Below are 136,829 nucleotides of genomic sequence, written 5' to 3'. Positions count from 1 at the left end.
GAATTTAGGAGCCTCTTGTAATAAGATTATTTTACAAGCTCACACTGGAAGCATAGCTTCCACTCCCTGGGACTTCTGAAGAAACAAGCCCCCATTCTGACCCAGACATTTCCAGCTCTTCATAGTATAAAAAACCGGTTTTAATTTCTGGCCAAGGGAGGAGGAGGGCGTTTGCCCCAATCAAAGGCCTGATGGGGCCTGCTACTAGTGAAATTTAGGTTCCCACCTTAGAGTGTGGCTGCTCTGTATTTTCTGTTACGGACAGTGTTTGGAGGCTGAGATTAGTATTCAGTGTTGAGCTCTCACACAGCCATTATCAAGAGGGACAATTCTGGAAGCTGCCTCTTCCAGGTGAGCAGTTAGAACACTGATCTGTGGGGGTCACCTGAGCCTGTTCAGAGAAACTTCCAGTGACATCTGTGAATGGCATAAACCATGTAACAAGGAAGAGTATGCACTGTCTGGGGTCCAGTTCCAGCTTGACACTTCTTGCTGGTGACCCTGAGCACAGTAACCTCTCCGTGCCTCAGTCCCCCCATCTTTAAAATGAGGATAATCATTGTGCCAATGGCATAGGATATTATGAAGAACAGAGGAGGTAATATATGTAAATGCTCAGAAAAGCACCTGGTACGTGGAGCATGCTCTGTTACCATTGGCTCTCAAATCAGACACGGAATGGCAGGACAGTTTCCCAACCAGCCTGTGTCCGTTTGCGTTGGGGCCCAACAAGTGGCATGCTCAGGTTTGACCCCTTTTCCCCTTGGAAAGACAGAGAGGAAGATGTATTTCAATTCCTGGGCTCCTCTGCTGATCTGTGCCCATGTAGTACAGAAACGAGCCCATTTTGAATGTTTGAATATTTGGACGACTGCTTTAACCAGGCCTTGTAAAAAATTGTCAGGATGTACTTAAATGTCCTTATTCACAAAAGAAGCCCTCTGCTCAAGGTTTCCTCTCTTCAGCTATATCCTCTCAATTTGCAACTCAGGTGCAGGCGGCTTCCAGCAATATATCCTACCTTCTAAAGGGGCACCTGCTCTCCTGGCCCAAGTTCAACCCTTATTTATCACACTCACGGGAGGCAAAGGCAGGCTGGAGGGTGGGGGTTCCTCTCTGCCTCCCAATCTCAGGGCCCTTCACCTGCTGGCCCCTTCACTTGGGGCTCTCAGCAAGTGAGAGCACACAGTGGGAGGGGAAAATCTTAATTCATTCGAAAGAAAACTTCCCTCTCTTAAAGGAAAATAGTCATGATTCCTCACTGGTTTTTCACCTTTTTCAGAGAGTTGGAGCTGAGCATCCTAGAACTTATCAAATCAGGGTCTCAAACCCAAATTCCTTGTTTTAGGAACGAGATACCAGTGTCAGACTAGATTTCATCAGATTTAGGATTATTTTGAGCAAGACCCAAGACCAAGATGGTAGCTTTGGGGTTTTTAGGGCAGTTTGTAACAGATGAACTTGCCTCAGGCCCTGTGGTACAGCTGTCCCCAGGCTCTGCCTTTAGGCAGAAAGACAATCATGTACAAAGCTCTGAAGTGTTCCTTCTTTGAAAAGAGTTTCAGGGGCGTTCTGAGGTCAGTAAAGATTCAGCATCTCTATGGTTCTTTTTTAGATAATAACTTTATTGGGATATAATCCACACACCATAAAATTCACCCTTTTAAAATGTATAATTCAGTGGATTTTAGTATATTCAGAGCTGTGCAACCACCTAAAATCTAATTCCAGAAGAGTTTCATCGCCCCAAAAAGAAACCCAGGACCTCTGGTAACCACTAATCTATTCTCTGTCTCTATGGATTTGCCTGTTCTGGAATATATATATATATAAAAAGATATATAAATATATATATTTCCTTTTATAAGTACATCCCAGATAAAGAGACCTGATGTTCAAAAAATAATCCCCGCCCACCTTCCCACTATACCCATTCTCCCCCCACACCTAAAGGACATCCTGTAAGATTAATCGCTAAATACAGACTCAATCATTTTGGCCTGCAGGGCCAAAAAGGGGTGGGGGAGTTAACCAGAACACTCAGAACACTTAAATAATTTGAAGAGCCTCCTCCGCAAATGTGTATAAGTGATAAAGGTCTATGTATCTAGACCACAGGCTAAGTTAAATTGTGGTCTGAATCCAGGCAGCTGATTCAGCTAACATCCCGCTGACTGCACTGTGCACTTCGCCATGAAGCACCGTTCACGTTGCATCCTGTGCAAGTGATGCTCCTGGAGTTGTGTAGTACACACCTTCACTGCTGCACATGGCAGCCTCAAACTCTGGAGGTTAGATTACAATTAAAAGACTTGACTCACACTCAAATATGTGTGCCCTGTAAATCTTTTTTCTTTCTCATAGGTGGAAGCTAATGAGTCTCAGAGATGACAGGGTTGATTTGAGCTCGGGAGGGACCTCCTTAATCAACTTCACTGCTCAGGACGGTTTTCCTGAGTGTGCCTGTCATAAGGCATCTGGGTTTGTTGTTAGGCACCTTGTAGCATCAATGTACCTTTTATTATCTCTCTCGTCCACAGAGCAGCATGGGCTGGGTAGTGGGATGGCACACAGGCCCCCTCCTCACCTCCAGCGCAGACACTCTAAGGGAACCGATCTCATGACAAAAGGGCAGTCCCAGGATATTGTGAGTGGTGGTTCACTACATTCAGTACTTTCAGAAACACAAAAGAGCAATGGCCATGACTGGAAGAAGCCAGACACCAAAGATTACAATGTTATATGGGCTATTATTTCATTTATACCAACAAACTGGACTATAGGGCTCAAAGTCAATTTAGTAACCTTCAGGTAGTGAAAAGGGACCGTGGTTGGGAGGGGGACAAGAGAAACCTCTAGAAATGCGGGCAAGTTCTATTTCTTGATCTGGATGAGAGTGTGCTTTGTGATCATTCATTAAGTTGTATACATATGTTTCATGTACTTTTCCATACATGAGTGATACTTCTTTAGGAAAATAAATGGGAGCTGAGAGGCAGAACCTGGCAGAAGATCTAACTCTCGGTAGCAGTTGCGAGTGGCTTTGGGTGACCACGTCTTTTCTTAGGTGTCCTATGGCCCATCGGAAATTCTCTGAGCTAATTTTATCTTGACCATCTAAACTTTAGAGTCTAAAGCAGAGGTCAGCCAACCACGGACCACAGGTCAAGTCCAGGCCAGTGCTTGTTTTTGTATGGCCCTTGGGCACTGCTCCAGAAGAATAGCATGGTGAGCCACAGAGACCAAGCTAAGATGGCCTCCTCCACTGATTTCAGGGTTGACTTACCCATGAGGCACAGTACAAACGAAGTCTGGCTTCTTCCTTTAACTACTATCTACAGGCCAGGGCAAACTTCTAATTACTAAACGTCTGTTCTTATCATCTACAATGACCCTTTGAAACCCCCAAGGTACATTGCCTCACTCCTAGCACGGAATGTCTTATATACCTCAATCCCCTTTTCTATCTCTGAACCTCTCTTGCATCTGGGGTTTCTGACTCTCTCATGTATGTGGGGTTCCCATACACATGTAAGTATTAAATTTGGTTGTTTTCTCTTGCTAATCTGTTTCATGATTATTTGATTATCAGACCAGCCATAAGAACCTTGAGGACAGAGGCAAGTGTGTTTCTCCCCTATTTGTTCATACCCTTGTCCAGCTCCCACCCACAGCGAGCGGGCCTGACCTGTGTAAGACAGCCTTTGAACAGGAAACTGGCCTCCAGCTTCAAATGCTACTTATTAGAAAAACCCATGTTGTTACTTCATCTTAAATCCTCAGATGCTCACAGAGAAAGGAGAAAAAGCCACACAGACAAAAATAAATAGGGCAAAGTAGAAAGCCCCGCCTAGTGGTTCTCAATCTAGAGGACTCAGGAGAATCACCTGAGTTTAAATGAAATGCCTGAGCCCTACCCACAGAGATTCTCATTTGATCAGCCTAGTTTGTGGCCTGTTTATTACATTTTTTAAAAAAGTCCCAGGTGACCCTAATCAAGTCAAACCTGTGAACCACTGAGCTAGTATAATATTGTGATTTATAAGAAATATATATTTGGTCATTCAGGTGACCAAAATATATTTCTCATATATATTTGGTCTTTGTACACAGTTCCTAGCTCACAGCTCCTGAAATCCTTGGAATTTCCTGAGCAACAAGGGCAATGGAGGCATCTTTTGTTACAATATTTGGCCTCTTGTGCTCAGTTCCTAAAATTGCTTCAGAGCCATAAAGGTAAAATGGTGTGTTGTTTTTATAACCAACCCCTTTCAACCACAATTGAGTGTATGTTAATGAGGTGCCTTGTAGAAAGTACCTAAGGAGGGGGCTTGTTGTCAGGGAAACCAGCAATGTGATTGGAAGGTTGGAACTTTCAGTCCCACCCCTAACCTCCTGGGAGAGGGGCTGGAGGTTGAATTAATCGCCATAATTCAATCAATCATACCTATGTAATGAAGCTTCCACAAAAACCCAAAAGGATGAGGCTCAGAGAGTTACCAGGCTGGTGAGCATGTGGAGGTGGGGGGAGAGTGACACTTTCGGAGAGAGCACAAAGGCCTCCTCACCCTGCCCTATGTATCCCTTCCAACTGGCTGTCCCTAAGTTATACCCTTTTGGAATAAACCAGTAATCGAGTGAGTAAACAGGTTTTCTGAGTTCTGTGAGCCACTCTACCAAATTCATCAAACCCAAATAGAGAGTTGTGAGAACCCCTGACATAAAGCCAGTTAGCCAGAAGCACAGGTGACAACCTACCTGAGCTTGCAATTGGCATCTTAAGTGGGGGCAACATTGTAGGACTGAGCCCTTAACCTGTGGACTCGGATGTTACCTCCAGGTAGTGTCAGAGTTGAGTTGAATCACAGGACACCTAGCTAGTGTTGAAGAATTTTGTGGCTGTTTAGGAGGCTTCCCCCGCACACCGGAATTTGTATTAGAGTCGCAGTTAGCCACTTTTTGTCCTTTCTGAGCACAGGTGCCTCCTCTCACTGCCTAATGGGTGCATCTGTAGGTGGCTTTCATCTTACAGTGCCTATATTCATCTTTCCTGCCATCTGCCTTTCTGTACAATAAAAATATACTACCCTAGTATTGTTATATTTAAAGCTGGTAGTGCCCTTCATATGATTACATTATTGAAGAATAGAGTTAACATAGATTTTTCCCCCCTATAATATGCATTAGCCAGTAGATGGAGTATTATTCTATGCCCTTGGCCGATGAGAGCTCTCGTGGCATGCCATGCTGTGAGCTCTGGATGAGTGAGCACTTGTGCATTGTTTTACCATTTTGAGTTATGCAAGTCAATGTGTTTACTTCCCCATGGTGTTTGTGTTCTCATAGTGATAGCTGTCTTCAAGTGACCGTGCCATGAGGTAATCTTTTGTGAACAGGAAACCACTGGTCCTACAAAAATGCCAAGGAAGAGTATGAGACGGGATGTCAAAATAAACACCTTCAAGGAACCGGATGAGGAATCGGGGCAAAAACCAGCCATCAGGTAAAGAGTGCTGAAACCCTTCTGACTGATATACACCAGAGTTCATGGGAAGGAGAGTCAAACCTGTGAACAGTTACTAGAAGAGAGTATAATGGAAGACAGGTTACATCTTCAGTGGATTTGAAGGGAATAATGGCACAGCAGATCTCTTTAACCCCAAGCTGAAGAGCTTTGATTTGGAGAGAGTAATCTATTGGTAAGAATTCCAAGTTATTAAAAGCAAAAATGTTGATTACAGTGTATTAGTAAGGAGCATACAGAATTTCTGAGGAAAAGGGAACAGGTAGGCTTCTAGTAGCCATGAACAATGCAGCTAAGAGTTCTGAGTTCTAGAGGAACTGTATTAACAGAAGTCCCATTGTTGCTACTGCCCACACCTCCCCACCCCGCCCCCACACACCTGGGATGCCAGGAACCAGGTAGTGGGAATCCCTGCCAACCCTCTGCAACCTGACCTTGCAACGTAGCTCTACCCTATAGTCCTCACTTCCACCTCCCAGCCTCACCTTCTGAGTTTCACACAGGTGCCTCTGTTTGGCAGAGCTTCAAGGAAGTCCCAGAAAGTGGGTTCAAGTTCTCCAGACTTTGAATAGCTCAGGAAGGTAGAGCAGTTAGAATGGGGCTTGAGGGGCCCACGGGCAGGGTCTCTCACAGCTCCCATGTACAGGACGCCCCCCCTATTCCAGACAAGGGCTGGATTTTCCTAAATGCTCTCTGTGTGACAAATGGAAACTTTCATGAGTGAATGAATACCTCAAACCCTCTCATAATGCTATGCATCAGCCAACGGATCTGTTTCTGTCGTGTCAGCATTTTAGTTCGGCGATATTTGTTTTATAGCTATTTGAGTATTTTATTGCACTTCCCCTTGTTCCTTTTTTCCCCTCTCAAATGAGAAGAAAATGAGGAAGTGAGAGTAATGATATTTGTGATAAGAAGTACAGGTCTCATAAGTTTAATAAAACTGAAACAAAGATTAGATTACCAATAGTACCTAAAGCAGTCAACGTATTGTCTCAGAGACCCTTATTGGAAAGAACAACTGCCTGTTCACATGTACGGAACACATTTAAACTGCTAAAACTCTATTATTGAAAAATGTATCTAACAGACAAAGTGTCGTTAGGAATTTCATAGCCTTGTTTGCCTAATATTGAACTTATGCACATTCTCACTTGGATGTGTTTTCCAGACTCCACTAATGTATAAAATCAGATTTCACTTGACAAAGAAAGAGAAGCAAAAGAACAGGTGTGCAGGGGAGAAGAGGGAACAGCCATGCATGGAGTCCACACGTGTTGCCTCCCGTCCGCCCAATTCCTCGGTGCTCACGCTTTTGGCCCCTCAGCTGTCAGCCCAGCTCCCCCTCAGGTACCAACGCCATGCCCAGGAAGGCAGCACGCCCAAGCCCACAATCCTTGTTCTTTGCTCCCACTCTTTCTGGGCCCGGGGCCCTTTGTCTGCCTGGGCCTGAGATGCAGACGGTGAAGGGCAGCTGGCACCTGAATAGAAGGCCCCCTTCTCCTCACACAGTAACGAGGTAATGAGAGGTTTGGAGGGGTGAGAGGTTTGGAAGGGTTTGAGTGGTGTCGATTGTGTGCAGGATGACATGATGGACACAGAGGTGGACTTTCTTTTTTAAGATTTTATTTATTTTTAGAGAGGGGAAGGGAGGGAGAGGGAGAGAAACATCGCCTCTTGCACGCCCTCTCCTGGGGAACCTGGCCCACAACCCACCCAAGACTGGGAATCAAACTGGGGAGCCTTTGGTTCGCAGGCACTCAATCCACTGAGCCACACCAGCCAGGGCACCACAGAGGTGGACTTTTATCCGGAGTTCACTTCCTTCCTTCTTGGCCACAACAAAATCTCCTTTCCTTTCAACTTTCGGACCTCCTTTCCCCGTGTCATTTCCAGCTGAGTGGCTGTAGTGACTTCTAATAGAGCGTAGAATCTTACATTGCTGAGAAAGCCACTATATGTCCCATGACAGCCTTTTGTGAACAGCAAACAACTGATCCTGCAGTTAAAATTTCTGAGAGAAAGAGGGGTGGGGGACGGAGAGAGACTGTTTGGAACTTCCTGAAATAACAAACGTTGTTGTAATTAGGGGCCAATGGAGTCATTACTGGAGCTAGGGGGCCACCCTGTGGCTAAGTGTCCAAAAAAGAGGTCTAGGGGCGTTTTCCCCATACTTTTCTGCATTTAATCTTCTTCATCCAAAGGATAGGAACAACAGGACAAATTTGCCAAATATCTGCTCAGAATGGTCAATTGGCCTTCTAGGTTGGAATATTTAGACCAAAGTATGTGACTGGACCAGAATCATTGGCATCCTTAGGAACTTAACTAGAAATGCAAATTTTTAGGCCCATTCCAGACGCACTGAATCAGAAACTGTAGGGAACAGATCAGTCATCTGAGTCTGACAAGCCCTCCAGGTGGCTCTGATTCCAGGTAAAGGCTGAGAACCACCAGTTTAGACCATCTCAGTAAAATATCTCCTTGAGCTGGGCTAGGATAACAGTCTATGCTCATTACTGTAGGACTCATTCGTTCATTTGGAAGCTATTGTATTTCCTTTTTTCAACAAATATTTATTGTGTGTTTAAAAAGCATCAAGAAAACCTCTATGACTTGAGCAAAGTAGCTGAGGAAGAGAGTGGAGGAAATGAGTTCCAAGAGGCCCGCGAGGCCAGGCTGTGGAGACAAGTAGAACAGGATGAGGCCTGGGGCGTGGGAGCCACCGGAGGGTGCCCAGCAGGGAAGAAGCTTGGTAAGGCTGTCGTCTTACAAACCACCCCCCTAATAGATAGAGAACAGACGGTGGTGGAAGTAGGAGACCAGATAAGAAGCTAAAACAAAGCTCAGGAGAGGGAGCATGGTGACTTGCATTGGGTGTAGCAGTGGACATATTGAGATGGCTGGATTCTGGATGGATTTTGAAGGTAATCCAAAGATAATTGGTAGGATTTATGAATGGATTGAATGCCATGAGATGAGGTAGATGAGATTGGATGCCAAGAGGAAACTAGGATGACTCTGGTTTTTACACCTGAGCAAAACTGTATTTAGTGAGAAATAATTGTCTACCAAAGGTTCACTTAAGATATATCTCATAGGTAAAGAGTGAATGTTTTAGTGGGAAAGATCAATTAAGTGAAGATTATGGGATTTTTTTTTTCCTTCCATATAATTTAACTAATTCTTTGTTTTAGTCAAAATATTTCTTCTGCTTTTATAAAAATGTGTTTTAATTTCAACAGATACCTTGGAATTTCACAGATAATACTTTCATACACTGGTATCTGCAATGAAGGGAAGAGCTGTACTTAAGGTAATCAAAGGCTATATTTCGTATTAGAAGTAGAAATAGAACTACTTTATCAATTTGCTACTTTCATTCTTCCTGTGGTACAAATGAGCAGCAATTATGTGCACCTGCAAACATACCTTTTAATATATTATAGAGCCATACCCCCCATTTAATTCAGCAGCCAGACTCCTGGCAACCTCAACCATTTGGAACTCAGGTATGAATTCCCAAACTACATTCAGCAGCTTAAGTGATGTGTCTAAAATTAAAGTTAATGATTTAATAAGCTTAATTATTTGATTTCGTCTGGCTCCGCTCCATACTTCCTGGTTTAATCCAATTCACTAAATGGCGTTTATTGAGTGCTGTGTCCCGGACACCCTGTTAGACTGCGATGAGGATCGTGAAATAAATAACGGTGAGCAGATTACAATTCCGGATATTTGGCGGGGGTGGGGCGGGGGGCAATATGTTGCTGGCAACAAGAAGGAGGAAACAGGAAGATCACCACATAGAATAAAAGTCTCAGAGCTCGAATTACACTAATAACACCAGATAATTAAATTGCCTCCCCAGCTGGATTACAAGCACAATGCAAAAAAAATGTTAAGTTGTAACTCAATTTCCTATGACAGGGAATGATATAAGACATTTAGAGAAAACTTAATCAAAATAATTAGCATTTAACTTATTAGAGTCATGTTTGGTTGTCTGAATGATGACTCTAGACTATCTAATTTCCATAAGAATTAATAGGATATTATTGTGAATGTGCCTGGAAAGCTCTATTAAGGACGAATTTGAAAACTGAGCCTTGACTGCTCAGGTAGACTGTTACTTGGGGTCTTTTTCTACTAAAGAACTAGGTTGGAGATGTGGGACTGGGCATAGAGGAAATAATTGCTAACATTTTATTGTTATTACTTCACATTCTCTTTTTTAACCTTTTTGTCATGGAAAAAACTTAAATATACACTAAAAAAAACAGAATAGCATAAAGAACCTTTATGTATTCATCACACACTGACCAATCCCATTTAATCCATACCCACCCACATCCCACTCCTGCATTATTTTGAAGCATATCCCAGACAGCATAGAATTTTATCCATAAATATTTTAGTATACACTCTAACAGAAAAGGACTCTAAAAAATCAAAAAATCACCCAAATTCCATGATTGCACCTAAAATATTAGCAATTATTCTTTAGTATAATCAAACATCTACTCGGAGTTCAAATTTCCAACTGTTTCTTAAAATTATGACTTTTAAAAGGTTTATTTGAGTAAGGATCTATATCGAGTTGGCATGGCAAATGACTGAATGTCTCTTAATTCCTGTGTCCCTTACTCCCACAACCCTGCCCCATTAAAAAATTTTTTCATTGGAATTAACTTGAATACAGCAGAATATTTGACCTGGAGAGTTTCCCACACTCTGGATTTTGCTGATTACAATTCTATGGTGGCATTGTTTAATGTGTTTCTCTCTCTTTTCCTTTGAGTTTATTATAATTTGGCTGTTGGAACTAGAGGCTCATTCAGATTTGGGTTCAATGTCTTTGCAAGAGTATTCCCTGGGGAGTGGTGTGTTCTTCCAGCAGGAGCCTCTTCATGTCTGGCTGTTTCTTTTTCTTATGACAACAGGTGTTGATATTCCACACCTAGATCCTTTAGTACCTTAATGCTCATCAGATAGTGATAGTCTAAGTCCGTCATTCCTTATACAGCATCTAAACAAAGAAGATACCCTTCATTTACTGTTTGGTTATTCAGTGGTACAGTTTCTACAGAAAAGCAGTATGAATATGCTTGATTCTTTTTCTTTGTTCACCAGTTTTTGAAATACTGAGTTGACTTTAAATACATTTGATGTGTTTTAGTCCACTGCAGTTTTTATTCTTATTGATGCTAAGGTGATCCCATTTTTGGCCAGTGCGAGGCTCCTCGAGTTGGCTCCTGGGCCCTCTCAGTATGACCCAAGTCATCTCTGAAAGCTTCCTTACTCTCTGACATGACAAGATCTCTAGAGTCATCTCATAGGTTTCTCGGAGCCAACAGTTTCCCTAAGGACTACTGGCTCCTTTTAGTGGGAAATGGTATTTTGAGAGGTATTAATCATGTTGTAATATTATGATGTTTTGACATCTCAGGGAGCCTTGCTTACTGGGATGAGACTGCACCTCCTAGAGCTAGCTAATTCCTAAAATAATAAACAACTCACCTACAAACACACCTTTCATATGCAAACCAACCAATCCTGAGTTCATACTCCCAACCACCTCCTTCACATCACTCCCACATGCCAAGCCAATGTCCCCCCTGCCCTAAATTAACCCAGGGCCAGATGGCAGACAACTAGCACCCACCCCTATAAGCCTAGAGCCCACAGACATTATTCCGACTATCCAGTCCTAAACTGTCCACCCTGTCCAGCCTTGTCCTTCACACAGAAAACACAATAAAGTCTCTGCTGCAGGCTTTTCTGCCTCCTGCCAAAACCTGGTGCTTCCTCGCATGGCCCTGCATGGCGAGGCAACCTCCTTCTCTAGGGAATGTAGGTAATAGGTCTTCTTTCTATGGTATGACCTCTCCCTGTCATCATTCAGTCACCTCCATAAGTTAATATCCCACAGGTACGTTTTAACACGTGAGACCACAATCTGGAAGCTAGGAGTGCTCATTGCTACAGGGTTGGTCATTATTTCTAGGTCTTTTCCATGGAGAGAGCCAAGAAATACATTCTGAATTCATACTGAGAACTTTCATTCAAAATCAGTTCTAGGAAGATTTACTTTACTATTTCCATATCTCCTTTCTCCCACACTGAGATTCTGGTTCTCATTTACTCTGGGAATGACAGAATTACAATGTCACATACCATAACACACACACAACAATCTCAGAGTATCAATTTTGCTAGCAAAACTGTGGTTATTTTATGTGGTGTAATACTTTTATTTTGGCAGTTCCTTTTGTCCTCAGGGTGTATCCGCCAGGGAGGTATACTTAGATGACTGTGTTTTACAGTCACTTATAAGAGTTCCTTCTCCGAGTAGTTATCCCCAAAACTGGTTAGTTTTATTTTCTATTTTTAGGAATGGCTTTAAAACTTTTGAATGTTATTTTATGATTATGTAAAGTATTTCCATGGTGAAATCTACAAATGAATGTATGTTCAGAGAAGTACGGCTTCTATCCCTATCCTCATTAAATATAAATATTTATACTTATATTTTATATTTATATTTTGTTTATAGATATTTATTTATATTTAATGTGGTTGCATACTCTAGACACCTTTCCCTACCTTGCTTTTCTCAATTCACAGTACACACTGGAGATCGTTCCACGGCAGCATTTAGAGGTACTCTTCGTGCCTTTTACCTGGACAGCTGCCAGCTGTGAGTGAGTGCTTCGTTTACTGAGGTGTCAGGCACTGTGTTAAGTGGTTTACACAGATACTCCCGTTTCGTCCTCAGAACAACCCAGTGAAGTTGGCAGTGTTGTAACTGCCATTTTACAAACGGGAAACGAAGGTTAGCGATTTCTCCAAAGTGACCCAGCTAAAAAGCAGTGAATAATCTTTTGAGACAGAAAGAGGAAATGGATACATTTTATATCTGCATTACCCATCTATTTCTTTACGTCTAGTCAGACATGGAGATAGAGAAACCGTTTACACCAGTGTATTAGCAGACACCAGTGTCCCAGAACACTCAGAAGCCCTGTCCAGTTTGTAAACAAGGATTCATGCAGAAGTCTCAGTGATGCGGAGCAAGCAGAAAATTAAAATAGACACATAAAGTAACTTGAAACTCATTTTTAAAAGCTATTCTAGCATGTGAAAAAAATATCCAGTGTAGACTAACTATATAAATGATATAAGTGGGTACTTGGAATCAGTGAGAAATCAAAGTAGGTGTAACATCCCAAAAGTCATTTGGGGATTATAAATTCTTTGTACACAAAAGCAGGGACATACCCACTGATATGCTCCATCTCTTTCTCCATTTTGCTGTGTTGTTCTTGTTTGTTTGTTTGTTTCTCTCATAGCAGAGTCTCCTTCTGCCAGCAGCTGCTGCTTGCCCCTAACCCAGAGCAGGTGAGACGGGTACTAGAGAAAGGAGGATGGAGGCTTGGTGGGCTGGGAGGACACCTCAAATGGTATCTCTCCCAGGCCATACAATGTTTTGCCCGCTAGTCACTTGTATGCTTATTGTCATCTTTTTTTTTTTAATAGACAGTGACCTCATTTAACCTTTACTACTTTCTTACTCCAAACATAGTGACACTGGGAGTTACGGTCTCAACATGTGGATGTGGGGAGGGGGACACATACATTCAATTTATAACAGTGTGACTCCTGTTAATAAGACATTTTGTTTTCTCTAGATAATTGTGCGCCAACAATCTCTGCAGCAAAGATCAGTGCCTTCAGTCAGATTTTCCCTTTTCAACTGTTTCAATGTCCTTATTTCTTAAAAGTAGGGGTCGGGGCAGAGGTTTTATAATAAATCCCCAAGAAATCTCTTGAATTCTGTTAAATGTTCCCTTTTTTAAAAACAAGATTTTTATTTATTTACTTTTAGAGAGAGAGGCAGGGAGGGAGAAAGAAAGGAAGATAAACATCAGTATGTGAAAGATACATCGATCAGTTGCCTCTTGCACACCCCCAACTGGGAGCCTGGCCCACAACCCACGCATGTGTCCTGACTGGGAATCGAACTGGCAACCTTTTGGTTCACAGGCTAGTGCTCATCCCACTGAGCACATGAGCCAGGGCTAAACATTCCCTTTTTTAAGTCCACTTTCAAAAATAGAAAAATACTTCTAGCTCCTAGGAAACCCAGTGTGCAGCTGACTCTGCACTTGGTCAGATACATCAGTGACTATCCTGGGCGGAAAGCTTCCCTGACCAGGTCAAAGCCTAAAACCCTGTGGTGGAAAAGAGAAGCTGATGCCCTCCCACAAGCTGCAGCCCTGGCCATACAAGTCAGAGAGCGCCTGGAAGGCAGAGTCCAGCACAGAAGAGATGCTCCCTGAATGTTCTTCAGATAAATACTGCACCCCCCACCCCAAGTCAGTCGAGTCTAAGTCTACATCTTATTCCATCAATAGGGTTGGTTTTCTTTAATTTCTTCAAAGTCACGATAGGCCAGGTGCTTTTAAAAAATCCTCACCGTAACCTAGAAGACTGACAGATTACTATGGCCATTGCACAAATGAGGAAATCTAAGCAAGTGAGCTCAGAGAGTTTCAGTGACTTGCCCAAGGCCATAGAGCTAATTATTGGACAAGCTGGGGTTTAAAGTAGGTCAACTAGGTCCACAACACAGACTCACGCTGTTGCTGGTGGAAGTGGGGCTCTTCCATGGTGCCGCAAGGAAAGTGTTCTGCAAACCATACGGGAGGTGTGGTCTTGCAGTAAGGTTAACTGGAGTTGAAGTGAACACAGGGCTGCCCTGAGTTCAGCTCCATTCCACTGTGAAAAGAGGCCAGTCTCGTCTTCTGCAAGGCCCAAACAAAGGCCAGTGTTCAGAGCTTCTGTTTCATATTAAAGTTTAGCCCAGCCCAGCCCAGCCCTTCTCCCCATTCAGCGAGCTTAGCTCGTGTTCCTGGCTGGCTGCTGTGCTGCAGTATCCAGGCTCCCGCCTGCAGCCTGCATCTGGAGTCCTGGTGGCCATGGGCTGCGCAGCTGCTAGGGTCACTTGTACTAAGACAAAAGCCACTTTCTCAGACTCTCTTTCCCAGAGCTGACTGGACCCCATAAAGCATGACTGACCCTAATTATTTTATGAACCTTTATCCTCAGACCTAGAAAATTACTCGAAGTGCCCTGAAGGCACAGAGGCTCCAGGACTTAATGAAACAGGACATACCGGACCACAACTACCAGATCAGACCCTGCACCCAAAGATAACATCGAAACAAGTTGCAGCCTAACTGAAACACCCTGCTCTAAAACCACCCCATTACGATAAAAACCCACAGCCCTGACCCCTCAGGCTGGCACTGGTGCATTTCTCCATACCTAGCCCTTTCCTTCCCTCAGGAAAGTAAAAATAAAAACTTTTACTCACTGCACTTTCTTCTCTTTGGGAATTCTTTCACAGCCCACATCACCAACCACTCTAAGAACATGGTTATAGAGAGAGACTGCATGAGCACACAGGACAAGTGCAGATCACCACGAGAGCTCTTCTTTGTTCCCTTGGATTGTATTATTTGGGGCCTAGGAAAAATCAGATTTTTCAAAATAGCCAATCATCTTCCCAAGCTTTCATGGGCTTCTGATGGGTCCACCCCCTAGCCAATTGACCCCTTTCCCAGGGTAGACCGATAGGCCTCTATGGTCAAGAACCTCCTCTGGCACCATTTTGACTTCTGTTGAACAAGTGTTTACTTCCCCGTGTTCCCCCGCAACAATCAGGTACCAGAGGGCTGGCAGTGCTCCTGGGGAGAGTTCCTGTCCGCTCCCTGGATTGCCTTCTCTGCCGCAATCCCCTGGAATGTGTGAATGAGTCTGTAAATGTGATAGCTTCCTGGTGAAGCAAGCAGGCTCATGTTCCCTGGTTGATTATGCTTATTAATGTCTGATTCCTTCCTTTTTCAATAACTAGCTAACTACTTGTGGTAACAGTGCCACCAAACCACACTGTCTCTTGGTTGATAGAATTCTCATCTACTCAGGTTTTGAAGCTGGAAATCAGTAAGCTCTTCTTGATTGATTGCTCTCTCTTCTTTACCCACATGGGGAAATGGTGTATTGCTATCACCCCCTAAATGACAGTGGACTTTTCACCTTTCTCTCTGCCATAATCTTTCTGGCCTTTCCTAGTATCTTATATGAACCTCTGCAATAACCTCCTAACAGGTTTCTAATCTGCCCCCCAACCTACCCCACTGAAGAGCAGTCTTAGTTTCAAAATCCAAATCTGAAAAGGTACAACCCATTCAGAGGAAGAGATTTAGGCCATATGTATCAAGAGTCTTAATAATGTCTATATCCTTTCAATCAGTAATTTTACTTCAATGGCTCTACCGTCAAAAAAGAATTCTGTATATAGTAGGGAAGAGACTCAATGCACAAAGATGGTTAGGGCAGTATTACTGATGTAGCATTTTCATACCCTACAACTTTTTTTAAAAAACTCTACTATGGAATAAATTATTTAAATCTAGTTAATTTTGCCCCAGCTGGTGTGGTTCGACGGATGGAGTGCCAGCCTAAGAACCAAAAGGTCACCAGTTTGATTCCCTGTCAAGGCACATGCCTGGGTTGCAGGCCAGGTCCCTTGTTGGGGGTGTGTGAGACGCAGCTGATCGATTGATGTTTCTCTTTGCACATCAGTGTTTCGCTCCCTCCCTTCCCCTCTCTCTAAAAATAAATTTTTAAAAAATCTTTGAAATCAAGTTAATTTCAACTCCAAACCAACAGGAAATTTTGCTTCAGGCTGTCCATGGGAGGTCCTTGGTGACCCTGCAGTTTTGGGTCATCCCTGGTCACTGCCAAGGCCTCCTGTTTCTCAGTTTATCTGATTCCCTCAGTTCCAATAAGCACACTAGCTTACATGCCACCCTTGGGACATATGGCTATTTGGTGAGGCTGGGAACCCCTCACCGTTCCTTTCTGAGGTCTGGCCACTTCCTGGGGCGGGGGGTGGGGAGCAGTTGTCAGGTAGCAGGGCACAGGTCCCAGGTCCCAGGGGTTGAAGGAGCCTAGACCCCTCCCCCAGCCCGAGGACATCTTTCAGCCTGGGGAAAATCGGCCAATGCCCACTCAGGTTTCCCTCAGAACCACTTCCTTTCTCCTGTACACTAAATCACCTCAGGGAGGTAGGCTTTTGAAAACAAAGCTGAGAAGGAAAAGTGTTTGACAGGCAACTTCCCTTCTTAGCTTGACACACACCTCCCCTGACAAGAGTAAACAGGTAAATGAAGAGCCTGCTACCTGCTTGAGGAGGAGGAGGAACTATGGGGGTAAATCCCACATTAGCATAACAAAAAAAACAGACTATTTTGAGAAGCTCGAGGATCAAAGTGTCATAAAAACTAAATGTTAGACATCAAATCTGTGGGTGGCACCTAAAGGGGAACAGAGTCTGGGCATCACACAGTTTGCAAAATCTATACACTCCACCTGTTTATGCTTGATGCAAATTTCTCAAGTTCTGGTAAAAATGGCTGAAAAAATGAATATTATTACAGCAACTGCCCTTGGTTTTTCCAGCCTTACAATCCCTTCCATGCCTATGGAAATCTTCATTTCTGTAGTGAAACTGAGGGTTCTTATGACTTTAAATTTAGTTTCAAATCCTAGTTCTACAACTTGTACCTCTCTGTATACAGAGTGGGCAAAAGTAGGTTTAGAGTTGTTCGTGTGGAAAAATGTAATAATACAATAATTAATAATACAGGAGTAAACTCTGTTTCACGTGCTCATGGCACTTAGCCTATTGTGGCCCACCCCCGTACACATACCCCTTAGAACCCTCACCCCCAGATAATCACCAACCCCCAAGGCAGCAGGAGACATCCGCCCGGACATTTAAAGTATATCAATGAGGGGTAACTTTAAAATCTACTCCACACTTTACAACACTGAGATAGAATGATGAGGAAACTTAGAGGAAGAATGCATCACCACGTAGATTTAGACTTGGGGCCGGATACAGTACCATGAAACTTTGAGCTGTCCTCTTTTGGGGAGTGGATGGGAGCATTTTTATTTAAAATTGAGAACATGACCCTTTCCCCACCTCTGCCAGGTGGTTGTTTTTCTGTGCCCCAAGATTCCGTTGAGCAGAAAAAGCTAGAGTTGTGCCATTAGGCTCCTAGGCACTGCTGGAGGAAGTGGAGAGGAAGAGGAGGTGGCAGAAGAGGATGTGCATCATGGCCTCCCACAGGCTGATTCCCACTTCCTTTCGGGCTCCATCGCCTCCATCGCCAATTTTCCATCAGTCCAGGCAGCTCAGAAAGTCACAAAGTGGCTCCCCGCTCATTTACCCACACCCCTCCCACCCTTTCCGAGCTTGCCTAAGTCCCACCTTTTCCCTGAAGTTGTTCCCAACCACTCAGCCTGGAGACCTCGCCCTCCTCCGCACCACAGGCCTCATGGCACCTGTTCGGTCCTCCGTCACACTCTCGGTTGTTTTAGATGAGAATGTAAACAGACGCACGAAGGCTGTGGGTCTGCCTCCCTGGGAGTTCCGAAAAACGAATGAATGAAGGCGCGACCCAGGGCGGAGCCTACACTCCAGAAAAGAGGGTCGGAAGTACCCAGCCCTCCGCGTAGAGCCAGACGACACGCCCTCACACGACCTCACGGCACAGAAAAAGCGAACGTGAGTCGTGAGCACAGAAGGCAAGGGAGGGAGGGAGGACGAGCTCCCGAAAAAGATCCGTCCTCCCATTCGCCGAGATGGCATCAGGGGTGGGCCTTTCTTGCAGGAGCGGGTTTCGCATTGGTCAGTCTTCTGGACGGAGGGCTGGGATTAGCCGCGCATCTCAAAAGACGCCCTCCGCGCGGAGGCAGGACAGACGGGTACGAAGGGCGTGGTCGGCGCTTGGTTCCGCCCCAAGCGTTTGGGCTCTGTCTAGGGGACCGTGGTTTGTACCTGGAATCACTGCTTCGGAGCCGCCGTTTGCGGCTGTTGGGCCTGCGGTCGCTGCCGCTGGCCCAGTTTGGGCGTCCGAAGCGTTCGAGGCGCGGTAGGTAGTGGACGGCGCGTGGGGATCGGGCAGGGGTGGTTCGCGGCTCTGGAGGCGGTGGCCCAGTCTTTCCCCGCCCGCACAGCCCGGCCCCCTGTGTCCTGCAGTCTCTCTGGGTCTGTGGAGCTAGGCAGGGCGGGCGGGCCTCCGAGCCTTGCATACCCCACCTGGAAGGGCACAAGGGCCTTCTGGGGGTGGGGGCGCCTCTTGCCTTCGCCTCCATTTTGCAGATGAATCGGCGGGTGAGGATCGCGGGTGAGGATCGCGGCCAGGCAGCAGGGCGCGGAGGCCAGAGGCCGGGATTGCGGCGAGGTGGGGCGGAGAGGGCGCGCGTGGCCGCGCATCCTTGCTGCAGCTCCTCTGGTGGTCTTCTGTTTTGGGAGACCTCACTTAACTCTTAGGGCTTCGCCTGTTTACCCTGTTCCCGCGCCAGGGCCCAAATGCCCCTGGAGTAAGGAACTTCGACCCAAGCTAACGCAAAGAGATCCTCTCTCACCACCTCGGGGGCATTCCCACTGGAAAGATGGAGCCGAATGATGCTTTCTTTTCGCCTTGCATGCAGCTGTTCACGGCTGCCAAGGGGAAAACGGAAGATATCCCAGTTTTATGCCTAGAAGGGTCACCCTTTCCAATTGTCATCGCTAGAACAGCTCTAAGCAGCCCAAGGGGTACATACCAAAACCTGTTTCAGGCCTTTTATAATTACTAGGTTGAGTTCTGTGTATTGTTTGTAATAAAAATGAACGGAATCCTTCCAAGGCACTTTGGATCTCACTGGGAATTCATTGGAGAGTGGGGGGAGGCAGCCTAAAGATAGCTAGCATTCATAAATACCCTAACAGTTCCAACATCTAGGATATGAAGAATGTCGTTAAAATGCATGACAGAGTGTCCAGTCAAGAAATCAAGGGTCTAGGGCTTGGTTGAAAGAAGTACAGGCCACCACTTATTGCTCTTTCTTACACCAGCTGGATCAGTCAGTTCTGGGTCACTCAGCACAGAAAAGAGCATAGAACTCAGTTTCACCTTTTTGGAAAAGCTTTCCAAAGCTCTTCCCCCTCCCCACAAATAATACTCATGTCTTTCTTTAGGCTACCTTCTATTGCTGTATTGTGGTTTCCCCAGCCCCTAGCACAATGCTGGGAACAGTGAAGGCACTCAGAGATTGGAGGAAGCCTAAAGGAAAAACAGCAGTATCCAAAAAGTTTGCAAAACAAAAACTTTAATTCTTTTAACTTGTTGGATCAATTATTCTTACAGGGTCAGGAGTCATTTGAGTTGTGGTTTCAAGTCAAATCAGACTTTGGTTCTAGTATGTTACTAACTCTAGACAAGTAATTAAACTTCCTATGCCTCAGTTTTTTGATCTGTAAAACAGGAGTTATAATAGTACCTACTACTCCATGGGTTTTGAGGATTAAATAAAATATTGACATAAAGTACTTAGCGTAGCAGTTGTTAGGATAAAAATAAACAGATACTTGAACAGATTCACTAATACTAAATATCTGTAGAGTAGTACATGGCCCTTCAGGATTTGGCTGCATTTGGTCCTCCGTGTTTCTTGATTTTTTTAAAACCATGGGTGTCCAGCCCACAGGCCCAGGTGGCTATGAATGCAGCCCAACACAAAATAGTACATTTACTTAAACCCCCCACTCTTTTTTGGGGGGCTCATCAGCTTTCGTTAGTGTTTGTGTATTTAGTGTGTGGCCCAAGACAATTCTTCCATTGTGGCCCAGAGATACCAAAAGCTTAGATACCCTGGCTTAAACTTTTTCAGAGCCCACCCCATCCTCCCTTAGTAAAAGTACATACAGGCATACCTCGTTTTATTGTGCTTTACAGATGTTGTGTTTTATACAAATTGAAGGCAGGACCCTTCAAGCAAAAAGATTACAACTCGCTTTATTGCCATCCTCATTGTATTGCCGTCGCCTGGAACTAAACCTGCAGTACTTCCAAGGTATGCCTCTGGTCCATAGAAAATAAACTCTTTATGGTTTTAGTCTCACTACCCATTAGAGATTGATGAAGTGCCAAATAACATTTTGGCAAAATTACAATAATATTGGATATACTAAAAATGTGGTCTTTTTAAAATGAGCAGAGGAGTAAATCAAATCGGGTCTGGTGTGGCTGACAAAAAAATCTTTAGGATGGTCAGTTCAGCCAGAAAGAGGCTGAGCTTGTGGAGGTGGACTTGGAGTGGCTTCTGTCCTTATAACAAATCTGGTCTCATGAAGAAACCAGTTCCTGTCTTTTAAAGTTGTTCATAAACATTGTGAATAGTGGAAGAAGTCTTCCTGTTGGTTTTAGACCTATTTGCCAGACATAGAGGTGGCCGCTCTAACCCCTAGGTCCAGGGGGATATTGACTCACTTCCAGGTGTTCCTGTACCAGTTTCTGGTTGCAGGAAACAGGCTAAGTTTTACATTTCCTTCCAGCTGTACGTCCCCTTTGCACACCAGTTTCTCTTAAATAATATGGAGTTTCCAAAACAAAACTCCTCCTCAGTTGTAACTATCACAGGTGAATTCTGATCTCTGATTCTGCTTTTACTATAGCCGCAAAGAATCTTGAATTCTTCTGAGGGAATGTTCTTTCTGGGGACTCCCATACAGCCATGACATTCTGTAATTAGCCATTAAAAACCTGACACAAGATGGGAGCTTTTTCTAGTGTCCTGTTGGAAGGATGTTAGGGACAGGATAAATTTCCTTCTGTGTGCAGGGTATAAGATAGGGACTTAATGAACGCATGTAAAGTCATAGCTTTGCTTCACAGTGCAAAAACGGGCTTACGAATCTGGTGGTTCTGAAACATTGTGTGTACAGGGCACCTAGAGATCTTGCTAAAGTGCAGACACTGATTCCAAGGCTATGGGTAGGGCCAGAGAATCTGTATTTCCATCAAGCTCTACAGTAATGTAGGTACTGCTGGTCTGCGGACCACACTTCGAATAGAAAGGGACTAACATAAGTATCTGTATTTGCTTTTCTTTAATCTTTTTTTTTTTTCCATTTTATTGACAAGAGAGAGAGACAGAGACAGACATCGACTTGTCTCACCCATTAGTGCACTCATTGGTTGATTCTTGTTTGTGCCCTGACCAGGGATTGAAACCTAACCTCAGCCTATAGCGACCAACGCTCTATCCAGCTGAGCTGTGCAGTCAGCTTTTTAGACGTACTGATAAATACAAGTTTTGTGTTTTGTGTGTGTGTGTGTTTTTTGTTGTTGTTGTTGTTTTTGTTTTTTTGTGGTATTGGGATGAAGTCTTGGATTTAGGAGCTTCCCCCTGCCATTATTCTCTTTTTAACATTTCTTCTGCTTTGTTACAAAAAAATGATTTGAGGATTCCAAGATCCTTTCCGTGTAACAAGATTTTTAATAAAAGCAATTGAGGCAGATAGGGTGAATGAAAAGAGGAAGTCCAGGGTAAGATCGGTACAAAAAATGAGTGCCTCTTGGCCCTGTATATTTTGCTTGGGTGGTACTGCAGATCTGGCCCTAGCAACCAAAGCAAAAAAGACTTTTTTTTTTTATGAGTTTTACCAATAATTATAAAGTAAAAACCAACTGGCTACTCAGTGAAATGGCTGTTCCTCTTTCTGAGGCTAGAGGGTTCTTGTCCCATGAGTTCTCTTAAGAGGTTTTGGTACTTGAGTGACATTCTTCATGGCATTTCTTGATAGAAGCAGAAAGATTATTATCAGTCTTCATATGTGGAACCTGAAGGGCCCACAGCAAGCTGTCAGCACAGTGAAGCAGTGGCCTGTAGAACTGTGTCCAGGGCCAGCCTCCCGGGACAGTAGAAGCGGTTTTTGTTCCAGGGAAGCTACTTTTCTGCCGCACTCTTTCCTGGGAACAGAGGGTCCCGTTGACTGACGTGTTCATTCCTCATCATCCTTGTTCTTTGAACTTTGTTGGATGGGAACACTCTCCTGACTGATGAGGAGGCCTTGAGAGCTTAGGGTTGAGGGGAGGGGTGGCTAGGAGCTCAGTCCTAAATTCCTTGTAGATGTGGCCATTGCATTTCTTTGAAGGCCCAAAGACCTCTCAGGACAAGTTAGAAGATTGGCCCTGCGCTGAGGTTGCCTGGTGGTCCCAGTCAGCCAGCCACCTGGTGAGAGAATGAGGGAAGGGAAAAAGTGGGAAAGAACAGCCTGGCAGCAGCCTTCGCACCGCACTGATATGGAGGGACCCAGTGGCTCCTCCTAGGGCCCTGGGGGACCCTTTCTTTGACTCAAGGGAAAAGGTAGGGAAGCAGTCCCAGGGGAAACAAAAAAGGGACAGTGGCGCTCGAGGACCCTGAGGATGGCATCGGCCCACGGCAGACACCGCTACCCCTCTGCAGGCTGGAGCCTGTTCCTTTTCGCTTTGCTTTGCTTTCACCTGCAAAGGAGAGGCACACAGCACTCATGGTGACCTGCCTTACAGAGAAAGATGGGACCAGTGTGGAGGACTGAAGGGGCTCAGGGCTTCTGCAGCCAGGGAAGGAGCAGCTGGAGTGGCGGTCGCTCCTGGCGTTGGCCTCCCGTTCTCAAACCTCCAGCTGTAGCATGGCCAGCACCCACCTGCCTCTGAGGCAGGCCTGGGCCTCTGGTGGCTGCCCCTTTTGTTGGCTTCCCCATGTATATCTTAACCCCCTTTCATGCTGCCTCCCACACAAAGATGGGCTTCTAAGTTCCAGCTCCCTTTTCCTGTCAGTCTAGTTCCCTCAAGAAGCTTCCCAGCAACTACAGTGCTGGGTTCTATCCCAACCCTTCTTTCCCCCTTTTGTTGTGGGCAGTTTCATGTTCTTAGAGAAAGAGCAGCACTGTGCGCCTCTTTGTCTGGTCTTTGGTCAGATTCTGCTGCTGTATGTGTGTGGCATTTGACACTTAAACCTTTGGCCTCCTGCAAAAACGAGTGTGGGGGCTTTGGGCCCTGAACGGGCAGGGCTTGCTGCGTCAAGCACACCTGGCTGTGGCTGGTACCGGTGGCGGTTTGTGCGTTCGGGTACAGACACGGGTCCTTCCCAGACAAAGTTGGTATAAATCAGATTGCTTCCAAGAGCGCTCATGATTTAAAGACTCCAGGGAAAGCCCTTTTTTGATATGGGGATTTCTCCCTGGCTGATAATTTGCATATTTGAATGGTTTGGCAAAGAGGGGAACATCACCCTTCCCCCCTCAATTCCCAGTCCCCCTTTCTCCACCTTAGACAGGAGCGAGTGGGAGGGAGCCCCGGCAGCTGTGACAGGACACGAGGGTGGTGCGGCCGCTGCAGGAAGGGCCAGGTGTCCAGGCTTACGGAGTTAGCGTTACCCCAGACGTGATGCGTGTGCATATTTTTACTGTAGGGCAGGAGTCAGCCAAGCCTGTCTGCATCGCTCCTAATTATATCTGGTAGGTCATTCAGCCTCTGCAAGTCCTGGAAACTAGTGGGGAGTTTTAACAGCAAAATGCAGTGACCCCAGAATATCCTGAAGCTTATGTGGGTTGTGTCTTTGTTTTGCCAAGGACAGGGCAGATCGGTGTGTACAGACCTTTCTCAGATGGGAGGGTTGAATTCATTGTTCATTGTCTGCTCTGAGGCCTCCAGTCACTCAGACTTACTGGTGTTTCCCTGTCAGGAGGCCAGCGGAAGCCCTCCCTCCCCTACCACAGAGCTGCTGGCACCAGGAACACTGTAAAATGTGTCGTCTGAGAGCAGGGAAGCCTCACGTAGCGTAGTAGGCTGTTTAAAGCTGCTAACCTGGGACATTGTGGGTCCAGCCCAGCAGGTCATTTTCATCAGTCTGAGCAGACCTTTCAATGATTTTAAAAGGAGTAAACTGTCTTTCATTGGAAGGGTGCAAGCAGAATCCCACACCTCTACCTCATTCCCAGGGGGTCAGAAAGATCGATATGTAGAATCTAGAATCTGGAAGCGGGAGCCGGGCCTTTATGTTGTTTGTAGATGTCTATCCGGGAAGTGCAGACATGGTTCGGCCCTAGGAATCCAAAACCTGCACATTTTCTAGGGTACTGTTTTCTTCAACATGATTGATGGTTTAAAAAAAAAATGTTTTTAATATGTTTATTGATTTTGGAGAGAGAGAAAGGGAGAGAGACAGGGAGAGAAACATTGATATGAGAGAGAAACAAACATCTATTGGTTGCCTCTCATACATGCCCCTGCCAGGGGTTAAACCCACAACCTAGGTATGTGCCCTGGAGGGGAATTGAACCCCTAAATTTTTGGTGTATGGGACAACACTCCAGCCAACTGAGCCACACTGGCCAGGGTCAACGTGATTAATGTTTTAAAAATGGTCTATCTACAGCAATCATTACTTTAAGGAGTCTTGCCTGATTGTCTCTACCCCAGTTGACTTCTCCCTTTTCTTCACATTTTGTAGCATCTTATGCATAATTTAAAATGAACTCTCGTGGACGACTTCTTTTTCTTTTCTTTCACACGTATCTGTCTTAGTTCTCATAATAAACTTGTATAGCGCAGCCCTGACTGGTGTGGCTCAGTGGATTGGGCATCAGAGGTCCCCGGTTAGATTTCCGGTCAAGGCACATGCCTAGGCTATGGCCAGGTTCCTGGCTGGGAACTTGTGAGAGGCGACTGATTGTTTCTCTCGCACATCAACGTTTCTCTCCCTCTTTCTCCCTTGCTTCCCCTCTCTCTAAAAATAAATAAATGAAAGCTTTTAAACAAAAAACAAAAAAACTTGTAAAAGATAGGCTGAAAAGTAGGATTTGTCAGGCAGATAAGTGAGATTATGAAGGGACTGCTTATCCAGACTGAGAAAATGCCTATAACCTGTCTTTTCAGAAGTACCATTTCCATGAAAGTCATTGCATTTCACACCTTCTTATCTAGATGCTAAAGGGCCTCTGTGAAACTGTTAACATAGTTCAGGTTTGTATGTATACTTGAAAGTAACCTAGAGGTGTCTCCTGAATAGCATATAATTCTAGCTCCCCACCCCTCAGGGATAAATGAGTATCTTCTATTTTGAATAATGAAATCTAAACCAGACATTTAAAAAATACCTTATCAAAACAGAGAGAGAGAATTTGTTTGCACCCCTCTTGCACCAGCGTTGTCTTGTCACCAAAAGACAGAGACCATTTGTTTGCATCCATCTCTTGCCCCAACATCATCTTAGACCTGCCCCATCTCAGGACCACAACCTTTAGTGCAAGGGAGCGTTGGGGGGTGAACAGGGGATTAGTGGCCACCATCAGGGCCCAACACCAGCCAGTGAGAGAGTTTAGGGATGGAGTAAGAAGTAGAACCTAGGGGCTACGGACTAAGTTCAGCTGTCACCCGGATTTTTTTAGCTCATGGGCTCAGCTCATCCCCATAGTAGTGAAAACACAATTTGCCTGTTACAAGTTTTCATGTGCAGTTTCTTAAATAGCCACAAGGTGAGGATGTGGCTCCATGAAAATCTTTGCAGGACTTTGTCACTCATCTCCGTCCCTCTCTACTAGTCTCTTCCCTCTTCTGCTTTGTGTGCCTCTGTTTTGTAACTTGTTCCCTAATTGGTTCATAAAGAGCCTAGATTTTGGAGCCACACAGTTCTAGATTGGAATCTCTCTGGGCCTTGGTTCCCCCTCTATGAAACGAGGATAAGGCCTGCTTCCCATGGGAAACTGGCATCCTCCCATGATGCTGGTGGGAGTGTAAATTGATGCCGCCCCATAGCGGGCCACTTGGCAGCCTACGCAGGAGTACGCATGCCGGTACCCTTTCTGGCTGTTTATGCTGTGGGTGTGCCAGGATGCATGCAAATGGTGTGTGCTTGTGGTGATTCATCACAGCATTGCATGTAATAGCAAAAGATTGGAAATAGCCCAATATCTGCTGGTAAGGGATTCTTAAAGTAAACAAGAGATCAGTCTTACAATGGAATACGGTATGGGGCCGTAATACAAAGAAAGAGGAAGCCCTCTGTGTATTGCTAAGGAACAATCTCCAAGATATTTTGTTTAAAAAGAAAAAGAAGCAAGGTTCCGAACAGCGAGTCCTATAGAGTTTGCTAAAAAAAAAAAAAAAAATCCTCACCTGACTACACGCTTACTGATCTTAGAGGGAGGGGAAGGGAGGGAAAGGGAGACATCGATCATTTGCCTCTTGTACGTGCCCAAACCAGGGACCAAACCTGCAACCTAGGCACATGTCCTGACCCAGAATCAAACCCACAACCTTCCAGTTTATGGGACAATGCTCCAACCAACCAAGCCAGACTGGCCAGGGCTAGTTTGCTATTTTCATGTAAAAAGGGAGGAAGATGAAATCGATTTTTGTGTTTGCCTGCATATGTATCAGGAGATGAGAGGCACAAAATTAACGAGACTGTTTACCTGTTTTCCTGGGAGTACCTAGTAGTAAGTATTTTGCTTAATTTATGTAAAAAAAAAAGAGCTACTTTTCTTCCCTCTGTTGGACTTTGTTCCTTGTAACCTGTTACACTGATTCGGACACACACACAACCCCCACGATAGCGGTGGCATTAGCTGACCCTGTGCCAGGCGTTGTTGAGATGCCTTGCGTGCACTAGTTCATTTTAGGGAGGAACAGGGACCAGGGCAGAGGTATACCTGATCTGCAGTGCATTTTATATTTGAGCCCTGAATTGAACTTCTTAAAAGAAGTGTGTTTTCCTGATTAGTTTCTGCCACATATGGTAGTCGTGGGAAGTAAACAAGAGTACATGTGAAGTGTGTGCTCTTCTCCAGGGGTGGCCTCTGAATTGGTCCGGAGCCTCGGGTGCCCCGGCAGGCAGGGCAGGACCCTCCTGCACAGGCGGCCTTGGGATAGCCGTCCTCACCCAGCTGCGTTCCCCTGGTGGGCAGGGTGGGCCCACATCCACAGCCTCCTCCACTTTCTCAGATTTCCCTGCTGCTTCCTGCTTGCCATCGCTCCACCTCCTGGTCTCTGAGGAAACAAAGCTGTTTGTGTCCAGGGCTTTGCCTTAAAGTTGACTGGGTGCACTTCAGGCAGCCGCTGAAATCCTGGGTGCCCGAGGGGCCCTTACCTCCCCTTCCAGATCCTCCCAGACCTGCGCTCCCAGTAGCAGCACTTGCCTGCACACTTAGGCTTAGGGGGTCTCCCTCTGTTCCTGAAGCCCTTAATGCAATGGTCCTATTTTCAGATCTACCTCCTACATTCTTCCCTCTCCCTTCTCTGCCCGCGGTTGCCTGGTATCTGTCTCTCCACAGCCTGCTCCTCAACCTGGAGCGTGGTTTCTGTGCTTTGAGAGGGTCCTGCCTTCCCTGCAGAGCAGATGGGCACCGTGGGGAGCACCCTGAGTTCAGCCGAGGCCTGGGCGTGCCCTGACTTGCTCTCCGGAGCAGAGTGGTCAGAGCCAGGCCAGAGCCGCCTGCTGACGGGGGCATTTTGACAACAGATCCGCAGCTGGGCTGGCCCAGGCCAGGCCTCTTACCCAGCGGGGCTGGGCTAAAGGGACAGGGACGAAAAGGTGACTTTAGTGAGGACCAGGCCTTGAAGATTTGGACCTGCACTGACCGTCCTGGGTACCTGCTGCTGGGGCTGGTACGAGCCACATAAGAGCAGAGGACACGCTGTTGTGCTCCTGCCTTCCCTTCAGAAAGGCTTGGTGCCAAGGAAAAGCTGGAACTGGACCTCTGCTCTTCTCTGAGGAGATAGCCATTATTTGTTTGTTTTTCTTTGCCTCCCCCCACCCCACCCTGCCCAAAAAAATAATAAAATGTTTTTCTTAATCATTAAAGAGCAAGGTTGTCTGGACACAGAGGTGGAAAATTGATCTTTGTCTCCCTTTCCCACTTTGTAGGCAGCTGAAGGCTTCAGGGAGCCCTGACCTAGGGACGTGTCAATGGCCCTGGGAGAAGACAAGGCAGAGCTGGAGGCCTCCATGGACACAAAGGCCCCAGCCTGTGGGAGGTGGCGCTGCGGGGAGCCGGAGGTGGACGTCCCTGGGCCTGTGAGTGGGGAGCAGCCACCACGTCTGGAAGCGGAGGGAGAGCCCGCCTCCCCTGTGTGGAGGGCAGAGGGCCTATCTGCCCCCACCTGTTGCCCCTCCGGAGTCTGCCAGCCACAGGCCAGCAACGCCAGCAGGGAGCCGGTCGCGGGTGCATCTGAGCGTGCGCTCGGTTGCCTGCTTCCTCCTGCCCGTGTGGACGCTGGAGATCTGCATTCTGTGGGAAGTCAGGTAGCTACCAAGGTAAATGGGACTGCAGGTTTACCTAATGCTGTCCTTTGGGAGTGCGTTCCAGCATTTTGTCGCCATTTTAGGTGCTTTCCCAGTCCCCGTACGAGGTGAGGCGTTGGGGGAACCTGGGTATGGTGATTTCTGTTTAACTGGAGAATTGGGCCTTGGTGTCAGCAGGGGGCTCTGTCCACAGCATCTCCTGTTCCCTAAGAGATTGGTGACCTTCTGAGAACCAGGGATGCTGTGGCCCAGACCTGCCACCCAGAGGGCTAGGCCAGGAGAGCTGAGAAAGGGGAGCCTTTTCTATTTCTGACGCGGTGTTCCGAAGGCCTCGGGGGATCCCGAGAGGAGACCTGGAGGAGGAGGGCCCAGGGCTGTGGTCTCCTGAGGGCCTTGACACTGGACCTCTTTGAAACCCGGGAAACCTGGCAAAACCTGGAGCCCCTGTGGTGGGCAGCACTGTTGCTGGGCAGGGAGAACTTCTTGGGCCTCCCTGACGCAGGGCAGCCTTGCCTAGTGGGAGTCACGTGTGGCAGGCAGTCCTGCCTGGCTCTGTGACCTCAGGCAAATCGCTGACTCTGTCAGGCCCTCAGTGTAACTGGGAAGGTGACCTGCATGACCTGCCCCTCCCAGCTCTTATATCTTGTCAGGCTTTGCTTGCCCAGACCTTTCGTGGCAATGGCTTTGATCTCCTCAGTGTCACTGTGGCCTTGGCTGCTGCACGCTGCCCCCGTGGGTCCCCCTCCTTCCAGGAGCCTCTGAGCATGACTGGGAGAAAGCAGCCGCCGGCCCCACCTGCCTGGGAGCCAGGGCGGTGGGAGGCTCAGGGGACCTGTGAGTCAGAGCTTCAGTGAGGCAGAAAGCGACTAAGCCTACTGGCTGTTTTCATGATGGGAGTCTGGTGCTTATCGTAACTCCTGTTGTGTGTTGAGTTCTCACCGTGTGCTCTTCACACACGAGCTCATTTAATCCTTGTGTCCTGAGGAAGTGGTGCCGTTACTGCCCCCATTTTACAGGCGCAGGAAGTAAAGTAGGGATAATAATGGAACCATTTTTACTGGAAGGCAGCAGTTAGGGGTTGGCACCAGGTCTCTCTGGTTCCAAAGCCCATGGCCTTAACCACTGTGCTGTCAGCCTCCCTGAAGCAGATTAAAAGTTCAAAGTGAAGAGGCTGAGGCAAATGACTCATTTTGCCAGCATTTAGTCACTGCTGGCAGGTGAGCTGAGCCGAGTGGGGTTGGGTGTGTCTTCCGTCAGTGACAAGACAGTTAAGGTTTTGTCTGCACAGAACATGCCTCTGAAAGGGTAGGCAGTGTGTTCCAGTCTCAGCACGACAGCTCCGAGCTCTGCACACAGGCAGGGTACCTGTGGAGGAAGTCCTTCTGAAAGGACGGAGGGCGGGGTCCGTGTGGGGAAGAGCCTGCTTCCCAGAGCAGGCTGCGTCTCCGGGCCTCCACTGGCTGCTCTCCGATTCTTGCGTCAGGACCAGACGCCATGTCAAGACCTCTCCCGAATATCACCTGAGCTCCCCAAAGAAAACTAGATTGTCATCTGAGGAAGAGATTCAGTTTACTTATTTTTACTTGAGTGCTTTTTCTTCCCTCTTAACCATTGCAGATGGAGGACACCAATCTTTCTGCCTCAGAGGAGCTACCTCAGACTGTGGCCGTTCCCAGAGCCACAGCTCTTTGCTCAGGACATGATGCAGATACTGAAGACGATCCATCCCCAGTGGAGTCACCTCCAGTGCTGGACCTCAGCCAACAGCCTCACATCTCAGGTTTCCCTTTCTCGTCAAAGTGGAGGTCCACAGTGAGCCCAGGGTCCGCTGCTCCTCAGTTTGCCAGCTGCAGTGCCCCTGCCTCATCCCCTGGCAGCAGTTTCCAGGGTCGCCAAGAGAAGGCAGAGCCTCAGAGTTGCTCCCTCGCCAAGGTCTCCTCCTCCCTGGAGCTGGTCGGCCCAGAGTCGGCCCCCTCTGTGGTAGGGCCAGGGCCTCAGCTCCAGTGGCCCCCACAGCCTGTGTCCTCTGGGGCCGATGCTCCTGGGCTGAGCAGGGGACGCCTATCCTTCCAAGCCGAGTACTGGGCCTGCGTGCTGCCAGATTCCCTGCCCCCTTCCCCTGACCGCCGCTCCCCACTGTGGAACCCAAATAAAGAGTACGAAGACCTGCTGGACTACACTTACCCACTTAGGCCCAGGCCTCGGCTCCCAAAGCACATTGACAGCCACGTGCTGGCTGACCCTGTCCTGCAGGACTCAGGTATAGACCTGGATAGCTTTTCTGCCTCCCCAGCAAGCACTCTCAAGTCACCCACTAATGTTTCTCACAGTTGCCCACCAGCGGAGGCCACTGCCCTGCCATTCTCTGGGCCCCAAGAGCCAAGCCTTCAGCGGTGGCACTCTGGAATACTCCAGGAGCAGGGTGGCGTGGGGTTGGCATCTTGTAGCCAGCTCGCATCTACACCCAGGGCCGCAGGCAGTAGGGACAGTCCTTGGAAGAGTAGAGAGCCAGCCCCGAGGGGCGTGAAGAGCTGGCGGCCCATGGGCAAGCCCCTCGAGGTGAGGCCTCCCCAGCTGAGGACATGGGACAGAGGGCAGCCCTCATCCAGGCCAGAAAGAGAGAAGGGAGCTAGCTGGGGTATCCAGCGCCCTGCCTGCGTGGAGTCGGGATGGAAACCAGGAGAGGAGTTGGAAAGTGACGACGAGTATCTTGCCCTGCCCACGCGGCTGACACAGGTTTCTAGCTTGGTTTCCTATCTAGGTTCCATTCCCACTTTGGTGACCCTGCCAGCTGGGGCTGCCGAAGGTCAGAGCTCCCTGGATGTGTCGGACAGTGATGGGCCCACTTCCTTCCCATCGGACTCCAGCCAAAGCCAGCTTCCCTCCGGGGCTACTGTCAGAGGGCCTGGGGGGCAGAACCACTGTTTGCTGCGCTCCTTCATCCACGCGAGGGACTCGGCAGGGGACGGCAGTCTTGTGAGCAGCCAGGCGCTGGAGGTCTCTGGACTGCTGAGGACACGCCCTTCCTTGCCAATTCTTTTGGACCCAGATTCTAAAGGGCAGTCTCCCAGGAGAGGAAGAGAGGAGGGAAAAGATTCACTCATGCAGTGTGTGAAGGTAAACTCGACATTTAAGAGGCTTTGCGTAGAGGTGTCTCGTTTCTTCCCCCAGTCCACTAATATAAAACTTAGTAACATTAAGCACATTTTATGTGCCAGGCATTGCACTGTACCCTATCCTATTTAAACTTCACAGCTCTCTACTCGGTAAGGACTATTCTTATTTCACAGAGAAAATGGCAGCGAGAGGTTAGGCAACCTGCCCACTTAAAATTAGCAAGGGCTGGAGCCTGAGCTCTTAACCACTACCCCAGGCAGCTTCCCAAGGCTCTTGACCTTGAAGAGGTATGCTGCACAAGAGTTTGTGTTCAGATGCCTTTAGGAAACTGAGTGAAACAAAAGTAAGTGCTCTCTTGACTGCGAGACTTCTCAGAGCTTCAATTTAATAAAGTGGTGTAACGGTAGAGGATTATGGACCACCCAAGAATACCTGGAGATAGAATAATAATGCTACAGGGAACAGGATTGTCAGCATCAGGGAGATGTGAATTTGAATCACAGCACTTTTTGGCATTTAGCTCAGTCTCTTTAAGTTTGCTGCTTTTCTAAAATATGGACATGTGCCACTTTGGGGTGCTCTGTGGGTTAAATGAAATAATCCAGGTTGAGGGCTTCGCGCAGTCCCTGACACAGGTATGTTCAGAAATGGGGCTCGCTCTGCACGCACACGGGGGAGTCCCCCCCCCCCAGGTGAGCACGTGGATCCTGCATCTGCGGCCAGCCAGGTGGCCATGTGTGTACCCGTGGCTGATGCCACAGGTGGTTCCTGACACTCAAGGAGGGCTTTAACCTGCTCGTGATGCCCCGGGGGTGATTTGATCTGTGCTCTGAAGCCGGTAGGATAGATGGTAGCATGTACCCTCCTTTGTGATAGAAGATTGAGAGGGCGAGGTGAAGGGCTTGGCTCACAGCTCCCCCAGGGAGCTGAGGGGCCCTGCTCCCCAAGCAGGGCAGAAGCACAAGAGGGACATGCAGCTTTAAGGCAGTTGTCAGCCTTACATTCACGTTAGTCTCGGTCATTTATTTTATGTCCACACTTTTCCCAGAAACAATCTGATAGCCGTGGTGCTGACCCAAACCCCGGATTCTGTGGCTGGCCTGTTTGCCGTCCCCGCCCTCACCTTTTCTGCTCTGTACCCCGGGCAGGGCTGGCCTTTCTCAGCCTGTCATTTTTGGAGTCACAGCGGGCTGAGGGGAGACAGAACCAAGGTGGGGCTGTTGCTGTTGCCCTGGTGGAGGTCTGGAATCATGGGGTGGGAACAGGCAGGGGAGGAGAGAGGAGACTAGAGCCTCAAGTGAAGGAATGCTCTGGAAAGGTGCACAGCCCATCTCGGAATCCCCTGGATATTTTTAGCCTTTTGAAAATGTAAACACCATGTGTCTTTTATTTGTCTGCACAGACGTTTTGCTGTCAGCTAGAAGAGCTGATCCACTGGCTGTATAACGTAGCAGATGTTACCGACCACTGGACTCCACCCAGGTCCAGTCTCGCAGGTCTCAAGTCTTCCCTGCAGCTTTACCGGGTAATGCATGGTCCTGGCTTTTGGCTGTTGACTCATGAGAGGGGTGGCTACGTTACGTGATTACAAAGTAATGTAGCTCAAATAACTGATGCTCAGCATGTTGTGGCTCAGTTGACTGTTACCTAAAACCTAAGCATAGGTCCTTTTCAGATTCTTAACGCTGAAAAACTAAGATGTAGCAGTTATTTCCTAGGCCAAACAGAGTTTGGAGAAAATATATTTATCAGTCAAAAGTACTGGTGGGTGATTTCCAAGGTAATTTTCCAAATGTCTCAGGGATTGGTTAAATGTAGATCTGCACTAATAGGTAGTCAGCACATGTGGCTATTTAAGTAAAACTGAAGATTCCGCTTTCTCGGCTGCACTAGCCACATTCCAAGTGTTCAGTCATCACATTCGTCAGATGGCTACCACACTGAACAGTGCAGAGAGAACATTTCCATCATCACAGAGTCGTATTGGGCAGCACTGACTGGTATTTAAGTATCTGAGTTGAAATTGTACTGATTCCAGAGTATACACAGGGCATTTTGATGGTATTTAAACAAAGTACGACTCAGTTTGCTTCTCGTGTGTTTAGTTGGGAGGGGGAGTGCCTCTTTTTAAAAGAAAATGAGGATTTCCTTTAAAATGTCTTTAATTGTGGTGCTGATTACGACGTTAGATCAAGTATATTTACGGTGACAGTTTGTGCCTGCTGTTATGGCATAATTATCAATACGTCCCCCTTCATTCCCAGAAGTGTTGTGAATTGGATGATAAATTACACAGTTATCCTAAACATAACATTCACCTTGACTGAACTACCCATGGCTTCTAGCATGTCTGGTTGGCCGCATCTTTATAATCTCTAGTGAAGAGCAGGAGTATTTGTGGTGTGAGCCTGATGCTAGTGTAGAAAGGGTTTTCTGGGACAGTTCTTTGAATTGCTCCCATGTTAGAACCTAACCGTGTGCCTTTAACAGAAGAGGGTGTGATTTACAAGTGACTGAGCCAGGGGCCACACTAGGTTAAGCTGAGCCTAGAGTTCCCACCACACCCAGGCAGAATGGAGGACCTTTGTTTTCCAACTTGGAGCCAAGTAAAATTTCAGGGAGGGGCCTCGCCTGGGTGGGCCAGCTGCCCTACACTAGTGGGATTGCTATTTCCTGCTGTGTGGAGAGCTCCTTGCCCAGAGTGCCCTGAGAAAGGCCGACTGTGAGGGTCTTCCCGTGTACAGGGTCCACCCCAGGAGGCCCAGGGGCAGCACCATTATTGGGAGAGGAAACTGGCCTTGTGAGGCTGACCTGGGTGGCCCTTTCGGAGTGCCTCAGCCCTGCCCCCGTCGGAGCAGGTGCCAAGTAAAACTCCATTCCCTCCATTGTGTCCCTCATTCCCTCCTGTGCCTCAGCTTCCAGACTAACCAGAAACAACTAGCTTGCTCTGTGGGTAGAGCTGAGATCTGAGCTGTGGGTTACCTACCCCTGCAGGTCAGTGAAGCCTAGCCCTCTTGTGTCACCCATACAACTGTGGGACCACACTGTCAACCCTTCCCCACAGAATGATGCATGGCTCTTGCATATGTATGAGCTACCTTGACCCATGCTTAGATGCTTAATATAAGCCTGAAGGTGACTGTGACTCTCATATATTTTATCTTAACACAGCGCATTTGCGGCAGCACATAAACATAGGTATTAGGGCTGAAGACAGGAATATGTAAATCCAAGAGTAAAATTGTAACTTCGGAATGTGAACTTAAGTTTTGCACGCTGTACTAAAAGTGGTCCTCAATTTGACTTATACTTCTTAGCCAAAGGGACATCAAAAATAGTCAACTACAAGGCTTGATACCTGTGAGGGAAAAACAGATGAGCTGCTTAGGAACCTCCCAGCTTCCCTGATGCCTTCCCAAGGCCTAACATCCACATAGAATAGGACACTGACAGAGGGCAGGGATAGAAACAGCAGTCCCTGTGGTCAAGATAGCAGCATCTCTTGTGGCTGTTGCTTTCTAGTTCCACTAGAACAGAAAACTGTTTCAAGAATCCCATTGCCCTGTGACTTTAAAGAGAACCTACCCTGTGAAGCGTGAGACAAGAAGGAAGCCCTGACTCCAGCTGTCGCTAAGGCAGCCTCCGCCAAGGAAAAGGAAACTTCTGTCAAACTGTAAACGGGAAAAAAAGGACTGGCTATTTATCTTGGGCTCAAAAGAGGTGAAGTTGAACTAGTACACTGTTTACTTGGAGAATCCAGAGAACCAGCGGGTTTACCTTCCAGGTCAGAGGAGAATCAAGCTACCCTACGAGGGATCATTTTGAATAACTTATAAAGCAATAATAATTTTTTCTTTCTTTTTCTGATGTGCTTTAAGCAATTTAAGAAAGATATAGATGAACACCAGTCCCTGACGGAGAACGTCTTACAGAAAGGGGAGATTCTTCTTCAGTGCCTGTTGGATAACACCCCAGGTGAGAGGCTAGAGGCTTTGAACACAGCCATCCTGTCAGCAGCAGGTCCAGGGACCCCACTCACTGGTAAGGAGCCCATAGTGCCAGGCCCCTCACACAGGCACCCATTGTTAGCAGCCCCTCACGTCATCACCGCCCCAGGCCACACCGTGAAGCAGTTGCAGTCACAAAGCATAAGCCCCGTAGACATTAGGTGTCCAAGCGTGTGAGACACTCTTGTGTCTGCTTTTATCTTTTCCTGGCGGTGTGCTGGGTGGGAATGCGGCTTCCAGCTGTCCTTTGGTTTCGGCTAGGGGGTTCCGGCACAGGCGGAACCGCTGTGGTGGTCTGCTTTGGGGAAGAAGTTGTGTCAGGATTTAAGACACAATCTATTGTGAGGGCATTGACTGAAGGAAGCAAGTGAACTGATGAGGGGACAGGCTGGACCGTGGCACACAAACTAAGCTCAAGCCAGTTTTGTAGGGTAGGTTTCCAATGTAGGAAAATGTGAAAACCACAACCCTCTAAGGATACATTAAAGCGTGCATGGTGCAAGGATTTACGGTCATGCTGCCCTTGCTGGGGGCAGAAATGATATGGAAGATAAGCTAGGAGAATGCTAGGTTAAAGCAGTGAAGTGTTGGATCCCTAAAAGCAGCACCCTGATTTCCTGTAAGATGGAACATCCAAGTGCTGAAAAGGCCCATCTATATCGTGCCTCAAATGGGGAGTGAAATGGGGTTTATGCTAGAAGCAAATAGCATAAGTAAAGCTGGGCAGGACCTGCAGGCTTGAAGGGCAGTGGGGTTGCACTTTCCTGACCACAAGTCGTTAAGCAGATGCGCATTAGGGAGGTGGTAAGGGACAGTCTCAGCCTCAGCACAATGACATCTTGGAGCACCTAATTCTTTGCTGCGATGGCAGCTGTCTTGTGCAGGGTAGGATGTTTAATAGCATCCCTGGCCCCTCCCCGGTGATGACAACCTAAAATGTCTGCAGACATCACCACATGTCCCCTGGGAAGAAAAATCACCAGGGCTGGGACCTGAATGAGCCTTGCAGGGACTTCCAAGGCGTAGTGCTTACCAAGGCGTAGTGCTTATCCAGTGAATATGAGAGACTTTTGCAACCCCCTGCCCTTAGGAGGCTCTTGTTTTGGCTCTTCTGGTTTTCTCTTACACTAGTGTTTTTGGTTTATGCCAAGCTCCTTCGCTCTCTGTAATTACACCAGCATTTTACTGAACACTGTGTGCCAGGCACTGCTAAAGGAGTTGACATCAGACTTTTTTCATTTGCTCAGAGCCCTGTGAGATGGATACTGTTACGGGGCTCTCCTCAGTGGAGTGGTGAATTTGCCTTGGGTCACACAAGGAGTGGCAGCCTGGCTCCAGCCCCTACATGCTGGCTCCCCTGCTGTGGTCAGTGTTTGGAGGTGCAGGGGCCTGAGCAGGAAGGAAAGGAGCTCAATACCAGGAAACTCTTCCCAGAGACCACATGTAACAATGGGCCTCTTAAAAGTTATGGGTTCTTTGATATTCATTTAAAAATCAATTAAGTAAAACTTCTCAGCGCTTAATTTGTATGTATGTATTTATGAATGAGGGGGAGAGAAACATCAACGCACAAGGGAATATATTGATCATTGGCCTCTTGTACACACTCCAGCAGAAGACCAAACCTACAACCCAGGCATGTGCCCTGACCAGGAGTTGAACCGGCAGCCTCTTGCTTTGCCCAGTGGCATCTAACCGAGCCACACGGGCCAGGGCAGTGCTCAATTTGTAATAAACACACCCCACTTCGCCTTTCTCTCAAAGGAGTCTAGAGGTATTTTACTGCCGAAACAAGAGGCTTTTGGGGTTTCTGTGGTTTTTAGATGTGTATCCAGGCTCTTTCAGATTGACTCTGGCCCACCCTCAGCTTGGCATAATCAGGAACTTTACTGTTTGGTGAAAGTCACAAGTTCCCCTCGATACTCACAGGGCTTTTGCGGCCAGATGCAGGCCTCTTGTCTGCAGGGCATGCTGCCCGAGTCAGGAGAGCCCTCGCAGACACTCCTCCCTGAGCCTGCTTTCTCCCTCCGTCACAGTATAACTTCAGGGGCAGGTGGAAGCTAAATTAATTCCCCCGCCAAAATGTCCCCTTCTCAGACTGCTGCCGAAGGCCCCCTGTGGAAATGTGGCAGGTCTGCACTGCATTTAGTGTGTGAGTTGACAGTCCTGTCTCACATGCAAACTCATCAAATGGCTGCAATCTACATGCATCCAGCTCAACCAGGCCCCTGTAAAATTAAAACATAAATACCTCACTGGGAAAAATGACTTTATTTCCATTCCTAGCTTTTCCTTTTACTGGATTTCAACTGAACATCTAACATCCTCAAATAAAAGTTCAATAAAGTAAAGGTCCCCTGAATTCCACTGAGAGCAGATAGGACTGAGTAAAGGTCAGGTGAACGTGGAGGGGAGAGCCGATCCCAGGCGCCCTCACAGGGGCCCTGGACTATGCCCCCTGGCCCTACCCTTCCAGTTTTCATAAGTTGTAAGGACAGCACTCTGCCCTGATGACTGATGTGGCATCCCTCACGGCTGATCTCAACACAGCCAGCCTGTGCTTCTGCCCGCCCATCAGCATCCTCTGCAGATACGCAGCTTCCCCTTTCCCTTCCGCTGCTGGCAGATGTTGCAGCTGTGGCAGGAAACTAGGGAGAGTGTAACACAGCTGATAAAGGCACAGGAAGCTAAACTAGCCTTTGTGTTTAACAAAGGAAATAAAGTTTTTAAGAGAAAAAAAAGCAAGCCTGCTGTGTGGGATGCACTGTGAACCTAGCCTGTCCCATTCGGTAGGAGGGAGTCTTGGCCTTACTAACCATCTTGTCTTTGCCAGCTTTTAGATAATTTTCTTTTGAAGTCTGTTTGTTTAGGACACCCAAAAAAGGGTTCACAAGCATTCCCAAATGTTACCCGACTACCTGTACACATACTAAATGACAGTCCCCCGGCTGATAGGACCTGGTAACAGGACCCTCATCTGGGTATGTTGTTTTGTTTCATTTAATTAGCCTTCTGCCCTACAAGCTCTGGGTGTGTCCTGAATATTCCCTCTAAAAGTTAGACTGTGTCTCCGCCTTTTTGTGTATTAAACGTAATTCCAAAGTGGAGGAGCCAGTGAAATTCTCTCAGCTTTAATCAGAAGTTACAGATCTACTAGTGCAATAGCATTTCCTGGAGAGTCACTGTTAAGAGCAGAAATTATGAAACTATTGCTGTGTTCCTATTTTGTGTGAAATGATATATCCTTGCATTTTCTTTTGAAAATAACTGGAATGATTTTTCTTGGCCTAATTGCTTTAAACCTCATTTGTTAGTGTTAAAGGATGTTCTCAGGAGGATCGCAAAGCAGCCCAGCGAGCTGGAGAGCCATGCGGATCACTTGTATGACACTCTCTTAGCCTCTGTGGACATGCTGGCTGGTTGCACCCTCATCCCTGACAACACACCGATGGCACACAGGAGTGCTGATGTGACTGGGATGAGCCTGGTAGGTACAATAACCCAGTGCTGGATTAGGGTTCGGAGCTCTTGCTCTAACATTTGGCTGTTTCTTAGAAGCTTGAGCCAAGAGCTATTAAATAAGATGCTAGGAGAAGACCAATACCGAGAAAGGAAGACGCTGCCATTGCCAGGCAGAAGCTCGGGGGCCTTCCTCTGGTGATTAAGGCTCACTGTGGTGCTTCCCGTGCTGCCTGCTGAGGACTAGCATGTCCCATGGCCCCAGTAAAACTGAACCTATACCTACTTTTTTGTGTCTGTACATCTAAACTTCAGGTTCTTCTCACCCAATTAATTTGGTTCTCTCCATCTCCCAGCAACTGTTGACAGCACCCAGTGCCTAGAGACACAGAATTACTGATAACTCCCCCTACCTCACTTTCCCACAAAGAACGAGGGGATAACTGGGGACGACATGCCTGGAGACCTGAGAGTACAACTTTCTGTTGATTATCTGGAAAAGCTGTATAGGAAATAATAACAAAGAGGAAGTGAGGGAGCATAGATGGCTGGTACCCACTTTGGGATAACTGGACCTCCCTCTCTCTGAAATTGCCTCTCCAACCAAAATGTACTTAACTCAGATTTTCCAAGTTAGAATTCACTATAGACAAAAGAAGGTAAAGGATAAAATCCAGGTATGTCAAGTGCAGGGAGTCCATGTATTCCTATCAAAGAAATTTGCACAAGTCGCTTTTTAGTTCTAAAATGAATGCAGGTGATATTTGTTGTCATGTCTTACTCAGCAGCATTCTGCTTATAACAGATGTTTCTCTTTCCCTTTCAGGCGTCTTCTCAGGCAGAGATGTAACCTGTTTCCCAAAACTTGACTGGTGGGAAACTTTCAGGAAGTCCTAGTAAGAGCCATTTAACGTTGATATTAAGGGGGAAACTTAATGTACTAGCTTTAAAATGCCTTTCTCTTCCCTGAAGTAAGGGGCTACTGAGTTACCATTTTTATTTAAAATGAATCCTTCCAAACTAAGATTCCTTTGGTGCTTCTCTGCGAAGAGCATGTGACTTTGCCGTTTTTGATAAAATAATGCTCAAAGGCTTATATGTCCTTCCTCCCTCCTCTACCTAATTAAAAAGAGCAGACTGAGCTCTTAAACTAGTCCACGTGCTGAGATCATTTAAATGCTCAGTACTCTCAGGCATATACATAGAAAAGGACCTAAGAGACTGGAAAAAAAGTGAATGGTTGGCCAGGAACTTGGGTCTTTTAATAAAACAAAGCTTAGACTTATAATCTCTTTGAAGATTTTTAGAAGAAACTTTAACTCACCAAATTCTTAAGACGGTTCTGAATGACTAGGACCTCTACAAATCAGCCTGGGCTGTCAGGACCTTCTGTCATCTTCAGGGCTTAGGGGTCCATCTCCCTGCCTAACTGTCTTAAAAGAAAAAGCGCAGGAACTTTGGGAGGTGCTATGGAGCTTCAGCGAGGGTCCCTCTAGGAGGATGCACGCCTCCATTCTAGTCTGGTGTGGAAGAGTAAGTCCAAGGCTGGGGAAGGGAAGGGCATGGACTATCCAAGGCTGTCAATAATGAAGGAAAAAAGGGAAATTTTTTGTTGCTTGGGAGTTGACCTACTCATAGAAATAAATCTACAGATTAACCACTGAAAGTATCAATTCTGTAGCTTTTTAAAGCAAAATGATCACCTGTTGCTGGTGTAACCACTGATCCTGCAGAAACAAAAATCACTTAGTTTCTATTGAGCCATAAACGAACATGGAGAGAGGAAAGCACATTTCTCCCCTTTATTTTTGGTATTACAGTAAAGCTAAGACTTAAAGGGTCTTCATACTTACGAGATAAGCACTTAAAGACCCTTTTTCAGACTTCCAGATTCTCATTTGAGGAAGGTGCTTAAAAAAGTATCTTCTAAGTTTATAAAGAGATGAGCAAGTCATCTTTAACCAAAAAAAAAGGGTGATGTTGAAGCAGTTACTTATAAGCAGACTTCTGATTTCCCCTCAGAACAAAACATTTAAGACTTTAAGACTTTAATTTTGGAGGCTGAGCCACATTTTTTTTTTCTTTTAAATCCCCACCAGAGGACTATTTTTCCCCCCATTGCTTTGGGGGGGGGGGGAACGCATCAATATAAAAATGAAATATCAATTGGTCACTTTCTTGTACCTTCTCCAACTGGGAATCGAGCCCACAACCTTTCAGTCTCTGGAATGATGCTCCAACCGAGCCACACCGGCCAGGGTTGAGCCACATAATCTTACCATCTCACCCACCTCCATATGAACTTAAGTTCTATTGTTAAATGTTTCTGCTTTAGAATTTCTAAGACTTCATAGTCACTGGAAAATTATATTAAGTTCAGTAGTAGATATATAAAAGTCAGTATTTCAAGTGCCTGCTGCTGCTGTGGTATCATTTACCATAATGCTTAAGGGCATGATCAGAATTAAAACCCTGTATTAAGATTCTGCCCATAACCTTGATTCTAGACACAGACTTTAATAGACAGAACGCCTCCTTGGCAAGTAGCTGTAAATGTAAAATATTCTTAACAGCCTAGAACTGGTTAAAAAGGCAGTTATATCTAATAGCCTCTGTTTTTAAGTTGATGTATTTTTACCTTCTCTTTGATGTGGCTATAAATTGGTACATGCCTTTCCACTGAGTATGAATTAGGAGTTAAACCTAGTTATTTACTAGTATTTGATAGGCATGAAAGAAAGTCGATTGGTTAGCAAAGAAAAACTGAACATGACAACGCTATAGAAACAACTGGCCATTGTTACCGTAACTGAATGCTGCATATGCCATTCTATTCCCATTCAACCTAGTAAATGTAATGACAGGAATTTTCAGAGTGTTTTATTTCAAATACCCCATTTCCCAAGAAAGTACTACTTTACCTAGAGATGAACTCAAGATTTTTGTTCATCTCCTTTGAAATAAGGTGTGACTGAAGGGTGCTTATTCTGGACTTAGCTGTGAATGCCATGGAAGAGTATCAACACAGCTGCTAATTTCATCTTCAGCAGTGCTATAAAAAGTTGAAGACCTTCCTTTAAACTGAAGCTGACACTGTTTCAGCCTAGGAAGATGTCAGCAGCATTTCCATGAGCAAACATGGCCAGGTTGATTCAAGGAGCCTGGCTGGCCAGTACACATTGTTACACATTATTAGCCTTAAAGACACCAGTGGTATACAGTGACCTAAGTGTGGTAATGAAATGCCAACTTTACTTGTAGTAAAATTTCCTAGTAATCCCTTTAAATAAATAGAATTTAAATCCACCAGGAAGTTGCAGTACTAGGGGCCGTATTGGCAGTTTCAAGATCTGAGTTCTTACTGCAGCTCCATGGCTAAACTGCAAATTGGAGACAGTGTCAACACAGGGCTGTTTTGAGGCTTACATGGGAAATAAAGAGAAGGGTTGATGTAAAATACATCATGCAGTGGCAACATGTATGTATGGTAAAGGAAAATTCAACCAAATGACAAAGGATAGAAAGTCACTGCTCAGACCAGAACGGCTGTCATTGTGCACGGACTTCTCAAACTAAACTGCTTAGGTTTAACTTACTCTTCTGTAAGCTGATTCATGGCAGCAACTTAACATATACAATACAAGTGATAGTTTTCTTTTATTAAGTGAACAGATTGTTGAAGCAGACAGTAGCCTTGAAATGTGTGTACTTGAAAATGGGGGTAGGAATATATTTTTTTGAGGTTGCATTTATTGGCATATTCATAAAAGCAATGCAGTGAGCCTCAGTTTTGACTGTTATGGGGGAAAGAACATTAGAATTTTCAAAACTATGTATGTAAATATGCTTACATCTTAAATCCATGTAATAATGTTTTTTTGCTAAGAATAAGCTGACAGTTTGAACAACTTGATGTTTGAAGTGCATGCCATCACACTGTCTAACGTTTGTATCATTTATCTATTGTAGAACAGTTTCTGGATTCTTTCCCCCTTTATATTGTATTGAAAAGTGAAAAAACCTTTTGAAGCATTTTTAAATATCTTCACCCAGATAATTACTATTTGGTAACCTGAGTTCAGTTGCCTTATTTGAGGATGAATAGATCCAACAAGCACATCTATAATACAAAGTAAACTATGATTTTTATTGTGAAATTCTCATAGATGGAAAATTAAATTGAATATTTATTCTGTCAATTTCATTTTACAATAATCTTATCACTTATTTTTGTACCATGTATTTTCAATTGCCTGTTTAGTGAAAATTAAAAAAAAAAAAAAAAAAAACCCTTTTAATTTTTGGCTTGTTTTTAATTTTATCATTGAATTCAAGACCCCACCATAAAATGTGTTGCCAACAACCACATCCCAAACCCCTAATTAAGTATTTTGGCCGCTACTGCAACCACAAGGAAACAGTCTTTGATTTCTATCTCCTTAAAATTGCCAGTGTTAGCAATAAGATTTGTTTCCCACAATAAAAACAAACTCTAGAATCTGCAAGGTCCTATTTAACAAATTTTTCACATGTGCAAAATTCCACTGAAATAAATACATTTTTCTCATTTATCATTCCCATCCAGCATTTGTGTTTTTGGTTAATTTTTAGGGATATAATTTCTAAAAATAGGGCAATCAAACAGTAAGTTTTTCCTGCTTTCAACTTTAATGCTTTAATTCTCCTCCAACATAAGTTATACAATTGTGGAGGATAAAACATCTGACTCAGAGCATGAAGAAATATTAGCACATGCGTTAGTCTGGTCACTTGCCAATCGGGAAAGGTGTAATGCTTTCCCACAGGAAAGATTAACAAAGTATTAGTCAATTAAGCCTTTTCAGATGGTTTTAGAGAAGGAAAAGAGGTAACAGGCTAGATAGCATATATCCTAAACTTGTTTTCCACAGAATTTAATTTCCCTGAACCACTAAGCTTGGTTAAATACCTACCCAACACAGAAGGCTTCCTAGGTTATTTTTTGGATATATCATCTGGAGAGCATATTGGACGCTGCTCTAAGGTAGGTCTACAGTGCCCTGGTTGCACACACAAATGGATGTTTTTAAGAATGCAGGGTTCTATTTCCCTTTAACTGTAAAAATTAAAACAATACTTATCACCATACGGTTGGATATTACTTCCAATAAGTACAATATTTATTAAACATATCTTCAGTTGTTCTGTTACATAGTGTGCAACAAATTACAATATTCTGCAGCCACAAATTATATGCAGAGTATGAAGAAACTATTAATCAGATAGTGTAATCTTTCTGTTTATAACTCTACAAGGAAGAACTAGCAAATCAGATCTTACATATAACATCTCACTAAACTTTATGCATGGAAAGTGACAGACACTGGTTGTGCTGTTTGATACAAAATGGCTGAACTTCATCTTCAGAAGACTAAACCTGACATCTAAACATGCCAATATAAACATCAAAACAAAATATATTCTAACCAACCACGGGAAACAGTCTGATATCAGGAAAGCAACAAGGATTACACACATTATTTTATAAACCAGCACACAAAGGTTTAAAACAGTTCTGAAAATGAAGTTAGCTGTCTTGAGTCAAGGGAATAAAAAAAAAGTCAGTATTGACCATTTACAATCTCTGACCTTTGTGGAGACGTAAGAATCTGTTGTAGTGCAGCTACATACAGTACAATTCAGGCAATTTTGTTTTTTCACTTGGGTTCAGATTGCAAATTCATTGCTGTGAGAAAAAGACGGAGGCGAATTTTAGCAGCAACCTCCACCTGACTGCTTGACCGGAGTGCTCTGAATTTTAACATTGGACTTCTCTGCACCACCAGCTGTTGCTCCAGGACCCATTCGCTTTTTAATCTCAGCTGCCATTGTCATGAAAGACTGTTCTACATTTGTTGCATTCTTAGCACTGGTTTCCAAAAATGGAATTCCAAGGGAATCAGCAAATTCCTAAGAGAATAATAAGGCACAATTAACACTGAAAAATATTTTTCACTTAGTGTGTTTCTATCTATAAAGGGTAGTAAGGAAAGGCTAAATTTACTGAATCCAAACAGGCACCATAAAAAACTCATTTCAAATATTCTAGTGCACATTTTCAAAGCCCAGGTGGTGGTTCACCTTCACATTCAGTTTGAAAATCAAATTTTAAACATACCTTTGCTGTTGTGTAGTCTACTACTTTCTTTGTGGTCAGATCACATTTGTTCCCTACCAACAACTTGTTGACGTTTTCGCTGGCGTAACGATCTATTTCCTGCAGCCACTGTTTAACATTATTGAAGGACTCCTAAGAAAACAGACATTTTTAAGAATAATAATATAGTTCTGTAATATAACAACTGCTCTAATGAAGTGATAAAAGTGTCTCTCTTGACCTAAAAAAAGATAGCTATTGTGCTAAGAAGTGAACTGATAACATTAAAATGCCTGTCCATATCTAAATAAGAAGTTGGAATTTGAAGGCTTCAGGATAAAAATACCTTATTTAACAAAGAAATACAGCTCAGCATCAAGCTATAGCTCAAGAATTTGTTAAATTTGAATTGAAATCTGACTATTTTGGTTTATAGCAGCTTAAGCGTTACTACTAGAGACTCAAAAAATATTACTAAATAAATGGGTCCAAAGTAAAGATGCTTGTTTTCTTTTCCATAGTCATATTAAGAAATTTTTCATTTATAAATAGTTCATGGTAATGACACGAGAGTTCTGAAATTAGCACAAATGTTTTCCTGTTGTTGTATCACTCACCCAACACTTCCCATGGTGCTGAATCTAAAGCCTTACGATTCTAGGTATCTCCTAATTAGCTAAGATATCATAGCTGTGGTGACACTGAACATTCGCTACAAGAAAAAGTTTTAAAAGTTTATTTTATTCTTTGATAGAAAAGAAAGAACCCTGAAATTTTCTACTTTTCTAATCAAAACAATAGTTGTAGTCCTTACACCACATTCTCCATTTCACACCGCCCCCCACCTTCTCTCAAAAGCTAATCTTTAGTTTCTCTTTATCCTCCTAAAATCCTCCTCTACCTCATCCTATTTCTGAACCATATCCTCAAGGAAGAGACCCGCAATCTTGCTTTTGGCAATTCTGACAGGTCTAATTAACAGGCAAATTCCTGTTAATACTTAACACCAAGAGCATGGTATAAACCAAACAACCCAACACTCCCAATAAACTCTTGCCCAAATGATCATATATTTACTTGATAATAAATATGACTTGAAAGGAAATGTAAAACTAATTACTAAATTTTCTGTTTACTTAAGGAAAATATGAAATTTTGGTTGACCAAATCACTAGGTACCCAAATAATGTTTATGTGATTAACTCACTTGGGAGTGGACAAAGTTTTTGGCCATATAAATAATATGGATGGCTATTTATCAAATAGTAACTTCCTACTTTTTGTCACTGTAACACAATTTCCCGCTGGAACTTACCTGATCTGTCACATCATACACAACTATGATGCCATGGGCTCCTCTGTAATAACTGGAGGTGATTGTTCGAAATCTCTCTTGGCCTGCTGTGTCCCACTATTGTAAAATAATCAAGAAATGCAAACAATTCATTAAGATAGAGTTGGGGAAAAGGGCAGGAGGAGGGAGGTAGGAGAACAGTTTAGTTTACATAGTTAAGGAAATGACCAGGGTTTGATATGGAAACACTAATAAATTGCATGGTAACAGCCAAATACCTGAAGGTCCAGAAAAGAAGGTACTCCCTCCAGTTTAGCTTTCAGTAATGCTACCAATATTGCAAGGTCTTTGAGATTAGGAACTATGTCATGCTCTTCATGTTCCCTACAACCCTTGGCACTGTGTAAGACCTTCAGTATGATTGCAAAAACAGGCTGACTTGATTAGGAAGGCAAGTGGCCTAACACCCCTTTAACACAGTACATTCAGGTAACTACCAGTCAAGATGACACTTTAACCATCTCTGGAAGGTATTATCTTTATTCTAGGGACAATGTAAGGAAGATGATTCAAAATACTTTTATAAAATTAATTTTAAAAGCAAGTTGCCACACTTGAACCATTTAGGCTTAAACACCAAAAACAAATGCTTATTTAAACTACTTCATTAAAGTTCTGGGTTTAAAAAAACAGGGAAAAACCTCAACTATTAGATTTTAAAAGTCTTGGTTTTAACAAGGACAAAGAATTTTGTTTAAATAGCTATTAGACAATGTCTCTTTTTAAAAAAGTGTCTACTGAGAATAGCTACCTACTGTACTGGTGAGAGGTAACATGCTGATTGATAGAGAAGTAACAGAATGGTTACTGTTAAAAAAAAAAAAAAAAAAAAAAGGACCTGAAGCTTAAGACAAGTGGAGATTAAGATGCAATAGCCTTATGGGGAGGGAATTACAAAGTTTGGAGGTACATCTAAGAACTTGTCATTAATCCCCTCTAATGTTTTGAATGACAAAATTAAAAAAACAAAAAACCAGTTCAGGAGCATTCAGTGAAATACTTCCTTTTCTAGAACTCAGCTGACACAAAGCTGTTAAAAACAAGTACAATTTTGGAAATTTTAATAGACTGGTATTAGTGTCAATTTTGTTAGATGTGATTAATGGTTACATAGTAAAATACAGATGCATACCAACCTATGTTTGGAATAAAATATAATGTCTGTAATTTAACATAACTCCAGAGAGAAAAATTAATGAAGGAAATAAAGTTAACATCATTAATCTACATAAGCAAAAGCAAGTCATAACTGCTTCATTACCTTTTTTTAAAGTTTATTTTTAAATCATGTTTATTCTATTACAGTTGTCTCAATTTTCCCCCCTTTTCCCCCCTCCCACTCATTCCACGCCCCCCCCCAGTCAGTTCCCACTCTGCTGTCCATGTCCATGGGTCATTCATGCATGTTCTTTGTTTAGTCCCTTCCCCTTCCTTCCACCATTGTCCTTCCCCATCCCCTCTGGTCACTTTCAGTCTGCTCCATGTTTCCTTGCCCCAGTTTATTTTGTTCATTAGTTTATTCTGTTGAATAGATTTCACTTACAGGTGAGATCATATGGTATTTGTCTTTCACCGACTGGCTTATTTCACTTAGCATAATATTCTTTTCAAGTAATAGTGGTCCATGCTTCATTACTGTTTTTTTTTGTCAAAAGTACTAGCCTGAGAGCCCAAAAGACTTTAGATCTGTTATCAGTCAAGAGCATCAAAGTCTTTCAGGATATCCTTGGAGAAGCGGAGTCAAGCCAACCTGACTTCAAAACACCAAATCTAGGTTCCTGGTTATTCAATGGTAGGAACAGTCACCTAACAGTTTCCTCGTCTATAAATCCTAGGTGTCACTCACCTTACAGAATTGCTAAATGGGTTTAAATGAACTAATGTTTGTAAAATGCTTAGCAGAGTGCTTGACTATATTAACTGTTAAACAGAACATTACCGAAGTGCTCACACTACACCAGGCACTTAGATTCAGGATCACAGAGATGAATGAAACGGCCCTCATAGAAGATCCCATTTCAGTGGGAGAGACAAACATGGGAAAGTAAGTTACTGTGATTATGAGGATTATATACAGAAGAAAGTTCTCCCTTCTCCACCCACCAACCCCTTGCACAAAAATAGCACAAGAAAGAAATCATTTATGAATAAATGTTAACAAAGATTTGTAGCTGACAGAGCAATGGCATCAAAAGAGCAAAATTTTTTGTTTTCTCGTCACTCTGAAAACAACTGACTCCATATCCTAACAGTGCCTTCCTCTGTAATTGATCACCCTTTGTATATAATCCTTATTACCCTTCATAATCACAGGGTAAGTGATTTTCCCATGTTTGTCTCTCCCACTGAAATGGGATCCCCTCCTATGAGGCTATGATAATCATTTCTCTCTGTAACCTTGACTCTATCTGAGTGCCTGGCATGATGTAAGTATCTCCATAAATGCTTCATCAGTGAACAATCACAGTAGGATGCCTTCATGTTGTGGGTCTGAACTCCATACCTGAGTTGCCCTGCTGAATGTTTTGTAATCACTAACTATGATAAAGACCCAGATGGCACACTTGAAAAGCTGAAAGGATAATTCAAATATAGATCAACACAATAATCTTGAAAGATCTAGAAAACTTGTAAGGATAATTCAAGCCAAGCAATTTGAAGTGTAATGGGGTTAAAAGTAAAATCTAACATTCAGATTTAAACAATACAAACTATGTCTTAAAAAAAAAATTACAAACAAACTCAAAGCCCTAAGGAGGTCTAAAGTGAGATAGCAAATGTAGTAAATTCAGGCACTTTTTAAATCCCTGAATGGGTTAATGATGAGAAAAGGCCATGAATCCCTGAAGTCCAAGAGAGGAGGGAAAAAAACTCAGAGTCCAAATAAAGAGAGGATTTACCTCACATAGTCCACACTGGCTGAGCTATATCTCAAATTTGATTTCAGGAATCATAATTTTAATAAAAGGTACTTATAAAACACAAGAGTAATCCAAACTGTAAAAGGTTCAGAAAGCGTGCTTCCGGAAAGGAATAGCTGCAGAAGTAGAGGTTGTGATAAGACCTAAAGGGCAGACTGGGCGTCCCACAGCAACATCTGAACTACAGAACCACCATCATTCAGATCTGTTGAACCAAGTCCTACAAATAATGATATAAAGAAGAAACACTGAGGCTGCTAGGAGGGGCGGAGACGCAGCTACTCCCACACCAGTATGTGGCAGATAAAAAATCAGGGATATCTTGGCTGCCAAGGTTCCCCCTTGAGGAGTGAAGATCTCAGCCCCACACCAGGCCCCCAGCCCAGGTTTCCGAAAGTGCCAGGAGAGAAGGCCCATTATAACTTCTGGCTGTACAAGCCAACAGGGATTGTGACTGAGACAGAGTACTTCTGAAGTCCAGAGCACAAACTTACTCAGATTAACTCCCTCTGAGTTCCAGCGCTGAAGCAGCAGCTCGAAAGGTGCCAGGGACATATGGGGAAGAACTGAGTTTGTCTGATATCAGGGCAAGAGCTTTCTCCTGAAGAGAAGTGCTGGCAGGGCCACTGTTCCTTTTCTGAGCTCTCCCCCGACAGAGCTGGCAGGTGGGCACCATACCTGAGTCTCCATCAACCTGGCTTTCACTGTTTCCTTGCCCCTACCCTGGTTATTCCCTGAAACACCACTTAACGCCACCCCATCCCACCCCACCTGCTAGTTCACTCAAGTGGTTTCCAGTGGCTTTTCCACAGGAATGGCCTATCTTGGCTCATGCTTCAGCTCTCCCTAAAATCTCTCAAAACAAACTGCATCTGACCTCCACATGCCTTGTACTTCTCACTAAGTGGCCCCAGACCTGGCACTAGCAGCAGTGGCCTTGGTTTACAGCCAGGCCTCTCCTGGGCACCTCCAATCCTAGCACAAGTAGCAGCCATCTTCAGAAGGCTTTGTTGGCATCTGCCAGGTGGCCCCGGGCACAAAACAGGTGGCAGCTGACCTCTGACAGCACCACCCAACCACCTGCACAAGCAATAAACTCAAAAGGCAGACTAAGTGGGCACCAAAGCCCTACGGAAGTCCCCTCCTCCATGGGGTAGGCCCCTGCATAGCTCATTCTCCAGTCTTCAGTGGTCACAGTCACTCCTTGCAGCTGATCAGCCTGGGGGTAAATCCCTCCCATTGACATGCCAACAGCAATCAAGGCTCAACTACAAGAAGAGGGTGTACACGACCCACAGGGGAGGTGCACCAGCAGTGCCCAGCATGGTGAATGAAGAGGCTGTGCCACTGGATTCTACAGGATGCCTACTGCATTAGGCCACTCTAACAAACTCAAGAGACATAGCAGCTCTACCTAATACATAGAAACAAACAAAGGGAGGCTGCCAAAATGAGGAGACAAAGAAGCATGTCCCAAATGAAAGGAAAAAACTCCAGAAAAAGAACTAAACAAAATCAAGACAAGCAATCTACTAGATGCAGAGTTCAAAACTCTAAGGATGCTCAATGAACTTAAGAGAAAAAGTATATGAACTTAGTGAGAACTCTAATAACATAAAAAAGGACGAGGAAACCATAAAAAAGAACCAGTCAGAAATGAAGGATACACTAACTGAAATAAAAAACAATTTACAGGGAATAAACGGATTAGAATCAAATCAATGATTTGGAATATAAGGAAGCAAAAACCCCCACCTAATTAGAATAGCAAAAAGAAAAAAGAATCCAGCTCTGACTGGTGATGCAGTTGATTGGACACTGTTCCGCAAAGTGAAAAGGTTGCTGGTTCAATTCCCAGTCTGGGCACACATCTGGGTTGTGGGTTTGGTGCCCAGTCGGGGCACACACAAGAGGCAATCAAACCGATATTTCCCTTTCATGTTGATGTTCCTCTTTCTCCCTCCCTTCCCATCTCTCTAAAAATAAATAAAATCTTTTTAAAAAAAATCCAAAAAATGAGGACAATGTAAGGAGCCTCTGTGACAACTTCAAGTGTACCAACATTCACATCATAAGGTGCCAGAAGAAGAGAGCGAGCAAGAAACTGAAAACTTATTTGAAAAAATATGTTACCTAGCCTGGTGAAGGAAATAGATATACAAGTCCAGGAAGCACAGAGTCCCCAACAAGATGAACCCAAAGAGTCCCACACCAAGACATCATAACTAAAATGCAAAATGTTAAAGTCAAAGAGCATTATAAAAGCAGCAAAAGAGAAGCAGTTACGTACAAGAGAGCTCCCATGAAACTGTCAGCTAATGTTTCAACAGAAACTTTGCAGGCCAGAAGGGATTGGCAAGAGATACTCTAAGTGATGAAAAGCAAGGAACTACAACCAAGATTACTCTACCCAGTGAAGCTATCATTTAGCATCATCAAGGAACAGATAAAGAGCTTCCCAGACAAGAAAAAGATAAAGGAGTTCATCACCACCATGGCATTTCAGTAATGCGTTAATAAGATACTTTAAGAAGGAAAAAAAAAAAAGATTAAAAATACAAACAATAAAAGGGCAATAAATACATGTCTATCAACAATTGAATCTAAAAAACAAAGAAACAAGACATAACAGAAACAGACTTACAGAGAACATTTTGACAATTGCCAGTTTGGGGGTGGGGGATGGGTTTGAAAAAGGTGAAGGGATTACAAAGTACAAATTGACAGTAACAAAATAGTCACAGGGATGTAAAGTACAGGAAAGGATATATAGTCGGTAATATTCTAATAACTACAGTGACAGATGGGTACAATATTTATCAGGATGATCACTTAGTAAGTTATATAATGTCTAATTTTTACACCAGAAACCAATATAATACTATATGTCAACTCTAATTGAAAAATTAAAAAATGCTTTCTTTTTAAAAAATAAAATTATAAAAAAATAAATAAAAATAAAGGTCAGACTGCCAAAAGGAAAGGAATTAATCCTGTTCATGCAGCTCCAAAAGGCAGAGGATAGAAAGCCAGAAGTTTAAGTAAACTGGCTTCAGTTCAATATAATGAATTAACAATTAGAGGTTATTTATAGATGGAACTAGCTCCTTGGATAAGATGGTGAACCTCCAAAAAATGTTCCAAAAATGGCACCTGATAGAAAAAGGAAACTGCGAACAAAAATGAAAGACCGACTGAGTGACTTATTAAGATCTGTTGCAGCCACAGGAAAGCAGCAGTGTATGAATGTTTTCATGAATATACACTCAAATCTTATGGCAACCAATCATCACACATAACCATAATCATTTCACATCAAGTAATTAGAGGCTTGGGTGCATCTTTTTGGAATATGCCTCTAACTTTATATTTGGCACCTAAAATATGGAGCCTAGTATAAAGTCCTACATATAATGGGGGAAAAATTAATATGGAATGTAATCTCACTCACAGATTTCAAGTATCAAGTATGTTAACTATTATCAAAACCCACAATTCTTTTGTAATGTACCTTTCCCCGCCTCATCTGAGTCATACAAGGAAAGGGAGCAACGAAAAAAAAAAATCTACCTCTGAGGTATGTCATATCATCAGTAACATTTGTATACAGTAGCCCCTTCCCCCTTATCCACAGTTTCACTCTCTGTGGTTTCAGTTATCCACAGACAGCCGTAGTCCAAAACTTTAAATGGAAATATTAGAAACAATTCTTAAGTTTTAAACTGTGTGCCATTCTGAGCAGTGCAATGAAATCTCACAACATCACACTCCATCCCACCCAATCCGAATCACCCCCGCTGCCCAGCGCATGTACCTCACTACATCTCATCACCTAGACAATGTATCATCTCACATTAGCACAAGGCTGAGTACAATGCAGTATGATATTCTGAGACACCACAATCACATATCTTTTACTGCAGTATATAGTTACTATCTTACTGTACCGTATTTATAAATTACACTTTATCACAGGTATGTGTACACATATAAGAAAAAACACAGTGTATGTAAGGTTCTGTACTCCCTGTGGTTCCAGGCATCCCCTCAGGGTCTTGGGGGTGGTGCGTACTGTACTGCCCACAAGTGTACAAAGGGCTTTCATATGCATTATCATATACACATACACAGAGCTACTAGATTTGGCTCTTACAACCACCTTATGAGTTAGCAAATCAAGTATCTTCACACTCATTTTAGAAATAAACTGAGTCTCAGGAAAAAGGCTGAAGTGTAAGTTAACCCATGATTCTCTAAATAGTAAATACCAGAACGAAGATAACAAATCTAAGTCTTCTGACTCCAAATCCAGAACTCCCAGTTCAGTGTATTATCAATTCCATGAAAACAACAGTCACTGGTTTTCTGTGTTACCTCATACTAATAGCCAGCTGCAAAAGATACCCAGAAATTAATATTTTTAAATACCATAGCAGTGTGTCCACACTGGTAGTCCCAGACCCATATAAATGCCTATTTTTAATGTGGGGGTTGGGGTTGTAAGGAAAGATAAGGGGGCTGGGCACAGGGACACAAAATATTGAAGACAGAGCTATGGTCACTTGGTTCTGCTAGGAACTGTAGACAAGTAATTAAATCAGCATCCATTTTTCTGAGCTATAAAACAGGTTAGAAAAGCTAAGTTCCTTTTCAATAAAATTCTAAGACTTGTACATACTATCTAATAAATAGAACTAAATAAATACAGGTGACCCTTGAATAACACAGAAGTTAGGGGCACCAACCATCAGCGCAGTCAAAAATTCACATATAAATTAAGTCTGCCCCACACACATGTGGCTTCCCAACTGTCAGAAGACACTTGAACAATGCGGGTTTGAACTGCATGGGTCAAGTGAAAAAAGCCCATGTATAAGTGGATGTGTACAGCTAAAACTCAAGTTGTTCAAGCGTTGACTGCATTTAATTAAGGCACATATGAAGAAGCTTTCCCTAGGTTTCTTTTCATGTTCTACAATATTTAGCCCAGTAAAAGACATAAGAAAATGTTCGATATACTTTCGCTAAAAGACTTAAAAGCAAAAAAATAATAACTAGGACCAAGTTTGACTTAAAACATGTATATGAATACATAAAACATGTTTATGAATAAAAAATTCAATGAGGAAGGGTAGTTTTAGAGCAATCATTTTTAATATAACAATTCTTATTCTACACTCTATCAAAGATACATGATTAAGATACTGTAAGTTTAATTTTGTTACTATATTAAAAAGTAATACATTGTAAATTTACCAAAAACAATTTCAAAAAAACTTCCAGTCCAAAAATTACTTACTATTTGAAGCTTGATTGTTTTCCCATCTAATTCTATAGTTCTTATTTTGAAATCCACACCAATAGTGCTAATGTAGCTTTCTGTATACGTATCATCCTGAAGGGATAAAAAGTTAATGATTAAAGTTAATGTTCAATACAGTAAATAAAATGTTAATCTGTATATACAAAGTTGATAAGGTTAAAAGGCATAGCATGTTGAGAACAACCACTTCATCCTGCTCCAGTACTCAGTTCATGTTTTGATTACAAAGCACTATTTAACAGTAGTCTTTTCTTAAGGTTTTTTCAATATTCTTAATTTTTCTACACATTTATTGGCAAATTCTTATATAGAAAAAGGTTTTATATTTACAATGATTATGAATGATTTTCCTAATTATTAACCAGTGAAACTCTAGCTCCCCTCACCCCCAAATCCAATTTATTTACCACAAAGTAATGTCACTCTCCTCTTCCGGATTTTTTTAGAAGTCAATTTTATTTCCTAGTTATGACTTTTTCAAATTCTCATAATATAAAATGTATCGTTTTGAAGTGAACAATTCAGTGGCTTTTAAGTACATTCACATGGTTGTGCTCCAGGACATTTCCATCATTCTATGATGAAACCCTATACCCACTCTCCATTGCCTTCTCGTCCCCCGAGACCCTGGAAACCATTCATCTACTTTATGTCTCTATGGATTTGCCTATTCTGGACATTTCATATGAATGGAATCAGGCAATATGGTGCCTTTTGTGTCTGGCTTTTGTAACTCAGCATAAAATTTTCCAGGTTCATCCATGTAATAGCATGTATCAATCAGTCCTTCATTCCTTTTTATGGCTGAATAATATACAGTGTATGGATAGATCACATTTTGTTTATCCATTCACCAGTTGGTGGACATCTGGGCTGTTTCTACTTTTTGGCAAATAGGAATAATGCTGCTATGAACATTTGTGTAAAAGCTTTTATGTGAACAATGTGTAACCCAATGTTAAACTTTTAAAATTATACCTGTTTTTCTCAAATATGTGTTATGACATTTTACTCCAAATGTAAACAAAAATCTTAATGTTTATGAAAAGATATATGGAAAAATCAGGCTATCACCACTTAAATCCAATGAACAATCGTAGCAAGCACAAAGCACCACCTACTAAGTAAGTCTTCTGCCAACAAAGATGGGCCTAAATCTAATCAAAGCTAAATCTATTAAGATTAGCAATATCAACAGAAATTCCTTTAATGATGGACAGGTTCTACAAACTGAACTAGTCAATACAGTAGCCACTATCCCCAAGTGGCAAGTGAGAGCAAGGAAATGAATTTTTAATTTTATTCAACTTTTATTAGTTTAAATTTAAATAGCTGCATGGGTCTAGTAACTATTATAAGGGTAGCACAGTTCTGGGGGCTTTCTTCCAATTACAGAAACCTAAGGAATTTGAACTGAAAGACACCACAAGGAAGCAAAGTGGCAAATCTAAAATGCTGGACAATCTGTAGGATAACTGCCCTAGTTTCTGCAAAAAGTAAACAACAGGCAAACACATACGCAAAAAGGCAAGGTTGGAAAAACTCTAGATTAAGAGACTAAGCAGCGAAAGAACTAGAATGTGTGGACCATGTTTTAATCCTGATTCAAACCAACCATAATACCAACACCTCTGAGACAATCAGGGAAAATTTATCTTCTAATTAACAATTGCAATGTTATTTTATATGAAAATGTCCAGCTTTTGGAAATTCATTCTAAAGCACATAGGGGGAAAAAACAGTAATTTTGCAATTTGCAATACACTAACAACAAAGGGGGAAAAGGGTTAAATGAAGCTAACGTGGGCAAGTCTTGATGATGCTGAATCTGACTGAAAAAAAATCGGTTAAAAAAATTGTAAAATGTGATCGAGGGAGGGAGTTTTGTTAGAAGTATTTATAAATGCTTTGCTAGTACTGAAATCCCTCAGTGACCCGTATTGCATGGCTCTGAGCCACTGCACATACTCTTCCTTCTGTCCAAATTCTCAGTTATCTCTTTCTGCACACCCCCTACTCCCCCAGCCCCTGGATCACATGGCAATTTTTATTCACTCTTCAATTCTGAGCCTAGGTAATACTAATTGTCTAAACATTCTCCAACTCCTCAAACAACAGTTAAGAGATCATTCCCTCTGTGCTCCCATTGCTTATCATACATTTCTTTATAATACCTTTTGTACCTGGTCTATTTTGGGGATCCAGAAATTAGTATTTTTATAAATGCTTCCAGGTGATTTTAGTGTGTAAGGTGGTAGTGAAAGCCTGTAACCTACATCAATAAACATCTCACAGAGGATTTTCTTTGAAACATAAACATCTCAGGCCTATTTATCCAATTTCATCAAGAGATGCCAGATTCTTCCCACCTACCTAGAACTGCTGATTTAATACTAGGAAGTAATCTTAACTTTATTATTTTCCAATTAAATAAAAATCAAGTAAAATTAATTTTAAACTGTTACTTGCAAATAATCAGTATTTTTTCATATTCATTGGCAATTTGTACTTCTTCTTTTGTGAACTGCTCCCCCCATGTATCTGCACATATTTTTATTAGGACAAACATCCTTTTCTTATTAATGTATAGGTGTGCTTTACAAATTAGAAATATCATCCCTTGCTCATATATATATATATTTTTTGCTAGTACCATTTGTCTTCTAACAGTTTTATATCCTTGCCATTAATTTTAATGCAATCAAATTTAACAATCTTTCCTTTTCTAATTTTTTTGTTAGAAAATACTTTCACACATATTAAAGAATCACCTAGTCTTAGTCTAGTACTTCCATGATTTCAGTTTTAACTATGATATATAATGAAATTACTTTTAATTCATTAATATCACCACTCATCAGAAAAGTCATATTTAGTATTTGAAATGCTGTCAAGCTTGCAGTGGTGAATTTTAAGTTTCCTAAAATTCTAATTTTTCTTTGAAAGCTTGAATTTTATTACAGGCAGCAAATGCTGTCAGATGTTTTCCTTGAAGCAACAACCTCAGTTCATTTGAGAAAATGTCTGCCAATACCCAATTCTACACAACTGGAGTTAGTCTATCAGTTGTTCTTTCAAGTAAAAAAAAATTTTGCTTTTCCTTTCCTCAACTACACCAAAACACTCTACTAAGCAGTAAAAGTGCTTTATGCGTATTCCTCACTTCTTTGCATGATATTTAAAAAAGGAACATGATTTTTATAACTTAATCATTTTTACTGTTTCATCAAAGACACTCTTGGCTTTTCACCCCACAGTAGGGAAAGAGAGGTAAGTAACATGACTATGAGTTCAGTGTCAGGCTTGGCAAAACCTTGATATTGTGTGTTTAGGTACCAGCAGTTTTATTCCACTATTGCTTTTGCATTATCAGAGCAAATGTCAACACAGTGAAAAAGTCAGATGTCCTTTTTAGTACTAAGTTATTATTTATTAAGTAAATACTAATAGCTTAGTATTTTTAGGATAATAGTTTTGATCTCCTGGTAATCCCCAGGGATGTTTACTTCATATTCTAAGAACCAATGATCTACACATTGAGAAGGAAAACATGTTAAATCTGAAGGCAATCAGTATGGTTATAAGTTTCAGCATACAGAACACAATACTATTGTCACAATAAAGCTGGTACCAGGTCCTGCATTTTCTATTCTGCTAAACTTTTACTTGAAAATTCGTTCTCCATCAAGTCACTTTCAACATAGGCCAACTATTTTCCCCCTACCTCACTACCTATGTTGGAATGAAACATTGTCTGATCTCTACCAAGAAGATCACTGACTTTATTTATAACCACGCTTTGCTGAATTTCTTTTAAGAGCAACAGCACTTTTGTACTTAAGGCTCCAAGGTATCACTAGGGATATATACTTAAGAGGCTTTAATATATAAATTCTAGAAGAATTAATTTATTGTGAGTAAAACTATTTAATCTTTTGTCTACCTACAAAACATACACAGTATTAATTTCTTTAAAAGCATTTCAATTTCAACTTACTGCAAACCTAAGAAGGAGGCAAGATTTTCCAACTCCAGAATCTCCAATCAGAAGCAACTTGAATAAATAATCACTGCAAAAAGAAAAAAAAAAACTTTAATAAAAAGCATATTGTATTGTAAATTCTGCAACAAAAATATAGCAAGAATAACAAACAGGCCAGTAAGGAAGACTACAGCTCTTGAAAAGTCCATGAATAGTTTAGCAGAAGCCAAAATTGCAACCAAGAGCAGAAGCCCTTTTGACGAATCACTGAACATGAAAGAATTACGGAAAAGTAAGATAGGCAATGTCCCCAGTGATCTCTGATATCAGTGAACTACTTCCAAGGAAAGAATGAAAGGAAACATAAGCGATATGCATTCTTGGAGAGCCCAAGAAACTGCTGGATAAATCCCACTCCCTTTGAAGTATTAGAATACAGGGAGTATTCTTGCCAATTAAACGAATCTCTCCTCCTAATTCCAAGATTAAATCATTACTTCATAGCAATCTTCCAAGGGGCTTTTTGTGATCCTTCCCCTAGCCTCCACCTGAAAATTCTCCCTTAAAAAAAAGGATTACTTAGATTCTGTAAGCCTGTATTATAAATATTTTAAACTGAGAATGTGGTAAAAGCAAAGATTGTTTATACAAACACAAAAGTTGACCAACATTCTAAGCCTGTATTAAAGCATTTTTCAGAGCCCTAGCAGGGCAGCTTAGTTGGTTAGAGCATCGTCCCGCCAAGGTTCAATCCCTGGTCAGATCACATACAAGGATCAACCAATGAATACATAGATAAGTAGAACAACAAATCGATGTTTCTCTTTCCCTTCCTCTCTCTTTCTCTAAAACGTCAATAAAGCATTCTTCAGAAAATACTGACATCTAGGCTTTGTTTATGTACATTGACCACTGCCAGATCTGACTCAAAGACCATCCCTGGGTTTTCCTTCATGGACCTGAAGACAACCGCCCACGGTCTTCAAAGGAACCTCTCATAGAGCCTTTCTAATTCTGACCCGTTCTATGTGTTCTTTTATGGAGTTTCAAAAAGATTTTTAAAATCCAGAATTTACAGTTTATTATTTTAGAAGGTAAGCATGAGTTTCAATTCTGTCCTTTGTGATTTTGTATTTAAAAAATGCTACCTACTTCAGGTGAAATCCAAGTATCACTCACAATGTAAATTAGATTACAATTAATCATATTTACAAGTAAGATGTAAAACTTTTAGCAGTGACTATCTTTGTGAATATTCATCAATTACTATCCAGGTTTACAGTGCTTTGTATTACTTAAAACATATCATTTTAGTTATACCAAGTTACCATAGTACACTTATTGTCCCTAATTATATCTCAAGGAAAGGGGGGAAAATCCAAAGTGTTCTAGTCAGCAGCACAATAAAGGCCACAAAAGGAAATAAGAAGCTTTTAAACAAGTCATTAAGAAGGGGACTGATGCCTTGGCTGGTGTGGCTCAGTTGGCTGGGCATCATGCAGCAAGGTGAGGGGTCTCCAGTTGGATTCCCAGTCTGGCCCTATGCCTGGGTTGCAGGTTCCATCCCCACTTGGGGTGTATAAGAGAGGCAACCGATCAATGTTTCTCTCACACATGGATATTTCCCTCCCTCGCTTTCTCCCTCCCTTCCCTTCTCTCTAAAGGTAAATAAGTAAAATCTTTTTTCTTAAAAAAAGAGGGGGGATTAAAGCAGAGGATGAACTAAATAAGTCTTTCCAGTTTGACATCCTAAAGAAAAAAGGGGGAAAGGTGATGACTGTGAAATTTTACCCATACTAATTCATACATAATACTGTACAACTTTTATTAGGCAGTACAGTTTCTGACTGACTTTAGCACTATTGATAGCTTCCTCCTTAATTAGCCTAAATTCTTAAGAATGTTGAACACTAAACATTAGCAATGAGTACGTTAAGAATTTACATTTCAGTGAACAATAATTGCACCATAACTACCACTATAGTTAGTTTTTAACAGAAATTTTGACACAACAGATGCCTTGAATTTACCAATCTCTCTGAGCACAGTGCCAAGCATCCTGTAGACATTCAATAAACGTCCTCTGAATCAGTTGTACTGAACCCTGTTACAATAAAGGACAGCATTGGGCCACAGATGTTGCCTGAGGTAGCATCCATTACCTTAAAGATCAATTTCTCTACTTCAGAGTAATCTTAAGGTTGTAAAACACATGAATGCTTCCTAATAATTGTTACAAATTACATTACGGTTTCAAGAAATTAATACAGCATTTGAGATCTTGCTCTGCAGCATGTTGTCAGCTTGGTTCAAATAAGCTCTTATAAAAATTCCCAACAGGCTGTAGGGGGGAGAAATTAATACTCAATTTTTTAAAATCATCTTTCTCACCCTAGCTGGTGTGGCTCAGTGGATTGAGCACTGGCCTGTGAACTAAAGGGTCACTGGTTCAATTCGCAGTGTAGGGCACACGCCTGGGTTGCAGGCCAGGTCCCCAGTAGGGGGCACATGAGATGCAACCACACATTGGTGTTTCCCTCTCTCTCCCTCCTTCCCTTCCCCTCTCTAAAAATAAATAAAACATTTTTTTTTAAATTACCTTTTTCAATTATCACTCACATTCTTTTAAAATATTATTTAAAACATTAAGAGTTTTTACAAGTTTCTGATAATATAAGGCTCAAAGCCATTACAAATAACATGAAGAGTTTAATACTCTTTCTACAATGGAATAATCACTGCTAAACAATACCACAGTTAACATGGGCTTGAACTGCACAGGCCCATTTACACACAGATTTTTGAAATCCACGTTGTCTATGGATCGTGTTTTCAATCACAGCCAGGAATCTGTATATTAAGTTATATGTAGATTTTATACTGTGCCCAGGCAGGTCCCCCTAACCTCCCCACTGTTTCAAGGGTCAACTGTATTTTGTTCTCTCCCAACATCACAAAAGGCATGGAGAATGGCAAACAAAAGCCAAACACTCAAACTTCTCTTTATTGAATACACACAACTAGAGAATGTTACTTGCACATTACCTACGTTGGGACATTTTAAATAACCTACTACTGTAGGAGCTTATTTCTAAACTATTAATATATTGAATGTTCAAGAGAATTCAGAAATTTGAGATTGCCTAAACATATTTCTGCCCTCACTGGTATATGGCTCAGTGGGCTGGGCATCGTCCTGCAAACTAAAGGGCCACAGGTTCGATTCCCAGTTGGGGGCATAGGAGAGGCAACCAATCGATGTTTCTCTCTCTTCCTCCCTTCTCCTCTCTCTGAAAATAAGTAAATAAATAAAATTTTTGTAACTATAATTTGCAGAACAGAACACAAAAAAATGTTGATAGACAATATGCAAATCTAAAATTAGAAAGCACAAGTCAGAATTTTGGTACAAAGATTCAAGAATACAATAGCAAACTGTAAGACTTTAAATATACAGTCAGTCATATCTTGGTACTCTTCACCTTAAGAACTCGTCGAACCCTGTACTCGTTGCATTCTGATGAGACAAAAATGCTTCATCGCTTTTTTGTTTACCATCGCTTGGTACTCGCCGCAAGTTCCAGAACAAATTAACGATGACTACCAAGGTACCACTGTATTTTTCCTTTATTCCCCAAGAATTTGCATTAGGTTTTCAGTCTACAATATAACTGTGACTAAAGTGACAAAACAGGACTACTCTAGATCAGAAATCTGTAGTTAAAACTGTAATCACCATTCTCGTACATCAGATTATTCTAGTAAATCCTGTCCATTGCTCACAAGTCAGAACTTTCTCTGGTTTTTTTTCAGGTCCAATTTGCTATAACCCTTCACACTCTCTCCCCTTAAGTCATATGGAATCTACTTTCCCACAATCTTATGTTTGACATACCTATCTGTAAGTGTGAAAGTAAACTGACTTATTAGTGTATCCAAAATCTAGCACCATGCCTCTTAAAAAACATGTGCTAAGAAATCAGAGGACATTTTAATATTGCATTTTTAATCAGCCTCTTTCATTGTGAGATACAGTCAATGAATATCTATAGGCAATCCCTGATTAACATTTTGGGCAAAATACTAGAGAAAAACAGATGAGAACATGATAAAAGGACAGAAGAGCCACCCCTGGCCAGGCTGCTAAATTGGTTACAGCATGGTCCTGATACAGCAAGGCTATAGGTTCCATCTCTGATCGGGGCACATACAAGAAGCAACCAACAACTGCATAAATAAGTGGAACAACAAACTGATGTTTCTCTCTTTTTCTCTCTTTCAAATCAATTAAAAAAAAAAAAAAGAAAGAAAGAAAAGGACATGAGCCAACCTGAAATTTCTCTCAATGGCCAAAGCAGACCAATTTGAGCCACAAACAACCACACACTGGATTATAACCCAAACAATAAAAGAAATAACCATGAGTCCACACTGGTATAAATGATTAAATAAATGAGAAAGAAGAGGAGGATTTCAAATAATACATGAAGAAAGAACGAAATAGAAAAATCACCATGAAAGATCATGACAATAATAGTGGTCACAGGCAAGATCCACCAGTGAGTGCTAAAATTAGCAGGTGATACTTTAAGAAGAACAAAGTTATTTGCATAGCCTCAAAGTATGTTCCCCCAAATATTTATTATTGTGGTGGTTTTAACATATACTGACAAATTCTTTAAAAATACTCCTCCTCCTAGAGATGGAGCTTTTTAATTTTCTTCCCTTTAACGTGGGCTCTTAATGATTGCTTTCTAAAAGAGTATGGATAAAAAAAAAAACACTAACTTTATAATGAAAGTAACCTGACAGATGCTACCTTAACTACTTGATCAACGTGAACATCACCAGTAATAATAGGTCATATTGATATCAAGTATCCTCTAATATATGATTAGTAAAGCACTTCACCTCTATGGTATCTTCCCCCAAATAAATCCGTAACCCCTATCTAATCATAAGAAATGCGAACTAAGGGAAATTTTACAAAATATATAACATTACTCTTTGAAAGTGTCAAGATCATAAAAAACAACACAAGACTGAGAAACACAAATGGAAGGAAGCTAATATGATATAACAACTAAGTACAACGTGGTAACCTTGATTAGACCCTAGAACAGAAAAAGAACCTAGTGAAAAAATTGGAGAAACTGGATAAAAGCCAACAGTTTAGCTAATAAGGTATCAATGTTAATTTCTTAATTTTGATAAAGCTATCACTGTATATAAGATGTTAATATAAGGGGAAGTTGGGGAAGGGTATACAGGAATTCTCTGTACAATTTTTAGAACTCTTCTATAAATCTAAATTTTACGAATTAAACTATCAAGACATTTAGTAAAATGGGTACATACAACCATCTCTTTGAAAAGCTAGCTCCTAGTATTTTTACATATAAGAGATATTTTATGTTTTCTCCAGCTAAATCAAAAACCATAAATCATGCTGGAATCTATTAAAAAAAACAAAACAAAGCTGCATTTGAGGCATATGTATTTTTATTATCAGAGAAAACTCCTTTGAATTGCTTGAATTTATAAAACCATGAACAAGTATTATATTTTGATTTAAAGAGATAATTTGGTATGAAAGGTAAAATAGTTAAGACTGACACAGATGAAAGCTGGATGGAAAGGGGAAGATTCAGAGAAATTAACAGCCTTTAAAAATTGGGTGGTGGGGCATCAAAGATAATAACAAGTAAAAAATTATTTTTTTATCAGTTCTTCCCTTAAGTCAACCCATGGTCTACTTTAGCAATACTGGAGCCTCTATTTTCATTATTTATGATCATAATATTATCTTAATACCTATGCCATTTTTGCATGCAAGCACTAACATTTTCTATACCTTTAACAAAGTCATGATTATTTAGGTAAAATGCTTTCCTTTTCATGAAGTTAACCTGTCTACATAAAATATGAAGCAGGGGACAAATCTGTTGATTTCTGAATCTAAAATGCCACTGGGAATTCTAAAATCTCAAAAGAGACAGTTATGTGAAACACTGTTATGTGGAAAGATTATAGAACACTTTGTTTAGTGTAACCCACTTTTGTTTTTAAGGAATTCTGCACACACATAAAAGTTTTGGAGAAAATGGACATTTCCAAATTACAGTGTCACGACTGACACGTTTCTTTATACTTTTTTTTTTTTTTTTTTACCAGTCTGCAGTAAGCCTGTATTACTTTTATAAGCATAAAAAGATGTTGAGGGGAGGAAAAACATTTTTAATCAGAGGGCTTGTTCAATGACTTAATAGCCTTGCAAGTTCACTCAGCTTACCCTGCCATAACACAAATGATTTCTACACTAAGTAGGTAGAGTAGGTCAAGGTTGGAAGCAGACAGCATTGGTACTTTCCCAATATAGTCACAAGTATAACTTTTTGGATTAAATGAGAATAAACATTTTTTTCCTTTATGAAATAAAATTTAGATCATTAGACATAGTTCACAGGTCAGTGAATATTTTACAAGAGAAAGTTGACTGAATAACACAACCTTCAACATTCCACTCTTTGGAAACATATACAAGAAAGGAAAGACAAAACAGAATAGGACTGGCATATCTAGTGGTTTCTAATCAAACAGGGACACCAAAATACAAATTTCACAATGTCAGCTATAAGTATACCTTTAAAAACGCCCGCTGTTTTAAAAAGTTCAATGGAAACTAAATTTTCTCTTTCATCTAGAACTAATTCACCTGCATGAGAGGAATCGTGTTATTTTACCTTTAATTCACTATTAAACTACACACTATTTTATTAACCTTTGGGGTATGGAATGACTAACAAAAACTTGGGATGCAACATTTGTGTTTGACATCAACTTTTCTTTTTCATTCACTTTTTAAGTGTGCTCCACAGAACACAATTCAAAATTGACCATTAGGCTGGAGATAAGAGGTAAGAACTTTTAGTTACTTCCTGTGCTTTTATATTGTTTGAATTTTATGGAGCACATATTAATGATTCAAGTAAATAAAAACAAATAAACCTTCAGTTACAGACAAAAGCAGCCTGTTGGTCAAAATAATCAATTACCAAATTTAAGGAAATAGCCATGCAATTTTTTTAAACATATTTTTTGAAGATTTTATTCACTTATTTTTAGAGCGAGTGGAAAGGAAGGAGAAGAGGGAAACATCAATATGTGGTTACCTCTCGTGCGCCCCCTACTGGGAACCTGGCCTCCAATCCAGACATGTGCCCTGACTGGGAATCGAATCAGCACTCAATCCACTGAGCCACAACAGCCAGTGCAGGAAATAGCCATGCAATTTTTTAAAAACTATCCTCATAACCCCCAAAACTACATGTTTTTCTTTTATATTTGGAGACAACAGATTAATTTTCCAGCTTCCATTTCAGCTGTTTAGAACAGTGTTCTAAAAATTCAAAACTGGAATTCTGAAATTTGGGTGGTGCTGAAGGAAGTGGCAGTGGCATGTCATCCAAGAAAATAAATGAGTAGTAGGTCTTGCAACCTACATAATCAACATTGTTGAAAAACATGCCAAGGAGGAGGTGTGTATGTCCTCTACCTCATTACCTTTCAAGGCCTGCATGGGTTTTAGAGCTGGAAAGACCTTTATTTCAATTCAGGCACCATCATACACTAGCTATAATTGAAGCAAGGTACTCACCAATTTCCTCATCTGTTAAGAAGATTCTATTCACACCCCCTACCACCCAATTAGGCTTCTTGTCAGGATTAGAAATAAAGCCTCTAAAACCTCTACTACAGTGCCTGGCACATTATAGGAGGATAATAAGTGGCTCTTACTGTTAATTTTCTTTCCTCCATCCAAACTACAAGGTAACTTGAAAAATTTTAAGAGCTACAGACAAAAACTATGAAGCTATTTATCCAAAGCTTCTGTTCAGACAATGGATTACACAGTATCACAATTCACCAGTATAATCTTAAATTTAAAAATTACCAACTAATAGTTATAAGTACTATGACCACACTGGTCACAATTCCCAAAACCTAGCAACACGTGTACAGTAGCACATCTGCAGCAAGTGTGCCCTCTCCAGCAACAGAAAGGCAGCTCCGCTTCACTTGCTTTATTCACAGAAAGACCAGGACTTCCAGTGCCCCAAGTAAACATACTTAAGGATAGTCATGAGGGTAGAAAAACAGAGAATGGCTACAATTAACTTCAAGCCTAAAGAAGCTTGAAATATCAACCCAAAATGAGATATGAAGAAGAAAGTCAATGATCCATTCACAGTAACTCACAAACCCTTTTTAATAACATTTTTAACAGACTTCTTTGAACATGAATTTTAAAAGTAACTGACCACAAAAATGTTAGTTGCCTAATTAACTGGCTTAAATTTTAAATTCATAGAGGTTAACCACACATAGTAAACTGGAAACAGCACATTTGAGCTGTGAACTCACAGGTCCTTGAGTTAAAATTCCAATTCTGCTGTTTACTCTGAATGCCCTTGCACAAGCCTTGTAACTCTTCTCTGCCTTTTTCCTCATCTGTAAGACTAGAGTCCTACTTCTTCACAGAATTAAGGGAAATAATGTACATGCATAGTTTTCTGGCTGGTGGTGGACACTCAAATAGTTGTTGACCTTGTCCCAGAACTAGCCAGCATTAAACCTTTCAGAGAGTCCTCCTCAGTGTTCCATTCCTCTCCAGCTAAATGAAACATAACTAAAAACTTTCTATTAAAAAAATCACAGGCCCCTTCTCCAAATCTTTTGCACTGTATATCCTGCCATCCTAATACTTTAAAAGTATCACAAGACTTAACTTGTGCTAATGCTGTTATATTGATTATGCCTGTTTAAGCATGAGTCATCTTAACTAATTGGTAAGTACCTAGGAGCAGAGCTCACATTTCATAATTAAAAAACAAAAAATAGAAAAACCCCTCGACTCTGAGGCTGATATACTCTAATGAAGACAAGAGTATGATGTCATCATACTCTGATGACAGAGAAAGAAAGAGCTGGCTGTTTCTTTCAAGGTAAAATTAGCCATGTATGTACACACATACATAATTACATGTATGTATATATATATACATTCACTGGAAGATTTTAAAAGTCTGTATTGAAAAAACTGTTAAAGCAGACAAGGACAGAGATAAATGTATAATGATTAAATGTGTAAGGAAGTCTTTCAAATTGAAACTACCTGCCACTTACCCATATTCCAATAGCCCTTACTAGAATACACATGTCAAATAATGTCTATATTGCACTGTACAGTTTACCGTTGAAAATCAGAACTGAAGTGGAACTAATCACCTTTTATAAATAAACAGGCTCAAAAGGCATAAATGATGTATATGAGGCAAGTGGCAATCTGAACTTAAACCTAGGATTTACAACTCCAAATGGTATGTTCTTTTTATCACACCACATTCCCTAAATGACATATTTTATATACTCAAATGATAAAAATGTCAGTAAATAAATATGGTAAGTCCTATGTATAAAACTTTAAGAGAATGAGTCAAAGCATCTATGAACTAGCACATAGGACCTGACCAAATATAAATAAAAGTGTGAGTCACAGTTTAAATTAACCTAGAACATCTGTGTTAGTAAATAAGTTAGGTCAGCTCAGAAGAGCATGGTAAATTTTGCAGGTCAGGCTTCATTAGCTTTAGCAAGTGAGGAACACAAATACTATTCATGAGAATAGGTGCTAGCCACCATCTACATGATGTACATTTCATAAAGTTGCTTCAAATGTCCTTTTCTAAATCTAGCTATTTAACTTTTATAAAAGTTCCATCTAATCTACTTCAGACTATATTACACTTGGCTAGGCATTTATCCTAACTACACCTATATGGGCTTTAAAGTAGTAAAGACACTATAGAGATGACCTATTGTTTTTCATGTGAATGCTAATGTTCTGTGAACTCTGTGCCTTTGTTTCAAACTCTTAGAAGCACTTATTATATTAACAACTTAATGAGGAACAGAAAGATAAGCTTAAAAAAAAGGAAAGGAAGAGAAGAAAATCAAAGACCAGGTCATCAAAATAAAGCTATGCCCCAACAAATCTCACATTTTAACGCTAATTACTTTAAGATACCAGATTTAAAATTAAACTCTTCATTGTCAGTTTTCCACATTTCAAAAGAGTGGTAGTAAACATTCTCTTTTCTACTTTCAATCTCCTATATCAGGCATTCTTAACTTGAGGTTCATGAACAGGCTTAGGCAATGTGACAGGTTGCTACTTTATGCAAAATATTGTGAGTATGTATTCACACAGGCAGTAGGTCCACATGGTTCATCAAATGCTCCTAACGGTAGATAAACACAAATGGGTTAAGAATAACCCAAACCAGGTTATTAGAAAACACCTAAAGGCAGAGTAAAAAAGACAAAGAATAATTCAACTAAGTTCTACTGTTACTCAAAGGAAATACATTCAGGGAACCTAAACCCAATGCTGTTCTTGGAAAACATCAATTTTATAATTCATTAAGTTTATTTGTAAAGTTCACAATCTAAGGTACAGGCTGAATAAAATGCCCTGTATTTAGTCAAGCAGGTAGCACACGGAGTAAGCACTAATTAAATAGTAACTATTTTTATTTTTAAATGTTTTCAAAGACTGGTTCCCCTTTGTGAGCAAGGGCACTCACACTGAACACTACCTGTCAGAATTAGGAATCTAAAAACATGGAATAACATAAACTTAATCAGAACCTATCAGAACCTTGGGTTTAATAAAGTAGGGTGAGCTGACCAAATGAGCCAGCCAGTCACAGAAGTATCAAGGAAAACTTCCACTTTCTTCTTCGTACCTACCTTCTTCACATGTTTCAGTCAGTCAACGAACCAACAAACACTTGTTCTCAAGCTCCTTAACAGCCTGAGGACTATTTGTTTTCCCAAATATTGCACCATTACCCTTTTATAATCTGAAACACAGGGTAGTTCCAAAGAAAAGCCAACTCCTAGATTTTCTTCCATAAATTCTACTTCAGACATCAAAAAGCAATCTCAGCCCCACCCTCTACAGGAAAACAGTGGAACAGTCCTAACTTTAACTTCTCCCTGGAAAATTAAAAAAAAAAAAAAAAAAAAAAAAGTGGGCATTTTGCATAAATCTCAAAATTCCAAAATGCAGTTCAGAGACTGGTAAAAACTGATGAGCTACACATCTAAAATATCTCATGCACTGTCATCCTACACCCATTTTTCGTTTCTCTTCATCTTAAAACACTTTTTTTTTTGTTTTGTTTTTTTTGCAAATCTTTAAAAATCTCAAAACTCTAAAAAGCATTTTATTTAACCCTCAACATTTTTCATGTTAGAAAAAGAGACAAGAGTCTCTTCAGGGACCTGGCCTGACTGGGAATCAAACCAGAGACCTTTTGATTCGCAGGCCAGCACTCAATCCACTAAGCCACATCAGCCAGGGATAGAACACTTGTTTCTTAAATTCATCCATCTTAATACATTTTTTAAAAACCTTTAAGTGATTTACTTGCTGGAATATCTAAGAAACTGTCAAACATGTCTCATTTTTAACTTAATTATGATGAAAAGGAATAGGAAATTTTTAAATGCAAAATTTCAGTTACCTTTCAATGATCCTACAGGATCATCCACTGACACAAAAGTCTTTTAAGATGCATTTTTTGCGGGTTCTATACAGCTACTGAAAACTTACATTACCCAAAAATTACATATATTGATTCTTTATAGACATTAAGAAATCATATTCTTGATAGTGAAAATACTGGTTATTTTTCTTCCTTAAACTTTTCTAAATTTTTCAAACTACTACCAAAACCACAAAAAGTCATCAGGACAACCAACAAAGACAATATTTTAGTTGATTTTCACCTTCTTTTCTAATTAAAAAACAAACCCTAAACTAAAACTTACATGAAGTCCAGTCATGCTATACTCATATACTTGGTCAGATAGGTAACAGATCAAATAATTAACCTGTTTTTACTTGCAAACCCTTAAGTTAAAAGATAGATTTATTCAGAGCACAGTGCTAGCAAAGAAGAAAAAAAAAAGTCCAATGTTTCTTGAGTCTACCATGACAGAAAGGCCAAGTCTGAAAGACTGATTAAATCTTGAGCCATGCTTTTTAAAAGCAAACAAACTAAAAACTAAAAACAAGGTAATTACTATAAAATTTTCCTGCATTAAAGAACCACAGTTGCCCTGGCTGGTATGGCTCCGTGGACAGAGTGCCAGCTTGTAATCTAAAAGGTCACTGGTTCAATTCCCGGTCAAGGTACATGCCTGGGTTGCCACCGGGTCCCCGGTTGGAGATATAAATGGTCAGTGTTTCTCTCCCTCTTTCTCCCTTCCTTCCTCCCTCTCCAAAGATACATAAATAAAATCTTTAAAAAAACACACACAAAAAAAACCACAGCTGATCCAAGTAGACTATTACAGTTCTACCACAGTTAACTGATATATTCATGAGAGATACAAGTACTTTTTTCTTGACACTAAAAAAGCCCACTAGAAGCTAATGGATTAGGAAATATGTTTCTGGTATGAGAATAATGTTAAGTATTTCTTAACCAGTGTGCCGAAATAATCACTGCCTGCTTCGCCACCTAGCTCAGGAAATTAAAAATCTTTCTTCACATCACCAAAAACACAAAAAAGAAAGAAAAAGAAAACAGACCTGGCTGGTTTGGCTCAGTGGGTTGAGCACCTGCAGGTGACCTGAAAGGTCACTGGTTCAATTCCCAGCCAGGGCACATGCCTTGGATTGGGGGTCAGGTCCCAAGTTGGGGGCATGCAAGGAGCAACCAATGGATGTTTATTTCACACATCAATGTTTCTCTCCCTCTCTTTTTCCCTCCCTTCCCTTCTCTCTAAAATATAAAATTATATTAAATTAAAAATTAAATTAAAATTAAAATAAAATAGAAAAAGCTCTGACACTTTCCAACTACATGTCCACTATTCAGATTCTATTTCCAATGGCTTTTTGTTTTTGTTTGTACTTGGAATTCAAATGAGTCAGTTATTACTCTTAATTTCTACTAATCCAGGGTTGTCAATTCTCCCAAACCAGAAAAATAACATGGAAAACAAAGGAACAGCTTAAAATTTAATCAGTGATTGATACATTTTTTATTTTCATCACTCCAAAGCCAAAAGCTTACAACTCGAAGATAATAAAATAAAAGCACTCAGTAATAAAGCTACCAACAGGTACTCTTATGTCAACAAATACAAATCTAAAAAGCTGTTTCCTCTGAGAAAACCAAACTTTTTCTTTTGTCAAGAACCCATCATGAAATCATGAAAGGTACTCACTCACCCATAAAAGATTTACTTTAAGAGAAAACATAAAATTTTAATGTTTAGAACAAGGTGTTAAAATAAGTGGACCTATGTGTTGGTAATAAAACTAAGAATTTCTTTCCTTCTTTTCTCTGTTTGCCATTTTTTCTAATTGCTTTTATCATAACAAATTTCTTTAGAAACAAAAGAAACTGAAGTCAGACTGCTAAAAATTCCCTTGCTAGTGGCCCTTGTGACCTTCCATAATAAAATATCCATCACCTCCTCTTTATTTTCACTAATGGTTTTCCAAAAGTTTTCCTAAAACTCCTAGATTATTTTACTAGGCACAATATAGAATATAAATACAGCAAGTCAGGTACTGGCATACTTGATGCCAAAAAAAATACAAACATGATTTCTGGTTTTGGTTCTGTTGAGGTCATCCATCAGAGAACTCCAAGAAAGGATGATCTGGCACTGTATTTGCTTAAGAATTACTACCCCTTGCCATTTATTCTTCCTACTTCCCTCTGGGAAAGTCATCCTCTCTCCCTCTGCTTCTCCAAAACTACTGCTAACAGTTCCCTAATAGGTCTCTTTCCTATAAAGCCTTTCTTAATCCAACTAGCCAACCACATCCCTCTATCCTCCTTTGAGATTTTGTTGCTCCAATCCATAGCGTATATCGGGAATTTGCTCTATCTACTGGTTTTGACATATGTGCTTTCTATGTTCCATTATGAGCTCCTTGAGAGTACGCGGTACATTCCCAAACCCTAGCACTACTAGAATGTCTTACATGATAATGATGTACACCATCTAGTGTGCTCTTACAGTTTTCCAAATTCTTTTACATTTTAATATCACAACTACCATGATAGGAATGACTCCTATTATCCCATTTTTATTTATTTTTAAAAGCTTTGAAAATTGGTTTTTTTTTGCCAGAGGTAATCACTTTAAAACTTTTATTGCATTTTTTCCCATTACCATTTAGTCCCCTTATACTCCCCCCATTATCCTATTTTTAAAAAGGAGAAACAAATCCAGAGGCTAAATAATTTGTCATCATTCCATTAATCTTCAAAATCTACTTACAGCATTAAATATGTGTAGCAAATATAAGAAACTTCCTGAACAAAAGAGGTTTACAAACCTCCAGAAAGTGGCCAATCCATGTACTTTATTGTTGCCAGGAAAATTAAATTAAGGGCCTTAAGTTCAACTCCGCTCAACTATGCAAAAACAAACTTTGTCCTTGGAGCCCTTCATAAAGAAATTTTAAAACCGCCAAGACAGCAAATATGGCACTATGAGAACACAACTCTCATCTCTTAGTTTGTAAAACTTTAATAAAATATTATGGCTTCTATTTGATACAAAAAGGGGACATTTCACATAAAACCACAATATTACAAAACTTGAAGTCAGAATGCATTTTGCAAGAGCCATGTGACACGCACATGACAGTCAGCTAAACTGATGAGTGGACCTTGCAGGGGAAATGTTTAATCCACCAGAACAACTAATAAGCTCAACTTTGTTTTCTTTTTTTTTTAACCCTCACCCAAGGATATGGTTATTGACATTTTGTTGGGGGGGAGGGAAAGAAACATCAATCAGTTTAGCTGCTTCTCCTAGGGGCCCACACTGGAACGAACTGCAACTCAGGCGCGTGTCTGACCAGGAATTGAACCCGAGACCTTCTGGTTTACAGGATGCTCCAACCGAGTCACACTAGCTAGGGCTAAACTCAGCTTTTAGAATAAATACTAATTTGCTTAAAAAAAAAAAAAATCACCCTGTCCCCCAAAACCTTCTGACACTTAAAAGGAACATCAAATAAATCTCCTCCAATTATTTATTAATTCATTTATGCAAACTGCAGGAGGACCTTTTTCTTTCTTTTTTTCTTAAGGGCCATTAAGAGAGCCCAATAAAGTCTTCCCGAGGAAAGTGAACACCAGTTCCCCGGAAAAGTGCCAGGTGTGTCACATCTGCTGTGGTGACTTCTTGAGTAAGCAAGAAAAAGAAATGCATTAACTTTTCATGACACGTCATGGAACCTCATTCCCTATCTGCAAACATTCAAGAAGGTAATACAAAACCTACAGATCTATCATAGGGCCCATTCGTTTCTCTTTCAACTTGACAGCAAAGTCTTCCTTTAAATTGGTAATATCAGAAAGCTGTTAAGATTACATCTTTTTCTTCCTTGACCTACACAATACAAAATGACTTTAGTGCCCTCTAAAAGAAAGTCTAACGCCCAGGTTTTTTAGGAAGGCAATGGGCCTGGCGAGTTCTTACAAAAACTCCAGGAAATAACTAAAAAAAGAACTAAAAATTTTAAATCCCTTCTCCACCATCCACTCACACCCCTCAATCCCACGCTGTCCTTAAAAACATCTATATTACCTGCAACCTGGCCGGTAGGGTGGAAGCAGAGCCAACAAGCTCAAGATTTACAAGTAAACTGATCTCCACCCAGACGAATCTGACAGCTCCGCAGAGTGCGGGGGCAGGGTCTGACAGTGCCCTCTAGAAGAGCTCTCCCACCCTATCCTCTCTCTTTAAAAACAAGTCCTCCTCCAAAAGTCACTGCCTCCAAGAGGAGCTATCCCTTCCCACCGCCCTACCACTGACTCCCAAACGCCCCATCCCTCTCAGCAAACAAGTATCTTCGCACCGGCCCGGCACTCAGGCCTCCACCCTGACCCGGTCCAGGCCCGGTCGACTCACCACTCCGACCCAACCCCTCCCCGAGGCCGCCCCTCCTCCGTCAGACAATGGGGCCCGACGCCCGGCCGCCAGCCTCTCCGGCCCAATCACCCTTACCTCACTCCGGCCGAGGCCCCCACCCCCGCTCCAGTCCTCCTCGCCCCCTTTAAGCTTTCCCAAGCTGGCCCACGGACCCAGCCGACCGGTGCGCTCTTGCACTCACTATTCGGGATTCATGCTGGACATGTCACTGCAGCTGCCGCCGCCGCCACCGCTGCCCTTGCTGCTGCAGCCGCCGCCCTGACTCTCCGCGCCACGGGTAATCGGAGAGGAATGAGATAGGCTGTTCCAGGAGAGCAAACGTCTTTCCCACTCCGTCCCCTTAGAACACAATCAGGAGCAGCCGCCACTCAGCTATCGCTTCCACCCAAAATGGCCGCCGGCGAACCAGGAAATAGGAAAGCCTTAGACCAAGGGGCCTTTACATAGCCCAGAGGGCGGTCGCACCGCGTGGCATGCCGGGAAAGAGTGTCGCTAGCAAGAATGTACGAGCTGGGACTGACGGTATGGCGCGAAGACCAGGACTCAGCTTCCCGCCAAGCACCGCACTTCTGGTGCATGCGTACTGGAGGCGGTGTCGCCCGCCCCATTCCACACTCTCTCACCGCCCCCCTCCGCACCTCCCTGCTCCCCTCCCCGCTGACTCGCTGGCTAGGACTTTGCTCGGACTCCCCCTAGCGGATTGGCTAAGGCCGAGAGACCCTGGTGATGTCATCAGTGAGACGTGGCAACCCGGCAAGTCAGCGCCCCACCGGGGAGGAGAAGCGGGGGAGGGGGAAGGGAGGAGAGGGGACGGGCCGAGGGCGGTGCTGGCCCTGGACGGACGGTGGGGGTGGGGGGAGATCAGGAGACTCCGAGGGGTCGGAATTCGAGGGACCGCTAGAGTGCGGAGGCGGGGAGGGAAGAGGGCCAGCGGACACTCCTGGCTGGTCCTTCCTCCCTTTGCGCTCTTTACTGGCCAGACCAGATTGAGACTTAAGCTTTCACGGTTACCGCAGGACGTCCGCTTTAAAGACGAAAGAGTTAAGGGGGCTCTGTTAAAAACTTCGCGTCTCCGGAAAACGTGAAGCCGTTCTTTCAGTTTTCTTCCTCATTCACGAAACCCCACAGGCACTACCATTTTCCTTTTTCATTTCTTACCATTTCCTTTCAACGCTGCTGGGATCTCCGCAGGCTAGATATCGGCGGTAGCCTCCAAGTAACTAAACTGCCTTTATCTCTTCTCTCTTCCAGGCCATTTGCACACACAGCCAGATTCATCGTCTTGAAACCGCATTTCCACCACAGTGCCATAACTTTCAATGGCTTCGCATTCTGTTGACGGGACACAGCCCAGACCCCTGCCCTGGCCTCAGCCTTCAAGTTGAACTGTACTTATTTTTAGTTAATGCTGAGCTGCTCTGCAAGATTGGAAAGTAATAAGCGATAGAAACATGCAATTCATCACTACATAATGTCGAGAAACCCCAGGAGTAGTATTAACACATTTTTTGGTCTTAACAGCTCTATAATCAGCTTGGGAATTTAAATCTCCACTGAACTTTAACACGTTATCTTAGGTTATTTAATTACAAAGGGCATAGTATAATATATTGTTCAAAGTTTATCTTCCAACTTGTTCTAAGAACCAAGAAAATTATCTCCCAAGAATGATTGCAAAGTCACTTTAAATTCCAAATATAGAAATAAAAAGGCAGTTCTTATTTCTACCCAATTGCTAACTACACCCCTTAACCTCTAAATTCCACCACGTGCCTTAGTTGACAATCTTACAACACTACAGAGTACACTACAGTTCCTTCACATCATATTGGCTAATGAGATGAATATTGTCACCACACCAGAAGCACCCTGAATGGATCAATGATAGACATTAATAAGTGCTTATTACTTTAGATTCCTGTCCTTTCTTGTTTGTGATTTCACATAAGAAAAACCTCAGAAAATCTCTAAAGAACTCACCCTCATCCAAAAATACAATTTTTAACTTACCTCTTCCCCCTTGAAGGATTACCCCTAAACTTCCTTGAATTGCCTATTTCCTTTCGCAACAAAGAAATACCTCCTAATAACTATTTCTTCCTTTTTTTTTTGTCATTCAAATACATTTGTCTCCATTTTTCTGGCCCCACCCAGCCTCTCCTCCCACCCTCAATCCTTTCCCACTTTGGCTTTGTCCATGGGTCCTTTATACTTGTTCCTTGTCTTGACCCTTCCCCTTCTTTTCCCTGTTAGCCCCTTCCCTCCTCCCCTTTGGTTACTGTCAGTTTGTTTTTTCTTTCAATGTTGCTGGTTAGATTTTTCTTGTTAGTTTTGTTGATTAGGTTCCACTTAGGGGTGAGATCATATGGTACTTGATTTTCATTACCTGGCTTATTTCACTTAACATGCTCTCCAGTTCCATCCATGCCGTCGCAAAGGGTAGGAGTTCTTTCTGCTGCATAGTAGTCCATTGTGTAAATGTACCATAGTTTTCTGATCCACTCATTTATTGATGGACACTTAGGTTGCTTCCAATACTTGGCTATAGTAAATTGTGCTGCTATGAAAATGGGGGTGCATAGGTTCTTTCAAATTGGTGTTTCAGGGCTCTTAGGGTATAATCCCAGCAGTGGAATTACTGAATCAAAAGGCAGTTACACTTTTAGCTTTTGGAGGAAAATTCCAAACTGTTTTTCACAGTAGCTGCACCAGTCTGCATTTCCACCAACAATGGACTAGGGTTCCCTTTTCTCCATAGCCTAGCCAGCACTTGTTGTTTGTTGATTTGTTTATGATGGCCATTCTGACCAGTGAGAAGTGATATCTCACTGTGGTTTTAATTTGCATCTCTCTGATGACCAGTGATGCTGGGCATCCTTTCATATGTCTCTGGGCCCTGGGTATGTCCTCCTTGGAGAAGTGTCTGTTCAGGTCCTTTGCCCATTTTTTAGTTGGATTGTTTGTCTTCCTGGAGTGGAGTCATATGAGTTCTTTACATATTTTGGAGAGCAAACCCTTGTCCAAGGGATCGTTGGCAAATATATTTTCCCATGCAGTTGATCCCCTTTTCATTTTGCTGATGTTTTCTTTAGCTGTGCAGAAGTTTCTAGTTTTGATGGAGTCCTATTTGTTTATTCTTTCCTTTATGTCCCTTGCTCTAGAGGACATATCGGTGAAAATATTGCTGCATGGAATATCGGAGAGTTTCCTGCCAGTGTTCTCCTCTAGGACTTTTATGGTGTTGTGATTTATATTTAAATCTTCTATCCATTTTGAATTTATTTTTGTATATGGTGTAAGTTGGTGGCCGAATTTCAATTTTTTGCATGTAGCTGTCCAGCTCTCCCAACACCATTTGTTGAAGAGGCCATTTTTTCTCCATTTTATGCTTCTCCCCATTTTGTTGAATATTAATTGACCATAGAGACATGGGTTTATTTCTAGGCTCTCTGTTCTGTTCCACTGATCTATGTGTCTGTTCTTTTGTCAGTACCAGACTGTTTTGATTACAGTGTCCTTGTAATATAGTTTGATGTCAGGTAGTGTGATCCCTCCTACTTTGTTCTTCTTTCTCAAAATTGCTGTAGCTATTCGGGGTTGTTTATGGTTCCACATAAAATTTTTAAATGTTTGTTCTGTGCCTGTGAAATATGTTACTGGTATTTTAATTGGGATTGCATTAAATCTATGAATTGCTTTGGGTAATATGGACATTTTGATGTAATGTTAATTCTTCCCATTCATGAACATGGTATATGCTTCCATTTATTTGTGTCTTCCTTATTTTATTTCTTCAGTATTGTGTAGTTTTCTGAGTACAGATCTGTTAACTCCTTGGTTAAGTTTATTCCTAGGTACTGTATTTTTCTTGTTGCTATAGCAAATAGGATTTTTTTTCCTGATTTTTTATTCTGATATTTCATTGCTGATGTACAAAAATGCCTTCAATTTCTGAATATTGACTTCGTATCCTGCTGTTTTGCCAAATTCACTTACTAGATCAAATAGTTTTTTGTGGAGTATATAGGGTTTTCCATGTACACTCTCATGTCATCTACAAACAACTCTAGTTTTATTTACTCCTTTCCAATTTGGGTGCCTTTTATTTCTTTTTCTTGTCTGATTGCTGTGGCTAGGACTTCTAATACTATGTTGAATAGAAGTGGTGAAAGTAGACATCCTTGTCTTATTCCCAATCTTAGTGAGAAAGCTTTTAGCTTTTGCCCATTGAGTATGATGTTGGCTATAGATTTTTCATATGTGGCCTTTACTATGTTGAGGTATGTACCCTTCACTCCCACTTTGCTGAGTGTTTTTATCATAAATGGGTGCTGTACCTTATCAAATGTTTTTTCCGCATCTATTGATATGATCATGTGATTTTTGTCTTTCCTTTTGTTTATATGATATGTTTACTGATTTGCGAATATTGAACCATCCTTGCATCCCTGGGACAAATCCCCCTTGATCATGGTGGATGATCTTTTTAATGTATTGCTGGATGCATTTTGCCAATATTGTGTTGAGGATTTTAGCATCTATGTTAATCAGCAATATTGGCTTGTAGTTTTCTTTTTTGTGTCTTTATCTGGTTTTGGGATTAGGATGATGCTGGCCTCATAAAAAGAGTTTGGGAGTCTTCCCTGTTCTTGGGTTTTTTGGAATACTCTGAGAAGGACAGAGGTTAGCTCTTCCTTAAATGTTTTATAAAATTCTCCTGTGAAACTGTCTGATCCAGGGCTTCTGTGTGCTGGGAGTTTTCTGATTACTGCTTCAATTTCACCAGCTGTTAGCATCTTTTCAGGCTTTCTACTTCTTCGTTCAGTGTTGGAAGGTTATATGTTTCTAGAAATTTGTCCATTTCACCCAGTTTTTCAAATTTCTTGGCATTTAACTGTTCATTGTAATTTCTTACAATCATTTGTATTTCTGTAGTATTAGTTGTAATTTCTCCTCTTTCATTTCTGATATTATTTATTTGGGTCCTCTCTGTTTTTTTCTTGATGAGTCTGCTTAAAGGCTTGTCGATTTTGTTTACCTTTACAAAGAACCTGCTCCTGGATTTATTGATCCTTTGAATTGTTCTTTTATTCTCTATGGTCATTCAGTTCTGCTTTGATCTTGATTATTTCCTTCCTTCTACTCACTCTGGACTTCATTGTTGTTTCTCTAGTTCTTGAAGCTGTAGGGTTAGGATGTTTATGTGAAATGTTTCTATCTCTTTTAGGTAGGCCTGTATTACTATGAACCTCCCTCTCAGGATTGCCTTCACTGTGTCCCATAGGTTTGGACTGTTGTGTGTTCATTTTCATTTGTTTCCAGAAACTTTGATTTCTTCTTTGATTTCATTATTGACCCATTCATTGTTTAATAGCATGCTATTCAGTCTCCATGAGTTCGAATGTTTTTGAGTTTTTTCCTTGAAGTTGGTTTCTAGTTTCAAGCCCTCCTAATAATTTTTAACCAAAGTGAGAGAGTAGTTGTAAGAATTAAAACAGATTATAAAGCATATTGTACAATGGCTGTGGGTGCACTTGGTAAATGTTACTTACCTTTCTCCTTAACTTCCCTGGAGCTTTTAAGTATACTTGCTCTATACCAAGAACAGAATACCACATATCTTATAGTGTTATAATATGCATGGAGTTCAGAGGCAGCTTAGCTTAGGAGTGGTGGTGGGTTGTCTCCTACAGTCTACTACAACTTACATATTGTTTATATTAAGATTTACTTCCCAACTTAAAGTGTCAGTTTTGCTGATTAAAACAATATATTTTATGTGTAGATGTTTAAGAGTAGCTACTTTTTTAAAAAAGATTTTATTTATTTTTAGAGAGAGGGGAAGGGGAAAGAGGAGAGAAATATCAATATGTGGTTGCCTTTCACATGCCCCCTACTGGGGACCTGGCCTGCAACCCAGGCATGTGCCCTGACTGGGAACCAAACCAGAGACCCTTTGGTTCGCAGGCCAGCAGTCAATCCACTGAGCCACACCAGCCAGGACAAGAGTAGCAACTTTTCATACTCACATTAATAACTCAATAATTCATTAAACTACTATGAACCCTGTTGGTTGCCCTATTATTGAATCAGAACTCTTCTAGAGCGGTTTGTCCATTTGTTCTTTCAATTATTCTTTTCTTTTTCTTCTTTTTCTTCCCTTTTTCTTTCATCAAATATTTATGACCTGGCACATAATAAATATGTTTGAAACTTGTGCTGGGAACCATGAGGAATACAAAGGTGAATAATTACCACTCTCTGTCTGCATGATTACAACCCAGTGACAAAAACGTGTATACAAAACAAGGCCTACAGGGGAAATGCAAAAATAAGATTAAATTATATAAGGTGCATAGGGACAGAAATCAGATCAGTGATTGCCAGGAACTAGGAATGGGAGGAGGAAATGTCTACTAAGAGACAGAGGGGAACTTTGTTTGATGGCAATACAGTAGTTATACAAAAATTTTTGATTTCACGGGAGGTTGAAACCTCTAACCTCCATGTTGTTCAAGGGTCAACTGTACTCTATATCTTCATTGTGGTAATAGTTATACCTCAATTATGAACTTGACATTCAGAAATGATAAGATGTGAAAGTACAGAGGAGGGAAACAATTCCAACTGAAATTATTGGTAATGCTTTTATGAGGGAAATGATCTCTGAATTGGGCCTTGAAAGACATTAAAATTTTGATCATTGGCAAAAATGGAGGAGAGGGAGCCATTTATTCCACAATGACAAAAGAATATGAGCATAGCCCTAGAAGTGTGAAGATACACATTTAAAGAATAGTTCCATAGAAAATGAGGTGGGAGACACTGAGGTTAGGGTGAAATCATGGGAGCCCCAAATGCTTGCTGAGGAGTTTTAACTTTATTCAGTAGGCAATAGAGGCAAAAGTTCTGAGAAAGAGTGAAGTGATCAGCTCAGCATTTTGGAAGTACTTTGGAGGTAGGGAGATGAGTTAAAAGGTAATTAGATTCCTTTAGGCAAGAGATGATGTGTTCTTACCTAGAGCAATTGCATCAAGAATGAAAAGTAGAGGAGGAAATAGAATCTGAAGAGGGATAAGGGAGGAGCTGAAAATGACTCAGAGATATCCAGTTTACCTGCCATCCTGGGAACCAAGTCCCAACCAAGGCAGAGAACAGAGTAGGAGGGAAGAGAAATAGGATAAAAAAATGAGGAAGACTGGCAGTGCTTTGCAGTTCTAGGGCAGGGCTAAAGCTCTTCTGGTATGGAAGTACTGGACTATAGTCATGTGCCATTTAATGAAGAGATACGTTCTGAGAAATGTGTCTTTAGGTAATTTTGTCATTGCACAAACATCAGAGTGCTCTTACACAAACCTAGATGGTAGAGCCTACTACACACTTGACTATACAGTATAGCCTATAACTCCTAGGCTACAGTTGCTTGCACAGCTGTTACTGTACAAAGCAACATAAGATTAAATTAAGCACAAGAGAAAATGATAGATTCTAGAGACTTCATAAACACAAGATGTATGAGGCTGCTGCTGCATAACAAGGCATACTGTTTTATAACACTTTTTTTACATAAGTAGAAAGAGTACACTCTAAAATAACAAAAATATGGTATACTAAATACATAAACCAGCAACAGTCATTTATTATGATTATCATCTTATGTACTGTATGTAACTTTATATGCTATACTTTTATAAAACTGGCAGCTCTGTAGGTTTGTTTACACAAGCATCATTACACAAAGTGAGGTATTGCACTATTACTTTAGATGGCTATGATATCACTAGACCATAGGAATTTTTCAGCTCCAATATAATCTCATGGGACCACCATCATATATGTGGTCCATCGTTGACTAAATCATTAAGTGGCACATGACTGTACCAGCAATTGTCCCCCTTCTGAATCAACACAAAACACGGAAGACTGGCAGAGAAAGAGAAAGCCAGACAGTAGTTAAAGCAGTAAGAGTAGACTTTATTCAGTAATAACTATTGCAGTAGCAAAAAGGGCCTAGGGTGAACTGAATTTAACACCACTAAAACAAAAGGTAGACTTGTTAAAACCTGGGGTATACTAAGGAAAATGCATTGAAGGATGTTAAGGGGGTTGGTCCATGTGATTAGGTCACCTAGGCATTTAATTGGAAGACAAACTGTTTGCATTTTTTTTTTAAAAGCAATTCATCACAAACTCTTTTTGCATCTTTTTGGCAGGAGTTAGTGGTGCCAGTAAGAGCTGGGTTGGGAGTGAGTTATCTCTTGAATGTTTGCATTTCAAAAAGAAAGGAAGCAGCAATGGATCTATAATTGCAAGCTTTCAAAAGTAACTGCTTAAAGAAGGGGTTCTGGGGCCAATCTGCCTATCACTAAATTTTGGCTGAAACAAATAGTAAATTTTCCAGGCATTTTAAGGGGGACTGAGATTATCCTAAAGATGTGGCCTTGAGTTGTCAGAAACTATTCTGGTGTTTGTTCAGATCTCTTAGTGTGTTGAGGGGGAGGGGAGCAGGGAGTAGGGGAAAGATGGGGAGAGGGGGAGGATGGGAGAGATAGACAAAATCATTTGTGCGAAGAGCTTTTAGAGCTTTTATAGGCCAATGCTGAGACCTAGTTGAGAATAGGACTCAAAGGAGCCTGACTAGATTGTGGTAAAATAGTTTGTCAAACTCTGGATTTAAGATGTTCAATGACTATGAGAAAGATACCTTTATTTCAGTGGCTTTAAAACACTACCACATTTGATCTACAGAAAGTAATCAGCAGTGGTGAAAAATCTTAAGGGAAATTATAAAGTTGGAAATGTTTTTGGAATTTGAACTTTCTGATCACCACCACCCCCTTCCTCCAGAAACCCCCTCCCTATACCCAATATTACCCCAAATACTCTCAACACACCTTAAACTCACCCCCACTTTACTTTAAGGTGTTTGCCACTCCTACTTTACCTATCCCCACCCCTCCCAACTTACAGAAGGTCCCCTAGTGCCTGAGGGGTGAGAGATACTTCAGAGGTGGATTTACCATTCCTTTAGCTCTTCTTTCTTCCTTCAAGACGGGAAGATAGGGAGGATGTAGACTCTTATATCCCTACATCCCCCACCCCCAACCTGCCCTACTGAGTTCTCCTCTTCACATTAAGCAAGACCTTAAGGTGGATGACTTTGGGCTACACTATCCTGTTCCACTAAAATATAATGGGAATCAGAGAACACAGGTACAGAATAGAACCCTTTATTGTTTTTAGACAGAGAAACTAAACCCTGTGGGTAAGTTAGTGACACAGCAGGAGTAGAACCCATGTCTTCTGACTCCCATTTTAGTGCTGTTCTGATTGCCTTTAAGATTAATTGCTCAGGCCCCTGGAAAGTGTCAGAGGTGGATAATTGCCTCATCAAACCCTACCATCTTTTGAACACAACAGATAAAATGAAAACCAGAAGAGGACTCTATATTTTATTTAATATTTACTCTCTGGTACTACCCAACAGTTTTATGAAAATTCTCCAAAGCCAATAATATCTTTTTTTTTATTTCCTTATCATAAGCCTATATGTATTCCTAAGGGCCCAACTCTAATCACGCGCCTTCCTGGAAGCCTTCCCAATCCATATGAACATGAAATAGATGATCTTTGTCCTTTTTTTTAACCTCAGCTCTTTGTTTAGTGCTCATGTAATGCTTCATACGAAGCTGTTTAGTTCAGAAGCCATGATCCACATATAGCTATTTAAATTAATTAAAATTAAGTTAAAAGTTCAGTTCATTTCTTCAGTTGCACTATCCACATTTCAGATGCTCAACAGTGACATGGCTAGTGGCTACTATATTAGACCTGAACATTATAGAATATTAATATAATTAAGTTGCAGAAAAGCTCTACTGGACAGCACTTCATACTATTACAATTTTTTATGTATATTTCATTTTTGCAGCTAGACTATAAGTTCTTTGAGAGCAGAGACCACACCTTATTAAACTCTGTCGTCTCCCACCAATACTTTGCACATGGCTTTATCACTAAGAAATAGTCAATATTTTCATTGACCGGGTCCTCGAGAAAAAATTGCCTTATTTGTAAGCTCTAGGGTCACTTAATTTTTTTGCTTTTTTCTCACCCAAAAATAAAACTCAGTTCATCTTCCCAGAAAGAGGAACAATGCATTGAAGACATAAGAAACTCCTGTCCACCAGGCATGGTCAGCAGGAAGAACGAGCAAAGGAAGGGATTGGCTAAAGTGTACTATGTCTCCCATAGATCGCAAACTCCAGGTCTTCAATCCTCTGAAAAGAATTTCTGTCTGAATGGCTAGCTTCCTGACTTCCACCTCCTGTGGAGTTGTCCCCAGTTTGAAATATTCCTATGAGGTCAGGGTACTACGAAGGCTACCTGGTGTTTAGCAAGCAGCAGGGCAAGCCAATGGTTTATCAAATAATATCAGATTGAAAATATTCTAAATAGGTTTCAGAACTCTTCCAGGCACCCTGGGCTCAGGGTGAGAGAAGGCTAAAGTAGCCAATCTGGACCTGTTTCAGAGCATACCTCCTACAGCCTGACTTTCCTCAGCTCTCAACTACCTGCTTGATTTCTATCAGGAGGACTTTTGGACTCAGTTCCTGAAGTCTAATTTCTTCCAGAAATCCACTAGCAAGCAAGAGCTGAACCATACTTGATAATGTTCAGTTCAGTATTTTCTTCACTAACATTTTCTGTTGTTTTGTAATTGCTATGAGTGTAATATTCATACCCTTGAGAACAAAGACCTCATTTCCATCATTGACCAATATTTTTTTAGATGATTGAATGAAGGCAATGTTTGTGAAGGTGCTTGTCATGGAGAAGGCCTCAAAAATGTCAACTCAGTCTGCCTTTGTCTCCTTCCCTGGCATCTAGCCCTTCTCTCTTCATTCCTCCAAGTCTTACCCATTCCACAGATGCAGTTTAAAGGCTCCTTTCTCTCCATGAAGTGTTTCTTGACCATCAAGTGGAAAGATTCCTCTCTTCTCTGAACTTCTACTACTACCCTATTGAACCTCACAGCACTCTCTTGTCATGAGTGTTGTTAGTTACCCTTTCTGTAAGTTCTTGGGGATTGTATACTTTTTTTTCTGAGAGAGAGAGAGAGAGAGAAGCATTGATGTGTTGTCCCACTTGTTAATGCATTCTTGCCCTGACCGAGGATTGAACGTGCAACCTTGGCATATCAGGACAGCACTCTGAGTACCTGGTCAGGGCCCAAGGACTGTATACTACTTTGTGTCTACAGGGCTTAGCCCATAATAGATCTCCTGTGAATATCTAGTATTCTATTTGTTTATAAAATCAACACATATATTATAATAGTCAGTTATAATGAACACACAGGCATTGGTTATCTTTTGCCGTAATAGGATATATTCAGGACAAAAGCTTTTAAAATTATTCATAAATCTCAAAGGATTTCACATAGTACCTAAGATGTTTTAATTGCTAAGTAAATGTCAACTGAGTGAAGTTTCTAGAGAAGCCTTATAAAAAAGCAAGTCACACACCTCTGGTCACTTACAGTCTCTTACGTATATAACAGTGACAGATGGGCTTATATCAACTACACCATTGATTGACAAATGTCAATAACAGTTCTTTTTTTTTTTAAAGATTTTATTTATTTATTTTTAGACAGAGGGGAAGGGAGGGAGAAAGAGAGAGGCAGAAACATCAATGTGTGGTTGCCTCTCATGTGCCCATAACCCAGGCACATGGCCTGGCTGGGAATCGGACCAGCGTCCTTTTGGTTTGCAGGCCAGTGCTCGATCCACTGAGCTACACCAGCCAGGGCAATAATTGCTCTTCTTATGGGTTATGTCCCAGTGCTGCTGCTGTGGCACCACCTATGGATAAAGCATCATAATATTGTATGCTGGATCTCTCAAGTTTCAGTTGATGCTCTTCTAGGTAGAAAAAAAAAACATTTTCTCTCTATCCATCTTAGGTTAATTGGCTAGAGCCTTGTAAGTTAGACTGATAAAAGACAGATTAACAAAGAGAAAACAAAAAAGAAATTTACTGACATGTGCATTGTGTGTGTGTGTGTGTGTGTGTGTATAGTCTAGAACAAATAATACCCCTTTTTATTACATACAAATCTTTTATTACAAAATCGTAAGTATTTAATTCTGTAATATAACAGTATCACACTCAAGCACACCATATGACATTTTAGATGGTATGTTCAAATTGCTGTCCATCTCATGTGAGACATTCATGTACCCTACCAACCATACTCAATGGCGTTATTTCTGCTGGACCCTGTATATCCATGGGAGTACTCTGAGATGAGTTACTCAAAAGGGTGTTTAGAATTGGGCTTATACATGTATAGTATTTTTTAAAAAGAATAATACCTTTGTTGAAAAGAGGCAAAATGAAAGAAAAGGACTTTGCATTTCCAGTGATGACAAATTGTGGGGAGGTATACGTATAGGGGATTTAATGGAAGATAGGACTAATTACTAAGGTTTGTTGTGTAGATTCCTTTGGTGCCATCTTGGGGCTGATAAGGATCTAGAGTTGTCTCTGAGGATTAACTTCTGTCCTTCTAGACCTTCTAGGTAAAGAGGAGAGAGGGGTACATCTTTACAAATCTGTGCTCTGCTTTTAGGCAAATGGGGGAGGACAGAGAGTTTTTCTTATATCTGCTTCTTCTCAACTGCCTTTAGCTCAAAATATTACTAATGCCAAAGTGGCATATATTGGCAGGTCATATTTGGCTACCCTCCATTCTTCAATCAGTCAAGCCATACTAATATATGTCCACAAGGAACCCTTTCACTCACTTCTCAATGCCAGCCATTTTGGACAACTTCTATTTCACCTAATGGCAATATTACATAACCAGGCTGGGTAAGTCAAACTCATGAATTAGCACAGAAGCAGCTGTATAACATATGAAGTCACAATCAGAGCTCCATGTAAAATCCTGCGTGGTGGCGTGATGTTCTCCGGAATTAAGCTAGAGTGGAAGGGTGAGAAAGTGCTGAGTTATCTTTTCCAATTTACTCTGCTACAAGAGTCTCAGCCAGGGAGTATCATCAGTAAGCATTGCCCTTGCAGCCCATGAAGTCTCTCATTCATTCAACAATTATGTAGTAAGCATTTATTCTGCTGTGACATGAAAGTTAAACCAATGAACAGAACTGACTGGACCCATGCCCTTATGGAGAATGTGAATTCTCATGAGAGGTCTACCTAAGACTTCTAATCTAAGGAATCATTGATCTCTATTATAGAGGTTCAGACAGGCTTTCCCAAAATATGCCACTTTGGAATGTGAATTATTTTAAGCTGAAGGCAATTGAGACTTTGCAGGCTCATGAGAAAGTTTTACTTCTCCTTTAAAGAATTTAAATTAGAGGCCTTGCCCAAAATAAAAGATATCACCAGAAATAATTTTAATTACCTATCTATAGGGCAGGGCAAACTTCTCATTTCTAAGCATGTGCTTTTACCATCCTACAATGACCCTCTGACGCCCTCAAGGCACTTTACCTTATTCTTAGCTCAGTGTGCCACACATAGCTCATTTTAACTCTATACTGGAACATCTCATGTATGTGAGGCCTCTGACTATCTCATGTATGTGGGGTTCCCACACAAATGTAGTATTAAATTTGGTTATTTTCTCTTGTTAATCTGTTTCATGTCTATTTGATTATTAGACCAGCCAAAAGAACCTTGAGGACAGAGGAAAGTTTCTTTGTTTCCTACACCATCATGGATTTAATAACAGCTTTTCAGGAAAATTTTAAAAAGAAGTGCTACCATATTAAATATGCACATTGATTGGATGTTAAAATAAAAAATGTTTCCCCCAAAATATCACCAAAAATTCAGTTTATTGCTAACCAAGGGAGAGCACTATCTAGACAGGCTTTGTAGCATCTCAAGGGAGGGTAAGGGCAAAATCGGGCTATTTATTGAACTTTTAAAAAATCTGCTTTAAAATGGGTCTTTCACTGGGGAGAAAGAGAAGTCTTAGAATTGAGTAAGGATCATGATATAATAGTTTAGGATTGGTAGGCACAGCAATTGAGGCAAGTAGTCAAAGAGTCTTGGAGTATAAATTGTCATTCGATACTTTATTTTAAAGGGCTGATGGGTGAGCCCCGGCTGGGTAACTCAGTTGGTTAGAGCATCATCCCCATACACCAAGGTTGCAGGTTCAATCTCAGGTCATGGCACATGCAGGAAGCACCAATGAATGCATAAAAGAGTAGAACAACAAATTGATATCTCTTTCTCCCCCCCCATTTCCTCTCCCCCCAATTTATAAATAAATAAATTGATTTAATTTTAAAATCAATAAAAATAAATAAAAATGTAGAAAGAGTTGATGGGTCTTTCAAAAAATTCCTAGAATCAACAATATAGTTGTTTATAACTTTTATCTTTCTGGTCAAAACTTTCCTGGAATAGTAAAGTAATGTGAATAGCAGCAGTAGAATAGTAAAAGTCACATCAATGTATACAGCAAGCTATGTATATTGTCTCATAAACATGTAAAAAGTAACATGTACCACTTCCTGCAAGATGGAGGCGTAGGTAGATACACTTTGCCACCTTACACAACAAAAAGAAGGACAACAATACATTTAAAAACAAAAAATAATCAGAATTGCCAGAAAACCAAACTATATGGAAGTCCAACAACCAAGGAGCTAAAGAAGAAATATTTACGCAGACTGGTAGGAGGGGCGGAGATGGGCAGCTGGGGTGGACGGGCCGCGTGGGAAGGCTGCGGCTGGAGGACCAGGAGGGCGAGGGAGTGGCTGGCAGTCTGGGCAGTCCCACATTTGTGTGCAGATAAACTGTAAGGAACAGCTGGGGAGCGAGACAGACTGCAAAATCCAGGGTTCCAGTGCTGGAAAAGAAAACCTCAAAGCCTCTAGAGGTAAAAACTTGTGAGGGTTGTAGCAGCAGGAGAAATTCCCAGCCTCACAGGAGAGTCTATTGGAGAGATTCACAGGATCCCAGAATATACACAAATCCACCCACCCAGAAATCAGCACCAGGTGGGCCCAATTTGCTTGTGAGGAGCGGGGGAAGTGACTAAAAGATGGTTGAGAGCCATGCAAGCGGCATTGTTCTCTCTTAGACCCCTCCCCAACATACAGCATCACAATGCAGCAACCTGGGTTGCCCCGCCCTGGTGAATACCTAAGGCTCCGCCCCTTCAATGGTTTCCAAGGCACACTGAGAGAAAGAAATACGGCCCAAATGAAAGAACAAATCAAAGCTCCAAAAATAGAATTAAGTGATGAACAGAGAGCCAACCTATCAGATGCACAGTTCTAAATAGTAGTAATCTGGATGCTCACCGAATTGGTTGAGCATGGTCACAAAATGGAAGAAAGAGTGAAGGCTATGTGCAAAGTGAATAGGGAAAAATATACAGGGAACCAATAGTAAAGGGAAGGAAACCGGGACTCAAATCAATGATTGGAAGCAGAAGGAAGTGATAAACATTCAACCAAAACAGGATGAAGAAACAAGAATTCCAAAAAATGAGGAGAGGCTTAAGAACCTCTAGGACAACTTTAAACGTTCCAACATCCGAATCATATGGGTGCTAGAAGAAGAGGAAGAGCAACAGCTTTTAAAAAATTGAAAAAATAATAGAGAACTTCTTCAATCTGGCCAAGGAAATAGACTTCCAGGAGATCCAAGAAGCTCAGAGTCCCAAAGAAGTTGGACCCAAGGAAGCATACACCAAGGGAAATCATAGTTAAGGTACCCAAGATTAAAGATAAGGAGAGAGTCTTAAAAACAGCAAGAGAAAAGGGGACAGTTACCTACAAAGGAGTTCCCAAAAGACTCTGAGCTGATTTCACAAAAGAAACCTTGTAGGCAAGAAGGGGCTGGCAAGGAGTATTCAAAGTCATGAAAGACAAGGACCTATAACCAAGATTACTCTATCCAGCAAAGCTAACATTTAGAATGGAAGGGCAGATAAAGTGCTTCCCGGATAAGATAAAGTTAAAGGAGATCATCATCACCAAGCCCTTATTACATGAAATGTTAAAGGGGCTTATCGAAGAAAAAAGATCAAAAACTATGAACAGTAAAATGACAACAACCTCACAACCAGCAACAACTGAACCTGAAAAACAAGAACAAAAACAAAAAATGAACTAAGCAAACAACTAGAACACGAATAGAATCATAGAAATGGAGATGGGGAGGGGGAAGAATGGGGGGAAAGGTACAGGGAATAAGAAGCATAAATAGTAGGTACAAAATAGGCAGGAGAAGGTTAAGAATAGTATAGGAAATGGAGTAGCCAAAGAACTTAGACATACAACCCATAGACATGAACTAAAGGGTGGGGGGAATTCTGGAGGGAGGGGTGGTGCAGGGGGGAGGGAAATAAAGGGGAGAAATAAAATGGGACAACTGTAATAGCAGAATCAATAAAATATATATTAAAAAAGTAAAATAAATTTTTCCCCTCTTAAAAAAATGTTACATGTACCTTAAGAGAAATAAATTAATTACTCAATTAAGGATATGTTGTCATAATTACAAAATATGCTGTGATGTAATTAAGGCATATAACTGGAGCATCTCACCTATTCTGCAAAGGCCAGAGAAAGCATCTTTGAAGAATTTGTGTTTGAACTGAGGCAAAATGACAGTTTGTCTCAGTGAAGAAATGGAGAGCTGAGGGTGGGACAATGAGAGAGCAGGTGCAAAGGTCCCACGGCCAGAAGGAATATGGTATAACTGAGGAACGGTCAGCGAGGCTGGAGCGCAAGGAGTGGTAGGAAAGAAGCACAGTTAAGCTAATTGGCTGGGTTATGGGGAGGAGATTACTGTTAAGTGCTATACGTCAGAGTAATTATTTTTTTTAGAGAAAAAACACTTTATACTCTAAGATCTAAGATTGTATTCCCAGGATCATCATCTAACATTCTCAAAGCTTTAAAAAGGATGAAAAATGAGCCTCCATGCTAGGTTACCACAACAACATCAGATTCAAACTGTTGCCCAACAATAGCAAAAGGTGTTGTTGAATATCCTCCTACCTGAGCTCAAACTTGTGATCAAACAGGTTATCCTGATTCTATATATCTGGCCATGCCCAAGAAGCCAGGTAAATTTGAATTAAAAAAGAAGTTATTTCCAAGTGTTTGATTTATAGGTGACCAAATCAACACTTTTTTAAATCTAGGATTAACATCTCTACTTTACAGTGATTTTTATTTTACATTTGATCATTCATTAATTCATAACATTACTTCATTAATGTCTACTAGGCACAAGCAGCCATGCTAGATCTTGAGTAAAACTTCCAGTTTTAAGGATTCTAAGAAGTTGAGGATTAGACTATAGAAGTTGATGGTTTTAGAACTGTACCATCAACTGAAATTCTTTATTCATGGACTTCTTTGTTTTGGCTCTTGATGATTATGTGACAAGCTACCCCCAACAATTTATTATGATCTCTCATGATTTTGCAGGTTGACTGGGTTTAGCTCAGCAGTTCTTGCTTGGCTTCTCATGTGATCAACTGGAACTGCAGTCATCTGAAGGCCTAAGTAGGTTAAACATCCAAGATGACTCACTTACCTGGCCAGCAGTTGATGCTGAATGCTGGTCAGAATCACAGCTGAGGCTGGCACCCAGACCACCCACATGTGGCTCTCCACATGGCCTGGGCTTCCCACAACACAAAGGCTGGGTTCCGGGAGAAAATGGTCCAAGAGCAAGTGTTCCAAGAGGCAAGATCAGAAGCTGCTGGGCCAGTAAAGGACTACGCCTGGAACTTCCCCGGTATTACTTCCCCCATACTCTACTGGTCAGAGAGTCACGGGGCCTTCCCAGATTTGAGGAAGTGAAAAAATAGACTCCGCCTCTTGATAAGAAAATAACAAGGTCACAATGCATAAGAACAATGTGGTTGGGTGGGAGACATCACTGCAGCAATCTTTGGAAAGTACAATATACTATATTGGAATAATGATAATATGTGAACAAAAGCTTGCACCAAGCCTTATAAAAAGGGGGAGAGGGATGCAAAGGAAGGGCATGCATGGACCTTGGCTTTGAGGCGATTTCGGCAATGCTAAGCTTACACTCGAGAGAATGAGTTGAGGTACCTTTAAAACCACATACCAGTTAAGTATGGACAAAGGCACAGGCACCTCCCACTCAATATCAGAAAGGTGCTTCTGAAAAGTAGGAATTCTGTGTGAAAAAGAATTTGCAATCTACATTTTCCATCACCAACATACTGAAAGCTGAGGCCATGGAACGGGATGATGAGATCACCATCTAACCATCTGTTTATTTCTTCATTCATGCAGTCATTCATTTATTCAATAAATAATTATTTAGACTCTGAGGATTATAGAAGTGAAAAAGACAGTCTTGTTCCCTGCTGTCATAGAGCTTATGAAAGAGACTGACATTAAACAACTAATTACATAATGAATTGTTTATTAGAATTATGCTGAGTGCTTTGTAAGAGGGAAGCATCTCTAATCTGAGGAATCAGGGAAGGTTTATTTGAGCAAGGCAGGGTAAAGGACAAGCAATACAGTAGTAAAAAATTACAAACAACCTAAAATTTCATCTCTAAGGGTTTCAAGATTATGTTCCATTTAGATGGCAGACGAATACAACAATATAGCTGCTAAAATTTCATGTTGGGGGAATACTTGGTGGCCCTGGGAAGTGCTGACCATTTACTGTAGTTTTTTTAAAGGATATCACAAAGTAATATGTACTATATCACTTTAATTAAAAATAAAGATATATGCACATGGGGAGTGAATGAACTGTGGTATGCTCCTACAATGCAATAGAAAGTATCAATTAAATGAATTAATCCTCACATATGAACTAGGTAGAGCTCAAAACTATAAAGCTGAGTGAAAAATGTTACAAAATGATACATACTACACGATATCATTTATAAAAAAAATTAAAAATATACAAAATAGTACCACATCTTGATTATGAATCTGTATTATCAATATTTGTAAAACACAGAATAGCACCTGGCAGGTAGTACGTGCTTATGACAGGTTGTATTTTCTAAGTTGGCCACAAGATTTCCCATTCAACATGATCTTCTTATAATATGACATTTCCATTTCTCCCATCAAAGAAATGTGTGTGTGTGGGTGGTCAGAGGTGAGGGAAGGTGAATCTATGTTTCCTCTTCTTTAATCTGGGTGAGGCTACGACCATGGAAGAAATAATATCATGTGACTTCTGAAGGCAGATCATAAAAGGCAATACAACTTCTTCCTGGTCCTCTTGGAACACTTCCTCCTGAAACCGAGCCACATGCTGTGAAAAAACTCAGGCCACATGAAAAAGCCACCCATTGGTGTTCCAGCTGATGGCCCTAGATAAGTTCTTAGCCAATAGCCAGCATGAGTCACTAGACCTGTGAGTAAGAAAGTCTTTAAGAGGACTCCAGACCCAGCCGCCACCTGACTGCCATCTTAGAAAAGAACTGCCTAGCTGAGCCCATCAACCCCCAGGACAGTAAAAGATAATAATACAATTATCATTACTACCTTGAGCCAGGAAATTTTGGAGTGGTTTGTGATATGGCAATAAATAACTGATATAATTTTTTATAGGTGTTTAGTAAAATAAATAAAATAGTGAAAGTATAAAAAACAGAGACAGGAAGTGTACCTGCCAACTACAAGACAGTAGATGTATCTAGGAAGTAGAGAAAGACAATTGAGACTAGAGACGACTTAATATGTTAGTTCTTTGAATACAAACAAAATATATCTGGAAAAAAAAAGAAAATTAGGCTAAGTTCTGGATTTGAAAGATTTTAATTTAAAAAAATTGTTTATCCAGCTCTGGCCAGTGTGGCTCAGTTGGTTGGGCAACATCCTGTTAAATGAAGGGTCACAGATTCAAGTCCCGGTCAGGGCACATGCCTAGGTTGTGGGTTTGGTCTCCAGGCAATGTGCATACAAGAGGCAACCAATTGATGTTTCTCTCTCACATAGATGTTTCTCTCCCTCTCTTCATCCCTCCTTTCCCCCCTCTCTAAAATCAATAAGCAAGTTCTCGGGTGGGGATAAAATTTATTTTTTTTTGTCCAGCCCTTCCATCTCACAATACACATATACTTCTCCAAAAAAGTAGATGTAAGTATTCAAGAGAAACTCTAAACCTTTCAGGTTTAATCAGACGCTATGTTGCCCGCCAGAGAAGCCCCAAAGCCTTGACAGGCTCCCATATGTGCTTGTCAGGGTGGAGAAGGGCACGGGGACCAGGAGAATAAACAGAGGCCAGGAAGGTGCCTCTGTTCTGTCACAGTCTGGGGCTTACTAACAAGAAGGAGGGTCACCTGATAGTCTATTACAGGTTACCTCACATCTCAGCTAACCCAATTTTTCTCTGATGCAAGAACGATACCCAGCAGGTCCTCCTGGAATGGGAGGGAGGAATGTGGAGACACCAGAGAGAAGAGATATTTCTTAGCACTCATCTAAACATAAGGGCCCTTGCCAGAGTATCACAGACATGTCACAAAGGGCATACTTTTGATAGTGCATAAGCTCTGGAAGGAAATGAGTCCTATTTGGAAAGAATTAAGGAGACTAGAGGGTAGGAGAAACAGAAACTGGTTCTCCATCAAGCAACTGATACTTGCAGGTGAAAACACTGGTTATGTGTTTTCACACTTAGAAGCAGAGTAGCTAAGAACAGAACAATATTAGTCCCTTGCCTAAGAAACTTTTATGGCGACGGTCATCCTTGGGAAAGATAGTATGGTGCTGAAAGAATTCCCCATAGTAGCATTTGGCAAACTATCTCAGGACCAGATATTTTTCATTTCCAATCCAACACAAATGGACACTTTTGCCAAAAGAAATGAAAATCAAGTCCAGTACTAGAAAAATAGTCACATACTTAGATGGCTATAAAACTTCCTAGATGCTTACTCTCAATTTCTGTGGTTTTGTTGTCATGAACAAGTAACAGTTTGCTGACTGGCACTAGTCAAAGGATCCCATGTTGAATAGCACTGCTGTTTCGGGAAGGCAAACCTCATACTGTCCAACTTTGCAATAAATAGGTCTCTTGTAAGTGCACCACTATAAAAGGTACGAACTCCTTATTATATTCTTGATTACTTTAAAAAATCTATTCAATTTTTATGGTTTATTTTTCATTGCTGCATCAAATGAAGTTGGCTCATTTTAGACGATATATTTCAAATGGTTTTGGTGGAAGGAATTAAGACCGGCATGCATTTTGTAAAACTTCATCTCACGCCTTAAATATGAGTACAATAAGATAGACGGCCTGGAGTCTTAGGAGCCATGCTACTTTTCCTATCTGGCAATTTTTATTAATTGATGCACCAGTTAAGGAAAAAAAAAAAAAAAGAGGGAAACCCAGCAGTTAATCTAGAGCATGGGTTGTCAAAATTGAGGAGCATAACATTTCACTGCTCTTGGAACATGTCTCAGCTGCCTAACTCTGAGCCAGGTGCATGTGTTTCCCAAGACAACTTCAAAGACAGTGCATCCAGTCAGGCTGGCAAGAAAAGGAATGAGTTTTATGCAAGGACATACATTTGGGGCTTAATGAGGCACACAGGATTATTATAACACAATCAACATATGCAATTTATGAAGTGATTAAATCTTGTCCCAGAAGAGCTCACATGGATCCATGCCATGATGACCCAATTATTTAAAAGATCTTTTTTTTTTCTGTCATAATTTGCTCTCCTGTGACCAAAAAAGGATTAGAACTACTCTGAGATAAAATTCAAGGTCAAACAGCCTTTATTTCCCCCAGATTAAATGGTATCAGAAGCAAAGACTTAGCTTTAAAAAGCAAAACAAATTAAATATAACCTCCCCCTGAACCTCCAGAAGGGGCTATGAACATTTTGATCTTTGGGTTGTCCTCCTTGGTATTTTTCTATTCTCTCTTTCCTTAGGACCTTACATTTATATGGTTGTTATTCTTTGAATGTGATTTCAGTTGCTTTACAAAGACCCTTCCAAACCCTTTGGGGTGGGCAATGTAATTATTATAGCCACTTTCTGTACTGATAGTAAAAACATTTGACTTGGGCACCAACCAGTCCAAATGAAAGATGAACCAATTAGAAATGATGCTGGCAGACAACTCCCAGTACAGCCAGAGCAGAGCAGAGCACACAAGGAAAATTGGTTCTACTCACTTGTAAGAGAAGAAAGTGGATGGTTAGGAAAACTATGCCTGCCATCACATACTCAGTATTTCCTACTTCAGGGTGGTAGGGCTGGTTCCAGGCTGCCTGACTTCCAGTCTGAAACCCTCCCCCCATCATATTTCTTACCACTTTAAAATAATGCTGAAACTTCAAAAGGAGTAGAGACGATGATAGATGAGTTTCTATCATGTCACTATGAAAAAGAAGGAAGGGAGAGAGGGAGGAAAAGAAGGGGAGAAGGAAAGGCAAAGAGAGGAGAGAGAAAGAGAAAGAGAAAGAGAAAGAGAGAGAGAAGGAAATATTGGAGCCCCATAATTAGCATTCTTTATGAGAACTGGAAATAAAGCTTCATTGTAATCATCTGTTTTCAAATATAAATTCTGTTCGGGATGATTATAGTTTAGTGCTAAGTTTCTTAACAGTGGCAGAATTGACATTTGACCTTTGGGGCCATGTAATTCTTCCTTGCGGGGGCTGTCCTGTGCTTTGCAGGATGTGTAGCCATCCTGGCTTCTACCTACTAGATGCTAGTAGCAACCCCACTGAGTAGTGACAACCAAAACTGTCTTCAGACATTGTCAAATGTCCCAGACCGTTCTCCAATTGAGAACACTGGTTTAGTGTGTTTTTTTAAAACATATTTTCAGACTCAATTCAGTTTATATGTGAAGGTCAAAAGTTGTAGCTGAGAAATGGAATTTATATAGAAAAAAAATACAGGATTCTTTTATTAATGGAACTCTATGCTTTGATCAAAATTTTCCCCAATACTCACACTATGATTGAATTTTGAATACAAATGGAATTATTAAAACAGTTAGCTATGAGCAGACACCTGTCTTTGAACTGCATGGTTCATAGACCTAACAATAGGTTTGCATTCTTCTACCCATGCTGATACATAGAATGTCATTTCTTGATATTTTTCTAACATTTCCAATGACTTCTCATACTTGTTTTATATTTATAACAAATTTTCTTTCATTGTTTTCTTAAGTATAATAGCTCTACATTATTTGTGGAATTTACTTAATTTCTTTTTAATTTTCTCATGCAAAAGTTATTTTGAAAGTGTTTTGAAATAACTGAAAAGTGCTTCATGAGTAAGAAACTCACCTTTTAGTTTGCCCTGCATCAATGTTCACATCAGCATTATTCGCAATAGCCAAAGAGTGGAACCACCCTAAATGCCCATCAACAAGAGGACAAAATAGAGCAACAAAATGTGTGTGCGCGCACACACACACACGCACACAATGAAATATTGTTCAACATTTAAAAGTAAAGAAATTCTGGCACATGCTATGACATGTCCACAATGTGGACATTGTGGAACTCGAGGACATTATGCTAAGTGAAATAAGCTGATTACAAAAGGCAAAATATTGTACACTTCTACCTCAGGTAAATTATGAACTTGGAATAGTCAAATTCATAGAGATGTAAAGTAGCATGGTGATGAGCAGGGCTGGAAAAAGTGGAGGATTGGAAGTTTTTCTTTAATGGGTAGAGAGTTTCTGTTTGGGGTGATAAAAAAAGTTCTAGAGCCCTGCCTGGTGTGGCTCAGTGGATTGAGAACCGGTTTGTGAACTGAATAGTCGCCAGTTTGATTCCCAGTCAGGGCTCATGCCTCTGTTGCAGGCAGGGTCCCTGGTTGGGGGCTGTGTGGGACGCAACCAACTGATGTTTCTCTCTTGCATCGGTGTTCCTCTCCTTTTCTTTCTCTCTCCCTTCCCCATTCTCTGGAAATAAATAAATAGAATCTTTAAAAAAAGTTCTGGAGATGGATAGTGGTAAAAGTTTGCACAACACTATAAATGTACCTAATGTCACTACACTGTAAACTTGAAATGATAAAAATAGTAAATTTTATTTTATGTGTATTTTGCCACAATTGAAAAATCAAACCAGAACATATAGCAATATAAACATACTCTATGTACATTTAAAAAATGCAACCCATAATACCTCATTCACAAAAAGCCCTCTTCTCCGGGGAGAAGTGTATGACATCAATGTGATATCCAGGGACACAACCATCGTTCCTTGGAATTTGGTCGAATGTGTTTCCACATGTCTTGCTGGACTGCATGGCGGTGAAGCCAGCCAGGTCAGTCATCCCCGAAATCCAGTTGCTGAGGCAAGTCAGCCCCATCAGAACTCATTGAGCTCATTTGGACAATTCAAAAGAAGGAAGTGGTCTTCTCTGTTCTTTTTGCTCAGAGTCCCAACCTGGGATTCTGTTCATTAGTCTCAAAAAATCATTCAGTTCATTGAGAGTTGAGACATTAATATTGTTTCTCTCTCCCACTGGGAAAGCAGGGTGGAAATAGCACCCCATTTTGTTTTCTTGTATAAAATCCTCTTAAAAATATTTGACCCTGTCTGTGGAATTTATTTCTCTGCCTGTACTAAAACGTTGGGTATGTCTAGTAGAGTACATCAAGTACAAAATTACGCTCTATACTACTCAGTTAAATCAAAAGTTGGAAAAGGGAGTTGTCATGTGAGATGAAAGGCAATGAGCAAACACTTACGTATGAAACAGGACGTTTACTGTCTGATTAATGACAGTGCAGACAGCACTGATCCTACATTCCTGTCAGTGTCATTTAGCACAAGTGCACTCATCCGCGAGGAGCTTTTCCTTTGTAACAGAACGTGGAGAGGGGGAGGAGCTGTAAGATGGGAATCAAGAGTGTCGCCAGCAGTGGACAAGGAGGGCCAAAGCTGGAGAAGAAAATGAGGGGGCTGTGATGATGGGCACTAGGGAAGCACCTGTTCGTTGCTGCCAGTAGTAATGTGGGGTCATTACTATTGAGGGAAAAGGGGTGGGCTTCTTTTTTATGAATACAGCAATTCATAAAAATCAGTAGATATTGAATTATGCACTGATTGTTTTATTTCGTCCCTATAATAACCCTGCGAGTGTGGTATAATTACTATACCTGTTTTACAGATGAGGATCAGAGAAGTAAAGTAACTTTCTTGAGGCCATATGGCTTTCAAGAGGCTGAGCTGGGATTAGAACCCAAGTATGTTTAACTCTAAAATCTGTGTTTCTGACCACTGTGTTTTATTGCTTTCTTACACCAAAAACAAGGATGGTGGTGGAACATCAGAATTCCAAAGGTTACTAGTTACTCCATTTTACACATTAACTATTATTTTATGAAACGCTGCTAAGAATGCTACAAGTTTTATATAAGCATGATTTTGTTACTAAATGCCATAGAAAAAGGCTCATATTTTTCTTCTGAGTTTACACAATCAACATAAATGTCTTTCTTTTGTATCTTACGATAGTATTTAAAAATGCTTAACATAAAACTGGTGGACAATAGCCTGTTCCAAATCATTTTCACATAAGGTAAACACCCTCTAAAGTACAATTCTCAACGATTAAACAGGACTTCCATACACCTTCCACTTTCTTTGTCATTTGAATTCATATGTAATTCACACATTAATGACAGTTATGATTCCATCACACATTACTTTGTGTGATTCTTTTGAAATGTTTTTACATTCTGGCTGACAAAGTTTCTTTCGTAATAAACTCCCTTAACTTAGTCAGATACATCTCAAGTGTTTAACAGACCTTAGAGGCCTTTTGGGAGGATGCTTTTTGCATTTAGCTCACCTACGGAGTTACAAGAAGTTTTCCACTAGAGAGCAAACTCCCTGGGAACAGGGGCCTAACTTTGTTCTCTGCTGTATCTCTGGAGTCCAGAACTGTGCCTGGAGTAGAGTAGGTGTTCAATATATATTTGTTGAGTAAATGAATGAGTGAGGGAATGTATCCAGGCCATGTGAAGAAAAAGAGGGGTTTTATTTATTTTTTTAATTTTATTTTTCAATTACAGTTTACAGTCAATATTATTTTGTGTTAGTTTCAGGTGTACAGCTTAGTGGTTAGACAATCATATACTTTACAAAGTGGTCCCCTGATATTTCCAGTACCCACCTGGCACCATATATAGTTATTACAATATTATTGACTATATTTCCTATGGGGTACTTTACATCTCCAGGACTATTTTGTAACTACCAGTCTGTAGTTCTTAATCCCTTCACCTTTTTAACCCAGTCCTCCAATTTCATTCCCCTTTGCAAACCATCAATCTGTTCTCTGTATCTATGAATTTGTTTCAATTTTGTTTATTTCGTTATTTTGTTCTTTGGAGTCCACATGTAAATGAAATCATATGGTATTTGTCTTTCTTTGACTTATTTCAGTTAGAATAATACGCGCTAGGTCCATCCATGCTGTCACAAATGGGAAAATTTCATTCTTTTTTATGGTTGACTAATAGTCCATTGTGTATACATTCCACATCTCTTTATCCGCTCTTCTATTGATGAGTGCTTGGGTTGCTTCCATATCTTGGCTATTGTGAGTAATGCTGCAATGAAAATAGGAGTGCATATTGTCTTTCGAATTACTGTCTTGTGTTTCTTTGGATATATACCTAGAAATGTAATCACCAGTTCATAAAGCAGTTTTGTTTTTAATTTTTGCAAGAACCTCCATACTATTTTCCATAGTGGCTGCACCAATCTGCATTCCCACCAACAGTGGACAAGTGTTTCATTTTCTCCATATTTTTGTCAACACATGTTGTTTGTTGATTTATTAATGACAGCCATTCTGCCAGATGTGAGATGGTATCTCATTATGGTTTTAATTTGCATTTTTCTGATGATTAGTGACATTGAACTTGTTTTCATATGTCTTGTGGCCATCTGTACATTCTCTTTGGAGAACTGTGGGAGGGTTGTTTTTAGATACACATGGAATGGAACTCTAGAGCCTGTCTCATCCCGTTGGAATCTACAGGCACTGCCTTTGGGGCCTGGACTCTAAATTCCTAGTCTGGGTGGCCCAGCTAATGACCACAGCCCCCTTAAGCTGCAGCATCTTGAATTTTGAAGCCCAGCCTATGGGTAAGCTCTCCTTGGGTCAGGGACCTGATGTGGGTCCAATCAATGCCCTCCTCTCCCCATTCTTTGCAAAGAAATGGAGGACTAAAGAAGAAGATGGTCAGTTTCAGCTGATACCATCACAAACACTGTGGCTGACATGCCCTCCACTTTGCTCTTTAAAGTATGGTCCCTGGACCAGCAGCATCAGCATCACCTTGTTAAAAATGCAGATTCTCAGCCCTGGCTGGCTAGCTCAGTGGTAAAAGCATGGTCCCCATATACCAAGGTTGGGGGTTCAATCCTCAGTCAGGGCACATATAAGAATCAACCATTAAATGCATGAATAAATGGAAGAACAAATCGACATTTCTCTCTCCCCCCCGCCCCCGCCCCTTCTTTCTAAAAATCAGTAGAAAGCGAGAGAGAAAGAAAGAAAGGGAGAAGGAAAGAAGGAAGGAAGGAAAGAGAGAAAGAAAGAAAGAAAGAAAGAAAGAAAGAGAGAGAGAGAGAGAGAGAAAGAAAGAAAGAAAGAAAGAAAGAAAGAAAGAAAGAAAGAAAGAAAGAAAGAAAGAAAGAAAGAAAAGAAAGAAAGAAAGAAGGAAAGAAAGAAAGGAAGGAAGACCCTCAGTCCTCCTCAAGATCTACTGAATCTGCATCCTGATCTGCAGGAACATTAAAGTTTGCAAAGCACTGTTATGCAACACCAATCTTGCAACATTCCTAGACACGGTGCTAACCAGACACATTTTGCCCAGAGCAACTTTCCAGTAGTATCTTTAACCTCAGTAGTACTATTTTAAAGTTCTCATTTTGACTTTTATTTTATTTTTTATTATTTAAACAATAGAAAACTTACTATTTATTGAGCACTATGAGATTTTTATCCTTTTTTTTCTTTTTTATACTTTAGGAAACTGAAGCTAAGATATGTGATAACACCTGCTCAGGAGTATAAGTGTGAAACCAGGAATGCCGTATAATTCCTCAGCATTCCTTACCCCATCCAAGGGATTAGTCCCTTAAAAAGGCATGCACATCCTATGGACATGCACAATTGTGTGGGGAATTGACTGTGGGAATGGGAGGCAGGCTGGGTGGAGGGGGGCCAAGGGTGAAAATTGGGACAACTGTAGTAACATAAACAATGAAATATTTAAAAGGAAAAAAAGCATGCGTGTGTCAAACTTCCTCAGAATGAAGACTATCAAAAGATTATGCTGCTTCATTTCCAGGCTCTCAGAGTTGAAGTGAGGAGGTCTGGGTTCCTCTAGGTTGGCCCTATCTCGAGGAGGAAGTTACCTTAACAGGCTCTGGCTGAAGCTCCAGTATCTCCAGCCAAGCACTTCTCACCAGTGGGCCCCTGAGGCAGGTTCCTAAGGCAGGTGCGCTTTGATCACCAGGGGTGCTCAATAAATTACCACCATTTGCACTCCATTCTCAGTACTCTGCGTTAACTGGGTTAGAGTGAGGGCTGAGGACAAGCATTTTTTTTTTTTTTAAGTTCTTTGGAAACTCAAGTTTTCAAGTTTTTTGTTTTGTTTTTAAAGACTTTATTTATTTATTTTTAGAGGAGGGCAATAGGAGGGAGAAAGAGGGAGAGAAACATCAACATGTGAGAGAAACATGGATTGGTTGCCTCTTGCATGCTTCCAACCGGGTCCTGGCCCACAACTCAGGCATGTGCCCTGACAGGGAATCAAACTGACAGCCTTTCGTTTCGCAGGCTGGTACTCAGTCCACTGAGCCACACCAGCCAGGACTCAACTATTTTTAAAAGATCATTCTCACATGTAGTTAGAGTTCAGAGATTGTGTCCTAAAGTCAGTGAAACCGGTGACTCCCAGGCCCGAGCAGGAGAAGTGTGCCTAAATAAGGCTCTGCTGAAGGCACTTCAGTAGCTTGATGTTGCCACAGCTTTCTGATGATGTAGAGTACTGGAAGGGCTCTTTCCTGACCTGATATGAGGCCAATTCATACGTAGTTTTTGTAACTAGATTTTATTTTGTGGTGCAGATCAGCAAAAAGGGCACAAAAATAGTACGTGAGGGTGGAAGCCTCATCGGAGGCTCCCTTTAGCTGGTGACGAACTCCTTTCACATAGCTGGATAAGTCTGGTATTCCGAAGGGACAGCCCGCCACACCTGTCAGGGCCAGGAGGTCACGCCAATGGAGTCTCTGGCTTACTAAGAGATCTAAAGGGAAAGCTCAAACCATTCCAAACTCTGAAAGTCTGCTAAGAAGCGAAAATCATACTTTATCTATAGAACTGAGTTAGGCCTGAGTGCTAGAGTTAGAAATGAAAAAATACACATGGCACGAAAAACCTATTAATTTCAGTCTAGAGTTTCAGGGAAAGATGGCAAATACTTTTCCCTCTTAAAACAATAGTACACAATGTAGAGGGATTTTTTTTTTTTTTAAGGCGTAAATCTACAAGAACAGGAAGGGGAGAAGAGACAACAGCAACACAATTTTGGAAGCTGGAAAACAGGGGACAAAGAATTTAGCAGAACAGGTCTTCCAACCAACTAGTAAAAACAGATCAACTACATAGAATTTCAGTCAGAAAGGTCCATGCATGCACCCAAAGTTTCAAATCAGATTTTTAGACTCCACTCTCTTTTAAATAAGAGCATTGTAAGATTGGAAACAAGACAAAATGCCCACTTTCACCATTTCTATTTACCATTGTACTGGAAGTTCTAGCCAGAGTATTTAGGTAAGAAAAAGAAATATATAGTATTCAAATTAGAAAGGAAGAGGTAAAAATATCTCTATTTGCAGATGACACACCATATATATAGAAAATCCTAAAGAATCCATAAAAAAAAACTATTAGAATAAGTGAATTTTATAGACTACAAGATCAATACACAAAAATTAGTTGTATTTTCACATGCTAGCAATGAACAATCCAAAAATGAAATTAAGAAAACAATTCCATTTGCAATAGGAGCAATGAACAATCCAAAAATGAAATTAAGAAAACAATTCCATTTGCAATAGGATCAGAAAGAAATTAAAATACTTAGAAATAAATTTAACCCAGGAAGTGAAAGGCTTATAAACTGAAAACTAAAAAACATTGCTGAAAGACATTTAAAAATACCTAAATAAATAGAAAGACATCCTACATTTGTAGATTGGAAAGTTTAATGTTGTTAGGATGGCAGCTCTGCCCAAGGTGATCAACAGATTCAAAGCAACCCCTATCAAAATCCCAAAAGCCTTTTTTTCCTAGAAATGGGAAAACTTATCTTAAAATTCTCTTGGAACTGCAAGGGACCCCAAGAAGCCAAACCAATCTTTCAAAAGAAAACAAAATGTTGGAGGAGTCTACACTTTTGGATTTCAAAACTTTCTGCAATAATCAAGACAATGTGGTACTGGCATACAGATAGGCATAGAGATCAATGGAATAGATTTGAAGTTCAGAAATAAATCCATACGTCTATGGTCAATTGACTTTCAATTAGGGTGCCAAACCATTCAATGGGAAGAAGAATAATCATTGCAACAAATGGTGTTGGGACAACTGGATATCCACATGTAAAAGAGAAAAAGTTAGACCCCTACCTCACACCACATACAAAATTAAGTCAAAATGGATCAAAGACCTAAATATAATTTCTAAAAGTATAAAACTCTTAGAAGAAAACAGGAAAATCTGCATGACCATGGATTTGGCAATGATTTCTTAGATATAATGCCAAAAGAAAGAAAGTGAAGGCAACCCAAAGGAAAGAAAGTGAAAGTGGAAAGAATGGGATATTTGCAAGTCATATATCTGATAAGGATCTAGCGTCCAGAATACTTTTAAAACTCTTACAACTCAACAACAAAAAGACAACAACCCAATCAAATAGGAGCAGACACCTGAAGATTAGCAGACATCAGAAGGAAGCTTCTAAATGTCAAAGGTATGAGTCATGATGAGCAAACCTAAAAAAGAAATTTATTAACAGGGATAATGCAGGGAGAAGGCAATCAGTAACTATGAAACAAGAACAGAACCCTATTAGAAAAAAAAAAGAAACCAGCATTCAGAGAATGGTCCTGGAAATTAAAAGTAAAAGTGAATCAAGGTTTTGGAAAATGAAGCAGAAAGTATTGAAACTGTCATTTGTACCCAGGTTAGCCAGACCCCAAATCCCATGAAAATAAAAGAAAGATATATTACAATTCTTGATAGTATCTAACCTGAATTATGAACTTGTATTTTCTTGTGATAGAAATAGGGCATCTTACATTGCCAAATGTGTTAGATTCAGCTTGCATATGCAATCAGTTTGGAATCTACTGGATCATCAGTAGAACTAGAGGCAACCAACTGCTTTTATTTTTTCTGGGATAAGAAATAACAATAATTTCTGATTTCTATCTCCTTATTTATGAAGTGATGATGTGCCAATTATGGGATGCCATTCATACCAATCGCTACAGGCTAAAACCCCACAATACATATGGTCTTTGGTTGCTGTTTGTTTTGGCTTGAAGAATTGCATTTTGGGAAAAAATTTAAGAAAGCAATGTTTTAGGATTATGGAATTTTGAAGCTAGGAGTAACACTAGATGTCATCTAGCCTTGCTTTTTCATCTCAAATATGTGAAAAACTAAGTTAGTTGGTGATTGCACTGGGATTGGAATTCAGATAGGCTAACTCCAAGTCAAACTGCTATTTCTGAGTCATAGAACTATTAGAAGTAGAAATAGTAATAGCACCCATGTCTGCATATAATAACTTTAAAATCAGGAAACAGTAACTGGGAATAAAATGAAAATGAGGACAGAAACACTTGATTCTTGTCTCCATACTGTAGTGCTGATGGAAAAGAAAGATCAGATTGATTTTTTGTTTTGTTTTAATTATATTTTGTTGATTATGCTATTACAATTGTCCTAATTATTCCCCCTTTATCTCCTTCCACACAGCACCCCCTACTCCCTCAGGCAATCCCCCAACCATCGTTCATGGCCATGGGTCATGTGTCTGAGTTCTTTGGCTGCTCCATTTCCTATGCTGCACTTTACATCCCCACGGCTACTCTGTAACTACCTGTTTGTACTTCTTAATCCTTTCACCTCTTCACCCTTTCACCCACAGCGCCCTCCCATCTGGCAACCACCAAAATGCTCTCCATATCCATGATTCTGTCTCTGTTCTTATTTACTTAGTTTGTTTTTTAGATTCAATTGTTGATAGTTATGTATTTTATGCCATTTTATTGTTCATAGTTTCGCTCTTCTTTTTCTTAAATGAGTCCCTTTAACATCTCATATAATAATGGTTTGGTGATGGCAAACTCCTTTAGTTTTTTCTTGTCTGGGAAGCTCTTCATGTGCTCTTCTATTCTAAACAATAGCTTTCCTGGGTAGAGCAATCTTGGCTGTAGGTCCCTCCTCTTCATGACTTTGAATATTTTTGCCAATTCCTTCTAACCTGCAAAATTTATGTTGAGAAATCAGCTGACAGCCTTATGGGAACTCCTCTGTATGTAACAAATTTCTTTTCTCTTGCTGCTTTTAAGCTTCTCTCTTTATCTTTAACCTTTGGTATTTTAATTATGATGTGTCTTGGAGTGGCCTCTTTGCATCGATCTTGTTTGAGGCTCTCTGTGCTTCCTGGATTTGCCTGTCTATTTCCTTCACCAAATTAGAGAAGTTCTCTTTCATTATTTTTTCAGATAGGTTTTCAATTTCTTGCTCTTTCTCTTCTCCTTCTGGCACTGCTCTGATGTGAATGTTGGAATGTTTGAAGTTGCCCCAGAGGCTACTTACACTTTCCTCATTTTTTTTTTATTCCTTTTTCCTTCTTGTTGTTCTGATTGGTTGTTTTTTGCTTCCTTATGTTCAAAGTCATTGATTTGGCTCTCTGCTTCATCCACTGTACTGTTGTTTCCCTGTAAATTGTTCTTTAATTTAAATAGTGTATCTTTCATTTCTGACTGGGTCTTTTTTATATGCTGCTGAGGTCCTCGCTAAGGTCCTTGAGCATCCTTATAACCAGTGTTTTGAACTCTGCATCTGATAGATTTCTTATTTCCATTTTGTTTAGTTCTTTTTCTGGAGATTTGATCTGTTTATCATTTGGGCCATGTTTCTTTGTTTCCTCTTTTTGGCAGCTTCCCCATGTTTCTTTCTATGTATTAGATAGAGCTGGTAAGACTCCATGTCTTGGGAGTTTGGCCTAGTGAAGTAAGTGTCCTGTAAGGTCCAATGGCACAGCCTTTCCTATCACCCAAGCTGGGTACTTGAAGTATACTCTTCATGTGGGCTGAGTACACTTTCCTCTTGTAGTTGAGCTTTGGTTGCTGTTAGCAGGTCAATGGGACGGATTTACTGAGGCCCATCAGCTGCAAGGATTGGCTGTAACAACTTACCACAACTTCCACACTCTGTGAAGGACCAGCTGTGCAGGAACAGGGTGGTAGTGCTCCAATGTGGTCTGTAGCTGTCCACTGAGTGTGCTGGCCCTGGGGGTTCTTGGGTGGTGCAGGCCATGGTCAGCCCTCACCTGTGTTTTGCGGGGTCTGCCCTGCCTGAGCTATAAAGCAGTCTGAGATGGCTGTTACTTGTGCTGGGCTTGGAGATTCCCAGGCAAAGCAAGCTGTGAATCTAGGCTGGCCTCTGCTAGTGCCAGGCCTGGGGGCCCTTAGCAAGAGGTATGAGTTTGGGGGCTCACTGAGGGAGCTGTTGCTTGTTTGAGAAAATTTAGGAAGTTATGAAGGATGAGTCAAGACCAGACATTCAAATGGAAAAGCAGCTTGGGTGGGCCAGTAAGTTGGGTGAGCACCCTCTGGGGATCTCCAAGTCATGTCAAAAGCATTAGCCAGGTTGATGGCATCTCAGATTTGGCACAAGCTTGCCAGCTGTGTAAGGGCAGAGTTTAGAAAATGGACAACGGCCTCTGCTTGTCTTGATGCCAGATACTTAAGTTCCTCCCTTTGTGCCACTGGCGCCTTTCAAGTTGCTACCCCAGTGCTGGAGCTCAGAGGGAATGAGTCTGCGTAGATGAGTCCATCTGTGGGTTCTTTAAGAGGAACTGCTTGGTGCTCCGGAATTTTCTTCCTGACTCAATCCCTGCTGGTTTTTGCAGCCAGGAGTTGTGGGGACTTATCTCCCTGGTGCTGGTACCCCGGGCTGGCAGGCCTGATGTGTGGCTGGGACACCTTGCTCCTGAGATACGCCCCCCCCCCCAAATTTTTATCTACCATACATGTGTGAGGGATCAGCCTATTCTACATCTGCACCCCTCCTACCAGTGTGGATGGATATGATTTCTTTAATTCTGTAGTTCATTCAACTTGATTTCTGATGGTTCAGAGTGATGGTTGTTTCATATTTTAGTTGTAATTTTGATGTAGTTGTGTGAAGAGGTGAGTCATTTCTCCCTATGCCATCATCTTGACTGGGAGTGTCAGATCAGATCTTCTAATTTAACTTTTTCTACATATCATCATCAAGTATTTACTGAAGAGTCACAAAATACATAACAATGAATAAAGCTATTGGAATATAGAGTGAAGCACAATCAGAACTCTATGCATAAGCTGGCTTTTGTGACAGTGCATTATTAAATATCATTTGGCGCATCAGTCATTCATTTCAATGAATAACTAACTTAGTAATGTTAAATATGAAGTTCAATTCCTCCCACAATTAAACCAATTAAACATTGTCTTTTTTGTGTGGCAGTACTTTTTGGGAGTGAGTAAACAGTAGTCAATCATAGGGAGATGAAATGGAACTGAGTACAGCCTACCAAAGTAAAAAAGTACTTTCTACCATTTTTAAGACAATTTTATATTACGGACTCACTACGTATGCAGTACAAAAAAAAAGTAACATGCAGATAAACAAAAATAAAAACCAGGGATTATCACATTAGTGATACTTATAACCAAAAGTAGATTAAACATAATGCTTTGTCATGCACTTCTTTCCCCAGTGTTCTTTATCTTTCCATTTTAGTCATTTAGGATTTTTATTACATCTAGTAATTCTGCCCCTTAGACATCTTTTAATCCAGCTGGTCTGTTGCAGCATGACTTAGAGAGGACACTCAGCCAGTTGTCCCACCTTCTTGTTTTGTTTGATTGCTGCTTGTATCTACTAGCCAACCTGCTATCCCCTGAATTTCCTACCAACTATCAGAAAACAAAACTCAACTGAGTAAATTTGAAGATAATTGGCTTTATTAAGCGATTCATGAATCAGGCAGGGAGTTGTACAAATAGGAGGTTTTTACAGGAAATATGGTGGGGAAAAAGAGCTATTAACAAAAGTAAAGAAAGGATTATTTTTGAGTGGGGACGTATTTGGTGGGGAAGAAAACAGGGAAGGGATGTTGTCTCAAGAGTTTAGGTGGGTTTTCTAGCGAGGAGTGATTGGGATGTTTGTGAAAGTCAGGAAGAATGAGTGTTTATTTATAAGACAAGAGAAAATAATGCCACAGGCCCTAGTAAGACTCAATTTGGCTCTCTCATCATCTTTTCGATGTGTACTGCATTGCAGTAATAATTTCCCTGCTGATCTGCCTGTCACCACCTCACCCACCCAGCGGGACACTTTTTGTTTTTGTCACTAGAGCTTTATATAATCTAATTGAATCGTGTTTGAAAGTCTCTGCAGTCTCTCTTTAATCTGCTACAGGATACTATGCAAACTCTCTGGAAAGGTGTACAAAACTTCTCAGCCTGCCTCACCTTACCAGTTCATTCATTGCCTACCCTGCACCCATATGTCCTTCACTCTGGCCAAAGTAGGCTTGCCACTGTTAAATAAAAAATCCTGCTGAGTAAATTTGAGGATCTCATGGGTTTCATTAAGCAATTCATGAATTGGGCAGCAACCCATCTAGCAACTAGAAGGGTACTCTGAGGGGCTTGTACAACATGAGTGGTTTTATAGGAAGAAGGGTGGAGTAAAGGGGCTATTAACAAAAGAAAAGGAAGGATTATTTTTGTGCTGGACATCTTTTCTTTGGTAGGGGTAGGTGGGGAGAAAGGATTTTTATCATGTAGATTGCCTTTTTTCTGTGGGGGCCCATATGACAGATTATCTTACTGTTGCTTGCCCAGAAAATTCCACACTGGTTGATTACATTCCTGGGAAAGGTTGAAACTGCAGGTAGGTCAGGTATTAAATTTCGTATCATGGGCTTTTAGCATGAGTGGCACCATTTTGGGCCTATGGTGTCACCACCGTCCCTTAAACATGTCATGTCATGTCATGACATGAGAATGTCATGTCACAGTTCATTCTCAGAACATGCTGCTTCCTTCCACCCGCAATGTCATCCCCCACTTTTGGTCTAGCACTCCTAATTAACTTTCTAGACCCCCCAAAAATAGCCCTCTTGGGTAAAGCATCCTTGATTCTCCTGCGTTAAATATTCTTTATTTGAGCCTGATGTCCGTCTTTATTGCTATTTTATAGTACCTAGCACCACATGTTTAAGTTACCTGGAACCAGTAGGTTGAGCAAACAGCATGCATAGATTATGATCAAAATCCAACCTTCTTCCACTTTTCTTTCCTTTTTTTTAACATTGGGAAATTTCAACATATATAAAAATAGAGAAAATAGTATAAGAATCTTTGTGTTTCCATCACCCAGCTTCAATAATCATTAACTCATGGCTAAAATTATTCATCTATGACTGCACTCATTTCCTCCCTTCAACAGTATTATACAGAAGCAAATACCCGACTTCATATCATTTGATCTATAGATACCTTAGGATGTGCCTATAAAGATAAATCTTTTTTTAAAAAACAACATGATCATGATACAGAGAGATCTGATCAGATCACTGGAGACAAGTAGGAAGGGGCTGTAGGAGGAGGTTGCCGAGGCAATGGTAAGCAGTCTAGGATGGGATTGGCTGAGAAGCAGAACACCTCCAGAGCACATGGAATTTTGGGCCAGAAGAGCACATGGAATTTTGGGCCAGAAGATTTGGGCCAGAAAGACAGAGATGGGCTCTAGGGCTCTCTTCCTTGAGGATGCCTGCATGATCGTGCTGCAGCTGCCTGGGTTTCCCCACGGACAGTATTTTGGATGAGAAGGAACTCCAAGCACAGTCTAGAACCAGTCTAACCCTGGCAGAGGGTCGCAGGGTTATCCTTCTTTGGGTGTTCTAAAAGAGACAAGCTCTGAGGCAGAAGCCATTCTTCCAAAACTGTGGAGCTTTTCTGTCTTATGTTGTTTTAGTTTGTGAACTAACCCTATAGAAATAAGATAATTAAAAGCTAATGGGGGCCCTGGCTGGTGTAGCTCACTGGACTGAGCACCAGCCTTTGAACCAAAAGGTTGCTGGTTCCATTCCCAGTCAGGGCACATGCCTGGGTTGCAGGCCAGGTTCCCAGTTGCGGGGGGTGAAAGAGGCAACCGATTAATGTCTCTCACACACTGATGTTTCTCTCCCACCTTTCTTTCTCCGTTACCCTCTCTCTAAAAGTAAGTAAATAAAATCTTAAATAAAAACCTAACTGGGGAATGATAGGAAATCTCAGGTGTTAAAGATTTTATCCTTAATTGAAACGCTTAAGTGAACTGTAACTAAAAGTTAAAGATTTTAGCTTTCATTGATAGGCTTAAGTGACTAATGCCTGTGGAAAGCCGTCATTCCAAAATTGTGTAACTTTTGAACAAAGACCCCTTTCCTTCATCACCAAATCGTTGCCTCCAGAATTTTGGCCTAGACAGTGGTGGCAAGCAGCAGAAGCCCATTTGCTATTCGGTAATAGCAACAACCTTGGCTGGTAGGGCTCAGTGGTCTGAGCATCAGCCTGCAAACCAAAGGGTCACTCTTTTAATTCCCAGTCAGGGCACATGCCTGGGTTGCGGGCCATATCCCCAGTAAGGGATGTGCAGGAGGCAACCTACTGATGTTTCTCTCCTCCCTTCCCCTCTCTCTAAAAAACAACCATCTTTAAAATAATAATAACAATAGATACTGTTATCATCGTTGAAAAATTAACCATATTCCTGGATAGATCAATATCTCTGAAATGCTGTCATTTTTCATTTTGTGGAGTTCCTCTTCTCCTGGTGTTAGTTGAAAATCCCGTTGGCCCATCATGCCTCTTCTCTGTCTTACAAAATAGTCTTATGCTTGAGACAGACTAGTAAACCAGGACAAGTGGAATAGGGAAACTGAGACAGATAGTTAAAAGGCCTAGCAGTTTACAGCCATCTAGTAAATCCCAAAATCCTACCTTCCCTAGCCAAGGACACTTAAGAGTTTACCTTTCTCATCCCCAGCCAGAGAGTAAATAGCTTAAATCACCCTACTCAGGGAGAGAGATGAATGGACAAAGCCAGAGCCATTTGCTATTCTGGCACCATTTGCCTAGCAGGCCTATGACCTTGTTAAACATGACTGCCATTTTACTCTTCTGAGCTTATGTCCTCAGGACTGGAAATTACTGGAAAGCAAGAAGTGACTAACTGCCCCACATGGCCACAGGCAGAAGATAACATTGGAACAAACTGCCACTTATGTAAAACCAACTGAAAGCTCCTGTGTTACAATGACCCCAGTAGCCCAGGGACCACACAACAGTAACCCCTGAACACTTTTATAATCCAGTAAAGGCTCAAAACACCCACCCCCTCAGTGCTGGAGTATCTCTCCACACCATGCCCCTCCCCCATCTTGGAGTGTGAATAAAAGCTTTGCTCTCTGCACTTTCCTCTCTTTCTAAGTTCTTTCACAGCCTGTGTCATGACAGATAGCAGAAGTCTAGTTAATGCCACTTGTGCCAACCATTCCCAAGGACAGATGAAGTTAAGGGAATAAATCTCATTTTGGCACATCAGCATATAGGTGAGTATTCTATTGTGATCCTCCCCTAAGACCTCCCCTAAATTCCTGGTCTTTAAAACCCTCAAGATGAAAGACCCAGGGCCTGCTCTCCCTCCCGGGAGCACACCCATACCTTTCTCCCCTCTCAGGCATGCTTCTCCTAAACTCTAAGGGTTCCCTGAGGCTTGCAACCAGAGAAGCAGTGGGCAGCAGCTGCTCATCTGGGGCCGATGCCCTAAACCTATCTCCAAGGCCTCCTTTTCTCAGACTTCCTAGTGAACCAAAGCAGCCCTGCCTAGGCTCTCCTGTTGCTTCTTCTATCCTAAGCCATTCCTTGTTTCACTGTTCCCACCTTTAATATATTTTTTTATTGATTGATTGATTTTTAGATAGAGAAAGGGAGAGAGAGAAACATCGATTTTTGTTGTTTCAGTCAGTTACACATTCATTGATTGATTCCTGTATGTGCCCTGATCTCGGATTGAATCCACAACCTTGGCACTCCAACCAGCTGACACTCCATCCAGTCAAGATGATACTCCAACCAACTGAGCTACATGGCCAAGGCATCCCCAGTTTTGATAAATGTACTCTGAAAATCACTTGGACTCATGCTGTAAAATCTTTCCTGCATAAAGAACCCACACACTACTGGCCGGCCCAAGGCAGACTGACTCTGGGCCCAGTTCCTTTCTGGTGACATGCTCACTTTTCCTACAGTCAATTTAATTAGCATATATAATCTCAATTAAGAAATCAGAATGTCCAATTGTCTATAATAATCAAAACTCCAAAACTGACTTGGGGTACACCTTCCTGCAGTGCAACAGAGAACTGAGATCTTTCTGTTCTCTCCTTGCTCGTCTCCTTCCCTAATACTACCAAGGTCAGGGGCTGGGGGAAAGGTAAATGAGCCCCTTTTGTGTCATTTCCCCGCACTGGAGGATGTACTGCTCCTCTAGAGAGTCGTGTGTGCCCCCTGTCTCAGCACCTGGCCTTGGGGACCCTCCTGCCTCTTACTATTTCATATAATCAATGCTGCTGGACAGAAAATGAAGTGCAGAGCAATTCCAATGTAGGGCAGTCTCTTGAGTCTACTACCAAAGCAGCACCCTTCTCACTGGATTATCCAGGATGAGAATCAAACCCTCCACAATGGTATGTTTGAAATTTCTCAGGCTTAAGCGCTGTATCTCTCAACTGTAAGAAACACATTTTAACCCATCTATATGGTTATATTTGAAGTGAATTCCTTGTAGATAGCATATAGTTAGGTCATATATTTTATCCACTCCATCAAGTCTTGTGTTTCAGTTGGTATATTTAATCCATTTACATTTAATGACCGATTAGGGCTTAAGCCTGCCATTTTGATTTTTTTCTGTCTCTCTACTCTAAAAGACATGTTTGAAAAGTCTCCAGGGTATCTCCTTGGAGTACCCTTGAAGCATAATATTATGAAGGTCACATTCCAACTTTCTTGTCATGGTTTAGATCCTCTCCCCTTTTTATAGGCTTGATCAAACTAAGGAGTCAAGAAATTATACAAGTTATTTTTCATTCCCTGTTTAAATTTTGCATGGGAGAAGGGGACAGTTCCCTCCAACTTACTTTATTACACAGATGTTTATTCACTGGTACCTCTGTTGAAGCTGAGACAAGCCCCTCTTAGTTATCCTGTGACATTTATTTACATGTCTCTTTCCCCTTCCAGACTGTGAACAATATGTGGATAAGATCCACAGGTTATTTATCTTTTTTTTTAAGTAGATACTTTTATTAATTCTCATGTTTTATAAATAAATATTTTATTGTTGTTCTATTACAATTGTCCCAATCTTACCCTCTTTGCTCTCCTCCATCCATCCCACCTCCTGCTCCCACAGACAACACCTACCCCGTTGTCCATGTCCATGGGTCATCCATACACATTCCTTGTCATTTGTCTTTCTGTACCACCAGCAACTACTAGATGTTTCACATATGTTGATGTTTTGTTTATGAATACTCAGCCCAAAGGGATCAAACCTTTTAACTCTTTATTTTGAAATAACTTCAAACTTAGAGAAAAACCTCCAGAATTTGCAAAAACTTCTGGGTAGTCTTTGCCCAGATTCACCAATTGTTAAGATTTTGCCACATTAACTTTATCATTCTATCTTTCAAGGACCGGGCCCTTTTAAAAACCTTGTTCAACTTACTTCTGTACAATTCACTTTCATCTAGTACCTTATATAAGATGCCTTTTCTCTATGAATTCCCCAATTTTCATGTCCTAATAGGAACAGAAGAAATGGAATAAGAAGGATAATAATATGAGCTTATTTTACTCAGTAACCATTGGTTTTCGTCCATTTAAAACTATGAGATTTCTTTTGAGAAACTAAGAAAGGCATTTAACATGTATATGAACATGGTCAAGCTAGGAAAAAAATGGGGCCATCTTCTAAAAGAGACTATTTTTAGTAGAATTACTATAGAAAAGAATGGTGTTGCATTTCACAAATTGCTCTTCCTGGGAGCATAATGATAACTCTGTTCTTCTATTTAAGGAATCAACCAAGAAAGCTTGGGGGAAACCTACTGTTACTTAAAAAAAAATTTTCATTCTGTTTCAAGGGGTGAGTTTGAGGGAGAATGGATACCAATAGTGCATCTTCATATCCCAGGGGACACGTCTTTTAAATTCTGCCAGTTCAAATGAAAGTTATTCTTATTCTGACTTAACCCACACTGTTTCTCACATATTGAGTAATGTCATTTCGTTTTAAGCAAGCAAGTGAAATCAATGAATCAGCTGAATTGATAGCTTTCCAAGAATCGTAACATACAGAATAAGAACAGTGAAAGTATTCATAGATAGAGGTTACTCACAGAAAGATTAGTATCACCATATTAAGAAAATAAAGAACAAACTGGAAGAAAAAGGAAGTGTATCTCAGGGTTCTGGATTTAAAAATTTATTTTTTTTAACTTAAGATTAATTTATGGCCTATTAAAAAGTTCACACTATAGGTTCTTTGCTCAAGTCATTCAATTCATTATTCCACAGATATTTACTGCATGTTAGGTCCACAAGTTGGAAGCTGGGTCAGCACTGTTCTAGACATGGCATATCACAGCAAGCAAATTGAGCTGACATTTAAGTGGGAGAGACAGATGATAAATAGAAAAGGTAGGTAAATCGGTATGTTAGAAGGTTGTGTGGGCTACAGGAATATAAGGGCAATGTTAGGTGGATCTAGTGGCAAGGAGGAGCAAGATGCAATCATCACGGTAGACTTTGTTGAGGAGTAACTTTAAATAGACTTGGAAAGTATGCAAATATTTGGGGGAGGAGGCTTCCAGGAAAAGGCAACAGCTAGTGTAGAATTCCAAGAAGGCAGCATGAGCATCTTGACTTACTTCAGAAATAACAGGGAAGCCAGAGTGGCTGGAGCAGAGCAGGCCAGGAGGGAAGTGGAAAGAGGTCAAGTAAGATCTGGGGCAACTGAAGAATTTCAGCTTCCACTCTTTCTTTGTTTACTTGGGATGAGACTCTGCTGTTGAGCAGAGAAGGAACACCACTTGACTTAATTGTAAAAGGGTCTCATTGGCCTCTCTGTTAAGAATAGCCTGAGGGGGACACGCAGAAACAAGGGGACCAACAGGGAGACTACTCCAAAGATCCAAGCTAGAGCTGGGAGTGGTTTAGACCAGGGTCACAGTGGCAGCAATGAAAAGTGATCACATTCTATGCCCTGCAGACATAACCAATAGGTTTTCCTGAGGGATTTAATGTGGCCGGGGAGAGAAAGAGAAGATTCAACGTGCTTCCAGGGGTAAAAAAAATGGAGTCACCAACTGCAGAAGGGAAGCTTCTGATGGAGCAGGGTTGTGGTGAGAAGGGCAGATCAGCAGTGCAGTTCTGGGTACACGGACGTCCAGATGGGGAATTCGGTAAAAAGCTGGATATGCGCGTCTGGAGCTCAGGAGCAAGGTCTGGGTGGGCCACATAATTTGGGAGCTGTCAGTATACAGATGACACTTGTTTTCCTTTACTTATTTCCATTCTTTTAGAATGTACATTTATCAACATAAAGAACTGTACATATCTATACTACATGGGCCTTCTGCCTCCATATTTGCCCTACATTTCTCTAATCATAAATGCTTTAACTTAGTTTAAGAGACCTATTTGAGAATTGGAGATGTAGGAGAAGATCAAAATTTTCTCTGTCCTCAAGGTTCTTCTGGCTGGCCTAACAATCGAATAGACATGAGACAGATAAGCAAGAGAAAATAACCACATTTAATACATAGATATATATAGGAACCCCACACACATGAGAGAGTCAGATGCAGAAAGGGAACCTGAATACATAAAACATCCTAAAGTAGGAGTGAGACAATGTACCTGGGGTTTCAAAGAGTCATTACAAGGTGATAAGAAAAGCAGATGCTTAGTAAATAGAAGTGTGCCCTGCCCTATAGATAGGTGAAAAGAAGTTATCTCTGCTAATCTCTTATTATGGGTAAGGCACTTAATTCAAGTTCTTTGTACGTAAGGGAGTCGTTAAGCCTGTAGTTAAGGGATTGTTTGAGCTAAAGTCGTCTTCAGCTCAAAACAATCTGCACACCAAAGGAAGCACATCTTGGAATGACTCCTTCTGAACCTCCGCACAGATGTCTTGTTTGTTCACTCCTGAACACTCCCGCAGTCTTGAATGGAACAAAGTCAAAAGGCTAAATGAGATAACAAGGGAAAGAATGCAGATAGTGGCTGGGCCAAGGAAGGAGCCTTGGGGTGAGGTCTGCTAGAGGGGGAAGAAACTGGAAGAAGCAACCATTGACAGGAGGAGAAAGCGAAGTTAATATAGTGTCGAGCTGGTGGACATTCTCTTCTGATTGCTTAATTTTACCAAAATGTAAAAAGATACAAGTCATTCATGGGAAGGTAGGAATTGTTCTTCTAACTTCAGAGTTTCTCTTTCATACTTATAGAATCATAAATTTCTTCTTCCTTTATCTAATTAAGACTGGTGCCCTGGCTGGGTAGCTCAATTGGTTAGAGGTTGCAGGTTTGATCTCTGGTCAGAGTACGTGTAATAAGCAACCAATGTTCTCTCTCTTTCTCACCTTCCTGTATCTCTCTCTAAAATCAATCAATTAAAAAAAATAAAAAAGACTGGTGTAATCATGAAAGAAATCTAATAACTCCTTTGGATTGTTTTAAATGAGTAACCTAGTAAACGCCAGGTCATTGACTCTGTAAAGGTTTGAGGGTAGCAGAATATGCCACCTGCATACATGCTGCTTTGGTATATTATTTTGAGCTAAAGGCACTTAAAAATAAAAAATATGGAAATGTAATGGGGTGTTGGGTGAGGGGTACCAAAATATAGAAGTAAGACCCCCACAAACCTGATTTAGGGGATGAGGGAAGCAGAGAATGACAATTGAGAGATACTTTGCATATCTATGGTAACTTGGCTAGTTTAATAGTTATGCTAATAGCTGTGCTGCTGCTTGGGGCCAGGGAGATAGGCATGACTTGTGAAATAGCTGGGGGGCATACAGCGTCTGTGTGAGAAGCCTGGAGGTATTTCCCCTGCATCACGAGACACATCTGCCCTGAAAAAACTATGGTAGCCGAGAGAATGTAACTGTACAGAGAACTGGCAAAATGTAGCCCATTGTGGGAGGAGTCAGAAATGGGGTCACATAGAAGGTCAGGATTTAAAAGGTAAAGGCAGGCAACCATAGGTGATTCAGACAGGGATTCAGCCATGCAATGAGTAGTAGTGAGAGTTAAGCATGCTGTCTGTAGCAATGAATTAGGCCATGCAGCCTGGTGAGTAAGAAGTAAGCAAACAGCTGTGTACACCAGTCTGGCCATGCAGCCTGGTGTAGTAAGGAAGGAGACATACTGCTATTTTGATTGTGCCTGCTCTAGTGGACTCCAAAGCCACCAGGACTCTTCCTTGCAAGACACTGACCTGCTACCTTGCAGACCTGGGCTTAATCTGGACTCTCTGGACTTGTACCTTTCCTGGACTTCACCATGATCCAGTGCATCACGGCACATGCTCTTCCGGACTATTACACGGAGGCTGATGACAACGTACCCCAGATCCTGAAGGAGAGAGCCACTGTGAAACTGTTTGCACAACCGACTTAAGATAAGAACATGGAGAACTTTTGGGGTTTTGGGCTTATAACAAGGGTGTCCAACCAGTGGCCCACAGGCCTCACACAGCCCAGGATGGCTATGAGTGTGGCCCAATACAAAATCATAAATTTACTTAAAACATTGTGAGGTTTTTTTTGTGATTACATGTCACAATGTATTCAATGTGTGGCCCAAGACAACTCTCCTTCCTGTGTGGCCCAGAAATGCCAAAAGTTTGGACACCCCTGGCTTATAGCCTCTTGGGGAGCATAGGAAGTACTGGGTCTTGTGAGAGAACAGGGCTCAGAGCATGAGTGCTCTATGCTCTCCCAAGGTTGCCATATTGTAGATAAAGACTGTTCCTTCCGGCATTAGTTGTTGGGTCATTCACTAAGGCGCCATGTGGACGGGCCTCTGCTCGGCTACAGAAAGAGGCTTTCTCTGATCCTCCGAAAAGAACTCTGCTGTCATAAATCCCCTCCCTAGGCATCTGATCAACCAGGGAAGATCGACACTTATCACAGGAGAGGAGATTAGGAGTGAATGCCACAACCAGACAGATACCACAAACTGTAATACCTCTCATCTGTTCTTCTAAGGCCCAGTCATCTTTCCTAAAAATAATTGATTCTCCCCTAAGAGATCTACATTCCCTTTCCCTTTTAAAATGGTATTTGATCCTGAATTCTAAAGTACCTTGGGAGTTATTCTTTTTCCCCCAGATACCTCCCATCTATATGTGAGGTATACATGTTACTCAACTTCTGTTAATTTTCCTCTTACTAATATGTTGTTTATTACAGGGTCTCAGCCACATACTCAGGAGAGTAGAGGGAAAATTATTTTTCCTCCTCTACAGGATGAAGGGGTCAAGTCACACCATTACTGTCTGAATTGGTAAGAAAAAAAAAAATCAGCTTTGTTTTCAAAAGTAACTCAAAACAAATTGTATACAAAAAAGGGGCCACATATTAAACCTGACAAGCTCAGGGGAGACCTGCGTGGCAGCCTTACAAACTCAGAGACCTAAAGTAACCACATAGGATGGTCTGAAATTAAACATTTCTAACTAAAAGTAGTTCATGGTGGGTAGTCATGTCGTAGGCCTGTATCTTCCCTGACAAATGTCAATATTTACCTTAACTGAGTCTGTCTATTGTCTTTTTGCATCTATGACAACATACTTTTGGAATGTTTGAGTAACCCTCTTTTTTCCAGACCCTTTCAGGGCACAATTTCCAACCAGAACACGAGACCACAGAACACCTTATTGTTATCTTGTTCTCCCTCATACCATCTCCATGTGCTCTAAATTTATTTGTTAACTATCCTATGCCCATCCATGTAAAAGAAGTATTTGTCTATCTGTTTTACTTTTATCCATTCACAGAGATTTCCTCACTTTGCCTTCTCCTGCCTCCCTAACCTATCACCAGTGGATTTCATGTAATCCGTTCTGTCTTCTTTGGTTCTGATGTATAAAGTAAGTGGTAAAACTACCATTTTCCAGAGCATTTTCTCAATTTGTTGAGATTTTGCTTCCTGGAAATTGTCAATTTGGCTCAAATAAACACATAAAAATTCTCCCAGGTTTGGCATTTCTTTTTTTTTTAAATTGTTGATTTATTTGAGAGAGAGAGAGGGAGAAAGAAACATCACTTAGTTGTTCCACTTATTTATGTACTCATTGGTTGTTTCTAGTATATGCTCTGACTTGGAATCGAACATACAACCTTGGCATATAGGCGCAACGCTCTCTCTCTCTAACCAATTGAGCTAGCCAGCCAGGGCTGGACATTTCTTTTTTTTTTTTTTTTTAATTGTTGTTCAAGTACAGTTGTCTCCATTTTCACCCCACCACTCCCCCCACCCCACCCATCTCCACCTCCCACCCTCGATCCTACCCCCATTCGCTTTGTCCACGTGTCCTTTATATATTTCTTACATTGACAAAACCAATCAATCAAATTCAGAGACTAATTTAGAAAATAAAGAACTTGAATGATGACTTAAATTTTTTGTTTGAATCACACAGCTAAAACATTTTAAAGATGTGCTAGTCACATCTACATACACAAAATAAACTGCGGTTAAAAACTAAAATATTTTTTTCCCTTGAAACATTGTTCATAGCCTAACCACTGAGATAAATAGGATATTTGTCTTGGTCCTTGGGCACAACTCTGAATAGATTCATTTTTAGATAGAGGTTGCAAAGTAGTCAAGCAAATCTCATTCATTCTTGGGCTTCCTGGGCACTGGAACCCCTCCCTTCATGACTCAGGAAATAACAACCAACAAAATAAACCGTATATGGATCCAAGATGAGACAGGAAGTTTACAATAAATAATAAAGATAATTGACAAATAACATACAGTGGATTGAAGACCAGGGGCAGCCTTGGGTCCCTCATCATGCACATTACACCGAGCCTAAGAAAGACAAAGCCTGGCCACTGCTGGAAAGCTGAAGAGTGATTGCTCTAGGAAGGGACTAATCAATTCAGGGAATGTCTCTTCCCTGGAATTGGTTGTTTTTCTCACAAGCTCCAGTTCTTCACCCAAGAATCTCTCCTCTCTCCTTTTTCACCCAATCACCAAGTTCAGAAAAGATACTATTTCATAGACTCATATCTATCTGGTTCAGAACAATATCAAGTCCAGAACAACTGAGCCATAAGGGGGTATTTAAGGAAAGAAAGAATAATGAAAATAAAAGGTAGAAGCCCTGGCCAGGTAGCTCAGTTTGTTAAAACATTGTCCCAACATGCCAAGGTTGTGGGTTCGTTCAGTCCTTCGTCAGGGCACATACAAGAATCAACCAATGAATGCATAAATAAAATAGAAGAATAAATTGATGTCTCTTTCTCTCTCTCCCCCTTTCTCTCTCTCTCTAAAATCAGTAAGTAAAAAAAAAAAAAAAAATTAAAGAAAAGAAAAGGAAGAGAAAAAGGACCTAGAAGAAGAGGGACAGAAAATGAGAGGAAGGACTACAACTCTATTTTTTCACTTAATATACTGTATACTTAATAAATGTAGAAAGACCAAAGGAAAAAAGAATTCTGTTTTAAAATGAGCTGCTTGCACATTCTAGGAGAGTTGCCAAGGGATGTATCTTATTGGAATTGCACTGAAATGGGCTTTGTTAGGCAGAGATGGGCCCCTGAGCCAAGTCTAGAAGCCGGAAGTTGAGAGAAGAGGAAAGTAACCATTCTGTATAATAATTTCAGAGGTTGTCTACAATGGGGCCATGGAAACCTTTGTGGATTTGTCCCTTTGATGCAAACTTCCTTTCTCACTTATTGTGAATTTAGACTGTTGTCCCTAGGAGTTATTGTTAGTCTTGGGACATTGAATACGTTGAGAATGGGCCGGTGGTGTTACCATTAGTGGGGCCACAAGGGGAGGAAGGCAGGTTTAGAGCCAGCACAGCCTTCTCAGCCCCCACCTATTCTTTGGGTGGCAGCACCCAATCAGAGGAGAACCTGGCCAGAAAAGCATTCCGTGCCTCATTCAGAGCCATGTTCTTGACCTCCGGCACACTGCCTAGAGTTTCTGCTCATTGAATAACTGAGTAAATGACTGAACTAACTCTGTAATACATGTTCTTCTACAGGTTATTGTTTTTTGCCTTGTTTTGGCCACATATTAAGTTTCCCTTGTTGCTATTGCATGGATACATTTCCCCTTTTCTCAACCTCTTCCCCAGTAACAAAACATGTAATGTGGTTGTGAAAACATCTGTTTCTTGTAAAAACCACAGGTCCATTTTGTGATCGTCCCTGAAAGGACTCGCAATCAACCATTGACTGCCTTCTACTTCATTTGCTCCTTTCCAACCTACCTCACTAGTATTTCCTGCATCAGCATTACAATCCTGGTCATTAAATGGCTTTTGACTTCACTTGATTAGTAAGTTTTGTACTGTAAGCTCTTCATATATACTCAGCCACACTTAAATTTTCTTTTAAAATTATTTAAAAATTCGAAATTTCAGAGAAATTGAATTCAAAACCCAACAAGTTGGTTAAGTCTAAAATTTCTTTAGTAAAGCATCATAAGGTTGTATGCCACATTATTTAAATGCTCAATAAATATTTCTTGAATGAAAACTGAGGCAAGTGGATCACCACACAGGGAATTAAAACACCTGTGTCTTCTCCCCAGCCTCATCACTTATTTGCTGTATGATCTTAAAGCAACTCATTTAACCAACATTAATGTAAACTATTAAAAACATCTGTGCCCTGACCAGCATGGCTCAGTAGGTTGGGCATTGCCCCATGAAGCAAAAGGTCACTGGTTCGATTCTGGTCAGGACATATGCCAGGGTTGTGGGCCAGGTCCCCAGCTGGGGGTGTCTAAGAGGCAACCAATCATTGTTTCTCTCCTCTTTCTCCCTCCTTCCCCCTCTCTCTAAAAAATAAATAAAATCTTTATAATAAAGCCTAAAAAGTTGTATTCTAATGATGAATATCATAGGCAGAATAATGCCTTGCCCTACTCCCTGAGAAACGATGCCCAAATCCTAATCCCCAGAACCTGCGAATATATTAGCTTAGATAGCAAAGGGGAATAAAGGTTGCTATTCAGATAATTTAGGATTATTTTGACATGGGCACTGAGGGGGCTACCTCCTTCGTGGACATGTGGTCCAAGAAGGACACTGGCTCTGCCCTCCAGCTCCTTCTCTTCCTCCCTGCCTCTTGAAAAATAATAAAAACTTTTTAAAAATAAGATTACTCTGGAGTATACAGGTGGGCCCAATGTAATTACAAGGCTACTTAAATGGGGAAGAGGGATTCTGAAGAGAGTCAGAAGGAGATGTGCCTACAGAATGGTCAAAGAGATGCAGCATTCTGGCTTTGAAGAAGGATGGGGCCATGAGCCAAGGAATATAGGAAGGATCTAAAAGCTGTCCAAAGCAACAGATTCTCCACTAGAACTTACAGCAAAGAATTCAGCTCTGTTGACCCTTTGATTTAAGCCTAGTGAGACCCATGTCAGATTTATAACCTACAGATATGTAAGATAATAAATACCTTTTGTGTTAAGTCACTAAATTTGTAGTAATTTGTTTAGCAGCAATAGACAACAAATACAGGGATCAATACAAGTTAAAACAGAAAAAGATTCCCAGAGAGAGCATTAATAAATCCTTTGATGTTATATGACTAAATACAGAGGTAACCAAAAGTAGTTTTAGTTCTTTTTTTAAGATTTTATTTATTTATTTTTAGAGAGAGGAAGGGAGGGGGGAGAGAGAGAGAGAGAAACATCAATGTGTGAGAGATACATCAATAGGTTGCCTTGCCCCCAACTGGGAACCTAGCCCACAACCCAGGCATGTGCTCTGGATGGGAACCAAATCGGTCACCTTTCCATTTGTAGGACAGGGCTCAATCCACTGAGCCACACCAGCCAGCACTACAGTTATTCAAAAATACATGCAGGTTGTTAACTCTGTTTTGCATAGGAACAACTATAAACCTACTTTTGCTTACCCCTGTACAATCAAATATATATATTTTTTAATTTTTAAAATTACCTACATAGTAATCAAGACATGTGGTTCTGGCATAAGGCTAGATATGTAGAGCAATAGGATAGAATTGAGAGCCCAGATATAAACTCATATATTTATGACAAATGAATTTGAATTTTCAACAAAGATACCAAGACAATTCAATGAGGGAGGGGGAGGAGAATAGACTTTCAACAAATGAAGCTGGGAAAACTGGATATCCACATGCAAAAGAATGAAGGTAGTCTCGTACTTCACACCATATGCAAAAATTAACTCAAAACGTATCAGAGAACTATATTTAAGAGAGAAAACTTCTAGAAAAAAAAATACTGTACATTTTCATGATCTTGGGCTTGGCAATGATTACTTAAATATAACATCAAAAGCACATACCCCCCCCCAAAAAAATCAAAGAAAAATAGAGCCCTGACTGGTGTGGCTCAGTTGGTTGGGTCTCATCCCACAAAGCAAAGGTCACTGGTTTGATTCCTGGTCAGGGCACATGCCTGCATTGGGGGTTTGGTCCCCTGTCAGGTTGCATATGAGAGGCAACTGATTGATGTTTCTCTCTCTTTCTTTCTCCCTCCCTTCATGTCTCTAAAAAATAAATAAAATTAAAAAAAAGAAAAACGGATAAATTGAACTTCATCAAAATTAAAATATTTTATGCTTCAAAGGACAATGTCAAGAAAATAAAAAGGCAACCCACAAAATGGGAGAAAAATTTGCAAATCATATATTTCACAAAATACTTTCATGTAGAATATATAAAGAACACTTACAATTCAACACTAAAAAGTCAATTGAATGAATTAAATAATGGGCAAAGGATTTGAATAGACATTTTTCCAAAGAAGATACACATGTAAAAAAATGCTCAACATCATTAGCCTTCAGGGAGAATCAAATAAAAACACACATGATATACTTCATAATCATCAGAATGGGTAAAATTTTTAAAAAGACAGATACAGTAGTTCTCCCCCTTATCCAAAGGAAATATGTTAATACTTTCAAGACCCCAGTAGATGCCTGAAACTTCTGACAGAACCAAACCCTATGTGTATTATGTTTTTTTCTCTACATATACACCTATGATAAAGTTTAATTTATAAATTAGGCACAGTAAGAAACTAATAATTAATAAAATAGGACAATTATATCAATATTTTGGTGTAAAAGTTATGTAAATGTGGTCTCTTAAAACACCTTACTGTACTGTACTCACCCTTCTTGTGATGATATGAGATGATTCAATGCGTATGCAATGATGGGATGAAGTGAGGTGAGTGACACAAGCTCTGTGACAGAGCATTAGGCTCCTATACACCTTCTGAGAATAAGAGTTACTTGAACACAAGCACTGCGATGCCACAAAGGTCGATCTGATAACCAAGATGGCTACTAGGTGACTAACAGACAGGTAGTGTGTACAGTGTGAATATGGACGAAGGGGTGATTCACGCTCCAGGCAGGATGAGCAGAAGGGCATGAAATTTCTTTACACTAGTCAAAATGGCACACAATTGAGAACTTATGAATTATTTATTTCTGGAATTTTCCATTTAATATTTCAGCCTTTGGTTGACCTTAAATAACTAAAACTGCAGAAGGTGAAACCATGGATAACGAGGGACGACTGTAACAACAAGTGAACAAAGAATGTGGAGAAATTGGAACCTTTATACATTGCTGGTGAGAAAGTCAAATGATGCAGCTGCTTTAAAAAGTAATCTGGCTGTTCCTCCAAACGTTAAACGCAGAGTTACTATATGACCTAGCAATTTCACTCCTAAGTATATACCTAAGAAAATAGAAAACATATGTCCACATAAAAACTTGTACACAAATGTTCACAGCAGCATCATTCATAATAGCGAAAAAGTGAAAACTAAAGAAATGATAATCGCCTTGAATGGATAAATAAAATGTGCTGTGTCCATTCAATAAAATATTATTCAGCCATAAAAAGGAATAAATTATTGATACATGATAAAATATGGTTGAACCTCAGAAAAATTATGCTAAGTGAAAGGAGCCAAACAAAAAGTCACGTACACGCCAAGGGCTGGTTGGCAGACGAACAGGAAATGACTGCTAATGTTTTATTTGTAGTTGCTTTTTATTCAGTGGAGGGGTCAAAAGGCATGATATAAATATTCTGGAATTAGATAGTGGTAATGCTTGCACAACTTTGTGAATATATGGCACTAAAAATTACTGAAGATGGATTTGAAGAACTTGTAAGGAAAAAAAATCACTGAATTGTACACCTTAAAATGGTGAATTTTATTGTATGTGAATTATATCTCAATAAAAAATACTTGCCTATTAACGATTTTGGTTTTAGCAAGTCAGTACAGAGCTAAGAAAAAAGCTGATCATCTCACTCTTCATTTCCCATTTAATTTTACCCTCCCATATTTTGATGTATTTACTTGCACTCGTTTTTTCAGTTTTTTTTTCCTTCCTCTTATATACCACTTACATACATAGATGCACATAAAAGGGGTTTCGTCTTTGTTTTTTATTCTTACAAAATGAGATCACTCTATACACAACTTCACTTTTCAGGGACATCCCACCAAAGCTATGTATATACAGATTTAATGCGTACAAAGTTCATATCTTTGCTGTACCATAATTTATTCCCCCCCAGTCCAATGGCTTAAAAATGGTATCACATATATCAAAACATCAAAACATACTCCTTAAACAAATACAATTTTTTTATGTGAAAGGTATCTCAATAAAGTTGTTAAGAATATACTGAAAATTGGTATCACATAAATCTTATACATGTCTTTTGGTAACAGTATAAATACATTTCTTTCAGGTATGTCTACTTATGGGTGGAATTATCAGATCATGGGACAAATTCTTTTCAATGTTAACAGATGATGCTAGTTTTCCGAAGGGGTTGTATTGAGGTAAACCACCACTAGTAATATAGGAGCAACTCAGTTGTTGTACATCCTCATCAACACTTGGTATTTTCTACCGTTTTATTTTAGCCATTATGGTGGCTGTGAAGTGGTATTGCCTAATAATTTTTATTCTGATGTTGTTTAACTTTTTATTGGAATGCATGTAAGTGAACAATACAGTGAATTTTTATAAACTGAGCACATCCCTAAAGCCAACACCCAGATTAAGAAAGAGATCATGACTAGAGCATATGCATATCCTGATTAGGACCTCTGCTCCTAGGCATATACTGAACAGATGCAAATACATGTTCACCAAAAGACACAACTCAGGTTTGATTACAGTTACCATTTTGTCGCATTCCCTTTAAATCTTAATATATTTTAAAGAATTTTTAAAGAGATTTTTTAAATTTATCTTTAAAAAGAGAAGAAGGGAGGGAGAAAGAGAGGGAGAGAAACATTGACACATGACTGGTTGCCTTCCACATGCTCCCAACTCGGAACCCGGCCTGCAACCCAGGCATGTACCCTGACTGGGAATTGAACCAGTGACCTTTTGATTCACAGGCCGGCGCTCAATCCACTGAGCCACACAAGCCAGGGCTTAATGTATTTTAATAAAAAAATAAATAAAGCCGCTCAGTTAAAGTCTCATTTGACTTCTGTTCTTAGGCCCATCACCCTCTGCTAGACCTCTGGGCCCCAAGGCAACTACTCATATTATTCATGAATTCATTGCATTTTCTGGACTCCCAGTGAGACTGAGTACTTTCTCTTAATTCCTCTTCTATGAATTGCCCTTTTTTAAAATATTGATTATACTATTATGGTTGTTCCAATTTTTCTCCCTTGGCCCCCCTCCGCCCAGTACCCCTTGCTCCCTCCTCTGATCCCACCTCTTTGTTCATGTCCATGGGCCATGCATATAATTTCTTTGGCTACTACAGTTCCTATATTTGCTCTTAACATCCACCTGCCTATTCTGTAGCTACTTATTTGTACTTTTTAATCCCTGCACCTTTTCCTTCATTCTCCCAGAACCCCGTCCCCTCTGACCACCATCCCAATGTTCTCCGTATCTATGATTCTGTTTCTGTTCTGCTTGTTTGCTTAGTTTGTTTTTTAGATTCTATTGTTGATAGTTATGTATTTATTGCCATTTTAACGTAAATAATTTTTATCTTTTTCTTAAATAAGTCCCTTTAACATTCCATATACTAATGGTTTGGTGATGATGAACTCCTTTAGCTTTACCTTGTCTGGGAAGCACTTTATCTGCCCTTCAATTCTAAATGACAGCTTTGCTGGATAGAGTAATCTATTTGTATGTCCTTGCTTTTCATCACTTTGAATACTTCTTGCCAGTCCCTTCTAGCCTGCAAAGTTTCTTTTGAAAAGTCAGCTGACAGCCTTATGGGAACGCCTTTTTAGGTAATTATCTCCTTTTCTCTTGCTGCTTTTAAGATTCTCTCTTTACCTTTAACCTTTGGCATGTTAATTATGATGTGTCTTGGTGTAGTCCTTTTTACATTCATCTTATTTGGGACTCTCTGTGCTTCCTGGACTTGCATATCTATTTCCTTCACCAAATTAGAGAAGTTTTCTTTCATTATTTTTTCAAATAGGTTTCCAATTTCTTGCTCTTTCCCTCTCCTTCTGGCACCCTTATGATGTTATGGGGACTTATCTTCCTGGCACTGGAACCCTGGGCTGCGTGGTCTGGTGTGGGACTGAGATCTCTTGCTCCCGAGATTCCCTCCATTTTATATCCACTACACATGGGTTTGGTACCAGCTGGTTCCACGTCTCCGCCCCTCCATCCCTCCTACCTGTCTGGATGAACGTAGTTTCTTTAATTCCTTAGTTGTCATACCACCATACAGCTCGATTTTCTGACCGTTCTGAGTGATGTTTGTTCTGTAGTTTAGCTGCAATTTTGCTGTGGCTGTGTGAGGAGGAGAGCCACATTTACCTACGCCTCCATCTTGAACTTAACTGCCTTTTTATAACACTGGCTCATTTTACTATTGTGTTGTCTTTTGTTTATTAATTTGCAGGGGTCTCAGTTCATTAATATATTTATTATTTTCTGTCCTTTTTATTGGAAACAATTTCCCTCAGTTTTTCTTTTCATTTTGTTTATGGTGTCTTTTGTCTTACAAAAGATTATTAATTTTACGTAGTCAAAAATGTCTATGTTTTTCTTTAATTTCTCTGGGTTACCTGCCATGCTTAAGACTTCCCATCCCCAAAATTACACAAATATTTTTTCATAGTTTCTTCTGTTTTATTTTTTATATTTAGATTTATTTGCAAAACGCCGTATTCCAGACACTTTATGGGACACATGGATACCCTGGTTTGGATAAGGAGAGAGTTTTCTACGAAGATTTGAAAACTTGGTTGAAGCCACTTTTGTCTTCAAATTTTCCTATATAGTTGATGAGAAGGGAATACATATACCATTAAAAATAATTAGTTCAACAACTACTCTAGGATTTGACATTTTGTTACAGGAAGTAGAAAAATATTAACCATTTGGTAAAATGAAATCAGATGAAGATTTTTAATGTAACTTTTTTTTCTGGTGGTACTTGAAAATGTGGTAGACCTGAAACTATGCTAATTTCTTTCCAGGTAATGACAAGACTTAGGGATGAGTATTGGGAATAGCTGATAATTACTGCTTTAATTTGAATACCAGAGAAATCCATGTTTAGTGTTTGGTATTTCTTTACTGATGCTGGTGTTCTTTGCCATGTTCCCATGGGACCCTTCCTAGAGCGCAAGACCTTTTTAACAGCAAGGGGCATGGAGTAAGTGAGGTCACTAAACAAAATTGTCATTGCTCCCACTACCCAGAGTCCTACATAAAATGTACCTTATCCGATTTCCGTCTCTCCCAACTGGACCAAAATACACCACCTTTATCTGAACGGTTACTTTGAGCTAAGCAGGAAGAATACTGAGTTTGTGCTTAATTTGGTAAGTGGTGGAGAGTTGCTAAACCTGCTTCATTTTTTTTTCTTTCTGCTCAGTGTTTTTGAGGTAGTTTCACCACAGCTCTCACTTCAAGTTGTCTAATCTGGCAACCACAAATTGGGATACTATAAACAAGAAGTACACGTCTGACTTTATCAAATCCTTTGGTAATTGTTTCTGCTTGCTGCCACCTTCTGGCTGAGTAAGCTCACATCACTAAATGACCCATTTTATTTATTGTAGCTGCCAACAAATGCAGAAATTGCTGTGGGTCAAAGGAGCGGAAGGTTTGTTTTGGAAAGAGAGAAAATATTAAAAATTTTCTTAACTCCTTTTTGAACATTTGGTAGTAGGTAAACCAACAGCCCATTCAACCCCCCTAAAAGTTTCCCATAGGTTAATTGAATAGAGTAGGGGGAGGGAAGTATATTTTGGTTGGGCTTTTCTTTTTTTTTTTTTTTTTAATTTTATTTATTTTTAGAGAGAGGTCAAGGGAGGGAGAAAGAGAAGGAGAGAAACATCTATTGGCTTCCTCTTTCATGTCCCCAATGGGAGACCCAGCCGGTAAACCAGGCACTTGTCCTGATCGGAATCCAAATGTGGCCTTTCTGCCAGGCCCAGGCTCAATGCACTGAGCCACACCAGCCAGGATGGGCTTTTCTTTACAGCCATTTAAAATCCTTTCTTGAAGGTGTTTTTTCCCCTCAGAGATCAGGGGGAGGACATGTTTAGTGAGAGAAACAACAGCTCAACTTGGAACTCCTCACCAAATTATTTCTCTTTCGTTGTTCCTTTAGAGAAGAGGCAGCTACAGCTCCCTACTTTTGCTCCTTGGCTTGGTTTACAAGGTTAGTCAAATACCCTGCACCAGAGTGCCTGGGTTAATGATTTATCAAACTGGGGTAAAAGCCATATGCCACTGCAACGCTGCATTTTATTCTATTTTCCAACATAGTCAGCTATTGTACATGGACGATGTAGCTTAATGCTGTGTCAATAGACTGTTCTAGAACACACGTGTATATTATGTTCACATTGCTGCAAGGAGAACAAAGAATTTCCCTTTTTGATAGTACTATGATTTTTCTGATAAACCTGAAAAAAAAAAAGTGACCAACAGACAAAATAGCATTTAGGGAATGTTTAAATCAGATTGGCTTTCAGATCTGAGTGCTTTTTAAAGTAAACTTTGATTGAAGAATAATATATGTACAGAGAAGTGCACAGCACCGATCGTTAGTGTTCAGTGTGATGAATTTCCACAAAGTTCTCACTGCTGTGTAATGCTCATAGGTCAGAAACAGTCCATTATCCCAACCCCAGAAGTGTTCTTGTCACTGGTACCCAGTCACAAAGCAGGTTAATCATATCCTCCCTTCTGAAATCATGATTAGTTTTGCCTGTTTTTGAACTTTGTATAAATGAAATCATGTTTTGCTATCTGGGTTTCCAAATTTAAATTGTGAACTTCATCTGTGTTGCACTCAGCTGTAGTTTGTTCATTCTCATTGATACATAGCATTTCGTCAGGTATATATGCCACAATTTATTTATCTTTCTACTACTGATGGATATTTGGGCAGTTTATAGCTCTTGGTTATATGGATACTGCTGTTATGAACATTCTTTTTTGTTGTTTTGAACACTCTTAAACCATATATGTATATACATTTCTACTGATTATATATACCTAGAATGCAATTGCAAGATAATATACATAAAATTGTATGTATACATATGTATTTATATTTTTAGCATTCGTTTTCCAAAGGGACTGTACATATGAGCATCCTTGTTACTGTATATCTTTGTCACCACTTAGTATTTTCTGTCTTTTCTATTTTAGCCATTTTGGTGGGTATGTAGTGCTATGGCATTGTATTCTGAGTATTTTTTTGTTTTTTGTTTTTTACTTTCCGTTGAATTATATTGTACATACAGGAATATGCAAGATCCTAAGTGTAAAGCTCAGTGAATTTTCATGAACTAAACACAACTATGTCACCAGGACCCAAATCCAGGAACATTACATTACCATGGTCTATTCCAAAAACTTTCTCGTGTTCCCTTTTAATCACCACCCTCTCTCCCAAAGAGATAATTTCTATCCTGACTTCAAACTCATAAATTAATTTTGACTGTTTTTTGTGCTTTATGCAAAAAAAGTCATAAAGAAACCAACTTTAAATGCCGGTATACTATAGCTTAATATTTAGTAGTATATTAGAATTCTTTCTAGTTGCTCCATCTCCTGCTAATACTCTACTTGGTATTTTCTACCTTTTTAATGTAGTCACTCTGGTGGGTGTGTAATGTATTGCGTTGGAATTTTGTAGAGTGTCATATTGTAATTTTAAATTGTTTTCTCTTGATAGAGGATGAAATTGAACATCTTTTCCATATTTATAGGTCACTTATATGTCTTCTTTTATAAAGTCTGTTCAAGTCTTCTATGTGATTGTCTGTTTTTTCTTATTGATGTGTCACAGTAGATGAGTTTCTCAAAGTTAAACCCACCCTATGACCCAACTCTTTTACTTCTAGAAATTCACTCAGAAGAAATAAAAACGTGGCTATAAAATGAGTCGTACATGAATGTTCATAGAACCTTTACTCATAATAGTCTAATATTGGAAAAAACCTAACAGTTTAATAGCAGGAGAATGGATAAACAAGGTATATTCATAAAGTGCTATGCTACTCAGCAATAAAAAGGGATGGACTACTGATAACATACAACAATATAAATGAATTTCTAAAACACGCTGGCATGATTCCATTTATATGAAATTCTAGAACAGACAAAGCCAATCCATGGTGAAAGACATCATAAAAAGCTGTTTCTGGGGCTTGAGGTGGGGAGGAAAGGATTGACTAGAAGATGGCTTTATGGGGTTTCTGGGTGTGGTTTGTGTTTGTCAAACTAACCGAAATACAGTCTTTATATTTGTGCGTTTTATTGTGTGATAATTATATCTCAAAAAATAATATAAGACACTTCTTACCTATTAGGAATCTTATTTACATAACCCCAAAAAGTTAAGACATGATTAAATCAGTTAGGTTACAAAAGTGGGTTTTTTGAGAGAAGCAATTCTAACATTTAAACAGCATGAAGCTAGCTCAGACACCTAAGGATGATTTAACTTCTCCCCCAAATTCATGCTTTTATTTCTAAAGAAAAGATACACTTTATAAAATTGGGATAATATTCATTTTGTAAATTATTCTCTCTTTCTTCATGCTGCCTACATACTGTCAGTGATTATTTAATTTCTTCTAGTAAGACATTCGAAGAGAAAAGAAAATGTACAACTAATCGATGCATTCTAAATTTATTTTTTAACTTTTTAGGCAAATGAGAATTCCTGTTGATTGGTACTGTTATATTCTTCTTTTCAAGGGTTGATGTTTAGATTTATAAATATGAACTGGGTTTTTAAAGGAGTTTAGATAACTTGAAATAGACTAGAAATTGTTACCTAATTTATAACATGTCAGAGATATATGCATGATACAGCCTTTTGGCAAACAGTAAGAATATGTCAGCAAAAATGGAAGCTCATACTATTTTATTGTGATTTCACTTCTAAAAATTTATCCCAATAAAATATTTGAACAAAGCAAAAACAAACATTAATACAAGTTTTCTTAGTGGCACTATGATATATTTTAAAAAGTAAGAATAACCTAAATGTCCAATATTAGGCTAGCTTAATAAATTATGGTACATCAACAGAGTAAAATATAAGGTATTAAAATGATGATTAGAAAGACTTAGAAACATGAAAAAGCAGAACATAAAATAGAAAATATTATTATTTGAGAATTTTTATGAGTTTATTTGAGCTAAACTGATGAGTGTCAGGAAGCAACATCTCAAATTCTCCTGTGATAACTCTTTATTTATTTATTTTTTAATTTTTTTTTTATTCTTTTCAAGTACAGTTATCTCCATTTTCCTGCCACCAGTTTCCCCCGTCCCACCCACCCCTACCACCTACCCTCAATCCTTCCCCACTTTGCCTTTGTCCGTGGGTCCTTTATACACTTTCCTTGACTTGACTCGTCCCCTTCTTTTCCCTGTTACCCTTCTTCCTCCTCCCCTCTGGTTACTGTCAGTTTGTTTTTTCTTTCAATGTTGCTGGTTAGATTTTTCTTGATTGCTTGTTTTGTTGATTAGTTTCCACTTATGGGTGAGACCATACGGTATTTGTCTTTCACCGCCTGGCTTATTTCACCTAGCAAAATGCTCTCCAGTTCCAGCCATGCTGTCGTGAAAGGTAGGAGTTCCTTCTTTCTTTCCGCTGCGTAGTATTCCATTGTGTAAATGTACCATAGTGTTCTGATCCACTCATTTATTGATGGGCACTTAGGTTGCTTCCAATACTTGGCTATAGTAAATTGTGCTGCTATGAAAATGGGGGTGCATAGGTTCTTTCAAATTGGTGTTTCAGGGTTCTTAGGGTATAATCCCAGCAGTGGAATTGCTGGGTAAAAAGGCAGTTACACTTTTAGCTTTTGGAGGAAATTCCAAACTGTTTTTCACAGTGGCTGCACCAGTCTGTATTTCCACCAACAGTGGACTAGGGTTCCCTTTTCTGCACAACCTTGCCAGCACTTGTTGTTTGTTGATTTGTTTATGATGGCCATTCTGACCAGTGTGAAGTGATATCTCACTGTGGTTTTAATTTGCGTCTCTCTGATGACCAGTGATGCTGGGTGTTTTTTCATATGTCCCTGGGCCCTCTGTATATCCTTCTTGGAGAGGTGTCTGTTCAGGTCCTTTGCCTGTTTTTTAGTTGGATTGTTTATCTTCCTGGAGTGGAGTCATATGAGTTCTTTACATATTTTGGAGAGCAAACCCTTGTCCAAGGGATCATTGGCAAATATATTTTCCCATGCAGTTGGTCCCCTTTCCATTTTGCTGATGTTTTCTTTAGCCGTGCAGAAGCTTCTTATTTTGATGGAGTCCCATTTGTTTATTCTTTCCTTTATGTCCCTTGCTCTAGAGGACATATTGGTGAAAATATTGCTGCATGGAATATCGGAGAGTTTCCTGCCAGTGTTCTCCTCTAGGACTTTTATGATGTTGCGACTTATATTTAAATTTTTTATCCATCTTCAATTTATTTTTGTGTATGGTGTAAGCTGGTGATGGAATTTCAATTTTTTGCATGTAGCTGTCCAGCTCTCCCAACACCATTTGTTGAAGAGGCTA

The 136,829-nt window shown here is 40.8% G+C and overlaps 2 protein-coding genes across 3 annotated transcripts; one reads left to right on the top strand and one right to left on the bottom strand.

The window, feature by feature from the left end:
* The first annotated feature begins 18,358 nt into the window (after nt 1–18,358).
* CEP68 (centrosomal protein 68) lies at nt 18,359–43,012 on the top strand. 2 transcript variants are annotated; one of them, XM_054586882.1, is made up of 7 exons: nt 18,359–18,534; nt 28,337–28,726; nt 30,332–31,831; nt 33,234–33,356; nt 35,710–35,806; nt 39,153–39,325; nt 40,124–43,012. In XM_054586882.1, the coding sequence occupies exons 2-7, from the start codon at nt 28,379–28,381 to the stop codon at nt 40,145–40,147; spliced, it is 2,265 nt and encodes a 754-aa protein (XP_054442857.1). In that variant the 5' UTR covers nt 18,359–18,534; nt 28,337–28,378; the 3' UTR covers nt 40,148–43,012. The 2 variants fall into 2 exon arrangements, with proteins under 2 accessions (XP_054442857.1, XP_054442856.1); XM_054586881.1 differs by lacking the exon at nt 18,359–18,534 and adding an exon at nt 27,861–28,077.
* A 533-nt stretch (nt 43,013–43,545) lies between these two features.
* On the bottom strand, nt 43,546–75,468 carry RAB1A (RAB1A, member RAS oncogene family). The gene is made up of 6 exons (XM_054586883.1): nt 75,233–75,468; nt 59,029–59,101; nt 55,008–55,103; nt 46,749–46,844; nt 45,455–45,586; nt 43,546–45,246 (listed from the first exon to the last, which is right to left on the bottom strand). The coding sequence occupies exons 1-6, from the start codon at nt 75,253–75,255 to the stop codon at nt 45,049–45,051; spliced, it is 618 nt and encodes a 205-aa protein (XP_054442858.1). The 5' UTR covers nt 75,256–75,468; the 3' UTR covers nt 43,546–45,048.
* Nucleotides 75,469–136,829: the final 61,361 nt, after the last annotated feature.

The sequence above is a fragment of the Pteronotus mesoamericanus genome, unplaced genomic scaffold (genome assembly GCF_021234165.1).
Source record: "Pteronotus mesoamericanus isolate MK-2021 breed Mesoamerican mustached bat unplaced genomic scaffold, CSHL_Meso_final contig_98, whole genome shotgun sequence".
Lineage (NCBI taxonomy): Eukaryota > Metazoa > Chordata > Mammalia > Chiroptera > Mormoopidae > Pteronotus > Pteronotus mesoamericanus.
This window is presented reverse-complemented; position numbering and strand designations above follow the sequence as displayed.

Excerpts from the sequence above, each read along its gene's own strand:
- CEP68 (XM_054586882.1), top strand. The coding sequence starts at position 28,379 with ATGGCCCTGGGAGAAGACAAGGCAGAGCTGGAGGCCTCCATGGACACA. Across the intron at positions 31,832-33,233 it reads CACTCATGCAGTGTGTGAAG|ACGTTTTGCTGTCAGCTAGA; the intron begins GTAAACTCGACA and ends TTGTCTGCACAG. Across the intron at positions 33,357-35,709 it reads CTTCCCTGCAGCTTTACCGG|CAATTTAAGAAAGATATAGA; the intron begins GTAATGCATGGT and ends ATGTGCTTTAAG.
- RAB1A (XM_054586883.1), bottom strand. The coding sequence starts at position 75,255 with ATGTCCAGCATGAATCCCGAATA. Across the intron at positions 55,104-59,028 it reads GCCTCCTTCTTAGGTTTGCA|GATGATACGTATACAGAAAG; the intron begins GTAAGTTGAAAT and ends TTATCCCTTCAG. Across the intron at positions 46,845-55,007 it reads AAACAATCAAGCTTCAAATA|TGGGACACAGCAGGCCAAGA; the intron begins GTAAGTAATTTT and ends ATTTTACAATAG.